We start from the raw sequence: 144,179 nt of genomic DNA on the forward strand, positions 1-144,179 counted from the left end.
TTTGCACCGTCTTATGAAGATCAGTATTGCAGCGATCAATATTAGTGGTTTCTTTTACAAGTACTACAAAATCAATATATACTTTGACTTTTGCCTTATGTTGATTTTAATTATTTTTGTAGTACACATTTTAAATGCAGATGACAATACAATTATGAATGTAACACTATCAGCTTATTTTCATTGTTCCTTGACCTTAATCAGTCATAAATTGCAATTTTATTGTAGTTGTTTGAGATTAATATCAGAATAAAGAACAAAAAATTGAATTAAAAACAGAATTTATTTAGAACAGAAATCATCAGGAAAAAAAGTCTGAACTTTGAGAATAAAATTTGACAACTTCAGACTTTAATCTCAGAATTGTTTCCTCTGATTTATTTCTCAGAAGACTTCTGAATTAATATTAGATTATTATTATTGTTATTTTTTTCTTCTTCCTTCATTTTGAGGGACTTTGAAAACAAAACATAACATTGAAAGAGAAGGATACATTTGTAAGTGAGATCTGTCCACATGTGAAGGTTGCAATCCAAGGAATCGTCGAGGAAGTGATGCACCTGCCCTCCATTTAAGACAGTGGTCAAAGATTACCACACGGAGAGAGTACAAATGTACACATCAAGTAATTGAGAAGTTACATTTTTGATGATTTTTTTTTTACTATTATTGGCACTGTGCTTGATTAACATGTGAAGGACAAAGGAAACAATGAAAACAAACCTGTAACAGAACAAACTGTAGCTGTATTATCTGTGAACAACATGCTCCCGAGTTGTCCAAAAATGAATAAAATAAATAAATAACAGAAAAATATTAAAAATAGTCTAATGAGAGCAAGCAATCGAAATTGGCCTGTTTTGTTTATGAAAGATGCATTTGTGCCGGTATGTTCAATGACAAACAGAAGACAATTGAAGATGTGGATTATGATAAAAACTGTATTTTTTAATGTATTTTTTTAAATCATTCAGCATATAATGATCACATGCAGTACTTTCTTCCCACTATAGTAGTAGTATACTATAGTATAGCCTGTCACTTACAACATGCAGTCCTTACTGAATTCAGCCAAATGCTGAGAAGTTCACTCCTTCTGCTATTCAAATGGCCACACTATTTTCTACCATTGCTGGATCCATGTATGTGTATGGGACCTCCAGACTGTTGTTTCTGACTTTGATGGTTGCACTCAACACTTGAAGCTCTCCTTGAAAAGCATCTAGAAGTTTGCAGGGAATCTCCTCACTGAAGTTGTCCTTTGGGTGCTCGCCGAGTGGCACCTGATGGAACAGAGTTAGGGTTATAGGGCTGTGGCAAGATAAGGTCATGTACAGATGATTTTGTTCATCGGTGGCTCAAAGAGGTTATTCTTGTTTCAGTGACATATTACTTTACACAACTGAATTTGATTATGGAATGAATGTTTTGGGCACTTACAAAGTCAGAGGACTGCTTGCTGAGCAGCCACATGGTGGACATTCCCTGAACTGTTGTGTTGATGTCGGGGAATGTCTCCAGCAGCGTGGCCTCGCTCGTGGTCCCCTTTGTGGTCGGTGGAGGAAGTTGCAGAGTGATTGGAGTGTTGGGCATCCAGCCACCGTAGTCATACTGTGACAAATACATGATTGACAGATGATTAATACTGTTTGAAAGCCACGCCATGTCAGTCGGTCCACACTGAAATACTTGGTTGAACTGCCATGAAATATGGATTGTAACAAAGACATTCATAGTGCCCAGAGGATGGATCCTAAAGGACTTTTCCACTGACTTTTCCTGTAGTACCACCATGAGGTCAACCTTCTTGGTTTCTTTAGAAATGTGTTTGGTGCACACATTCATGTTGACCTCAGGATTTTTACTCTAATACTTTGTTTTATGATCAAATACCTTCAAAATGTTTTGAGCTAATTAGCAAATGCTTGCTAATGCTCACATGTTCGCATGCGGAACCGCGAATATAGGTGATCACAGACCTGCTAGCATTGGGAAAGATGTTTATGTTAAAACAGGCCTGTTTTAGGGGGGCTGTTTATTTTTTGGTCTTGATTTTTAGTATAATCTCATACTGATGAAAGGGTATACATATAGTTTAAGGATTATAGCATCATAGTCTGTAGAAAGAAGCATTTCTGTAAACGCCTATTTGTCTTTTTGTTTTTTTGTTTTTTAAAGACACTGTCCTCATTTTGCTGGAATAAATACAGAAATATAAAATACAGTTATTTGGGTAGAGTTCATATTTATGTTGTCAGATTTCACTGTGACCTTAAAAATCAGTCATGGTTTATTCTACTGTATACTTTATGACAGAAACATGACTGAGCAAAATCACACTCTGATTGAACCAATCTACAGGACAGTAATTGGTGTGATTAAATTACATTCTTTAAACCTGCAGTTTATCTAATGGAGAGAGGAATTAGATGTGGTATCACGTTAAGACACATTTACATAATCAGGGCCTGTTCTAAGCATGCAGCTTTAATGTGTCTAAAAGTTAACATTACAGTCACTCTTTCAACAGAAAAGAATGGAAGAAGACGATGTCTGTTGCTTTTAACTTGTTAAGAGCTGGAATACAGTACTAAAAACATGCAAGCGCAAATACTTTGTATGCTTCTCCTGGGGGCTAAGCCCCCCTGTCTTTAAATCCTAGTGACTTCCCTGTGTTAAAAGACTTGATGACAGTAAAAACCTTATGAATCCATTCTGCAAAAATAGGAATATCATCACTGAATTAAAAGCCTTCACCTGTCCAGAGTTCACAGCCGAGTGCTGTCCTGAGCAAATGAAGATCACCGTGGTGACAAACTCGACCATCTCAGCCACGGTGGTAAAGCTCTGTGGGATTCCTGAGAATTAGAGGGAATAAACTGCATTAAAGATGTCTAGGTGATAAAAATGTAATTTGATGTTTTGTTCCTTCTGATAATAATGGTATGGGATCAATAAGGTTGAGTTTTTCTTGAAAGTCCACCTGTGCTTGTTTGGGACAGGAATCCATGCTCAAAAATGTCTGAAATCCACTTCTGCAGTTCAGAGTCTTTCTGGACCTCAGCATCATTCTTGTAGTAGAAGCTGAGCACTCCCTGCACAAACCTTCCAGAAATGGGGATAAGTTAGAAAACATTATAAGTTAAATTCTATATTTGTATACACGATGCAGTAAAACAATTCAAAGGCCATCTCTCTCTCTAAAAAAAAGACTAAGCGGTTGACTTTTGGTTTAAAAGCATACCTACCAGCACCCTTAAATTTGATTAACACATTGTAACTATTTTGTTTTAGGTCATACAAAATAGAAATGTAAAAACAATTAGTTGTGGTTTCATCTCAACCTCACAGTGTGGACATTTAAAAGGGCAAATAAACAATAAATCAACCACATCTGAAAACTCTACACAGAAGGCACCCTGATTTGAACCCGGGCCCCTCTTGCTGTGTGCCAACAGTGCTTAACACTGCACCAGTTCAAATATAGGTGTGTTTTGCCTTTTTCTAAAATGGGTTGGCAGTGTTATATAATAAAAACATTCAGTACTTTGTGCTACTAAAAACCTTCCATTTGAGAGTTTTTATTTTAGACCACTCTAGTTTTATCTATTGAACTGCAGACTTAATAAATTGGCAACTCATCTCATGGACAGAAACAAGAAATGTTCCTTTTGTTTGACCCTCACAGCTTCAAAATAGCAAATGTTTCAACATGAAGTGTTCAGAGCAAAATGCGTTAAGATGGAGTGACTGAAATAAATGATTCAAAGAAACTGTTACAAAAGCCAAAAGAAGGGGAAGCCTAAAAGACATGTTGTGGCTTGACTGATGAAAGAAGTCTGTTATGAGAAAACCAACTGAGTTACATTAGAGAATATAAGTCAGCTAGTAGAATGAGCAGAACTTTGGCTATTAATGTCACTATCAGGACATCTGTGCTACCTTTGGATGATATCCCAAAGCTTGAGTCCATCATCCCTGTAGTAGAAGTTGGGCACAGCCTCCAGCCCACGCTCAGCAATGTCGTCTGGTATGCGGAGGGAGCTGTAGGTCATTGAAGACAGCGATGTATTCAGGAGTGTGAGCATACCCTCTCCACCAGAAGATGCAAACTAGGAAACAGTATGTAAGGAATGTAGTTGAAACAAAACACTGTGCAAGATACTGGAAATAACTCATTCTTTTGGCAATATATGACTGAGCGTGTTGATTTTTTTTATACCTTTGTGAAAACCCCAGTCTCAGATATTAGAAGGTTTCGAGCTAAGTGGTTGATCTGCAGAGTGTAGCGAGTGTGAGGTATGAGGAGCTGAGGGGAAGAGGGAACTCTGTTAGCAACACTACATGTTAACAAAGTCAGACATTATGTATTCTTCTATAAACTATGTACACACTAAAACATTCATCAGCTTTGGAAGATACAAAAATGAGTAAAAGTGCACTATTCCCCCTTCCAGCTACCTTGTACAGTGGATGCACCATGGGCACGTTGCGCAGCAGCGACACTGCAAAAACTTCAGCCAGCAGATGAGTGCGCAGCAGGTGAACATTGAGCTGATGCTCGTTGAACTCTGCGCTCCTCACGAAACTCTTGGCGGTCAACCAGTCGTACTCAGAATCAGTAGGAAAGAAGATGGGGTTGTCATCTGCTGGAGTCTGCTTCAGCTGCAGGAGAAGGAAGGGCTGTGTGGTTCATTCGTCAGAGACTCTGATATTAATTTAGTTGGATCCCAGAAAGCAGGATCAACTTGAGAACAGCTGCCATCTTCACTTTTACAGACAGCAATGCTTTAAATTCTCACCTTTTTGACAGCGGGAAAAGTGAGTTGCTCTGGAAATTACAATGAAAATACTTTGAATATTATTCTGATACACATTCTTCACATACACTAATTGCCAAAAGTATTCGCTAACATGCCTTGACTTGCATATAAGTCATAAGTGACATCCCATTCTTAATCCATAGGGTTTAATATGACGTCAGTCCACCCTTTGCAGCTATAACAGCTTCAACTCTTCTGGAATGGCTTTCCACAAGGTTTAGGAGTGTGTTTATGGGACTTTTTGACCTTTCTTACAGAAGCGTATTTCTAAGGTCTGGCCTGGCTCTCAGTCGCCGCTCTAATTAATCCCAAAGGTATTCTATTGGGTTGACGTCAGGACTCTGGTGTGGATAAACTTGACTGGCCTGCACAAACTCTCTAATTCATGTCTTTATGGACCTTGCTTTGTGCACTGGTGCACAGTCATGTTGGAACAGGAAGGGGCCATCCCCAAACTCTTCCCACAAAGTTGGGAGCATGGAATTGTCCAACATCTCTTGGTATGCTGAAGCATTCAGAGTTCCTTTCACTGGAACTAAGGGGCAAAGCCCAGCTCCTGAAGAACAACCCCACACCATAATCCCCCCTCCACCAAACTTTACACTTGGCACAATGCAGTCACACAAGTACCGTTCTCCTGGCAACCGCCAAACCCAGACTCGTCCATGAAGCTCTCTATGCACTGTTCTTGAGCTAATCTGAAGGCCACATGAAGTTTGGAGGTCTGTAGTGATTGACTCTAAAGAAAGTTGGCAACCTCTGCGCACTGTGCCTCAGCATCTGCTGACCCCGCTCCGTCATTTTACGTGGCCTACCACTTCTTGGCTAAGTTGCTGTCGTTCCCAATCGCTTCCACTTTGTTATAATCCCACTGACAGTTGACTGGAATATTTAGGAGCGAGGAAATTTTACGACTGGACTTGTTGCACAGGTGGCATCCTATCACAGTACCACCCTGGAATTCATTGAGCTCCTAAGAGCAACCTATTCTTTCACAAATGTTTGTAGAAACAGTCTGCATGCCTAGGTGCTTGCTTTATACACCCGTGACCATGGAAGTGATTGGAACACCTGATTTCAATTATTTGGATGGGTGAGTGAATACTCCCTACTATTAGCAATATTTGAGTGCCAATCTCACCTGAATAGCAATTGGCATCAGCTGATCATCAGGTGTTTTGTGGAGCAGGACAAGGGGAGCCATCAAGTACTGTATCTTCCCATTGATGGTGTTTGTTTTCAGTCCATCCAAACGTTTGTAGTCACACAGGAATATGTTGCCTTTCTGTGTGAAATTTTAGTGAGGATGGGACATAATGTCACTCACATGAAGAAAGTGTGACTATGATATGAATAATTAAGAGGAGCATACTGTTCAAAATGCAACATGCAATAGGGCAAAATACGATTATGACACTGGGATTGATCAAAGTCAAGATACTCACCTTCATTTCATCTGCCAGACTCCCCTGACCACTGAGGAAGACCATGTCATCAGTCACAGGGAAGTTACTGGGCAGAGCTGAACAACGTCTGATCAATATGGGGTTGACACCATTTAGATACTGGTAGCCAAAAAAAGCATCCTCCTTCCAATGTTCCTGGACGTACTCTGGAAAAAGAACAGTTATACTGTAAGCTAGAACATCTTATCTCATCTCATCTCATCAGAATGCAGTGGCTGACATGATTGGACACCGTTGCTAGTTGGTTCTTGGAGTCTTGATTAGGTGCAATTAAATACTAGATGTGTAATGAAAACAATTAGAATGTTCTTCAGCTATGGTAGAAATACAGGTATATATCTGAAATAATACAGCTGGACATACTGCATACAGTATTAAGTGTTTCATTAAACTACCATGATAGTACCTGATATTTGAGTCCGTTTGCAGCAGAAGACCCGATCGATAGAATCAAAGTCAGGCCAGTTCTCCTTGCGATCATCAAGTCCTTTCAGTTTTAGCTCCACCAGCCTAGAAAAAAAAAGCATGGAGTCAATTTATTACAAAGCCTTGAATCTCTTTGACAGACAGACAGACAGACAGACAGACAGACAGACAGACAGACAGACAGACAGATAAATAGATAGATAGATGTGACAGAATTTGATGTCTTCACCCAGTGGAAGCAGTGTAGAGAAACTCTGTAGTCTTGGTGAAGGAGAAGCGGACCTCAGGAGGCAGAGAAAAGATGTCTTTTGTCTCTATGGAGTGGGGTATTCCCTCTGCATACACATCCCAGCTGGGAAAAGTAGAGAAGCGCAGAGTGGTGAGGAACTTTGAACAGATAAATACTAGTATATCTTGACTTCAATAATTTAATTTTGCAATTTATATAGTATAATCCATTTTAATAAACACTTCCAAGTGTACCAAAAAGGTTTAAATGTCTACAAGCTCACCGGTATTCTTTCTCTCGCTGAATCAGCTCCTGCTCCCGACTGTACCTTCCAAGATGATGGTTGTCTTCAAAGACTCTCAGAGCTTGAAGAAAGAACCATAACATTACCTTTCAGCCTCCTTATAGACCAGCTTGCAGAACTGGACTTTCTTTTAGGTCTTCTGTGTGAATAATGACAGGATTTCAGAGAAGCTAATTTCCACAAACCTGTTGCCTCTCTGAAACGGTGCACTTCACCGTCATCAATCCAGCTGTAGATGGGAAACTTGTAGTTATCTCCCTCAGGAGATATCACTTCCACCTTTTCAGCGAACCAAGAGTCTTCTGGAAACAGTGGGAGATGCTTTTTTTCAATCTCTATCAGGATCAGCTTTCCAATGGAGACAGGGCAGGAAACGGTAAAACTAGACACCTGGAGAAATGACAATGAAAACATTTATAAAAGAGAAAAAGTGTATTTTATAACAAAGAACTGAGCTGTAACATCCCAAAAATAAGCATACAACTACTGAATGTAGAAATGATGACAAAGTTAAACATTGAAACATAATCACACGGCATAAAATATAATAATAATATTGCCATAGTAACAGCACACATCCTGTTGCTGCACATATAATACTGAGTTGAGGATTTGCATCAGGTTCTGAACTTTAAATTTTATATAATTATCTCAAGTTAAATTAGTGGTATATGTTTAGAAAAGTGCATTGAAGACTTACTGCTCCTTTGATGAAGGATAAAGCCCCTTTAATGCTTTTGAGCCACTTCTGTTTACTCTCACCATCTGTGCCCACCAGCTTAATGAAGATATTCTCAAAGGTGGTGGCAGCGAGGAGATGGCCAGTGAATACAGTGATTTTATAATCCGCCATATTCACAAATCCTGACGGTGACGGGGAGAAAAAAAAATTCTCAACACTGATCGGGTTAACTTTGTGCAAAAAAACCCCCAAAAACAAACAATTTTAAAATGCTAGCATTACAATCAAAATGACATTGGCAAAAGATATTATATCAACTGACATTAATGCCTTAACCTTTAACTATCTAGTGTAATGGTTTCAAATGTAATTGATTTGATTAAATAAATAATCTTACCCACTTATGAAACCAAGAAGTTTGTTCGATGAGCAGCTCTTTTGATAAAGGCCAACCCTGATTCACCTTTTTATACAGTTTTTTATTTTGGGGAGTGTTGAAGATGATAAATAGTCATCCCCGGTGATGTAATGCTGGACATGTAAGAATAACGACGGCACTTGCAAAATGAGCCGAAGGTGACACAATGATGTCTTAACACAGCGCAAGTTCCTTCGATGAAGACAGACTCACTTTTATGCCCTTAAAGGTGAGTCAATTAAAAATATTAGTTGTGATTAAATGCTAAAACAAAACCAAAACATATCCAGCTACACACAAGAAGACTTAAGGTGTTACGATTTAAAACAGTATGATTCCACCAGAGTAAAATCAATCAGACAACACTAAAAATCACTGATCAGCATACAACAACTACACACACCACTTAATTTCCACTAGAATCAGTAAAGAAAGGGATCATGAAGCTGTCACGCTTTCTGATATTCAAATGGCCACATTGACTCTTGTTTCTGCCTGATTATTGTACCCAACACTTGGAAGTACTTCTTGAAAATCAGCTTGCAGGGAATAAAATGAATGAAATAAGGCACAGGGTACTGCCTCAGAGGGAAATTGTGTTTATCCCCCACAAACATTAAGATGTTGATTAAACACAGACTATAGATGATTATGTACAGCCGTAGTTGACCAGGATTTTTCCAGTGGCTCAAAGAGGGTTGCTCTCATGACATTTCCACTTACTTAACACAAAATTGAAAATAAATGTGATTTTTGTTATTAATGTTTCATGATGTCTTGGCTACTTACAAAGTCAGAGGACTGCTTGCTGAGTGGCCACATCATGGACATTCCCTTAACTGTTGTGTTGGTGGAGGAGGTTGCAGAGACATTGCAGTATTGGGAATCCAGCCACTGTAGTCATACTGTGACAAATAATTGACTGTATAATTAATAATATATGTTTGAAGACAGGTTCATATCTTGGTTTTCAGAGAAATGTTAAATTGTCATTTAATGTGGTTCACATATCAATGTTGACCTCAGGATGAACTGTCATAACTTGAGTGTTTTCTGTGAGAATTACATTTAGTTTGGTTTCTGATGTCTCGAGGACAGGATCATTTACAATAGGCCATTGTAAGTACAAAAAATGATTTTAAAAAGTTGCATTTTTTTACGAGAAAAATGTACAGCTTTAAGTTTACATACAGGTCAGACTTTATTTTGATGTAGGCCTACTAGAAAATTATTTTAATGTTGAACCTGTACATATAGCCGATAGAAAGAAGTCGTGTGCTTGTGCCTATATCAAATTCAAGGTTGCTTGTTGTTTAACACAGCTAGCATATTAGCCCAACCGTCCGATCAATTACCACCCGTAAGATGACAATTTGGCCTCTATAAATAAAATCAACAATAACCATCAACAGACGTCACCCTAAGGACCTTAACAAGGCGTTGTCACACGCTGGTTGTTAGCTTCGTCATGTACTGTACAAAATACTAACCTTACTAATTTGACAAAGCATAAAACAGAGCAATATAGAATATAATACACATTCATCATATACAACATGTGAGTTACTTATTTCTTGTAAATATATGACTCTAAAAACTCGTACATTTGAGACTTTTTTTCTCATACATTTGCAACTTCATAAACTCACGCCAACTTCTCGTAAATTTGCGACTTTTTTCTCTGAATATTCTTGGCCCAGTGGGCCCACCTGTTCCCAAGCTTTGAGCTGATGTTGAGAGTGGGGGTCCTGGGATGGGGTATGTAGGTGCTTTATGAGCCCAGCAAGGGTCCTTCAGCTAATTTAATATCCACTGACTGCTTCTGGGAGCATTCTAATCTCTCAGAAGATTGAATTGAATATTATTGCTCCATGAGAGAGAGCAAATCATGTTTTCAATCATGACGATAATTTCATAATTGTGCATTTTAATTGCAGATCATTATTTAATTTGGATGATGATTGATGCATTTTATTTTCAATTTTGCTTTAACTTCATATGTGAGAATGTTCTATGGCATTCTGAATGGCTAATAAACTTCATTAAGTAATATGTTCAATGTTATTTGGAAGACGACAGTTAGTTTGGAGTGCAATAAAATCTGCCCCTTGCCATTCTGTTGCATAACAATGACAATTGTTATTACTATTTAATTTAGACCACACTACACCTATGTTTGATAACTTTGGTACAAACTGGCAACGGATCTCTTGGAGCTGTTTTTAGTGGCCCCGTAAATTCCAGCAGTGAGCGTATGTTTCAACACGAGGTGGTCAGAGGAAATTGCATTAAGATGGCGTAACTGAAAAAAATCATTCAAGGAAACCGTTAAAAAGCCAAAGAAGGGGAAAAGGTTGAAAACACATTGACTGTTGAAAGAAGTCCTTTTGGAGAAAACCAACTGAGTCACATTAGAGAATATAAGCTAGAGAAGGCTCTTAATTTAAATATCAGGGCACCGAAGGATCAATGTGGGGTTGAAACCATTTAGATAGTGGCATCTGATATTATTATTTTCAAAGTCAGAGTAAAAATTGTGTGCAATTATATGTTACCAATAAACTATTCAGTATAATCTAATAGTTTATAGCAGGAACAAAAACAATAGTATTGTTCTTTTGCTACAGTGTCAAATTGAATAGTTTAAAATCAGAATGAATACAGTAAGACGTACTATAATGACATTAATTATGCTGTTATGATACGATCTGAAATGTCAACCCTTTTGCAACAGAACACCCGATTGATAGCATCAATATCAGACCAATCAGAAATTCCTTTCAGTTGGAGCTCTGCCAGCCTTGAAAACAAAAGTATTCCTCGTTCTCCAGCTCAATGGAGACGTTAAAAGTGGCGGCAGTGGCAAGAATACAAGGAAATACGGTCACTTCAAAAATGACCGAAAAATCACAACCATTCTCAACACTGATTAAGTTAACGGTCAGATGATCCTGAGTGCAAAAGAAAACCCTTTAAAAATACTGGCATAACATTGAAAATGACGTTCATGAAAGATATTATAACAACAAACATTAACATTTCTTCTCACCAATCTATTCAAGCCTAATTTCTTATTTCATGAATTATGTCTTTTACCTGTTTATGAGACCAAGACGTTCCTTTGATGAACTACTCTTCATAAAGGTCAACACTGATTCATCTTCAGTCGTCTGGTGGACGTTTATGATTAATTACTGCACTTCAAAATGAGAGGAAACTGATGGAAATAATGATGTCTTAAGGAAGCGCCAGTTAATTTGATGAAAGAAAAAGCTTGAATGTAAGATCATCACATTCAACTAAAAATAATAGTTATAATTAAATGCTGGAACAAGAGAGAAGAAACATCCGCCTACACAATTAATCCATATTGAGTTGAGTTTTATTAATAACAATTGAAACATTTAATCATTACAGACAGAAAAGAACAAATCAATATCCAATGAGGATCGAGAAGTGCATGACAGATACATGTGTTTCTAAGAAACTTCTCCAAGCAGCTTTATATTTTGCATTTTACACATTTTTTTTATAAGAAGCGCCATTTATTCGAGGGAAACAAAGCAGAAGACTTAAAATGTATAAATGATTTAAATCATTGCATTTTAACCACCACCTCAAAATGGTATATCAGCACATAATGATCATGGGCAATAGTTTCTTTCCACGCTGGCATCCCTGCTTCCCTTTGTTAATATAAAGCTGGATACATGCAACAGCTGAGGAGTTCACACCTTCTCTATTCAAATGGCCACGCTATTTTCTAGCTCTCCTGGATTCATGTATTTGTACGGGATCTCCAGAGTCTTGTTCCTGTTTGTGATTTCTGTACTCAACACCTGTAGCTCCTCTTGAAAAACCTTTATCAGCTTGCAGGAGACCTCCTCACTGAAATGGTCCTCCGGGTGCTGGCCGAGATGCACCTGATGATGATACATTATTAAAAAAAAATGTCCCCGCCAACATTCAAATATTTATCAAACATTAACTAATGATTTATGATGAACAGGATCTTCCAGTGGCTCAAAGAAGGTATTTTTACTCTAATGATTTCAACCTGCTTCATACAACTTAAATGCGATTTGTGTAATTAATGTTTCATGAAGCTACTTACAAAGTCAGAGGACTGCTTGCTGAGCAGCCATATGGTGGACATTCCCTGAACTGTTGCGTTGATGTCGGGGAATGTCTTCAGCATCGTGGCCTCGCTCGTGGTCCCCTTCGTGGTCGGTGGAGGAAGTTGCAGAGTGATTGGAGTGTTGGGCATCCAGCCACCGTAGTCATACTGTGAGAAATACATGATTGACAGATGATTAATACTGTTTGAAGCCATGTTAGTCGCTCCACTACTTTGGTCCACACTGAATTCAACAACTATTGGATGCATTGCCACGAAACAACGATATTGATGATCCCCAGAGGATGAACCCTTATGACTTTGGTGAAACACTGGCTTTAATATCTGCCATCATGAAGTTAACATTTGTGGTTTTCATGGCAAAGTATCTACAATTTTCAGCTGAATTGTTTGTATTTTTGCTAATTACCAAATGTTGGCATGCTGACTTGGTAAACGAAGAGTGTGATGTTCGGAAACACTATACTTGTGAGCATGTAAGCATTTGTTGCATTTAGCTGAAAGCATCACTGCGCCTACGTGGAGCCTCTCAGACCTGCCAGCATGGCTGTAGACTCTTCTTTAGGTTGTCGGTGTTTCTCCAGCTTCAGAAAAAAATGCCCCCATTAATGCCTTTCAGAAGAAATGGCAACGTTATAGCTGACTTAAAAGGCTTCACCTGTCCAGAGTTCACAGCCGAGTGCTGTCCTGAGCAAATGAAGATCACCATGGTGACAAACTTGACCATCTCAGCCACGGTGGTTAAGGCTTGTGGGATTCCTGAGAATTAGAGGGAATAAACTGTATTAAAGATGTCTAGATGACAAAATTAAGATTGCCTTGAGTTTGCATTATGATCAAAACATTTCACATAAATGTGCACATTTAACATCATTAAGGTTGAGTTTTTCTTGAAAGTCCACCTGTGCATGTTTGGGACAGGAATCCATGCTCAAAAATGTCTGAAATCCACTTTTGCAGTTCGGAGTCTTTCTGGACCTCAGCATCATTCTTGTAGTAGAAGCTGATCACTCCCTGCACAAACCTTCCAGAAATGGGGATATAATATAGAATAGATTACTATATGAATTCTAAATTTTAACATCACATCTTTTGTTTAAAGGTCCCGTATTGTGAAAAACACGTTTTCTCTGGTCTCTACACCTATAAACGGGTCCTCCCTGAGCCTGTCAACTCCCAGAATGAGGAAAACAAGCGATTCCTGCATGGTCTCTGAAGCCCACCCACTGGTACAACGGCGCTCCTAGGGGCTGTTCAGACTAAGATGTACTTTTAGACAGCTGAAATTCAGGACCACGGATGGGTTTGGGGCAATGCATATCGAATACAGTGTTGTTGGACCTCTGACAGCTGTGTGGAATTGAGAAAAACAGTATAATATGGCACCTTTGGGAGACTCTTGATAAAGTTAAATGACAAAACAACTTGACAAAAAAATTGATTGGGAAGGCTTAGCTTGGGCTCATATTGTCACTATCAGGACATCTGTACTACCTTTGGATGATATTCCAAAGCTTGAGTCCATCATCCCTGTAGTAGAAGTTGGGCACAGCCTCCAGCCCACGCTCAGCAATGTCGTCTGGTATGCAGAGGGAGCTGTAGGTCATTGAGGACAGCGACCTCTTCAGGATTGTGAACATACCCTCTCCACCAGAAGATGTAAACTAGGAAACAGTCAAACATGTAAAGAATATAATTGGAGATACCATACATAAAAAATAAAACATTCTTTAGATGATGATTTACTGAGTTTGTATCTTTTCGTACCAGTGTGAAAAATCCAGTCTCAGATATTAGAGCGGCTCGAGCTAAGTTGTTGATCTGCAGAGTGTAGCGAGTGTGAGGTATGAGGAGCTGAGGGGAAGAGGGAACTCTGTTAGCAACACTACATGTTAACAAAGTCAGACATCTTAATTATTCTATAAACTATGTACACACTAAAACATTCATCAGCTTTGGAAGATACAAAAATGAGTAAAAGTGCACTATTCCCCCTTCCAGCTACCTTGTACAGTGGATGCACCATGGGCACGTTGCGCAGCAGCGACACTGCAAAAACTTCGGCCAGCAGATGAGTGCGCAGCAGGTGAACATTGAGCTGATGCTCATTGAAATCTGCGTTCCTCGCAAAAATCTTGGCGGTCAACCAGTCGTACTCAGAATCAGTAGGAAAGAAGATGGGGTTGTCATTTCCTGGAGTCTGCTTCAGCTGCAGGAGAAGGAAGGGCTGTGTGGTTCATTCAATCCATTCCATTCATCACCGGTAGTGGTGACTAAGAATTTTCTGTAGTTCTTTTATGTACATACATCAAGGCTTGTGTGTCTAATTTCTCAAAAGGAAACACTTCCCTGTTTCTCCTGCCAGGCACATTTGTGATCTTGTGCTTGATAAAGAGTTGACTTGCAACCTTTTAGCCTGTCAAATTTGGACATGGGTACGTGAGGAACTAAACAGGAATAAATGACCTGCCTAGCTGAGATAATTCATAGCTGCTATCTAGATACTTGGCATGGTACTTCCTACTGGTAAAGAACCCATAATCTCGCTTCAATACGTTTTCAGTTAGGTGGGCGCTTCCTTTTGCGAGGGTATTTACATCTCACCATTTGAATGATAGTTCACTCACTTCAATCACTCACAATAACTTACACCTTTACAATTAGCTATGAGTGCCAATCTCACCTGAATAGCAATTGGCATCAGCTGATCATCAGGTGTTTTGTGGAGCAGGACAAGGGGAGCCATCAAGTACTGTATCTTCCCATTGATGGTGTTTGTTTTCACTTCATCCAAACGTTTGTAGTCACACAGGAATATGTTGCCTTTCTGTGTGAAATATTAGTGAGGATGATCACTCACATGAAGAAAGTGTGACTATGAAATGAATATGCTGTTCAAAATGCAACATGCAATAGGGCAAAACATGATTTTAACCCTGAGGTTGAACAAAGTCAAGACACTCACCTTCATTTCATCTGCCAGACTCCCCTGACCACTGAGGCAGACCATGTCATCCGTCACAGGGAAGTTACTGGGCAGAGCTGAACAACGTCTGATCGACAAGGGGTTGACACCATTTAGATACTGGTAGCCAAAAAAAGCATCCTCCTTCCAATGTTCCTGGGCGTACTCTGGAAAAAGAACAGTTATACTGTAAGCTAGAAAATCTTACTCTATCACTGTCAGTTTAACGGCACACTGCATGTGAATCTGGAGAACAGGAAACAATGTGTTCACAGAATGCAGTGGCCGACATGATTGGACACCGTTTCTAGTTGGGTCAGAGTCTTGATTGGGTGCAATTAAACACTAGTTTTCTCAAACACTTCCTGAATAAGCTTGGAAAAGACACTATATAGTATATCTGCAGTCTTTCTGGACCTCAGAATCATTCTTGTAGTAGAAGCTGCACTATATATATATGAGAGAGAAGATACATTTACGGGACAATCTCATAGTTTATCTCACATATGTACCTGATATTTGAGTCCGTTTGCAGCAAAAGACCCGATCGATAGAATCAAAGTCAGGCCAGTTTTCCTTGCGATCAGCAAGTCCTTTCAGCTGTAGCTCCAACAGCCTAGAAAACAAAAGCATGGAGTCACTTTATTAAGACGTTGCTTTGATAGACAGGTAGTTGCACAGATAGATAGATATGAATATGAGGATTCACCCAGTGGCAGCAGTGAAGACAAACTCTTTGCTCTTGACGAAGGAGAAGCGGACCTCACAAGGCAGAGAAAATGCATTTTCTGCCTTCATGCAGTGGGGTAATCCCTCTTTATACACATCCCAGCTGGGGAAACGAAAGATACCAGTATATTGGTTTTCATTTGGAACGTGCATGGATAAAATACTTTCCAACATATAGTAAAAAACAATACAATATCATATTATATACTGACATTAATTTGTCAGTATATGTCATGAATATATTCAACCAAAGAGGTTTAGATGGATTCATTTTTGGGTGCATACAGTCAGAATGTGCACTCACCGGTACTCTTTCTCTCGCTCAATCAGCTCCTCCTCCCGACTGTACCTTCCAAGATGATGGTTGTCTTCAAAGTCTCTCAGAGCTTGAAGAAAGAACCATAACAAGGTTCAAAATTGTTGACGTACACTGTGTTGGCATTCATTTACCTTTTAGTCTCCTCATAGACCAGCTTGCAGAACTGGACTTTCTCTAAAGGCAGGTAATTTGGAAAAAACATAAACTTTGAACGCATCGCCGAACAGAAAAAGTCCCGCCCCCTTCGTTCAGACCTCTGTTCAAAGCCACTCCCCCAGGACGCCAAACGAGTGCTTGAGATCAGCAGACTGCAATCAGGAAGTAAGCGCTGACAAACAGGCAGACCCTCCAATTATTTTCTCCGGCTCTACTTTTTTTGGTTGGACAGGATTTTTACAGTCCCACGACCACCACAGATGACATTTGAAAGAAAATGTTTAATGTCAGAGCATTTAATGTATTCATTGCTATCGATATATTACAAGGATTTCAAGTAATATAACAGAAAGTGTTTCTGAATAGAATTACCTACTCAACCTTTAAGGTCTTCTGTGTGAATAATGACAGAATGTCAGAGAAGCTAATTTCCACAAACCTGTTGCCTCTCTGAAGCGGTGCACTTCACCGTCATCAATCCAGCGGTAGATGGGAAACTTGTAGATATCTCCCTCAGGAGATTTCACTTCCACCTTGTCAGGGAACCAATTGTCTTGGGCGAACAGAAAAAAAGGCTGTTTATCAAGTTCTATCAGGACCAGCTTTCCAATGGAGGCAGGACAGCAAACGGAAAAACTGGACACCTGGAGGAATGACAGACAATGGCTTAGAAATTTGTATTAAATTTGGTTTATTTAGTTACTTAACTTCCTAAAATATGTTGATACTATAACATAAATATTCTGAGTCCATAACGGAAAAGTCTAGGCAGCATGCTATGCATTAAGATGGTTATTTTAGACTTACTGCTCCTGGGATGAAGGGCGCCTGTAAGAGGGCAAAGAGAATCTGGCGTTCACTCTCCCCATCTGTGCCCACCAGCTTAATGAAGATGTTGTTGAAGGTGCTGGCAATGGGGTCTTTCCCAGTGGACACTGTCACTTCATAACACACCATCTTCACACTGGAAAGCAGAAGAACCCTGGAAACTACCAGGCGGCATATATTTGTTCAACTGTCACAAGATCATCCCTCACATCAAGGGTGCAAAAAAACCCCCAACAACATTAAAAACTGGCATCACAATAAAAATGGCACTGGCAAAAGATAAAATGAAAACAAACATTAAATTTGCATCCATCTTACCTGTTAATGAGTTCAAGAAGTCCCTCCGATGAACTGATGAAATCACTACGGATTCATCTGTTTATACAAGCAGGTTTATGGGAGTGTCTAGAATAGCAAAGTCAGCACTGCAGACGAAATGTTGGACATGTATGAACAACTACTGCCCTTGGGGAAATAATGACGAGGGCAGGATTGCTATTGCTATTCTTCCATGAAAACGTTCCCACCGTTCCCACCGTACACGAGACTATCACAGTCAATTAAACACATTAGAAAACACTGAGACAGTTTATCCAGATTATTCTTCAGATAGTTTTATTATAACAACTGTAACATGGTTGCAACCAATTTTTATGACATGGCAAATACATACAATGCAATTTAAAGTACAGACAAATCAGTGATAGGTAAACAAGATAAAGGTTCATTTATGAAATCACCAAATGCACAAATCACTGATCTATTGTTCACTGGACTATAATGAGAGGTGTTTCAACGCCACCACTGACTGTCAATGTTAAAACATAACACTACCTCTCTCACAGTGTCAAAAAACAGAACATTATAGACATCATAAAAGTAGACTTTGGCAGAACAATTGGATCACACTGGTGGACTTAATAAAGTGGCCACTGAGTAAATAACACTGTTCCCTAGATCAACTGGCTCAGAACAGACAGGCTGACATACATCAAGATATTTATATTGGTCGCAGACAGCTCAATTTATCAGTGCAAAGTTATTAAAACACAGAGCAGTTGTCCCAGAAAAATAAAATGGATTCAGTCGCTCTTGTTTTGAAAAAGAAAATAATAAAATAAAATTAAGTTTAGTGATGAAGTCAAACTGGGTTAAGAAGGAGATTATTTCAATGCAGTTTTTCATTTTTGTACCGCAATTTAATTAGAATCTAAATGTGTTTCTTTGCTTCAATATCAGCTAAAAATGCAATGTACAGTCTTTGCACTCCTCCCTGTTGTTGGTGTGAAGCTGAGGTAGCGGTCAGATCTGAGGGGAGGGAACAGTCAGGAGTCCAGTGGGCTTCAGCTTGTTGATCCCTCCATCCAGGATACAAACCCGCTGGAAATTTACCTTGACCAGGTGTGCAGCAAACTGGGGGGAAAATATACATATATATATATATATATATATATAAATTAAAGGCAATTATTTTTATTCCATCAAGGAATTGCAAGCCAACATGACATCACATATTTTATAGCAAAGCCTGTTTGCTTATCAAAGTGCTAGAAATGTACATAAATGTAATAAACTTGAAGAAAAAAAAAAAAATGGATTCAGTGACCAGATTCATTCACTACATTTTTTTCACACGTCGGACACGTTAGCTTTTCTGCTTGGGTCGTTGCTCACACACTTTTGTAGGGTACAGTTAAAAAAATATATATTCTGATCCAACCGGCTGAAATGTCCACATGGAAACTTAGCATGCAGCGTACGGCTGACTTCTGAATGCCAACAGGGTTTAAATGTTAAAGGTGTACAGTGAAGCCTGAGCTCACGGAGGGGTGGACTCATTGCTTTGCCACAGAGTTAATGACAATGCCACTGGTGTGGAGCACAGAGATGTGGATGGCATTTAAGCACAATTGAGTCCTTTTATCGACCTTTAATGCTGTGACCCGCACGACTAAAAGGTCTGATGAATTACTGAGGTTGAACCTCCGATGTGGAATTTCAAGTGTGGAGCGGTCTTTCATCATCATATGATGTGATGATGAAAGAAACAAAATAGCACTAATGCTGTGGAACAACACAAATGTACTAATGTTTTAAAGAATGCGATGATCAAAGTAGTAGCACTATGACACGCTCTGATGACGTGAGCCATATACAGCTCACAAACAGCTGTATATACACTCCTGTCTCTCAACAGATGAATCCCTTTTTCACCAGGATAGAAACAGATATTTTTTCCTCTGCTCCCTTTAAAAAATGCAGGATTCGTGTCGCTTCAATTAAGGAGAACTACTTATTTCCCTCTTCTGACTTTCCAGCATATGGAAGGAGGGCATCTTTTCTAAATTGGGATGTTGCCTGAAGCAATATCCCTGCTGAGTTTTTTTTATTTAATTTAAGTTTGGCTAATTTATTCCAAAGAGAGCACAAAAGGAGAATTTATAATGATCAATATAATTCTCTGTTCTGTTACACTGGAGCAAGTAAAGTTATTTTTATGCACTGAAATGTCAAAGACAATGATTTATGTAGAATACAGTTTCATCCTCGTCTAAGGTCCTAGAGTCATTTGGAAAAGAGGCAAAGGCACTTTTAAAATATTGTTTTTATCAGACCTATACACTACTATAGTTTTTGTACCCAACCAAAACTCAACCAGAGTAGCTGTTAAACAAGGCAGTCATTTTCAACTACACAAAGATGTATGTCTACTTGAGGATTTCCAGGGTTTCAAACTGCTGTGGATTTGACAAGACAGACGTCTGGATATGGGGGATTAGTGAGCAAAATCTCTTATGTTAACAAGACTTGGGACTAGGCTGCACGATATTATGAAAATATGCAATAACGTTGAATATTGCATTGGTTTTTACGTGGGATAAATAAAGATACATTAAAGTGTGCTCAGTTTTTCCCTTTTCTGCTACAACAATAAACCGAGTGAATCTGGGGATTTAGAAGCACAGAGCCCTTTAACAAACACCAGGAGGAGAAGATTACCCTCGATTATCTGCACTACACCTGCATTAACTGCTGTTCTCTCAATATTTCTAATGCACTTTCAAACAGTAATGGTACGACATGTCTGCCTATATTAAAAAAAAAAAAAAGTGTATATGGGTGCAACTGCTTTCTCACCATAGCAGCGCTTTTCATGGCGTGGCTAATGATCACAATAACACGTCCTCTGTAGTTCTGCAGGATTCCTGCTGCAGGACACTGCACCAGCTCGCCCTCAGGCCCGAAAGCTGTGCTTAAGGGAACGTTGATGCTGCCAGAAATATGGCCTCTGCCAAAGCTGGAGGCAGAAGGGTTAAGGGTCACAACTTTGAACAGGTAAGGCACCTGCCTGGGTCGAAGGAGAACCTTGTTTTATCAACAGTATAAAACATTTCAAGCCAGTTCTGAAATAAGGCGGACATCAAGCACAAAATGTAGGCAACACAAGCTTCAAGATAGCAGGAAAAACATGGTGTTAAGTGAAGGGAGGAGCAGGAAGAACAGTATAAGAGATGGAATGAGAGAGTCAGCAGGAGGAGAGGAAAGGGAAAAAGGAAAGAAAAGAGAAATTGTGTGTCTTAGCGAGGGATTTGCTGGAAAACCGAGTGAGTATCAGCACAGAGACAGTGAACAACCCTCAAGTGATATGTAATGGAACAATAACTCTTCAGAAAAGGACTTCTCCTATTTCTGAGAGCATAGCTATTGACATAATTGCTTATCTTAAGACAAGTGGTGCTCCTTTCTCAGTCATATGGCTAACCACATTAAACCCACTGCTGAAAGAAAACACAGAGTCGGTATGTTACATAATGCAATGCAAAATCCACAAGCTGACAGATCCCATTGTGGTGCATTTAGCCTTTGAATTACAAGAGGCACATGGCAGCAGAGAATAACCGGCAGGTACCTAGACAGCCAAATGGAGTGTTCCGATTAACCCCACAGAATTTAATCCACTTTCTGTGACCGCAGGAACCCACGACAGAGCTTTGCCCGAGATCACAATAAAGGTGAACGAGGGTTGCCAAATCCTGTGAAAGTGGTCAAATCCCTTTTGTCCATGAGAGTTAGCCCGAGGAGCCTCCGTCTATCAGGATGCTCGTGTAGGAATTTGGCCAGAGGAAAACCCTTGCTTATCCACTTATCCCTGATATATTAACCCCCGTAGCTTTTTACCATCCCACTGATCTGAATGGTGAGGCTCAATCCTTCGATTCCTCCGCATTTTGTCCCGACAGGGATTTCTGGGCTACTAAACTCCTAGTAATACATTTAATCTTCCCATCTGGCAAAATTCATTTCTTTATGTAACATTGTAAGTTTGTGTAGCGGCACGAAAAAGTTGGCTTAAGATGCTACTGTATGTGGCAAGCAGTAACATTTTCATTGTTATTCTAAGGGATTTACATGGAATGTGTTTATTTGGAAGACCAACACTGATGTGAGTGAATGGAAACCAGCCTTTTGTTCTGCTTTTCTAACATTGAAGCTCATCTGGTGTGTTTTTTTTTATTGTTTATTAGAGTTTGTCTGAAAACAAAATCTAAATTACCACTTCTGGAGACACACACACACACACGAAAACCCTCAAAAATATATCAATGTGATAAAAGAAACTTGGCCATAGCAGAAAGGCCAGAAGAATGCATACTCCTCAGGTTCACAAGTTAATCTCCACTGCTTTGATGCTCCCATCGTTCAGACTGCAGGACGCGGTGGGGGCAGTCTGGGTTTGACTCAGTGTTGCAGAATCTGTCAGACTCAAGTAGATCATCCAACCTGAATGTGCTCCTGCTTGCATTAGATGGGAATGGCACTGGCACAAACTTTCTTGGCATTTCTGGTTCAATTCCCACTCTCTGTCTGCAGTGCCAGAGTGCTGTCACCGGGTCGAGAGATAAGCAAGGTGACAGTGATGAGAAAGGCTTCTTGCATGAACATGTATCCGTGTACATATTAGTTTCTGTGTGCCTTTGTGCCAAAATACCCTCAAGTTAAATCTATTAAAAGAGAACATTTCAGACGTTAGGTGGCACATGCATGCCACATGTGCCAAACAGGTGCCGTCATGACAAGAACAAGCTGCAAACAATCACTCAAGGACGTGCACTCTGACCTCAAACGAACCAGCTTGATTCAGCTGTGAAAACCAAAATGCTTCCAATGCCAAAATCTTGTCTACAGACGGACGCTGCATATGAATACAGAATCTGTTTACAGATATTAGACCTATGACTGGACGAGAGGAAATACTTTTTTTATGGCTCTTTCAAAAGGTGTGTAAAGAAGTAAAGATATGGTCCAATGATGCTTCAAGGAGCTCAAACAGCTTATAAACCCAACCTGTCCTGTCCTGTCTGCTAATACATTTTTGCAAATGTACTTCTTCAGAAGAGCTTGTCGGATTGGCCAAAAGGCTTGAAATGAACTTATATTTCTAGTTCTCTATTTTTTCATTCCTTACACAACTTTTTCTGTCACTTATTCTGTTACGAGTGCAACGCTATGAATGTCTTTCAGCAGTATGGGAGGTTATTGCATCTCCCATTCATTCCTGCCCCACCTGACAGACAGCCTTTCACTCAGCCTTTCGGTGTAGCCGTTTGGGGAAAATATATAAACGCTTTTGATTTCTGACATGGTCGGACAACACATCTTTACTTGTGTAACATGGCCCTTAAAGCAGTGGCATCAGACGTCACTATAAAAACAGCACTCAGCTGAGTCGCATATCCCCCCTAAAGTAACTTCTACACAATTCGACATAAAGGTTGGTGTTTCCAGCCTTTTATGACTGTGAATGTTTAAAACACCACCATTACAAGGAGAAGGGACTGGCAGGTACATTTCAGAAAGAGTAAGGATACTCCTCGACATTGCGGATGTCGACAGCAATGATTTTGGGCTTTCCGGCTTTGGTCCTTTTGGCGGGCCCGGCCAATGACAGCTCACAGAGGTCGATTAAGTCCTCAGCCGAGATCCTCGGGGATACTTCTGCTTTCAGGTCACACAGCGCCAGCGGCTCCCGAGACTACAAGAAAAGAAAAATCACAGGAGATCAGGTGAAGACGAGGGGAGAAAAATGTAGTGAGGGCTTTCGGAGAATTTCTGAATACAATTTGAATGGTGGAATTTGGATGAGTAATCATTGGAAAGTGACTCAAAGTGAGACAGGAAGAATAGTGTCAGTTTGGATACTGTTGCTTCTTTAAAACCAGGAAAACAGCGATTAGGCCTGAATGCCTTCTACGTAAACTGAATCCCCTCTGTATTAAATCAATATTTGACACCATCCTCTTGAAATAGTTTGTCACACTAACTGGGGTTTAGAATTGCCTCACGTATTCCCATGAAAACAGTATTACAGCTCAGAGAGCAGCACAGATGCCCAGCAGCAGTGACCGGAACATGGTCCCGTTTCCACATGTGCTGCCAAATGGGTTCATTAAAGCACCGAGCCAGAGGCATGGTTGTCGGGGACTGAACCTTGGTCTCTGCAATTGCTGAGCAAGTGTAATACTCTATGATTCCCAGACGCCCTGACCCCCTGCAATAAAACAAACTAACAAATGTCTAGTCATAAGAAAGTGGTCATTAAGCAATCTGACACATATTCATTGATATGCAAATCAAACAAGGGAGAAATACTTAAAGCGTTATCTACGAATTTCAGCACACCGCGTTGACGGGCCGACTGCATGTCAGGTAGCCAAAACCCTGCCATCCATGAAATAAAATGTTTGGGAGCAGCTTACTCCATTGGCTAGCTGAACAATACGTCCAAAAATGGTTCCAAATATGTATGTATTTATTTATTTCACCTGAGATAAAAACTTTACATCCCGGTACTATTGGGTTTTTGTTTTCTGCAACTCATAAATAATCATAGCCTGTTTATTTCCTATAGGTATCAGATTTCACTTGTGACTATATCTCGGTTTCAATTCTCCATAGTAATGATTCGTATGGATATGTTTAATGCATGCAACTGCACTTCGCTGCATCAACAGAGTTGGAATGGGAAAAGAAAGGACATTTTTTAGAAAGGTGCATTGTTTTCAACAAATGACTCTATTCTGCTCTTGTGAGTTACAACGGAGAGCTTGACGACAGCTATTCTGGGCAACACAATAGAGCACAAGCAAAGCTAGGATCTACTATTCATAATTTCTTACCTCCACGGCCAACCATTTGGTTTGTTACAAAGAAGAAGTAACTTTCAATCAAAACAACACCGTTTGCTCTAATACGAGGCCCAAACGAAATAAAAGTGGGATTCTAGTGAACTCCTCTTGAGAGCAAACCAGGGTGTGACCAAACACCTGACCTCTCCCATAAACTGCATAGAACGATTGATTATAGTGATTAAACGAAAACCAGTTTTGACATTTTATGCAACGTTCAAATCAACACAAGGGCTTCAGGAGAGAGGGGTGTGCCGTGGGTTTTTGGCAGGGTTTCCTTTACATTGTTAACTAAACAATGACGTGATGAAAGGTGTGATTTATGCCTGATTCATCCTTGATGGCATTCCTTGGAACACAGAACTGTCAGCAGAAACTAAAACCTCGTCAATCATTTATATGGAGCAACTACATAACATAGCCTCTATGCACTAACAAGTATACAGACAAATATACAAGCACACATCAACATATAAATACCAACACATTCATCCAGAACAACTATAAAAATCAAATCAACTACTTACTACAGTAAAAACATTTCAAATGATGTTGAAGACACAGAACAAGGAAGGATTTGTGTTGTTGTTGCTGTATGAATAATATGAACTCTTTGAGGTCAGATGCACATTTTTTGCAAATTTTAGCAAACTGAGAGCAATAATTTGTTGAAAAATCACGAGTGCACTGGGTTGTAGTGTAAGCTCTATTTGTAACGAAGGCTGAAAGAAAACAATGTAGGTTTAAATGTAATTTCAAGTAATGAATCTCTTTAAAAGCATCCATTAAGTAACTAAAAAGATGCGATACACGATAACGATATGTAAGCTGAATACATTTGATTTCGTCGACGTTGCGTAAGTGTAATTAACATCCCGTCACTGGGAACACATGCAAGCTTGAATTGGTAATTTCCTGCATGTCAATGCCCCCCCCAGCAGCAGAACAAACAGATCGATACTTCCCAACAGCCCAGCATCTACACTCTGCACCTGCTTTTGTGTTGTGTAATACCGTATTGCCCACATTGAGATATGTTACACATACGGTATCTACATTTTCTGCTGAGATGAGAAATCTTGGATCAACTACATGGGAACCAGGCTCAGCAGAGTTGCATTCAAAACCACCCAAGCCTGATGGCAAAAAGCCTGCACCTGGAGGTGCAGTGCATTCATTTCAAGTGTAACCTGTACAGCAGGGGTCTCAATCTCAAATGGACTTAGGGCCACTGATTTTATTGTCATCTCATAGGAGGGCCATGTCAACATTCTCCTCTCCCTTCTACTTCTCATACTGCTCTCCGTGTCTAGACGAGTAATGACGCTTCTATTGTATTCCTTTGTATTCCTACATATCAGGCACGTAGCATTTCCACTGAACTCCACAAAAAATACTGCAATGTCCATCTTTCTTGAGACAGTCTGTGTTCCCAGTCCACCTTTCTTTTCTGCTTGGAAAGTGACATATTTGCTGTTTGTGGCAAAACAAAGTAAGTGACAGCCCCGCGCGCTTCTTTGTAAAAGCAGTGATTGTGTCTAAGCCGGCAGGATTTTTTTTACAGCAAGCATGTGGCTGTTTTTCATGTGTGTGCATTAATCAATAGTGTACTGTAGATGTATACTGGTTAACATGAAATACAATTTGCTTCTTGTCTCATGCAGGGAGTTACTAAAGCAAATGGAGGGGGAATAAAAGAGGACACGAGTAGAATGGGAAACCTGCTGATAAATAAGTGCTTTCTCCAGTTTATCGTCCTTGGGAGTTGTTTCTACATTTGTCTCAATAAACAAGAAACAGAAACAGTGGGGATGGGCTTTAAGGAATGCTTTAGAGATTAATTACTGCCTTTCAAGCAGGTATACACCAATTACACAGTTGTTACAACAACACACTAATGCTAATCTTCTTTGTACACGTAAAAACGTAAAAATAACTGCTAGATGGGTGGGTGTACAGCCCACATTTTTGAATATTGCTGAGTTTCTTCAGAAAAATGTCATGACATGATATGATAATAAAAAACACCCAGGGGTTATTTGGATGGAAACATATTGCTACAACTGGCTGATTCATAATGAAGGAGCGGCAGTTCAAGGATTCAGGTTCGAGTCGAGTTGCGACACCTGTAGATCTACAAAAAAACAAACAAAACAAAAAAGTAAATCTCTCTCTTGCTCCACATGAATACCATAAGACTAAAACCAACAGAAACATGCAAACCTGTCATTGCCTGTGGCTGACGGAGCACTCTGTGGTGACTTATGTCATGACGAGCAGCGTGTGCCAGCTGAAAATGGCTTAATGACACTTTTTTACATTTCACTGGCCTGACAGTGACGGGGCTGATAAGCAGACACAAATCCTCTGCAGTGGTGTGTGTGTGTGTGTGTGTGTGTGTGTGTGTGTGTGTGTATGTGTGTGTGTGTGCTCATGCCCCACAGTTGCCAAAAGAAACCCAATTACTCTGCATATTGAACCGCAAACCACGGTGTTGTACAGCTCGGGTGATGCTTGATGAAAAGGTCAATGACTCATTTAAAGTGCCTTCATATTGCGTGATTGTAGCTTTTACAAACCCAACAACACAGTCTGTGGTGTTTCAGCATCACTTCTAAAGCAAAAAAACCTAATTCTATCTGCCAAGTCTGCAGTCAGACAAAGAGAAGAGTGTAATTGAGGCCATGATCTGACAAAAATTGCTGACAACAAATATCCCTCAAAGCGGCTTCACATGCACATAAAAACGCACACGAGTTCCTGTTTTAATTCTGGCCACACAGCAGTTACTCATATTGCTCAAACATGAATGATTTCTGTGGAGAAAAGGAAGCCTCCTCTAATGAAAATTCATCTCTCTTTCCGCTGACAAAAGACAAAATCTGAGTCCAGACGTGCACTTTGACAACCGAGTTACAGCAGCTGAGATATAATGCTGCTTTAATGTTGCGTAAGCAGCGTGCTTTGCACTTTTGTTTGGTGACTGATACACTGGGAGGTAAGACTAAAGTTTTTCAGAATTTGAGTTGGTTATTCACAACACACTTTAATAAAAGAAAATGTGCAGTACTGAATTAAGAAGGGCAGCATTAGCTTTAATTGGAAGATTCATCACTGGAATAACTTACAGTGTTTACTTATAATTAAAAAAGTTGACTAATTATCACCTCATCGAAATCGGGATGTTGTTTTCTCCTGAATCGGCCAAATTCACGGCAATGTCTCTTCAACGTCCGGATGCTTATGTTAATATGGTGATTCAGAGATACAATTGTTGAGTATTTCCTTATTGTTAAAATTGATTGATTGATTTTATTTGGTGATTGCACAGCAAAGAGCACATACGCACTTCACACACCGTCAACACTGAGGATAAAAACACAATAAAGCCCTAAGGCTAATTTCCATTGTGGTCCTCTGCAAAATTTTGCAAAATGAATTTGCATTGTGGAGGCGGGTGTGGTGCTGGATACAGAAGAGAGTTTTCTCATAAATATACGACTTTAATCTTGAAAATTCTGAGTTATTGAGAGTGATTTCTCGACACCTCTTCTCTTTGAATAATAAGCTCCAAAAGGCTAATTTATTGCAGAGATAGTGAGGCGGTGTTATTAAGAAAAGACTTAATAGGTCGTTTTCACCCCTCCATAAAAAACATCTTGTATAAATTACGCTTTAATTATGTAATTATGATAATTAAATTTCGGGAATGTTCCATTCACTCACAGTTTTCATGTGGCGAAGAAGTTCTGAAAAATTGAAACTGGGAAACATTCCTGTTTATAAACATCCATTTGCTCAATCGTTGAAATATGAGCTCTGCCAGCTGTTTGATTTTTTACTGCTATCATTGAGCAAATGCTGCTCTACTTTGGCCGCCACAGAGGAGCGTCACTCGCCTGCGAACGCCAATATCAATAAGCAATTTGAGAAAGAGGGAGTCTGCCTAATTTGACCGAATAACTGGGAACAAACTAAATTCATGTCAAATATTGATGAGTCGGAGCATTCATTTAATTAATGGTGGGAGTGTTGTTTTGCTATGTTTGGAATATCTTATTATTGGAGAAGGAGAGGCTGTTTTTTCCAATTCACTCAGTCAGACGGAGCTGAGTGAACAGCAGCTGTCCAGTGAGATGGATGTTTATTACGAGGGCTGAGAATCTGCTGACAGAGCCTCCTGTTCTCTTACCAGAGAGCACAAACATTCAGGATATATATCTGCACAGTACAAGCCACAACACTTTTTCAATATGTTGGACTCAAGACATCATTGAGAACCACAGAAAAGATCAGATAGGCTGCATAGGACTGTAGCTTCCATTACATTTGAGCCCAGCCTTGAACAAATATGAACCCATCTTAAAACAGTCAGGTGTCCATATGAACGGTGAGACAGGTTTAATCATTCCTCTTGCCTGTACTGGGTCTCATATATGGAGATGCCTTCTTCTAGCAATTTCAATGTCAGTGTTGAAGGACATAATCTTTGGTCTTGTTAAAAATACGTACTCTTTTGCTAAAGCATAGCTAAAGTTTAGTACGTCCTGCCCTCGGTGTGGTAATGTGTGTGTGTGTGTGTGTGTGTGTGTGTGTGTGTGTGTGTGTGTGTGTGTGTGTGTGTGTGTGTGTGGCACATTTTAATCCGCAGAAAAGATAGTGAAAGCCTTAAGCCAAGCCAGTTTATCCTGATTAAGATGTTTATGTGGGGCGTTATCTTCTGATTGATCTTACAGAGGCAATGAAACAGGAGAGAGACTGCCTGTTGTCGTCCCATAAACCTTCATTTCCTATTACCAGTCTTCACTTTTACTCATGCAGCATTTCACACTATACAAACCTCACCAGGCTGCCTGAAACAACTCTAAGAGGCAGGAGTCCTCATTGTAATGATAATGATAACAATTTTGAGATAAACATTCAAATTCCTATTTTCTGGGTACATTCTCTGCAGTCCTACTGTACAATTACAGCCACGAGTGCTGTGTGTGTGTGTGTGTGTGTGTGTGTGTGTGTGTGTGTGTGGTCCATGGTCAGTCCAGTGATGAGCATGACATTTCAACAAAGTGCACTCCCGCCCGAATGTTTTCTGAGGAGGAGGTGGGGGTGCAGATAGATGCGGCCATGGATCAATGCCACCACCCACCCATTCCTCATTCAGCCAACGCTGAATGAGAAAGATTACAGCAATCACTTGGGCACACAGCAGATAGCGGCTGACAAGAGTGTTTGTGAGCTTTCTGAACACGACGCATTCAGGTGTGAAAGGCAAACAGCGCTGCTCCACAAAAACTAAACAAAGACAAAAGACTTGTGTGAAAGACATCAGCACATCAGTCAACACTGCTCCAAACTAAGCAAAAACACCCTTTATGCTGGTTTGTTTAAATACTTTTTTCACTACTTCTTTATTTTATCGGCGCGTCCATCTGGACTGAAGGAGGGGTATAAAAATAGTTTGGGACATTTCGCGCTTGCTGCTACGGACGTTTAATGAACTTTGCTTTGGATAAAGCATCAGCCAAGTTAATCAAATTGTGCTTATTGCAAAGCAATTTGTAAAAAAAGGGTTTTACTTAATTTATGTTGAGATATTTTTTGACAGTTTGTGTTTGTAAAGAGAAAGCATTAGGCAACAAAAATCGATATTGTAACGTGGCCTCCTCCCGAGGTCGGTGATGTGTCATATGAAGTGAATCAGAGGGTTAAAGGAGCAATAATCTATGACCTCAGAGCAGAAAAATGGACGGCAATGGACTAAAGAATGCTGAAAACGCCTGACAAAAGAAATCTATCTCACTTACACCTACAACTTATAATTAGCCTGTGAAGAAATGTGATTAACCTTAAATAAATCCCCCATCACGCCTGTATGAGTGTCAAAAATGTCAAAAAGATCCTGCAGCCTTTTTCATACAGATCACTATGTAAACACACAATACATTTATTTTTTAATAGGAATTTAAAGACAACATAGACTAATTAGTTGCAGGATCATTGCATACAATTAGAATTGTATAATTTTGTGGTAATTATTGATAACTATGTATTTTTAGTGTTAAAATAACATTACCCCAATATTAACAAACATATATGACCCTGATATTTCCCCACACATTCCCTTCATCTTAATAAAACCCCACCTAAATATTGCATGTTACGCTGTGGTTGCATCAGCTCAGAGTGAGAGGCGGTAAGCTTTCATACTGACTGTGTTAATGAGAGAATATCACCCAAGACATTCTTGTATTATGAGCATTTTGAGCCTAAATTTATCCCCATTATCACCCTTAGATGTTTCCCCCCATTGTTATTATTGCATTACGTAAAATTAATCCACAATGACGTTGAGGATTTGAACCGCCTGAGTGTGTTGAACCAGATAGATACCAGACGTCAGAAGCAAAAGCCTTCCATTGTCCTGAATAAATGGTTACAGCATAAAAACCAAATCACAGACATGTTGTTTTGTTGAGGCGTGCGATGAGTGAACCTCACCAGGTCTGTCTTGGACATTTCCTGGTAGTCGGAGGAGTAGTAGGTCGCTGCTTTCCCGAAGCCGTTGTCCCCCGCAGCCTTCGGTGGCTGAGCGTGCTGCCGGTACGTCGCGCTCTTCGGAGTCCAGCAGAAGAGGTTGATGGATTCACGAACACAGCGCTCAATGTCAATTTCTGTCAGGAAAAAACAGGAGAGAAACATGAAAATGTGACCTGCCAGTGTTGATGTCAATCCTAACCTTTGGGGAAAGTTATGAAAACAACAGAGCAGCTATAATATATCACCTTTTGCATGAATTGATTTTATTGGCTTACACCCAGTTAATGAAATGACTGAAAAACAACACATGTTTTTCATGTTTACCCAGCGAAGCAGCCATCATGGATCTTTACACACCACACAGCCTAGTAATTAAAGGACGGGGGGATTAGCCCCCTCGGGTGAAACAACAAGCCTGAGACTCTACAGTCATGCTGGCGGCAAAGTGAGGCTGCACTAAGGCAGAGTAATGCTTTGAGCCGAATGCTAACATTAGCCTAACATGTTGCAACAACAACAATGCTATTGCGATGTTTAGCGGGTATAATGTTGGATTATTCACCACCTTAGTTCAGTGTTATAGCATGCTAACATCTGCTAATTGGGGTGCAGCTGCGGCTATTATGAGTCCTAATAAACCACATTATTGGACAGATAAACATTTTGACCCGATATGATGGCGCCAGATGAAAACGAGGACGATCACCAGAGCAATTACATGTCATCCCGAGTCGAACATCTGTACCGAATTGAATGACAAGCCCTTTGAATGGTTGCCAAGCCTTAAAACCTAAATAAAGAACAGAGAGTATTCTGCTTTTCTCTGAATTTGCAGTTACCACCGACAACATTAGACTATAACAAATTATTTTACTGCTTCAATAAAATGAATGAATACAAATGTATTTCCCTCCCTCCCTCGAATCAGACATGAAGCATAAAAGATTATGTAAATGGCGTGTGGGAGGTTTTTAGTTGCAGAAGGGAGCAGTTTGACCTTGGCATTTTGCTATCATTAATAATCTTAAGTAGTCATCCAGCAGTGCCAGTGGCTCTTTGAGATAATAACTGGTCATCATTTAGCTGTTGTCCCTCATTTGAGCTTGTTGTCACAAAATTAGTTTGTAGTGCAAAAGCAAATTTGTATTTCTCTTCCCTCCCTAAATTCCTCTCCAGCGGTATCCATCCTTCTCCAGCTTCTCGTGTTGAGAATGGAGAGGATTATGGGAACAGGGACTCACTGGATAAGCCGGGGATTTGGGTAAATTAGGAATTCTTTCCTTCACACTCTTACGCACCGACAGCCTCTCTTCCACTCCCCCTTTTTTCGTGGGTTAATACGCGAGTCTGCCTAATGAGTGCTCCTTGGTGCGACCTGCACCTGGCCCCCGGACTCAAGCGAAAATGATATAAAAGTTGTATCCCCCCCCCCCCCCCCGCTCTAGGTCCCACAGCGGCGGCGAGGTCAGGGTTCGTCTGCTCTCGGACCTCACAGAGATACAAGGTTCATTCCAGTGAAAAACACACACTGGTGGTCTGAGATTCCTCACCGACGAGCTCACAGGCAGTTCAAGGAAAAAAAAAAATTCACATCCCTAGGGCAACGAGTGGTGCATGCAATCACTCCCCCGGCTAGAAGAGGCAGGAATGAGGAAGGGGAGATTGATAGCGGTTTTAACAAGCCCTGGGCTCAGCTGGGCATCCCGATGCAGCCAGTTTCGCACCTCTGTTCGCAAGATTACATTTCAGTAATTATCAAGAAGGTGTTGATTTTGGGCTGTGACTTTATTTGATACAAATGGTAGAACAGCATGGTGGGGGTGGGGGCAAAGGAAGATAGACCTGACAATAATGGAGATGAAGGATGAAAGATTTTAGCTGGCATTATAATGTTCCAACCCTTGTTATTATAACAGACAAACTGGCCCTTTAATTGTAAACCATGATGACATTGATCATATAGGTTGGGAGTGGGGGAATTGATTATCTGTTGTCCAGGGGAGTGTCCATCCGTCCATCCATCCATCCATCCATCCATCCATCCATCCATCTCTCAGTTTAAGTTCAAGTAACGTTAACTGAGACTGAACTGAAAATTAAGAAAATGGGAAGTGGCGGTCTCTCAGGCATGTTCACAAATCAAAGGATCTTGTTTACTAAATGATAAATGGACATTTATATACTTCTTTTCTTGTCTTCCCACCACTCAAAGCACTTTACACTGTATGTCAGCAGTCACCCATTCTCACAACACACACACACTGTGAATATACTGATGTCTATCAGGATCTAATCAATCACATTCACACATAGTTTCATCCTCCGATGCCGCAGCCTTAAATTTGCACTTAAAAAAATCAACGCATCGGATAAAATGTGAGATGCAATATTAAGATTGAAATCACCTTGTTTTGGTAGTTAAAAAAATCAATCCGAGTTATTTTTCTCATCCTGTTTGAAATCGTAAATCGTGTTAGTTCATTCGGTCTTCCGATTGTGTCGACTGCATTAAAAAAAGCCACACGAGTAAGTGATTAAATGTCATAAACGCTTTGCACGTATCAGTCATTACCAAATGAGAGCGTCTCCTATTTGCTAGCAGGGAAGTGACTCTGATTTGTAGACACAGTTACACTATGTGCACAACTGCTGGAGTGAATCCGAGGCGATTGATACATCTCAGCTGTAGGTAAATATTGTCGGGACACTATGGAAACCCTGTCCCTCCTGAACAAGACTGCTTCAAATCCCCATATTGTGAATGTAAATATGTCGTGCCAAAAAAACCTAAACCTGAAATGGGTGTTCTACCTCTGCTCCTGCTGGTGTTTTCAAGGTGTCCCCGTGTGCAACGTTGCTTCGAGCACTTCCAGCAGCTCGTGGCTGCTTTTCTCCGAACTAAACGTCTATAACCGGTTCTGCGCCCGGTTCCACTGATTGAGACAGATGCTAATGTCCCGTGAAGGCAAATGCCGCTGCATCATCAGTAAACACACGGATCCTGTCAGCTGGAGCTGCCTTTCTGGTCCATTGTGAATCAATGAAGTCTCCAAACAAGAGAAAGTTATTGATTACTCGAGGCTACAAGTCTAAGCAAATGGGAATCACAAAATGAGATTAATTGCCAACAAGTGGCAGCTGAGATGCATTGCTGCCTCCGAGGCAGAATGTGGCAGCGCAGGTGGAATTCAGATTCTGATATCCGGAGAGAGTGATGTCATTGGCAAAACTTTCATTGAAAAATAATTAAGCAATATCTGAGTCTTTGGTTAGAGTCTGGAAGGCCTTAATTGATTTAAAAAAACAAATTTATGAAGAGAAAGGCTGTGTGAACAACGAGTAACCGCATATATATTGACAGTTTTGGAGAACCGGGGAAGGGAACACAACCTCACAGGCTTCCCGTAAATCCAGACCTCTTCTCTTCGGTGGAATATTGACAACTATAGACTTCACAATGTTATGTGTAATAGGCTTGTCACTGAGAATTATTGTCACTGAGCCCATTTACTGGCTAGAAGAAGGGAGAGAGCGAGGAGTATGTCTGAATCATTTAAGAGTCACTGTCCCGTAACGTTATCTTGACCGTTAACTTTTATTCCAGCAGTTGCCTACGGTAACGGAAAGGGAGCGGACTTGTTTTTATTTCACAACTAAATGTCAAGCCTACTTACGCATCTTGTAAAGTTCATCCACTTCTCTGAAACTTAGATTAAGTCATGATGCCTTTCATCATGGCGGATGTCAATGACGTGTATCAGTGTTTACATAGTCATGCTGCCTCAGAAAGTTTGATATCGCAACAGTTATTACATCAAATAGTGTGTAAATAAGTTTTTCTCTATTAAATCTTTAATTTTACATTCTAAATCAGCTAAATCCTTATTGATTTCTCTCTCTCCCTGTGAGCTGCATGAACTACACTAGATTCTCTATCTTTTATAAAGCCTGGCAAGCACCAGCCTTTTTGTGTTTCTGGATCAGACTCGCCGTTTTTTGTAGTTCCACCACATGTGGAGCATGTGGAGTCTGCTCTGAGAAACAGATGAATGTAAGCCTCACTTGTATGAGGACATCAATTCTGCACGCCTGATGACAGGAGGGAGCAGGTGCGGGCCGCAAATCAGGGGGATATCTACCATAACTCACAGTGTGTGAGTGTGTGTGTGTGTGTGTGTGTGTGTGTGTGTGTGTGTGTGTGTGTGTGTGTGTGTGTGTGTGTGTGTGTGTAAGGCAGAGCACGTGCACACAAGCACACCTCTCTAAAACCTCACTTCCAACAAAGGCTGACACGGTCTACTAGAAACCTGTATATGCATGGCCTCATTGAACACATGCACTACAAGTCTATGGATACCTATGGTGATAGTATTTAGCTTTTAACGATTCAAAGGGTTGGAAACAACACTAACATTGCCATCTCAAGTCATTTTGCTGAAAAACAAGCCTGCAGTAGTGAGACCTCGACGGTGGTTTAGAGGTGATAAGTATTGTGCTGAACTGTTTGGTAATTGAGTGGATTTAGTGGTCTGTAACGAGTTGTAGAAAACCATCTTGTGGACAAGAACGTGGCTGGAAACTTAAGCAAACAGTCTCTAACAGCCTAGGATTCATTCCTAATATAGTTTAAAGGGAGCGCCAGATATTACACTGTGACTATCCAGGTACACACGAGCTGCGATAATAAGGCTGGCAGTGATATACAGAAACAAGCTGGCAGTGGAAGCCACTCTCAGCAAATGTTGCCAAAGAAGCTGACTGCAGCTCTAGGCCAACATATTTTACCTTTATAAGGAGAACTGGCTCTCCGTTCCCCGTCCAACTCAATCACATGAATCTGTTGGACTGTAAAACACAGTGAAGTATGGCAGCGCTGAATTTGGGCAGAAGGGGAGGCTGCTGGCCTTAGTTTACACAGTGCTCCAGCATGCCTGGAGGACAAATTGTCCCCGTCTCTGTTGGTTTTAAAACTCCGGTGTCATTCTGCCTTTCAGCTAGTAAAAGAAAAAATAAATAAAAAATAGGGCTGAGCAGCATTTGGAGATAGATTTTTAAAAGAAATAGCTTGAGCTACCCCCCCAGGTGAGAGGTACATTCTGAAGATAGACATAATGAATGCCTCTCTCTGATTTTATGTCCGCAACACTTTGCTGAAGTCATCTCTTTGTGCTACGGGAAAGCAGCAGCAGAGAGGGGGCGTGTACCGAGACGCTGTCTTCACAGTGTGTGTTCGCTCGGCGTGGCATAGACGGGGGGACAGAAAAACACCACCGTCCTCAGGGCAGTGTGTCAGTGTCAGCCTTTACTACATTAAACACCCCTTGGCCTGGGGGACAGTCTGTTCAAAATACTTGTAACCAGCAGAGCAAAGCTAATAAGATGCATTTCAAACTATTTTGACCCCACCAAATTCCTCCTGAAGCAGTCAAAAACTGAATCATTATGAGTTGTATCTGATGTATCTATATCAGGGGTGTCCAATCAAGAAGGGTCGACCTCATCTGATCCAACTCATCAAGGTCTTGATTGCTAGGCTCTTGGATAAGAATGGTGACCTGATCTATATAATTGTGGGGGAAATAATAACCATAAAACATATGCAGGTGAACCGCATTTGGTGTTCCTCATGCTGGATTGCACCCATGTTCTACTCTTTTCCTGTTGCCATTCACCACCACACCATCTCCCTGTGTTAAGCGCAGTATCTAACACAAACCTCTGAACGTTTTGTATTGGCATAGCAGATAGTTGCTTCAGGCAGCCTGCTGGCCTCACGTCCCCATGCTAACCCTTAGCTTTATTTATTTGTCTTTCACGCTTTATTTGTGTGAGTAATCCTGCATTTGTGGTCCAGAGCAAAGAAAAAGAAAAGGTGCCACTTAGTCTTGTTCATGCCTGATAGAACCGAAAGACCTCTGAGCAGCTATTTACTTCAGTGGCATAGCGGTCGACTAAAGATGGATTTAAAGCTCAGGCTGAAGATTACAAGTGATGCTGGAGAACCATACTGTAGAGGTAGTGAATTCTGTGGCAGACAATTCCCAGTGGTGCAGCGGTTGACTGTTCAACAGATGCAGAGCACAGCGCGGCACGCCTGGAGCACATCAAGGAGGGGAGTGTGTTTGCAGGAGAGCAGCGGTGCCTGCTTTGTGGATATCATTAACTCGAGACACATCAGCACACATTAGTACTCTGAGGAGTGGGGGGGGGAACAAACAAGCCTCCTGCAAATGCCAGTTGCTCGCACAGATGGACAACCTCTGAGCGAGGTTTAGAGGAAGGCAGGAAAAAAAGTATTTGTGTGATTTTTCCACTGCAGAGGTGCGACGGCTTGACGCATGCAGAGAGTGAATAATAAAAGATGCTGTCAGGCTACTGTTTAGTATCAAGTGGCGTTTGGCCTGACAGGAATTTAAAGAAAAGGGAGACATAGTATACACACGGATGTAAATACCGGCTCATATTCTCACCTGGTAGGTCAGAGAAGAGGAGGATGCACTCATTGAAGCCGTTGGCCAAGAGGCGGTCCCTGAGCTGCTGCAATATGGCCACGCCGATACAGAAGGGAAAGGAGGAGTTGCCCAGCAGCAGCGTGTCCCACAGGTGGAAGATCTTGTGCAGTGGAAACACATCTGTATGACGCGTACAGAAACAAACACAACAAAGCGGACACTTTACAAAATGACTGATTACAAGCTGCTAAAGAAAGAGAAAAAGGAATCCCTTCGGGGGATGCACAATAGGATATAATAGCATGAATCACAGACGCGGTGAGAAACGGGGACTAAGTTTGTACATAATGTGTGTGATTTGCATGTGCATAGTGCATTTACTTAACGTGGCTCCATGGCTTGAAAACGAACGCTCACTCAGTAATGGTGTGCATTGGCTGGAGGGATATTTAATGAGGGGGAGGCAGCTGGGAAAAAATGCTTTTTAGGTGGGTGTTGTTGTGGAAAAATGACAGGGAGAACATCAGGGGGCTGAGGAGCTTTAAAGCAAGGAACACGCACGGGTTATTTCAAGCTAACTTAAAAAAACACATCCTGATAACGCGTCCCACAGCGGATATTAGTTCGGTAGTATTACTTTCGGTATTGGAAAATGTGATGTTTACTCGGCGTTGAGATTTATGCATGAGAACCGGTGCTGTCCACCTGTTTCTATAATCCAGTTTGTTAAGGTGGATGCTGGGCAGCAGTGTGTGTGTGTGTGTGTGTGTGTGTGTGTGTGTGTGTGTGTGTGTGTGTGTGTGTGTGTGTGTGTGTGTGTGTGTGGGTGGAGTGGGACCGCGGCGAGGCCGAGAGAGCAGGAGTGGTGAGAAAATACCGGAGGGTCTACGCCACATTAGTAGTCCTCTGAGCAGACTAGTGCATGTGAGTGACAAGCAGCGTATCTGTGTGTGTGTGTGTGTGTTTGTGTGTGTGTGTGTGTGTGTGTGTGAATTGAAGATGACCCTCCAACCTTGTCTCATATTGGATTGGGGGCATTAGCAGTCAGAGGTGCACACCTCCTGAATACTGGACTCACACATGCCTCAGGGGGAGAATAAGGGGTAAACGGGTCACACATCTCACTCTCCACCCTAGGAGTGGTCTGTGTATTTGTGTGTGTGTGTGCGTGCATGTGTGTGTGCGTGTGTGTGTGTGTGTGTTTAACTGAAGAATGAAACGCGTCTCAAACGTTCCTGCAAATCACTGAGCAAGATCAATTTGGCTACACTTAATGTAAATCATAATCAATTCGGTCTGTAAGAGTCTGCAGAGTGGCAAAGTTCTAATGCAACTATCCGAAATGATATCGAGAGGGCAAAAAGTTATTCAAGCTGTCGTATTGTACGATGGGTTAGTACCTGAAAAGACACAGAGGTTAATTGCACATTATTTCTTTGAGACCCCTTGCTAATGTGAGCTCATATTTCAGGCCTTCAACCGTGTTCTGTGGAAGATAAAAACACAATGCTGCCATCAAATGAAGAACTACATGCTGAGAACCTGACAAAGTGCTGCAGCACAGGAGGTGAAAGGACTCGTGATGTACACGATGCCAATTAAAATCAATAGACGTCCACGATGTAGCGAGGCACTCTTATTGCTGGAAGCGGTAATATTTCCTCATGTTCCAATTTTCAGCAAAACATCATCAACAGCACTGAAATCATTTGGCCACCATAGCCTGATAAAAAAAAAACAGTGTTTATTTTGACCCCTACATCCACAGCTGATCTTGAAGTTATATTCCAGAGGGAGACGATTCATGCGCTACACAAAATCCAATTGAGGGCACACAAGTCTTTGATAAATATGGGCATAACAAGTGATAAAAATACATCATGCCCTCCTCAAGGTTCCCGAGGAAGGAAGCTTGCCGATAAATGTTGATGTATTTCTATAATGTATTAAATCCATATTTATTAAAGGCTTTTTATTTTTTACCATCCCGGAGTCGAGCGACTGGATTGATTTTGTCTGCAAGTGGACCCAGACACGCTGGATTCTACTCTCCCAGCGCGGCCTCAAAAATCTTCTCACGAACTCAAGGTGAGAATACATTATCTGCATATATTCAGATGACGATGTAATCAACCGTTTGATAATCCCGACACCCATCGGTGGCTTATACATACTGTATTTCACACAATGACCCAAAACACATTGTGGGTGTTGTTTCTCTAACTTGCTGCATTAATGGTGTTGTGAGTCACTACTTAGACACATAAAATGGTGCAGACTGGCCCACAGGGAGCGTTATAATAAGCCTGTAAAGTCTACAGCTCAGCCCTGTCACTCTGCTTGGTTACAGAGTCACAGAGATGTGTACAGATTTAGTTCCTGCACACAGAAAACAGTACAGTGTCCACCGTCTATTTCTGGCTGGCATTTTGGATTTGGGGAAACATCAAGTAAAGGAATAAAGTAAGTAAGTCAAAGTACGACACTATAAAATACAAGTCCAGCATTTAAAATTGTACATTATATAAGTAAGAATGGCCCATGTCAGTGTTTTTATATCCTTTTATATTGGATAATTATTACTAATGCAACGTATAAGAAATGTTTAAATGGTGAGTTGGTTGTGGCGGAGCTAATTTGATCTGCTTTACATGCAGCACGTTTGGGTAGTTCAATCTAACACACAGTAACTAGTAATCTGTCTGGTTAGAAGATTGAAGTAGGAGGAAATGTAAATAAATGAGACAAGCAAAAGTACCTCACAATTGTACGCAAGTACAGCACTTGATTTGATGTCATCAGTTAATTTCACCCCTGGTTCTAAAGCTTTTTAGCTGCAAAGACAGTCGAGTCGATCAACTGAACCTGGAATATGAATATGTTATTTACCAGTTGTCATGTATCCTGTTATAGACCATCAACTGAGCAAACTGCATCCACTGAAGCAGACTGTCAGATGTAGTTGAAAGCTCCATAAAAGCCAGTAAACGGACCTTGAGCCGGAGAGTTTTTGTCAAAATGTGTGTGATGTTTGTGTCTTACTTGGCTTTTCTTGTTTTTTTCCCTCCTTCCCACGAGGAGTAGAAACATTGCCCCGAGCAGGTGTCTTATCAGCTTTATGTTGCATTTTATAATGTGTTCAGATAAATACAAAAATAAGGATAAATAAAAGATGTGATGGTGAAACTCTGAGTGCTAAAGTCTTTCTCCTTCAGGACTGGAATTAATTAGCAGCTGGGATAAAGGTCACTAACAGAAACAAACACAAAAACCTACAGAACTGGACCCACTGACCTTTTCAGCCTCTTGTATTGACGCTCTAATTGAAGCAGACTCTAAATAACCTCTGAAAGTTTTGGATCGTCATTAGTGCCACATCATATTCACATTGTGAGCACAAAGGAAAGCTACTTACGTGTAAACATGGTCAGGAACCACGGAATAGCATAAAGCTGTGTGATGAGGAAAAACAAAAACAAAGACATCTTATACAATATATACTGTAAGCACATTTATGAGATAATGCAGCATTCATTTCTATGCAATATTCAGTATGTGGCAACAGAGAGAGCTCACATGAAATAAGTGAACTGATTCCCACTCGAGAGATCTTCCTTTCAGAAATGCAGCGCACATCTCTGTGGCTTCTGAGCAAACGGAACGGCCGTAAAGAGCAAAGTGCTGAGTTTGGTTATTAGTCAACGGGGAGAAAGCTAACAATGAATCTCATTATACAAATCATCTCGTCCTCCATCCCCTTTTTCTCTCCTCCTTCGTTCTCTCTCCCCGGAGGGAAGGCATAACATCGGAATTAAAGACTGCACGCACATCCCCCCCCATCAACCACCTGTTATAACACCTGCCACTCGCCGGCCACCGCCGCCGAGGCGCCGCTATATATCTCAGCCAGCCAATCATCCCTGTCAGTTAATTGATAGGTAATTGTGTGGGAGCTGGTGACTCCTCAGCAGACCTCTCCCGTGCCCAGGAGAGATGACAAGGAGAGAGAGTGTTTCGGCCCCAATTTCAGCCACTCTATAACGGGAGTGCGAGTCCAGCCAGATTGGATTAGTGTAGGTGTGAATGGCAGACCCGCGAGAGCACATGTGGCCAAATTGAGAGTGGCCTGAATCAAGCCGCTGGCCACATGCAATCCCATTCCCTGCCTAGGGCTTCAGGCATTACCGGAGTCCTGGAACGCTGCAACATTTCCAAAGATTACTTGTGGTTTCTGTGCAGTCGCACAAGAAAAACTGTATTAAGCCAGCTGTGTTTTGTTATGCATTTATGGGAGATCAAATCAATTTCATACTGCAGCGACATTTGGTCTTTTAGGGCCGATGGATTTATTTCCTCAGTAAAACAACAGTTCAGAGTGTTCTCTGAAGTTGACAGAGGAAGGGGGGGGTTTATTGCCTGAAAAGTCTAATTACTGGGATTGACATCAAGCATGAAAGCTGCATCAACAAAGTGTGTGCCAAAAATCATACTGGCCCTAACAATGAAAACAGCCATACAAAGTCTCCTTTGAAAGGCAAGTCAATGCTGGTGGTACGGTACATGTCAAATCAGCATCATAAAGGCACGCTTTTCTTTGAAGTGCTAAGTCTGAAACACGGATGAGCAAGACACCGAGAGAATCACAATGGGAAATCTCTTCAAGGTAAGGCTTTGTTTTGCTTTTTGAAATTTACATCAGCAACTTTTTGCAACAAGTCAAAGAATATTTCCTAATTAAATTTTTCCCCTACAAACTTCAAATTATGACAGACAATAAACATTTCACTTGAAGCACTTGAGAAAGCTGCGGCTTCAGAAATGGCAAAGAAGGAGGCGGAGGCTTTAATCCCCGACTCCTCTATGATAAAAGCATCGGGTAATGTCCCAGAGGCCGGTCCACAGGTGACACACATTCATCAGAAGACTAACTGAAAGCCCCAGAGAGGCGGTAGACACTTTAACCTTGTCACTGTCTGAACAGAACTGTAAAGAAGGAAGGGAAGGGCAAGAAGAGGTGGCATAGAGTAAGAGAAATAAGGTAAGCCTGGCAGAGGACAATCATTAAGTGTGCCTGGCAGACATTAGTCTCCTTATAAATCATCACCAGTGGACTACAGGGAGAACTTGACCCTCACCACCAAGTCATGGAGAGGAGGACGTGGAACAAAAAGTGACAATGATAATGAATATATATATATATATATAAATAAAATATTCTCACTATCTTTGACTTGCAATAGAAGACAATGTTTGTCTCTTGGCAACTTACGTCTGGGATGAAGCCAATCTCATTTAGATGGTTGCTTAGCTCGGGGTCGTGGAAGGCAATCATTTGGGAGAAGACGGTCAAGTACTCTGAAACACAGGGAAAAGGGCGACAGGTCCAAATATATTCTACAGTGCAGCTTGAGTGCTGGAAAACTGAAAGGAAGCTCGACTGAAGACTTAACAGCAGGGGAAGGCAACCAATGGCGCACTAGCAATAAGTAAGAACACGAGAGGTGTCACACAACACATACACAAACCTACCTAATAAATGATCAGATTCAGTAAATCAGTCATGAAGCAATTAGATCTCATTCAGACACAGAGACTGGGGGGAAGAAAGCTATTTTTTTTTGTCCTTTCATTGTTGCAGGTAGACCGCTGATCCATTATGCAACCTTAGAAAACCAACGTTCTCCACATGTCAAATGTAAACATTGTAATGCTGCGCTAAATCAAAAAGGAACTTAAAAAGCCTGACATTAGCTGGCTCTCCAGGACAACTAGCAGTGGAAAGAAGGGATAATAGCCCCATTACCCGTAGAGTTCAAGACGTGTATGGTGCAGCTGTTGTCGTGGAAGAATCGCTTGGGACATTTCTCTGCAGGCTTTTGTAGTTTGATTTGTCTCCCGATCTCTAAATGATGTGGCTCAGCAGCAAACCCCATTAAGACAAAACCAAAATTTGTTTTTACAGCTTAGGAGAAGCGTGGTGCCAAAATGTAATCAACATTGAGCTGAGGGCCTGATGCTTTCTGCCAGCCGACGATAATTTGTTTTTGAATTTAGCTGACCCTGTTTAATACTTATCACTCAACTTGCAGTGGCTGTTGACTACATTAGCTGGATGGCAGGGGCGGAAACAAGTCAGATATCACAATGAAGCAGCGTGTGTGACTGATATCAGAAGAAAGAAAAAGATAAGCTATGGGATCACAAGAGTGTATTGCTGTGAAGGAGAAAAAGAAAAAAAAAGCGGTAGAATATTTGCCGTGACTCACCTTGAATGACATGAGAGTTGTCCTTCAGGAAAAAGTTGTACAAGTACTTGGGGATGAAGGCAGACATGCAGGCATAGGCCAGGGCTGTAAAGAGTAGAACATAAGTATGGAAGTATGCCAAACACAGTAGTGACCGCAGAAAGCTATTAGCAATTAGAATTGAAATTATTACCTTCGTTATTGAAATTCAAGTAGAGGAATGGGGCACAAAGTGAATCCAAACCTGAAAATGATGCAAAGACAAAAATCAAAACAGTTTATAATGCAAATTCACACAGTTGCAACTGAGGGGAAGGAAGGTAGTTTATAAGACGTGATGTGAGCACCATCTAGTGTCTGGTAATGTGTAGTACAGTAAGGAGGACCGCAAACGTAGAAGAGAGAAAAAAAAGAGAGAAAAGGATCGAGTGAGACAGGAAAAGAAACTGATGGAGGATTGTCTGACCCTGCCAGTAGACCAGGTCAGGGTGGGAGACCACCCAGGCCTTCAACACACGCCTGAACTTGATGTGACCCTGAGGAGACGACAGCAGCTCGTCGTACTGGTGGCAGCGTGGGATGTCCACCTCAATCTGTAGACATGCATAAAAAACACAGCCAACAAAAGAATGGCGCTAAATTCACTTTGCAAGTGTTACATGAAACACTTTCCTGTCATTTAGTTTTAAATAAGTTACCTGTCTGTCAGTTGGTATGGGAGTGTCCTTGTCAGTGCTCTCATATTTGGCTTGAATGTCTCCCTTTACGAAAGAAAGAAAGAAAAAATCAATACATGAACGTATTGAAACTGGACCTTTTTCCACAGGACTACAATTCCTCTTGTACCTCAATGCCCAGCAGCGCTGCCCACGCCAGACCTCGAACAAGAGGCGGTATATCCACTCTGGCCTCTTTCCACACTAAGTTCTTCTTGTAAGGATAGGCCTGAAGAGGAAACATGAAATCACCACGCTTTCTTTCAACAAATACTATAAATAATATTTCATTTGAAGCGATCACCAAGGACTTAGGTATTTAGGCACTCTGTCTAATTGGGAGACGCTCACTCACAGTGTGCATGTGTGTGTGTGTGTGTGTGTGTGTGTGTGTGTGTGTGTGTGTGTGTGTGTGTGTGTGTGGGGGGGGGGATGGCGCAGACCTTGAGCAGCCTGTCAAAGAGGATGATGCGGATGAGCTGGTATTCGGTGTCTCTCTCGCGGATGATGAGTGGGAGCGTGACGGTAGACGACAGCTCATTGCTGCTGTTGGACTGGGGCAGACTTGACTGCCTGAAGGAAGGAGACGTGAAAGGGGAATATGACATTACCCGAGCCAAAATATATGACGTGGCGACGTGAAAAAACAGTGACAGGGGAGGAGAGGGCAGAAGTGGCGAGCTCAGGATGGAGATTGCTTACTCGTCTTCCAGCAGAGGGTAATAGGCTTCTCCTGCTACATCCTTCAACCTCTGAAAAATAGAAGAAGAGAGGTTTAAAATGTGTGGTACCAGCATGGATCAACAGCTTTCAAAATCAATTGTTGAGCAGTTTATTGAGCAATTGTCAGCGAGTGCAATGAACAAGCACTTATCAGTACAAATGATGTGAAGGTTAACGAGTGCTTCCTTCAAATAAGAGGCAGGGAAATTTGTTTTAAAACTGGAAACACATTAGAAGAAGTACCCCCAGCCCCGTCCCGATGCACAATACATGCTTTTACACAGTAAGTTACACGTCTGCTTCCTTACGTTTCTCAGTTGGCAGAGCGACAGTGTCACTGTTGTGTCGTCAAGCAAGAAACTCCGGTCTCTTCCCTGACCGAACGACTCGCCGTCTTCCAAGACAAAACTAAAAAAAGAAAGAAAGGGAGACGTTCTATCAGGTCAGAATATCGCCTACAGTAAAGCTAACAAATACCATCATCAGTGTATATGCGCGTAACGTACTTGGGCAGGGTGCAGATTGGAGGCTTGGACTGTATGATCTCCTTGTTGGTCAGGTCCTTCTCTAGGTCTCCCCCCGCCAAACACCACAGATGGTACACCTCATCTATGGCCCGCTCCGACATGTAGTCGTCGTCATCATCTAATAACAAGCAAAACCAACAGGCCCAGGTGACGCCACAGCACACACAGGCACATGGTTACTTTATTTGTTTAATACCTTCTCCCGACATCATTTTTTACTCATAAGACAGTGGAATCTTGTTTTTACCAACAACAAAAAAACATGAGGTCATCAAATTGTATATGAGGTCATCAGGGCAACAGGATGCGATCTATCTTATGCTGTCAACATGATGATCAATATAGAGCTCTAGTCTTTGGGAAAGCACTGATCAATTATTGGAATTTATAGTAGGAATGTGAAACGTGCAATAATTTTGACAAAATGTATCCGTATCTTACATGTTGACCTTCAGCTCAACATATTTTTCATATAAGTGAAGATTAGAACGGAATAAATTAAAATCTGATTAATGGTCATTTATGACATCCAATACAAAACAGCTTAATTATTAAAGAACAATCTCACATGACAACAATAAGATCTCTAAATACGTATACATGATTAATTAAACCTACTTCAAGATATTTAATTCAAATATAAGAAATATTAGTTTTTATGTTTTTAGACAGCAGAAGAAGGTTGGACAGGTGATGTGTGCGTAGGTAGTTTGACTGGCTGCATGTGCAGTCATGTGGAGTTGGACAGACCTTTGCAAAGGTCACTGATGTCGTCTGGGAGCTCCAGATGTGCACAGCGCAGAGACGAGGAGAACAGACTAACAGGCTTCTTGAAGGGTGTATAGAGGCAGGACACGCCACTAAACACAGGGTCTCCCAGCAACTCTGCAGGGGTTGGCCTGGAGCACATATATGAAGAAATAATGAGCATGACAGCAAAATATCCACAAACATGGCGCATGCCTTTCTGGTGTAATTTTGTCAGAACTGATCAGTTATTTTGTTAAACAATTGAACAAGTCATAAAAGCTGTTTATTAACATGTCAGGCAATATGATTTGTATCTGTTTAGTTTGGTATCAATTCATGTGTTGGTTTTAGAGGGATGTAATATTTTCTTATGAACACCAGCAAGTATTTTATAATCAACATGACCAAATGTTTTGGCCTACAACAACATGATTAATCTATAAGAGTCTTTATTTACCTCTTGGATGGAAGAAATGTCAAGCATTTCCTTAATAACAAGAGAACATTCACAGGCAGTTCCTGTGAAAACAAGGCCCAAATTTAACTTCCAATAATCCCACAAAAATGTCAAGAAAGTACTTACAGGAAACTACTTGCAGGACTAGAGCTCTGAATATCTTTACACATAATAAAATCTCCATTTCCAGTCATTTCTGGTGAGTGACGCAGACAGTGCTAACATAGAAATGTCCCTTTAACTTGTACAGAACACTCAGAAATACATATCCATCCACACTTGACCACAGCATCAAGTATAGAAAACTCAAGTAATTTTAAGTAAAGCTTGCATGTGTAATGTTATTGTATATACTGTATATATGTGTATATATATTTTTATTTTTTTTCCACTAGTAAAATCTTTCTAAACACAAAACAATAGTGGCTAACAGTAATGGCTAATCTCTTTCCATAAAAAAATACAATAAAAAAAAATGTCTTTATAGGTTAATGTATTTAATATTGACATAGATTTCAGCAGCCAATCATTTTGACATTACCTTAATGGTATCCAGGCAACCATGTTCCTCAGCAAGGACAGTGACAATGTCGTCCATGCAACCTGAGAATAAAAAAACAATACCACAGTTTAAGCCTAATTGAATTTAAGAGTATACTGCTCAGTACTTAGAATGATTACGTCCTTGTCACTTACCCAAGGTAAGGATGAATTTCAATCTCTCACTAATATCAATATTCTGCAGCAGACGTCTGCCCTGTAATTGAATCACAGTATTAGAACTTTTGGGGGAAATTATCTTTACAGCTTGAGTTCAAGCAAAACACAAACAACATAAAAAAAAACTCTTGCATGAAGGCCTTATTATTATACAAAGAAGTTTGTGAAGGAATCTTACTGCACATAATTCAAAGAGCAGAACTCCGAGCGACCAGACATCGGTCTTGGGTCCTGAAGGCAGAGGAGCTTCATCATGAGAAGAGTCACTGGGGTGATAGGAGCCCTGAGCGATCACCTCTGGAGCAAGGTATGATGGGTACCTGACGTCATGTCCACAGAGCAGATAAGCGTGTTACTTTGTCAGCCTCTAAATAACACAGACACCCAGTAGTTCTATATAATTAATATCTGTAATTAATAACTGGTTCAACAGCTCAGTGCAGAAATGTAGAGACGGCCCGTCATAGTTTATTTCATTAATTTCTGAGCTTTGTTGAATTATCTTATTTATAAATATTATCTTTTTATTTATTTATTCCCGGCATGTGACATGTGTTACATTTTCCATTCAGATGTTTTATTGAAAGTCACGGATATGAAAGTCATGGATGTGAAAGTCATGGATATGTGCCATCATTCCTCTTCTCAATCTGCAAAAGGATATTAAACAGAGATATTTGGTGGATCACAAAGGCCTTTGGATTAGGATAAAAGTCCAAGGATCTGTTACAGTTCCTAAACCAGGAAGCTATGTTGATGCCCCGAAAGCTGGTTTGTATGAAAGAGCAACGGGCCATTATGCATCAATGTTACGGTCAATTGTCTTTCTTATGATTTGACTAACAGCAAACAGATACAAGTGAAACTTTGACCCTGAACAGACAGCTCACATAGCTCAGTACCGACAGCTGAAGACTTCCAGAGCACTAATGGACCTTTCTCTGTGATGAATGAGGAGAAGAAGACGTACCCAATGGGAAAATCTACATCGGCCCCATGATCGGTCATGTGATAAAGGCCAAACTTTGCCAGCTTGACATTCCCCTGTAAAGAAAAGAAATCCATCTTAGAACAACAGTATTACATTTAAGCAATCATTTCCTTGGACAGACTCACAGTCACTTAAATAAAGACATATAACAGCTTCATTTTTTTACCTTGCAGTCCATGAGCAAATTGTGTGCACTGAGGGCTCTGTGCACCATACCATGCTTGTTCATAAACTCCAGACCTTCAAGCACCTCATAGGCTATCTGCAGCACCTTTTCTGGGCTGTCACAAACAAAAACCCAACAGTGTGTCAAGGCAGGTGGTGACTGGGTCAGAGAAGAACAATTATAAAGAATGTATTTACATTTGAAACACTTAAGTTTAGTTCACATTAGAAATTCCAACACGCTGTTTTTTAATATGCAAACCTAACCTTTGCCAGTAGATGGCAAAGTAAACATACTATGTCATACACACACAATGGGTTGTTCATGTTCACTGCAATTCCTTCAGAATAGTTCATGAGGATGTTTAATGATCATCTCACCTGACTGTTTTCCCCTGTTTCTGGAAATCACTTAAACTGCTTTCAAAGTGTTCAGCAACAACAATCAGCCGTTCTGCAGACCAAGGTGAAAATGCATCATTAAAAGTAACATGTAATGTCTTTATGTTATTTGACACCTCTATGATATACAATACTGCAGTATAGACCCATCTGAGAAGACAACAAACTTTGAGGAACTAAACCTGTGTTTTTGACCTGAGGAACCAGCTCCAATAACAACAATGGCAAAGAGACTAAAATCACTCCGTGTGAAATTGCTCCAGATAGGGCTCGGCAATATGGAGCACATCAAATATCATATTAATATTTTAATAAATATTTACACAATAAGATTTATTTATGAATAGTCATCTGTTATATTGGATATAAGTGGGTAAGGCAAATAATAGAACATCCAGAACAGCCTGGTACATTCAGAAAATGACCTTAAAAGTAGCATGTATGCCATAGTAATATTATTATTATTATCATGATATTATGATCCAAGTCTCCCATCATGTTATCGACATAATATCTATATAGTGCAGGGCTGACCACACTTTGTAAAATGATAACTTTACAGGCTGTAGTTTGTGAGATTGTTGTGTTGGATGTACAATAAAATGTCACCAATTATAAATACAAAGCTTTGTATGATCTATTGACAACAGGCTCATATATAAATAACAGAAAACATGCGATTTTTCACAGAAAAACAGGGTGAAACAAGATTGTCAGAAGCTTAGAAAGTTATTAAATACCCAGGTTCTCTTTCGTTTGCCCAAATAAAATACCAGGTATTGGAAAAGCTCAGTCAGAGTAAACATCAGGGGAAGAATGTCACTAACTGAAAATTAAATATAATAAAATGGGAAGACAGGATATATCACATGAATAGACCCCTTACAAAGGGCAAGATAGAAGTCATACCGTGTTTCCCCCTGGAGATGTCCACATATTGGCAGAGTCTCGGGTGGGTGATGGTTTTGAGGATCTGGAAACGTCCCAGGATTTTGATAGAGTTGGGGGTGAGGGGGAGGCCATTGCTCCCACAGACATCATGAGGCAGAGCTGAGGCAAAGAAGGTGAAGGCTCCCAGCTGGGCGTCCTTTAGGGGCCTCATCTTTGCCACTGGCTTGAAGCACTGATGATGGGAAAGAACCCTCAATGTGATATATGAATACCATTTGATGATGTACAAGTATCAATCAGGACCATTCTGATGATCATGGTGAATGATATGCTCATATATGGCATATCATACCCACATGCTAAGTGCTATAGCCACAGTAAAAGCTAGTCCATGTTTATGCTGATGCTGGTTGAGGCAACGACCATCATTAGAGCAAGTGACAGGTCAACATTGTTATTTTAAGTACTAGACAGAAACAAATAATACCAGTGTTTGCACCGAATAGTTGTGCTTTCGCTTTGGTGATGCTGCAGATAAACCCACGATGTGTATGTAGTTATGAAAACAACAGCCTTATTGGACCGGGTAGGAAGCCAACAATGTAATGAGCATTACTTCCGGAAATAAACGAGTCTACTCACGCTTAATGGAAAAGCTGTATGAGCATATCGACGGACTGAATTTAAAATGATCTTTTACATATACTTTTTAAAAATGAATTCGTTTCCTGCCTCTGCGATGTGATGGGAACAGCTGACTGAACGTGACCAATGACGTTATTTTTGTGCGACAAAAAATAAGTAAGCAAAACAGTTTTGGAACTTATATCAAACAAAGTTGTTTCAAAACCTCCAAAATGTCTTCTTCAATCATTTTTTTTGTCGTATTCTTTGAATAGTTCGGTTAGTCGTCGTAGTCATTACACACAGGCATTATCCGTAGCCTCCTTATAGTTCGCGATCTGTAGAACATGTGGATAGCGAACGCTGATAGAAAATCAACGGGCACGCTTCATATCCGGATGCTGCAGAGGTCCTTTGTCAGCCTCTCCGTTGTTAGCCGCTAGCTGCCTGCCCGTTAGCTAGCTATAGCAGGAGTCAGGAATAGTAGCTGTCAAGCCCCCCACCTCTCCCTGAAACGTGTGAGGTTGCGGCTCATATTCCATGTAAGTTTCAAAACCCTGTTTATTTCATTTACTAACTGATAGTACGTCGTTTATAACGTCAGACCAGCCGCCAATTTAGTGATTTTACCACTGCTAGCTTTACGAGAGTTAGCCTAAAGGTAATTTGCCTTGTCTCAGTGTGGCGATATAGTTATAAATACCGGCTCTATGTGAGCTGAACCGGCTAACGCTAATAGCTTACTGCGATCCATTCTCCACAAATTCACAGTCACATTCTCACCTTGTGAGTAACACTAACTGCCCCGACACCTAATTATTATTCTTTAATTACTGCGATGAGTGCATGCTGTAGTCTCTCTTTTATGTTCTAGATATAACGCAGTAACTAATCGCTGGGCTGCTGCCAACAATCGTTTTCATTATAAAACTGCTGTATAACCTACACAAATACGTTGGCGATATAAGAGTTACTGCAACGACTGTAACTTTGTGTATGTAAGTAAGAAATTATGGAAATATCACAATGGTCACTTTAAATGATAGTGACATTTTATACTCTAAACATTTACATGCTTTTCTATGCAGACATACACAGTGATAATTATAAACCAAGTGTAATTTATTAATTATTTAATGAAACATACACCTGGTAAATATTTGCTTGACTGATTTGTCCTCATTCACACCAAGGAGTGTCTCAGTTATTACTGTGTTTGTGTTATTGTTTTTTATTTTCAAATCAAGTTATGTTTGATTTTGCCTTTGCATTCTTAAAAACAATTAGAGGGCAAATATGAGATAGAAGAGCACATAAAGCACTGACTATCTGTTTCTATAGACATCTCACAGTTACTTTTAAATGAAAACGTGTAGGTCCCTCTAATGCCTTCAGGTGGTGCTGGCATACTGCTCTCTCTTTTCATTTATAATGGCCTGGTTGGCAGACAGGTAGGGAAATATACTCCCTCATAGTATATTTGTACTGTAGGGAAACCACCATTGTAGTCTGTGTATAGCTGTGTGGTGTTATCTTTGATATTTTTATTAGAAATGGACATGGACATAAAATGTTACCATGGAGAACTATGGCTGGGCAAACCAGTTACACGTGTCTATTTTTAGGAGATTGATAAGGCGGATGCCTTCTCCAGTTGAGCACCAGCTGTCCCCCTTTATAGCACTGTTAGCCTGCTAAATGTGCTGCTAAATGATTCAAAGACATTGCTCCTAAATGAATCAAAGACATTGATTCCAATACTGTGACAGGTAAATTAGCTAGCTGAAACCCCACAACACATTAACCTTGTTAACACATTTGGATATTTGAAATCAAAAGCTGAAAGTTCTCCTTCATGTCTTTTTTATTTTCTTTCTTTGCAGCGTAGACCTCGGCTCCCCGGACCCATTTTCAGGGGTTATCCAAATTAAATCAGCCTTTTTGTGGCTCTTGTCATTACTCCACCACTGGTCCTGTTTAAATCAATTCAGATTCTCAAAAAGCAATGCTTTGATCCTTGATTTTATCAACTCCAGCTCTTTTGTGTTTCTAATTTCCTCATCCCCCAACATTTGTTTTCATCTTGGGCCAGCTGTTGTTTTCCAGCGCCTCCCTGTAATATGTGTAAGAAGTTTTCTTCCCCATGCCTCAGCCTTGTAGAAATCCTTTTTCTCCAAGTTTCTCATGAAGTAATTTGTCGAGCTCAACGTGATAAAGGAACGCGACCCCCAAAACCCTAACTGGTGTCCAGTTGAGTATTGGTTGAGTGGCCCAAGAGTGGCTGATGCCTTTTCTTGTTGTTATCTCCAAAACTGAGAGAGTATATAATGTTGATGTCTAGTGTGGTTCAAAGGATAAACAATCTGAACGTCACTTCTTACTTCTCAATTTTTATCGCTTCGTCACTTCAACTATGAAATGTTCCAGTCAAGATTTACTGGCGTATTGTCTCATTTTATTGAAAAGCAAGACATAAAGTTCTGATTATCTCTCAGCATGCATCGTGAACAGAGAGGTCAGATTTGTTACATTGGGCTACCAGCCAAAATACATTAGTCATGAAACCCTACTAGGACACGTGTTACACCTACTGGGACTGCACATGGAAAACATTTCAGATCGTGATTGTTGTCAGACATATTGCAATGTGGCATTCACAGTTGAGATTTTCAGGAATATACAGTGTTTACTAATGAAGCAGTTAAAACACTGTATTACATTATATGTTACCCAAAATAGGAAATACGTATATACAAAATGTATTGCAGTACTGTTCAACAGCCCTGCAACACAAACCACCTTTGTGGAAAGTAAATGGTTTTGTTGTGTCTGTCGGAGAGGAGTCGAGTTAACTCAGTGGTCATTTTAGAGGCTGTAGTTTGTGGTGACGTTGTACTGGAATGCAACCTTGTAACTCCAAACATGTAGCTTTTTTACAGCATAGTACTTTAGAATACCATCTCTTTTTCACAATGTGTCACTCGAGAATTTTTTTTAAATAACACGTCATAGGCTAACTTTATATTCACTGTACTTGTCAGCTTGAAAGACACTCCACCTATAAAACTAAGAACGATTTTGCAGAACCTGCCCCTTCAGATTCGGTTTCACAATGATGGAATTTAATCAGTTCAATATATCGTCCAGTTCAATAATGTTTTTTGTTTTGTCTGTCAGGTTTGTAGCTCGCTCCTTGTTCAAGATGTCGGGGCACAATCCTTTGTTGCGGCTGGAGCAGCGAGCGGCCGAGGCTGACCAGCTCATCGAGTACCTGAAACAACAAGTCCAACTGCTGAAGGAGAAAGCCAGTAGGAGACGCACACAGACTCACACAACCAGACAATAAAACGCTTACTCATAGAGCACTTTGTCAGCTGATTACAGGCCAATGCATTGTGACGCACTCCTACAAAAAAGTATATTTGTTTTTATACAGTTTGGTGAATTATGAGGTTTAGTTGCTAAATGTGTCAAGATTTCTATGGAGAAAGAACTGTGTTCAGTTTTAGTACATAATGAATTCCTGTATTGGCTGCAGTAGTGACATACTTTTGGGCCGAGGTGCTGCTTACGTGCAAGATTGACAGTGTCATGATTTAAAGAGTGAGATCTCTGTAGGACCACGAGCAGTTATGGGAAAGTGCAGTTAAATGTATTTACCTTCAGATTTATCATTCTGAAGATAATTTCCCATTGTTTCTTTAAGCTCGACTCATGTGAACCGAATATATCCCATATACTTTAGGTATGAAAATTCACATTGAGTTAACATTAATTAATTTACAAAGAAATAAATGTTGTGTACACTAGTTAGAGTTCTGTTAGCAGATGTTTCTATTTCTGTTGAAATTGTTTGAATGATAAAGCTCCACATTGAATAATTATAAATTATCTTGTATAATAATATACTTCAAATGTTTTCTCTTCTAAATCAAAAAAAAACCTCACTTTATGTTAGTCGATATTGTATTGATACCAGTTCAGCAGTTCTTAAAATGTGCTTTGGGATAGTGAAATATTATTCCAGTGCTGTGAACTAACAAGAATGTGCCCTGCTGTAGTCGTGCAGGCCAGTGTCAGAGAGGAGAAGAAGCTGATGGTGGAGAATGCCAAGCTAAAGAAGGACATCGAGGGACTAAAAAAACAACTGCTGGAAAAAGAGAAGAAGAGGGGAGGTATGTTGAGTTTGGTTCCCATCAGGACCTTCCATTCCAGATCCAACGTGCGTTGGTCTTTTAAAAAGAGCTTGATGTTGTGATACTTAATATCTAGTAACAGAAGAAGGTATGCCATTATTAGGAACATTTGAAGTCAGTTGTTTCTTATTATAGCTTTGTTTGGTGTACTGTCAATGATAAAGTCCTTTGCATTGTCGGCTAAACCCATTGTTATATTATTATTATAAGCAGCAATAGTGCTTCGAGAATCCCTGTTAGTGTGATGAGGATGTCTGCCGGTTTTGTGTGTCTGACCCAAGTTGACATTCGAGGGAAAACGGTTCAGGTCATTAACACAAATGTAATGTTTTCCAGAAAGACACTGCAGGAATAAGGGTGGGTGGGGGGGGCTGTAAGATATTTAGCAATTTAACCTTTTTCAAAAAAGACCACATTTGTTAGTGTTGGAACGAAGAAGGAATGCACCCAAGACTGTTTCTAATTGGGGTGTTTACTTTTTGGGGGGTTCTTTCTTTTGTGATGGCTTTAAGGTGGCATTAAATGGCTTAATCAAAACATGGATAAATATAAACTTCTTGGAAGGAATTTAAGTCGGCTTTGCTAATTTGTTTTTGAGATGAGGAAAAACACTGTTGAATACCAATATAATTGTGCCTTGAGAAAAGCACCATTTCTGCAGCCAAGGCACGGAAAAAAAAAGTTATAGCTACAAAATTTCTGGCCCACTTTGGTTGTCATATTATCACCTCATCACATTTTTATGGTATTGGTATTGTGTTTCTGGCCATGTGATTTTATGTCCAACATTCCCTCTCCTTTAAACTAATAATAACAATCCATTTTATTTAAGGGCACCTTTCTAAACACTCATGGTCACCTTACAGTTTTCTCTTGATTTAAGTATCTGGTCCTTTAGGTGCCAAATGCTTCAGTGTGTTTGTCAGCTATTCTCATGGTGACTAAAATAACTTACAAGACATCTTTGATATAATAGTGCGTCTATATGACCTCACTGTAAGTACAATACAGTATGCGGTATTGTCATATGGTGTGTAGAAAGTTGGTTCTCAATGTCCAAAAACCTTGAGAGCAAACTTGAGGGGAATGTCAAGAGTTTAAGAGGTTGTTGCCCGTAATTCCAAGGTAAAGCGGAAAGGTCCTGATCTCAGGTCCTAACATAGAATTAAGGTTAATTAAAAGCATTATGGCGACGGTGGTGTGCCTGCAGACCGATGTTTGTCAGACACAGGCTCTGGGTCTTTGTAGGAATTCAAACATCAGGCGCCTTAAATGAGGGGTTATGTTTTTCTGGAGAGTTATTGTAGGACATTGTTCCCTGCTTTATGGCTCCATTTCCTTGTTTCCATCAACTTGGACACCGTGTCATTTTCCCATCTAAACTGTTTGCATCAGGAGAGCAGTCCTCCCACGGAGTGTGTAAATAAGTCTCCCTCTGTATCATTTCATCGTACTGTGTTGATGCAACCGGCTCCGACGCGTGAATAGGAGCAACTATGAAGTTGTGTACGATGTGTATTTGTAATGAGAATTCGCTTTTTCACTTCAGTGCGACAAATGTTCACATTTTGGAAATGATGTGCAGAGAATATCATTCATCAGAGATACCTGAGACAAAGCCTTTCAGACACTGTGATCCTCTATTTAATCATGCATTTCTTCTGACCTTGTGTTCCCTCCTGTAGTGCAGGCAGTGGCCATGCCGTCGGATGACAACAGTGTCGAGTGTATTTCGAAGCCCACCCCTCCCAAACCATCTGGGCCGGCACCCTCTGCCCCCACTGCTGCAGTCCAGAGCCCCGCTCCCAAAGATGAGAGTAAAAAGAAGAAGCCAGAGAAAAAAGGTAACAGCTGGAGGGAAAAAAATGATCGCGCTTTACAGCGTTTTATTTGGAATCCTTTTGAAGTTTTCAAATTCATTAAAGTTGAATTAAGTCTCTCTAGATTTAAAGAACATTTGCGTCATGCATGTCACTTTGTTAGCAGGCGGCACCATATTAAAGCAGGCTATATAGCAATGTATAGACTGTGGCAGTGTCTTATTTTGCTACGTTCGGGACTTCAAACTCTACAAAAAGAAAACGTAGAAACTGACCAGGTGCGGTCAGGCGTCATGCGCTTCTGGTGTTGTTGAGCTTGGTAAGAGGGGCCAGCTTTAAACGATCTGACAAATCCTTCTCATTCTGCCTTCATCCCCTTTTTTATTTCCATCAACATTTGGACAGATGCAGCACCTCGTTCTTCAAAAGTCAACTGGCCTTCTCCAAACACGTTTTTCCACTTGCATTTCAGGTGACAATGGATGTAAGGCAGATAACCAGCCTGCTAATGCATCCATGATCTCTGGGCCTCGGGTGGAAGACGTTTAGTTGAGCTTCATTTGTTGTTGGAGTTTTATGATTCATAAGCGTTTGTGACGAGGCGTCCTTGTCTAATGTCATCAGTAATTTAATCCAATTTGGGAATGATTTAATGTTGTTGTTTTGTTGTTTTATTCTAGGATGCCGTCATAAAATCCACAGTGTCCCCTATTATATGTCAAATATAATGGCGTTAAACTGTTTTACACTTGATATGTTTAAAGTACAAAGCAAGACAATCTAAAGAATTTCAATTCATTTGCAGTAAATCAGTTTTCAGCAATAACTTATCTGGAGTAATGAGAAGGACTGTCAGACACAGACGGGGAATAATTAACGCTGGATGTGTTTATGGGGTTATAATTTAGAAAGGGAAATAAACACTCTCAGACAATGACACATTGATTGCAATGTCTGGCATTTCTTACATCCAGATGTTGGGGAGCTGTTAATGAGAGTTACCTATTTCTCTTCATAAGGTGTCGGACATGTGAAATTCTTTGTTGCTTCAGGCATGAACGTAACCGTGTTCTCACTATCTCCACACAGTGTTAGTCCGTAAACCCATTTGTAACCTTAGCGTCGGCGGTAATGTCTTACATCGATGTGCTGTCATCTCGGCAGCGCATTGATTACATGGGGGGAGAATATCAAAGGCAGCGGTTGGAATTTGTATACGTCAGAGCTGGTGTGGCCTAAGAGAGATGATTAAAGAGTGTGATCATTTGATCAGTCTAACCCGTTGGAATGACTGCGTAAGCAAGCCAGGCGAGTGCAAGGTTGTTTCTCAGGAGGAAGCATCTGCTATTCTGCTGTGTCATCGACTCGTCTAGCGCTCAGCCCAAAGTGCGTATTTGGTACTGTCATTTAGTCGAGGTATGTGCCCCACGTTTCTGGGAAGAGGTGGAAGAATTGCAACCCCAGAGGCCCGTCATCGGTGGGTTTGTTGTCATTTATGAGAGGAAATGAAATGGGATTCCAGACAGATGCCCAAATATTGCTTCAACTATGATTGTTTTCTTTTTTGTCTTTTTCATAATTTCCCTTGGAACGAAATTCAGTTGGCTGAATATTCTGAGAAAATTTCCAGTAATATTTTGCACATTTAGAAATAATAACTCTCACAGATGCCTCATACCTTTGCTGAACTCATAACTGACGGCTACTGTCTGACTTGCGAGGCTAAAAGTGCACCCAACCAAACTTTCAACACTCCAAAAAAAAAAAAAAAGATAAGTAATATAAGATTTGAATGTGAAGTCTGTAGCATAATAGTATTCTCCTTTCTTGTATGGCAGGAGGGGAGAAAGCAGAGAAGAAGCAGGCAGCTCCCAGCCAAGAAGACGCCAAGGTGGACGTCTCTCGTCTGGACATGCGTGTTGGACGAATAATTACAGCTGAGAAGCACCCAGATGCCGACAGTCTCTACGTAGAGCAGGTGGATGTGGGAGAGGCTTCTCCCAGGACGGTGGTCAGTGGGCTGGTCAAGCACATACCTCTGGAACAGGTACAACTCGAGACATTCCCTGATTTGTTTTCTAATTGTCTCCTCCAAGTTAGTCTGCAGATGTCAGAATCACCATCGGCCGTCTGCTTGTGTGTGAGGAAAACGTAGACTTGAATACAAATCCGATTTCCATATTAACTTCATGAATCCCTGCAGAGATTCTATTTGAGTTTTCACTCGACACACAAGCAGTGCTGTATACGTATGTGTACATTAATGGCTCACTAGGGTCATAATAAGGATTTATTAGTCCATTTAAAGCGACTCTGTATATATATATACACTCTGTGCTAACAGTTCTCCTTAGAAACTATGATTTAAGTGGGTGATTCAGGATTTCCATTTAACTCTGGTGTTTATTTTGCTTTCACATTTGTGATTTGCTCCTGGAGCAAACTCGTTTAGTTTCTTTTTACGGTCGTCAGTATTTCTGACTCTGCCTCTTCATATTTCTAGACCAGGGAGCCTTTGTGCATTACACTTTTGCATTATAAGTATGTAGACTGTGTATATCAATTACATGGAACCATATATGTGCTGAAATCATGTGTAACAAACCCTGTTCAACTTTGTAAAGGAAGCAAATTTACCTAAGGACAAGCATTTGGAAGTGGAACAGTTGTTTCCATGCACACAGACAAATATTAGACATGCTTCTTAAAACGTTCTTACTTTCTTGTTAACTGTCTTATTTGTATTATTTGAGCCATTTTGTATTTCTGTCAAGCAAGCAGCAGTGAAACATTTGATGAAATGCATTATGGGTTATATGGCAGTACTCTTGATACAGTACTCTTGAAAAATAGGTTGTACTACAAGTTCAATACATTCTGAGACGGGGTAATCGTGAAATAATTGAGGTGTCTATGGTGCACATCAAATATAGCTCAGCTCAAACGGTTTGTTTGGTAAATACTGTTATTTAGATTAATGGTGCAATTTCTTAGAGAATAAAAAAATATTTATAATGCAAATCTGGTATACATCATCTTATGGAATGCTGGATTTCTGTTTCTCTCAACTTTTGGCAGAAACTGCCTCTGGTCTTCTTTTAACGATTGGTAAGCCGCAGGGGTTTCCAGGCTTTAAGCTTTCCCTCTTTGCTTTCCCTTTGATTTACAAAATGAGGCAAACAAACCATGAGCTTCACACAAAGCAGTTTTTAATTACCAGATTTTAATCGACATTATTGTGTATATTGGATAATTACATTTTCAGTCAGACCCCATAAATTGAAGTTTTTTTTAAAATGATTTAATAAAAAATGTTTCTTCTCTGTTGTCAAGGACATATGGGCTGTAAAATTGTATTTAATCTTCCATGTCTCATACAGATGCAGGACCGTATGGCAGTCCTGATGTGTAACTTGAAGCCAGCCAAGATGAGAGGAGTGGTGTCCCAGGCTATGGTCATGTGTGCCAGCTCACCGGACAAGGTTGAAATTCTGGATCCTCCAAGTGGAGCAGTACCAGGGGACAGAGTTACTTTCCAGGGCTTCCCAGGTAATGGCACCAGATTGCTGTACTCCCAAAAACACATTATGCTTCCCTCACACTCGCTGAGTGATTGAGACCACTGAAAGAATTTCCCAGCCACGTTTCTGCTTTTGACTTTAATGAAATGGGGGGGGATGTCGTTTAACCTCCTCAGTGCCAGAAACAACAGCAATCAGGATGCGTTCTCAGACTCCACTGAAAGCTCTCACTGAAGAACTCCTCAGTTCTGTTTGGTGGCGGCTAAATGGCCTGTGACGGCTATTTAACAGACTAATCAACAATCATTGCTCGGAATGTATCACTCCTTTTTATATATATATATTTGGAAAAAACAACATAATAGGGAACAATACTCCCTATTAATTTACAAATCAACTAGACCATAATGATCGAGATCCCTCCTGTTCTAATGTACTCTTGAGAACAATTGGAGTTCCCTGTGCAAAAGAAAGTGAGGAGGAGGGTATGATGAAGTTGAACTTGTGGTGTTGTGTGATAAACTATATTAAAAACATTCCTTTTCAAACCATCCTTCCGAACATTTGGTCGCCAGAGACCAGAAGTAGTGGAGGATAGGGCAAAGAGGGGATTGGTTGATGTTGAATTGACGTGGTGTCGCATTCTTGTTTGTTTAAAAAGAAAGCGTTAAAAAATTAGGCCATTTAATCTTCTTTTTTTCCCTACGTCTCCTCTTTTCTCCGACCAAAGCGCCGTAGCACTGATTCAATTACAGCCAATCCACTGCTGGTGTGAGTACATGGTTGTAATTTCCCCACATTTCCCCAACTAATGGGGCCCAGTACTTCTGCTTGAACTCAAGAATGTACCCAAGTTGCTCATCAAAACCACTTTCACGCTTCTGATCAAAACTGATTGTTGCCACTCTTGGGTCGTAAACCAGCACAAATGGCAGCATTGGCAAATGAAACCCATTTGTGTTCTCATAGCCTGAGATGGTGCGGAGAGGGAAAAGAGTTGACACCAGACAGAAGCCAGCCAGTACCGGCTACGATGTTTTTATTATTATTTTTCACAAATGCGGGACGACATCAAAAAACAAAAGGCCTCATGAAGTGAAAATCTTGTGGAATTGTTTCCCCCTGAATGCATGTTTTGATTCTAAGTTGCGGTTTTAGATGTTTTGAATTATGTTTAAGAAACAAAAGGCAGTTTTTAAAGAAGGTGACACTGAAGTCGACCTTTCGCACATGGGATGAATGAAACGAAACGTGGTCATTCACTCACATGTGTGCTTGCTTTAGTTTATAACACAGATTGTATCGGTGTATGCTGACTATTCAAAACCCATGAAGCACAGTTGTGAGATCTATCAATGGCATCTAATGCTTCAAACTGACTTCTTGATCGCAGGTGAGCCGGACAAAGAGCTGAACCCCAAAAAGAAGGTGTGGGAGCAGATTCAGCCGGACCTACGCACGGACGGCCAATGTGTCGCAACCTACAAGGGAGCCGCCTTTGAAGTCGCCGGCAAGGGAGTGTGCAAAGCCCAAACCATGAGCAACAGTGGAATCAAATGAAATAACAGAGCTGCTTGAAATAGCTCGGTGTTTACTTGGCAATCATCTGCAGCGATGAGGATGATGTTGTTGAGAAAAAGAACGGCGATGAATAGAAGGAAATGCTTTGAAGATGTTCAATAAAAAGGGATTTGAAAAAGTTTTTGGACTTTTAAAGTGTGCCCTAAGAGTCCTACGTCAATCCGTTCTCCTTTCTTTTTTATTTAACTGCTCTAATATACAAAGTCACGGTCTATGAATTGAAATGATTCAGTATAATTGTGTTTCTGCTTTAATTCACCAACTTTGCCATCTCTCCGGAGGCACATTAGCTTTGATTGGGATTTGTTTTTTGAGGTTATAACTAAAGGACATTCAGTACTGGACTTGAGCGAGCGTCATTGGTTTCCACACGGCCTCGTCCTGGGTATTTTAATGAGCAGGAGATGAAACAAGCATGTTATACTACAAAGCCCAACAAAAAAAGGATCGGGTTCTCGATCTCTTCACGGGGTGATTTAGATGGTGTTCAGTCCCAAATCTCCGATCCTCTGGCCCACTGTCGGTGTCTCAATCTGGGCTCTGTGATGCCAGGACCATTTGCTTTATTCTGTTGTCCTTGAAAAGAGATATAAGACTACGTAGGAGAAACAGACAGAGAGCTGTGCACCAGAGCCACTAATGCTACATCTACAGTAATGAAGGCCATCCACTCTACAAAAACATCTGTCATGGGTCAAATCCGTGCATCGCGCACAACATGTGCTTACTGTGGAAGTGCTATTATTGAGTGTATTCTCTCTTGGATCTCTGAAGAGATGGTTACCTGTGCTAAGATAACTCCAATATATTGTTTTACCACAGCACACACTGGCAACCCTTTAAACTTCTCTCAGTATTTTGCATGAAAAAGCCACAGGTTTAGTTTTTTTAATTTTGAAAGGTAACGGAGACGGCAGCTATTAAAATCAAATTGCATTCGTGGTGCTCACTGTCTGCAGGTGGCACACGTGTCTTACGCTCCATGCACGAGTGTCTTACTCCCCGTGCACAAGTGTCTTACTCCCCGTGCACGAGTGTCTTACTCCCCGTGCACACGTGTCTTACTCTCCATGCACGAGTGTCTTACTCCCCGTGCACAAGTGTCTTACTCCCCGTGCACAATTGTCTAACACTCCGTGCACAAGTGTCTTACTCTCCGTGCACGAGTGTCTTACTCCCCGTGCACACGTGTCTTACTCTCCATGCACGAGTGTCTTACTCCCCGTGCACAAGTGTCTTACTCCCCGTGCACAATTGTCTAACACTCCGTGCACAAGTGTCTTACTCTCCGTGCACAAGTGTCTTACTCTTCGTGTACAAGTGTCTTACTCCCCGTGCACACGTGTCTTACTCTCCGTGCACGAGTGTCTTACTCCCCGTGCACAAGTGTCTTACTCCCCGTGCACAAGTGTCTTACTCTCTGTGCACAAGTGTCTTACTCTCTGTGCACAAGTGTCTTACTCTTCGTGTACAAGTGTCTTACTCTCCGTGTACAAGTGTCTTTCTCTCCGTGCACAAGTGTCTAACTCTCTGTGCACAAGTGTCTTACTCTCCGTGCCTGCAGATAATGCATCTCAACACACCAACATCTGCTGTTATCACCAATCAAGAGTTGTTATCTGGCCTGGTTTGGGGGTTAAACTGTTATTATTCTTCTGATGGGAATCGAGGACATAAACACTTCATAAGTCCCGAACATATTCCCTCACACCCACATGGTTGTCCATTCAACAGTGTCCTATGGTGGTTATAAGGTATATCTGTCCTTTTCTGGTTCCCCGTACACCTCACAAAGACAAATAACTAGAGATCCTCGATGAGGACAATCTCTCATGTTGGTTTGGAGATCATAAGTTTCCTAGTTTGATTTTCAGAAGCAACAGGATGTATGAGAAGCAGCTACATATTCATCTGCTCATGTATCATCCATATCTGACTATACATTCATATCACATCCTACAAAACATTGCTTTTGATGCAAAAAGAAGCATCATTAATTCGCCCTCATTGTTTTATTCTCCAGGTTATTATTTCCTGAATGTGACCTGAGCAAAGAAATGTCAATTTCTAGCAGTTCTTTATAAAGGTGGACACATACAAATGCAGCAAGTCAGACGTGACTGTATGTGACAAAAACCCAAATCAACTATGTTGATGTGATGCAACTTAACTCACATCTGAAAACAGATGGTATATCGGTAACAATTAATTTCTAGCTAATGTAATATTGTATTTCTCTAAATGTTGATGTCGAAGCTCCACAAAGAGTGAACCAACAACCAGAACATCAGGAAACAGCAGGGGCCATGAGGAATATATTTGTCATTTCCGAGGCCAAGACGTCAGTTTGTGGCGAGGCGTAAACAATGACAGGTCTTTATGAAAGAATGCAAACCTCTGGGGCAAAAGTCATGATTCATATTGGACAGCATGATTGGTGTTTCAATATTCCTCTGATTTGGTGTGAATCAAGACATTGTGTGTTTCTTGATTACTTCAAGACCCTTTGGATGCATGCAGGGTCTTGTCAAATTGATAAATGTGTTATTGTTTCTCCCCAACCTTGTTTTCAAAAATGATATGTTTGCTGTGTTTGTTTAGCGATGTAATAATCCCCCTAATTTGTCTTGAGTTGTTGCTTCAACAGTGGCGTCATGTCTCGACTATATGCAACATGGACACAGTTTGAGTTTAGATATATGTTGTGTATGTGTTGTACAGTAGCGGTTTATCATAGCCAGATCCTTCTTACGACTGGACAACTCTTATTTTGAAAATCATAGTATGAGATACATCTGGGAAATGTGTAGTCTGGGAAAAGAGATGTATCTTTTTTCTATATGTGGCCAATGTATTTTGCTTAAATGCACATGAAAGGGCTAGAGCTAACCATCATTTGTTCATCACCATCACTACTTAGTGACGTTTAGTGGCTGTAACAGAAAACCAAGCCAAGCTTTTCAGCTTTCATCGTGTTCATTGACAGGACTTTGTATTTTGTCTACATCTACAGTTAATAATGACGTATTGTTATTTCCAAATATCTTCCAAGCCAAGGTTATGGCTTTAATTTATATATTTTTTCTATCCTGGAATGACAATTCCCTGTCTCAACTCATACAATGCTGACAGACACACAGATATCCAGTTGCTCCAGTTAACATGTTAACAATTGTCCATTTAAAGATGTTTATGTGGAGCCGTTTTTCTGGTGTCCTGACTCTGGTTTGGACACCCACACCTGAAGGTATCTGGGTATTAAGCCTTAAAAAGGTGAAACTTAACTGTACAGTAAATTAAATAGATTAAATTAAATAGAAACATTTAATTAAATAGAACAAGCAAAACAGTGAGCGTTGAGAGGTTGAGCGTTCAACCTCTTTTGCATTACATAGTCATTTTATTTTTGCTTGTTGCTTTGACTCCAACCTTTCTTCCTGTAAGGCCTCGAGTATAACGGTTTAACCTCATGTTACGTCCCGATACGGAACCGGGAGTAACCATTGATGTTAATGGACAGAAGGGTGGATGGGAGGCGCTTGTTGAAGGAAATTGTCGGTGCAGTTTTCTTAATGAAAAAATGAAACAAACAAAAAGGAACCATGCCGGTCACCAAATGGAAAACGCGCTTGCCACACAAACAGGCAGAGGCCGATCTAAAATGACAACTAACTAAAGGATAGGGTGCTGACAAACCAAAATCCAAATCACCAAACCAAAGTGTGCTGCAATCACCCTCCTTTTGAGGTATAAAGGAGTAAACCCTACTGCCAGTTACATGAACCTCACATCGCACAGTCAGCTGCCTGCCGTCACACAACACAGAATGAGATGAGCAAGAGAGAGCCAGAGAGGCACCCAGGATCTCCTGCCTGCCTTTTATCCTGGAGCTGATTAAGCCAAGGTGGGGCTTAATCAGCTTCACGAGCAGCAGCCTGGAGAAAATTAGGAGGGAGAGGGAGGACACACACACCAAAAAAAAAAACACTTCCCTTCAATTTCCAGGTGGTGAAATTCATACTGTTACAAACTACAAAAAAAGAAAAACCCTTCGAAAGCAGTAGTAGTAGTCATTTATAATTTTAATTAACTTAATTTTTATCAATGTCATGGTTCGCGACACAAAATAGTTTATCAAGCCTAAAGTGTGGTGCTAAAAAATGTTTGCAAAGAAATGTTTTTCAGCTCAGCCAGAGTGACATAATATCCTCAAAATCCTTCCACGTGGTGTATTATTACATAATGGTGAATGTGTTAAATGTGACCAATCAGAGTTTTGGATCTGATCACCAATAAACAAACAACCTACCAATTAAAACAATCAACAGCTTTGTTTTATTAAAATGAGTAGGTGGACAGAAACATGTTTGGAGTGGAGAGGTCAGAGGGGAAGATAAACCTCCGTGGACATGTGTTGGCTGTAGTTGAAAGAGCAGCTTTTGCATGCTCCTTTGTGTGTGTTTCATGCTTCGCCAGTGTTCACAATGAACAAAATTAGAGGAAGAAAAAAAAAAACCCTTTCAACTGCAGGAAATCTATTATCATCGTGGGCCCTTATTTGTGTTAAATCACTGCTTACACACAAGCCAAAGTTTCTGTATCTCATCTGAGTGGAGCGAGTATTTTGATAGAAATTCGAAGAGCCGATGCAATTTCAGTTGGTAGCATTAGTGAGGAAACGCCTGCATGTTGTCTTCGCTTGTTACCTAATTGTGGTGACTTCTCTGTCACAGGGCCTTAATTCCTCAGGCAGCAATGAGACTAACAGTTTTACAGAATTACAGAACATATTCATTTGTGGGGAGCAGCTCAGACTAATATAGGACTTAATTCCAAAGGGAACAGCTGGAGATCTTTGCAGATCTATTTATTGTGTAAGCAAAGGGAACCAATGAAAAGCAAGAGGGGGTAAAACTGATTACTGCCAAAGATCACGATGCATCGAAATCACGTGAAAATGCAGCTGTCATCCAAAAAAAGAAGAAAAAGAAAAAAAAGATTGTCATGGCAATATAACAGACACAAGAAACAAAATTGAGTTAAGTGATTTCATGCTCCGGTATCACACTGTGGTTGATGGAGTTGTCATGAAAATTAAGATACAATTTATATGAAGAATGTAATTTATGACAAAATAATAGATAATTGAAAAAAAGCCTCACTGTTTCAGGTTCTACATGTATGTCACACCGCTGAATGAAGACCATTGAGGTGTGGTTGAAAGCCCAAAAAGACGATAAGTGAAAATTAGATAGTTTTCTCACATAGCCTAATGCTCCTTCAAATGACCAAGAATAGATGCTATGACCATGCTCTATTCATACAGTAGAAAATACAGTATTTGTAATTAGTTAATATAACTATACTATAATATTGAATTTACTAATGCTAACATTGCAAGCGACGAAAGCAACAAAGTGGCCAAGTGTAGCTAATTGGCGCCGAAGTGTCCCTGAAGTCATGCCTTGCAGAATGTTGCTGTGTCGCACACAAATGCAATGGAAAGCATGTTTGAAGATTGGGGCGATCATTACCGGTTATCGGGATAATTGCTGAAGAATTATCCAATTATGTCCGCGCTCTTTGCTGGTAGAGGGGCGTTTGACTTTGAACAGGTGCGTTCTATTTGCTCGATGCCAGAAACAAGGATATTGCTCCAGCGTCTGCTCTCGCCATTGAAGCCCTGCACGAAGGCCAACGTGACTGATGAAACTATGCTTTACCTGCTTTCTCGGCCCCCGAAATCCGAAAGCTGCAAACGGACAACATAGTCTGTTTTCAACTTTGTGTCTTGACTTTTTCCCAGCTCTTCCATTTCTCTCTCACTCATTTCAGCAACTCCTTTCTTGTTTTTCCTCCTCCTCAAAATTCAAAACAAAAATTTTTTGCAACAATTTTCTTGTGGCAGAAATATTGATGTAATGTGGAGACAGCTGGTGGCTTATATTATTATTATTATTATTATTATTATTAATAATATTATTATTATTATTATTATATGTTACAACCGCTTTCAAATGCAATCGGGGCCAAAACTAAGGAAAATCTCCAAGCTGCAAGTGATGGCAGTGTGACAGTGAGCAGGCCCGGCTCTAAACAAAAGGGGGCCCAAGGGAGTTGTTTTTGGGAGCCCTCCTTACTGTCTGTGTGTGTGTGTGTGTGTGTGTGTGTGTGTGTGTGTGTGTGTGTGTGTGTGTGTGTGTGTGTGTGGGTGTGTGTGTGTTTATTCGAGACAGAGACATTGAAATAAAAAAAAAATCATAATTTTTTCCTCCTGAAAAAAAAAGTTATTAACGACATGGATAAAGGACTATAGAAGCTATGTTTTGGTTGTTGCTAGTAGTCACGAAACAGAGCAACTGATCTGCGGCCCTACACGATTGTATATTCAGCATCTAGGGCGAACCAGCACTACAACACTAGAACCCTGACACTGATGCAGTTAAAGGGAATCCATTAATTGCATTACCTGTGCTTTCCCCATTGTGACATGTCAAAATGTGCTGACAAACCGAATAACTTGAAACAAAGGGAACATTTTGTGCAACCGAAGCGTCTTTCGTCTCCGGAGATAATAGTCACAGTGTACAAGCAGAGAAAATGTATTGTCCCTCGGAAGACACCTTGAGAGTTGACCACAGGAGGGCAGAGCCCCACCACTAAATTACCATCCCAGGACACAAAGAATAGGCTTTGTGCATTTCATTGAAGAGTTAAACATGCTTGATTGAGCTGACCTTTAGTATGGTGAATTGCCCCCCCCCCCCCCCCCCCCTCCGGGTTGATATTCAAGCCAAGTGGCAGAAGGAAAGTCCTGCTCATGCAAGAATCATTCATTGCTGCAGCAAAGTGTAAGAGGATGCAGAGGAGAAGGAAGTATTATATGACTGTATAATTATCCTCCTGAGGAAAATGCTTTGTTTGTGCTTATCTGATTCATTTGTGATACTGATCCATACCGGGCTGGTACAGCTGGCCATCCATTTCTTATCAATGCGCAAAGTGATGAAAGGCTATATTGGAAACAGAAATTTTAGTTAAAAAAAAAAAAATCTATCAGAACACAGTAAATAAGGATGTGGTTTGCCTTCCTAATTACTGGACCTGCTGCCAGAGAAGGAAAAAATAAAAGGCTGCTGAGACATGTGTTTTGAGTTGCACCCTTTGCTCTTATAACCTCGTTTGTCTCAGGAGATGGCTCTGAAACGGTATTACTCGAAACATTGTGGAAGGGCTATATCGTTCGCTGCAGATCATGGACCAGCTTCCTAAGCTAAAAATAAAAAAAAGAGCCCACACAAAAAGTGACCCTAGACTCTCAGGGTCTGGCGTCTTGATGAGCTCATTCATCTTTCAGCAGTCAGCATGCCTGCGGAGACACTTCCACATGCCAGAGAAGATAAGACAATCGAGCGTCTTCAGTGAGACTCCACTGTCCTCTCAGACAGCTCGGGCTTGTCTTAATTTTCCTCGACGCTTAATGAGTCAGTCTGAGTGTGTTCGGGCCCCTTGAGGGGGAGGAGGGAAGTTCCCTGGGGGGAACTTTTGAGGTGAAGACCATAATTAGAATCAAACAAGGACAGCACTGTCCCCTGCATCCACAGGTGAAACCCAAGATAACAAGGAAGGGAGATGTGAATGAGAGCTTTTTGGACAAATTAAGGCCTGAAGTCGAGACCCTTTAGCTGTTTTGGTTCTTGCCTATTAAAGGGGGCCTACTTATAAACATCATGACTGACTCGTGTGACACCAGTTGGGGCGATGCATTCTTATGTATGACAGTCAGAAGTGTAGGGGAAGGGTAATTTCATCCGAATTGGCAAACTAATTATTTGATTTACAACGTGAGAGTTGGGACGTGGGGAGCTCTCGTTTCACTGTGGTTGTTTTTCTTATAATGCATTATTATTCAGGGAGTGAGATCAGTTTACCTTTCTAAGCTCCGTCAGGGTTTCGGTTTGAGGACAAAGTCCAACTCACATGTAAGCAGACGGAGTGTAGGCCTACGCGCCGCCAATTACCACAGCGGACGAGTGATATTGTGATATTAGCGAAAAGCACCATGTAATCCAGCTTTGTCTCGAATAACATGCGGTGTGCTCAGCGGAGCAGCTGTTTTAGGTATAAACAACAAAGATTATTGGTGCCCACAGTCCTTACTGTAGCTGCAACATTGGATATAATGTTCCCTTTTTAATGCTTGCTGATTTAGTTTATTTACCATAATATTTGGGGGGGAAACCCCCTTCTCCGTGAACACGAGGGGAAGTGCTGACACAGCGTTTTGTCATCCTGGCACTGAATCACTAAATAACCACATATGTACACAATCAAACCATAAACTAGGCTGAAACCACGCAGGCTAACCATTACCCTAGAAATATGCTGACATGTTCGAAAAACGGGATTGAGAAGAGCATGGGTTTCGTGTTGCCATGTGAAATTCTAGATATAGATGGTATTTCATCATGAATATTATACCATTAATCTGTTCATATGTCGAGCAGGTAATTCCAATAAGAAGTATTGCTGCTTTTAAACGGTGTACAGCTCAGCAGCTGTGACTAATACGAACGAGCTCTGCCAGAGTATTTCTGGGACCACTCATACAAATTGTGCATCACTCCACTAACACAGCATCAGACAATGGAAATACTGAGTGGTATGACTTCAGTGTCTCCTAATAGTCAGACCAATGGGCCGAACTCCAGACCCCCACCAAAAAAACACACACCTGAACCGTGCCACTGACTCACCACCCATAAGAGGGGTATGGAGGGCCGTGACACCCCGAGTGGAAAAACACAAGACTATGACTGTACCCAGACCAGATCTCTCGCTCAGTGTTGAAGCGAGACGTTTAAGGAATAATCTCATCACTTGCTGCCCTGCAGTACTTTCATCTACAGTGGAGACAGCTACATTCGTTGGATGTTCAGTGGAGGATGACTTGTGTTGGTTTGTAATATCGACCATCTGACGATCTGTCCACTACTCTCTGACTCAGCGGCTGTTTAATGGATTGCCATGACATGTTCTAAATACATCCATGTTCCCCAGAGGATGAACCCTAATGACTATGATGATCCTTTGATCCTTCCTCGCCATGAGCTCATCTCCTCTCGACATCTGCAACACGGACTGACACAAGATTGTGTGCTGACATGATATGATGAACGCTAATGACTTTGAGGTTGACAGTCATGATTTTGAGTGAAATCTCTCTGCATCCAGTGAAGAAGAAGTGACGACGACTTGAGAATAGCGATTGAGACTTTAAACTTGTGTTTGCTGGGATAATAAATCAAGTGAGAAGTAGCATCGCTGTGCACGAGTAGAGCCTCGTAGCCTGGCTCTAGATTCTTAATTACAAGTGGCGTACCAAACTACCCACAGTGGGCACAGTCTAAAGCGCAACCATGTAATTTCGGGTTTACCATGATAAATCTCCCTGAATCCAGCATAGTGGCCCTCAGTTTAAAACCCTGTCAGTCAGGTCTGCCTTATCATGCAGCTAGTTGATTGAAAGATACGCTCAGTGTCACGTAGGAGTATAAAGCCGTCCCCTGCACTGATCTTATCTCACAGGAGGCCTCAGATTATGTTACAGGAGTAAACAGGAAGAAAAAAAAAAGTCACAGGGATAAATGGAGCTCCGTACAGGCTCATTCCTCCACATAATGACATGAGACATGCAAATCATTTCACCCCGATAAACAGACTAGAACCAGCTCCCTCCATCAGATGTAGATTAAAAATGCTTAAAAATCAATTCCGAGGCCATGACACATGGCTTGCTCGGATCGAGAAGAGTTTTCCCGGTTGTTGTATCCCTTTATAGACAAGCGGTCGTACCGCTTCAAGGGAAATCATTTGCACGTGATGTATGTGAACAAATGTTCAGGGTTATGTCACGGAGGCAAAGCCAGACACGTAAAAGCTGAGCTGTCCAATGTGCTGAATCCCAAGATAAAGATGATGAGGCCAAAATATACAGAATGCTATCACACAACTTTCAAAAAGATCAAGAAATATAATCACAGGTTGCTTAAGTACAGCTCTCTTAAACTGGCAGTTTCAAGTATTTGATTTATTAATCAGAAGTTCACCTCTTATACTTTATCACTCCTAAAAGGAAAGTTTATGGGAGGACAAATGTAGTATCCTTATGCATTTTGTGTGTGTGTGTGTGTGTGTGTGTGTGTGTGTGTGTGTGTGTGTGTGTGTGTGTGTGTGTGTGTGTGTGTGTGTGTGTGTGTGTGTACTATATGTGTACAGGCCAGTTGCTGGTTGTGTGAGAAGAATAGCATGGGAATCCTGTTTTTTTTCCCTCATAGTGGAACGCTGAAAGGATGTCCACTAAAGAATCGCATCAGCCTGTCCCGTGGAGACACTTAGATAAACACACGGCTAAAATAGAAGGGGAGTCAGGTTGCACCATGAGGTATTGATAAGAGAAAGGAGAAGCAAAAAGCATTGTGAAAGCATTGTGGTCGCTCTATTTTCTATCACAGGTAATTTTTTCCCCCCTCTTTGCAGACCGGACACCCATAATTTCTCAAACAAACACAAAAAAACATCCTTCAAAGCATCAAAACAAAAGGAGTGGAGACCTGATATAATAATTGGAGTTGGGTGAGTGTAGTGTGTTTGTCTCAGGAGTCAGTCATGGCCTGAGGAGACAGCTGGACCAAAGAGGCTTTTTTTTTTTGTTGGATGGAGCCTTTGGCCAAGTGTATCAGTTGATGGTCAATGGGGTTGTGACATGAGAAAGAGAAAAGTTCGGGGTCACCTACAACAACTGTCATCACTCAGCGTGACCCGTTTCACCCGAGGACTCGGTGGACGATGAGACTGACTGATGGTTGAATCACTGTTTGAATCACTGAGCAGCTCTGCTGTGAAGAATTTTACATCTGGACTGGGGTTTTTTTTCCCCAACCGGCTGCCAAGTATCTGCCAGATTAACCCTCTTTTTTGTGTTTTACCCAAGAATTATCTATTGTTTTGAGTTGTTAAACAAGACAAAAGTGGGAAACGAGAAGCAAAAATGGTTTTGATTGGGCCCCACCTTATGGGTTCATAAAAGCCTTTTGAAAACATCCAGGCCCAAACTAAAATTCCCCTTCTGAATCACGCTCTCCTATTTGAAAGTCAAACCACCAATAAGTTTTGTCAAAGCGTTTGGTGGGCCTTACGTGTACATGTTAGCCTTTTGAACCTCAAAACACTTCAAGCTGTTGTCATTTTTTTTTCTTCTTCACATCCTCTGCTAGAAATGTTTGGAAAGTGAGTGACATAATTTGTGACGCCCAAAAATAATTAAAGCAGTGACTGTAAATGCAAGGACATCTGATGTCAGTGGTTTTATGCTGATGTTTTGGCACTTAATTAAGTCATATGTGACATTAAAATCAATCAATATGCTGAAGGTCTCTTGATATTCATGCTGCGTTATGATCATCGTGTAAAAACAACAAATATGTTTTTAAATCAGGCTTTCTGGAACAGCACAATGTGTGTCTCTTTTTCCACTCACACGGTCTTTGATTTCTGAAGTCTATCACAGCAAGGATACACTGCATGCATGTGTTGCTCAACGGGGAATAATAATAATTTGCTTTATGAGTAAACATTGTTGCATTCCAGTCAATTAACCATATTATCTTCAACACTGTAGCCTACATGTGATCTAGTTTAAAAACATACCAAATGAAACAACTAAAGGGAAACACAACCCCAGCGATGATTGGTTACTGATGGGTCCCGACGATGACGACAATGAAGAGACCCCGAATACGCAGACAATCCGACGGTCACAGTGTGATTTGCAAGGGTTGATGTTCTCTTCAGGCAACAAAGGCTGCCGCAAAGAGCCAAGACATTTGTTGTAACTGAACCAAACACGGATTCATTTAACATGAAGGCTGACTTTTAATCCCCTTCGGGTCATTATCAGGATGCTGTGAAACAGATATCTGTGCACAAGCACAGTATAATCTTGCAACATCGGATTTAACAGTAATCACGTCTGTCAGGTAAACTGTGCCAAAGGAAAGCAATCACTCCGCATGGGTAGGTTTACGAGAGGAAAAACGCCAAAGTTCATTAATAATATGCATAATAAAAACACTTCATTGCACATTTTGACCCCCAAACAAAACACAAAACATCTCCATCATACGAAGGGCAGGTCTCATGACTCGAGTCCAGTGCAGTGTTAGGTCTGTGAATCTCGTTTAATGTCACATGAGGCGTATATGCATCCCTTTGTTCCGGGAAAAGTCACTATGGATACTCAACATGGTTTACTGTTAAGTTTCAAATGTCTTGACGGGGGGAAAAGTTGTTAAATAGTTATGACAGTGTCGGATATAGTGTCTGATAGCAGCAGGATAGAGACCTCTGGCTTGGCTGCGCCGGAGATCGTGTTATTTCTGGTTCTCTACCACCGGGTGTCAATAATACCTCTCAGTGGACTTTGATTTATTGTGAAACTCAAAAGGTGGATTTCCAAAAGAGAGCCAATGATCCGTAGGAGTTGAAATCAGCCCACTTAACGTCTCTTAGTATTTTCCAAAAACGAATAGAGAAGCAGGAGTGAGAAAAACATTGCTAAATAGGAGCAACTGAATTAAGAATAACATTGGCATCACGCACTATGACAACCCATAACTGAACGTCTAAATAGCTCAAAGAGACTTCCACTTAGGCACACCAGGCAACAGCACAGTGTGCTGGGTTCAAACACAGAGAGACCCCTACAGGGAGAAGCCTCTCAGATAAATATAAATCACTCCCTCTGACAAGTGCCGTGACCTCTGGTGATACATGACGGCACTTGCTGGGACTCCAGACAGATAAAGAACAAAAGAATAAAACAAACAGCACATGAAAAGCAGTACGCACTATGAGTCATGAAGTATACATAATGGACCAAATTCATGAATGCAGCATGGTGCCTTTGGTGCAGTTATAATCTGGAGTATAAATGTCCTGCCATTTGTTTCAGCTTCATATTACCTTTGATGGTTGAATTTTTCCTTTTTTTCTAGTCCTAGAGGTTATTGGCTGTTGAAGCCATTGTGGCAATGATAAATAAAAACCAAATGTTGTGTATTATGAAACTAGTAATGTGAACATTTAGGGCAAGTTTTCCACAAGTAAAAGGAGCCCACACAGACCACACCTCGCGCCCTATCAGTGCTGGTAAATGAATCTAGGTGGTAGCAGTTAATCAAGAAGCCACCTCCAGTGTGAGAAAACCTCCCAGTGAGCCGATAAATGATGGGTTGGCAGCCAGTTTCGCGGTTGTGTGTGTGTGTGTGTGTGTGTGTGTGTGTGTGTGTGTGTGTGTGTGTGTGTGTGTGTGTGTGCGTGTGTTTGTGTGAGAGAGGGGGGAATCATGGCGGTGCACTTCACGGGTGTGCATATGGGCATTGCTTTAAAAGGAAATTAGAGGCCGATGTAAAGCTATGGGTGCAGCCAAAGGTCCTATGTGTATGTGTGTGTGTGTGTGTGTGTGTGTGTGTGTGTGTGTGTGTGTGTGTGTGTGTGTGTGTGTGCGTGTGTTTTTATGTGTAGGTTTGAGTGTATATGCGTGTGTGTTGTCTATTCAAGTGGAGGGATGGGTGGGAGGGGGAGCTGTCTTTTTAAATGGCCAGAGAGAGGAAGGATGTCTCCAGCCCTGACTGTGGCGTCCTTTTGTTGTTCGTGAAAACAAAACAAAAAGAGAGGAGGACAAGGGGAAAGAGGGAGAAAAAAAGAAAAAAAAGGGCATGAGGGAGCGGATGAGAGGGAGGGAGGTAGGGGGAGCAGAAAGTTAGAGCCAGTCACTGACAACAATGCAGTCTGCTCTGTGGCAGAGATATGATGTCACGTTAGTGGAGTCCCTGGTGTGTGTGTGTGTGTGAGGGGGGGTAGAGCAGGTTGGGTGGGGCCAGACCTCTGTCCTCCCTCTCCCCATGTGTGTCTATCTTTTTTTTTTTAGTGAATGAATCTTGGGAAGCATAATGGGCCGAGCTCGCAGCTCCACTTCCGCACACCCGTCATTTGAAACAGTGAGATTTCCAGGTCGTTCATTCATGTCCTGGTCCCCACTGAGCACGCTGCTCAGAGAGTGAGGCAAGCCTGGTAAAGGATCGCCCTCAAGGGAGTGTGTGTGTGTGTGTGTGTGTGTGTGTGTGTGTGTGTAGGCATTGGGGGGAGGCGGGAAGATAGCAGGTGGAGAGAAAAAGGAAAGGAGGCTTGTCATTAATGAAAGAAAACTATCATATATATATAGCTTCAATGTGCCTCCCTCAAGTTCGGCTCACATATGTAGTCTTCTGTATATTTGGTTATCTTGCTTGGCCCATTTTAAAATGAAAATATTTTGTTAAAGTTTTTTTACATTTCATTTGGACATTTTATCCAGTTTCCTGGGTTTCAATTTAGACTCTACACAGCTTTCATTCACTCAGGGATTTGGATAAAATAAGTTTCCTTCACATGAGTGCAAGACAAGGATGTCCACTTTCTCCCTCACTTTTCAACATATTTATGGAGCATTATGCTGTCTGACTTAAAATTGTATTTTTTTTTCCACAAGGGAACAATTTATGGATCGTATTATATTATTTTTTGGTGCTCCCTGTTCATGCTCTGTAATTTCCTCTCTTGTACTCCCTTACACTGAAACACCAATAACAGCTTGCTGTTCTTTCATAAGGCTTAATGAAGTGATACTGTTAAAATTGAAATTGAATCCAAACACATTCACTGCATGTGCAGAAACACCTGAGTGGCCCCTCAAGTAAAAGGAAAAAGAAGAGTTAGCTGGAAGGAGTTCAGCTCTATTAATTCACCCACTTAGATGTAATACATGATCATGCACAAGTGTGGAATGGAATCTCCCCGTGGTACATGAATTCGTGCTTTTTCGTTGGTCCATCCCGGAAGAGAGCAAAGGAACTTATTGGGATCCAAACCACCCATGAAGCAACCTTCGGTAAATGCAGCACAGCCTTGGATCGGATGTCCAGGAGGAGGAAAACTATTTCAGTAAAACTCAGCAACATTCTCATCTGCCCTGTTCAGTTTGTGCTGCAGAAATGACCGTAGGGAACTTCCCATTACTGCTGCACAGCAGAGACTGAAAAACTAATGTCAGCAATCTGTTCAATTAAGGATACATGGCATGAAGCAGACGTTTAGCAAATGTCAGGGCATCTCATGGCGGAAATAACTAGGAGGAACGAGCCTGCATGACTTTGGGACTCTGCATGCGTTCCTCTCATTGTCTCGATTGCTTACAGAGTTTGTTGGTTCATGCTTGCTGCTGAGGCGTAGAGCGAAATCATAGCTGGTGGGGCTGCTTGGAATATTCCACTATCTGCACCATGATAGGGCAGTGGGAGGGAACCAAAGATTTACTGTTAGCCTATAGGTTTTGAATAATAGAAAGATGGATGGAGGACCAGGGCACATAGAGAAAGGGTCTGTGGATCCACCATGGGAAGGTTCCAGTAATTGTTGAAGTTTATTATCTAGCCAGAGGAAATTGTACCCTTTGCCACCCACAAGCACTCAATGGTAACTATCAAGTTAAACTGCCAAAGTGAGACGTTGTGACAAAGCCTCCTTTTAGAGATGAGGGATGACAGTGAGATAGGGACGGGGTGGGGGTTAAAGCTTGTCCCCCGGGAGTAGGAGGGGCAGTGTCACCGTTTGGAGTTGTTGAAAGGAGCACAATGACGCCCGGTATCAGGTTAGCCTGTTTGACAAATGGATCTCCTGCTGTGATCGTGGCGAGTGCAAGAACCCTATCTGTTAACAATAGGAGATTGAGATAAATATGGAGCATCTTATTAAATGTTTACAAGCAAGCATGAAAACAAGTATGCATTTGAGTTAATGTTGATATAAGTTGCTAAAAAATGAACCAATCCTGAAGTTATTATGCCTGAACACCTTCAAAACTAATTCTCTAAAGATATAGCTTCTCTCGATGGCATTGCCCTGGCCTCCAGCACCACTGTAAAGAATATCAGTGTTTTTTCTTTGGGATCTTTCCTTTAACTCCCACTTAAACCACATTTCAAGGATTGGCTTTTTTCAATAATATTGCAAAAATCAGGCACATCTTCTCTCAAAACGATGATGAAAAAATATCCCATACCTTTATTCGTCACAGACAAGATTATTGCAACTCCTTATCATCAGGCTGCTCAAATATGTCTCTTAAGACTCTTCAGTTGATCCAGAGTGCTGCAGCACATGTGCTGACAAAAACCAGGAGAAGAGATCGTATTACTCCTGTATGAGCTCTCTGGATTGACTCCCTGTGAAATCCAGAAGAGAATTCAAGATCCTCCTTCTCACCTACAAAGCCCTTAACGGTCAGGCATCTTACCTTATATAGCTTGTTGTACCCTTTTATCCAACTACAACATGGCACTCCTGGAAAGCAAAAAAGGTCTCAAAAAATTAGAATGGGAGCCAGAGTCTTCCACTGCCAAGCTATCAAGCTATCAAGCTGATAGCTGAAGGCTATTGGAATCAGCTCCCAGGTTCAGTCCGGGAGGCAGATACCCTGCCCACATTTAAGAGTAGGGTTAAGAATTACTTATAGTTAGGGCTGGCTCAGGTTTGCCTTGGACCAGCCCCTAGTTAAGTCATATGGGCATGTTATTTACGTTCTACACCTGAACCGTCGCTCTGCCTGCTGCCATGACCCTGCTTACCTGCTGCTTCTAATAATACTATTAGCCATATTTCTATTATTATTTTCACTGCTATTATTAGTAGTAATATTTTTCTGTTATTACTGCTATTACTTAATTATATGCATAATTTCTGTCATATGGATTCAAAATGTTGTAATTTTATTAATCTTATGTCTTCAGTAATCATGACATCAATGGCACTTCTGTCCATCCAGGGAGAGGGATCCCTCCTCAGTTGCTCAGTTTTTCCCTGTCTGATGCCAGAGTCCAGGGACAGAGAATGTCGTATGTTTTACAGATTATAAAGCTCATTGAGGCAAATCTGATCTTGTGATATTGGGCCAAATAAATTAAATTGAATCCCCCCCACCCCCCCCAAAAAAACACACAAAATCCTCATTACTCTTGACGTCCAAATGGTCTTGGCAAAATAAACACTGGCTGTGTTTGTTTGCAGTTAGTCAAACTCAATGTCCCCAAAAAGTGGAGATGTTGGACAAAGTGGAAACACAGGCTGTTGTCACCCCCTACAAAGGACCATAGCTGCCTGAAATGAATTGCGGCTTGAAGCAGATGTAGAATCCTAGAATAATGTTTTTTTGGTGAATTTCGTGAGAAGTACAAGAATCTAAAACTGGGCCAAGTTTAATTAAGAATTTCAGCATTTTAACCTACAATGTGGAAAAGGTCCAACAAAATGTTCCAATGTTCAACATATTCAGTCCATTTTCAACCTGGACACATAGACGTCTTTTCATCTGCAACCAACTAAATCCATGCTTACCGGGATGGGCTAATACACTCCAGCACATGAGACCTCACATTGTGTTTGCTTCGCTTTTCATTGTGGAGAAGTGATAAGAAACATACACAGGCACTAAAAAGTGATTTAAAGAGGTCAACATCAACAAACTATTTCTGAGTATGACCACAAGACCGCCCCTTCGCCACACACAGGCACACATTTTCATACCTAATATCTAACCTGCTTTGACATATCTGGCCCTGAAGTGAGCGCAGGCCTCACCTACGTACAAAAAAAAACAGCCTTTGAACTGGGAGACTGATCCTCGACTTACTCTCGCCAATAAAACCACACACAAATCTTCAATCCAGGCCATGTAAATCAGGGCGAGCGCTGATCAAAGCGAGGCTCTGAATCTTACATGGCATATCCTGCATTCCACGCTAAACACATTCACATGCTGCACTCAGAAGCGGAGCACTTGTTTGTTGACCCCGTATCCATTTCTAGCGCTGAACGTTCATTCCATTTGAAGCTGAATTCATATGACCAGAGTGGGATCTCCGAACAACACTACGCGCGTTCTTGGTGCCAACATGGAGATTGGTCACGCCCTGTCAAAATTTGGGACACTGCGTGTGTGTGTGGGTTTTAGTCGACTAAAATTACAGACATAATTTGGTCAATTTCGTGACCCGATTCCAATGCATCAAATGTTTCAGCTCGGTCAGTGGTCCGAAGCTTCCAACTATAAAGCTGAAAATACGCCTCAAGTGTCACCTTTGCACATTTCAGTGGTGTCAATATTTGCATAGTGTATTTTCAAACTAAACTTCTGTCATCACAGGAAGTAAGATTTAGGCTGCAAAACCTACAAAAATAGTGTGGATGACGTTAAGTTGACTGACTAACGACTCCGGTGACAAGCAACACTAATGATTTACATAACTAACGACTGGTGTGACAAATTTACTTTAAGTTTCACGTGGGACACAAAGTGTTTCTGTTGGTTTGACCAATCCACCACCCCTACCGCCCGCCTTGTGTGGACTATCCCGCTCTTCATACTACGTCACTTGCTCTGGCCTTAATGCAGCAGGTTGGCGCCAAGGAGCAAGGAGCAAGCTGCGCAAACTGCTTGCCAGTTTTGTTTAGTTTTGTTCAAAACCACAAAAGGTTCCAAGTGCTAATGTCCGCTGTGCTGCAGCCAATTTGTCTTAGAATATGGAAAGTAAACTCCAGGAACACACGTCCCTTTTTTTAAGAAAGACCGCTGAAAGAAATGCTGAATGAGAGATTGCAGAAGCAACCGAGCCCTGCAAAAACATCATGGCTTCGGCTCTCTATATGTGCTATGCAAGAATGGAACGCTTGACAAGCATGGCAACAGTAACTAAGGGGGTCAGGGCCGAATGAAAGGTCAGACATTGCACGGAGGCAGGTGACCACCTTGCTATTTTTAAGAGCATACCTTTCAGGCAGGATTTGATTCGACAGTAGTCTTATATTTTCCACAAAAGTGTACATTTTATACAGTAGGTTTGTGTGGTTTAAATAAAAGATGTCTTGAAGCTGACCTTAGAGTGTGAATAACAGCAGATTTCCTATTGTTAGCTCTTTAACAGCCCTCTTTATTGCAAAATGTAACAGAAACCTAACTGGCTGTACATAAACATACGTTTGGCTCGAACATTAGCCGTGATTACTTACTCTCAACGGACATCAAGCACAAGGAGAGAGTTTTAACTTGTAATTTTCATTGTATCACAATCAAGCTGACCCGACGTGTTCTTTTTCTGTTCCCTCACTTACCTTCCAGTGTTCAGATACTACACTTGCCAGGGTGGCCTTTCCTCTCGTAATTACTCACACTTTGAATTGGCTTTAATTCCCATGCTGTTTCCTGAAAAGGAAATCAGTGGGTATACCAACAAACAACTCCTTCCCTGTGGGGTTCTCATACATTTTTACACCCTGTAGTCTGGCAGAGGCGAAGCTGGAGGAAGCCAAAACAGATGTTCCAAGATTGAAAAAGTGAGAAAGGAGTCATGACCCTGAATGAGTGTTGGAAATCAGCATCATGCAGGTGCAAATGGTTTTGTTAAAATGGTGGAAGTGCTGCCATGAAAGTACAGTACTATCAAGGAAAAACCTCTGCTGTGCTCAGGTGCTGCTGGATATACACAGTCAAATTACAGCATCTGCTTTAAGACCATTAAGGGATAAGCAAAGTGCATACATCAGGTAATGCACATATTTGGATGTATGCATACACAGACCATCACCCACCAGATGTCATAGGCTGTTTTGCAGATGTGAGGCCTTGGAAATCATTTGAGCACATGTTGTCTGATTCATAACTTGCGCATGTAGTAATTTGATCTATTATATGAATGTCCTGCCTAATGTCCGGATGAAACCGTCCATCTGAAACTTCTCAGGAGAAGTATACGGACAAAAACTCTTTGGCGGTCCGTCATGTGTTTTCCTGCTCTTGTTTTGGACCGTCTTCTATTTTTTAATGCTTCCCTGCCTGCGAAGCATTAACAAAAATCTTAACTTCACAAGTATAAAAACAGAAATCAGTAAATATAAATACAGACAAAATGGACAACACGGAAATGCTTGAGGTTTGGCAGGTTAATCAGCATTCCTTTTGTTTCTTTAAAGGATCTCAACCTGCCAAAGATGGAAAATATACTTTTCTATTATCTCCCCTTGATTCATAGTCAACATGTTCTTCCAGAAACATCTACAGATAAAACAATGTAATAACATGGCTTTAACTAAAGCTGTTGCAACTGCAACAAAAAAGCACAAATTAGCACTTTATTTTGAACATTATCAAAACAACATGAGACGAATAACACAGCTTCAAAAGATGTGAAATCGTGTGTGACCAAATTCTAAAATGGTTTTGTAAGTTGTGGAGAAACAGACTGGAGAAATATGAGCACACTGTTTGTCAAACACACAGACAATAAAATAAGTGGCGGACAATAACCAAGAAGACGGACACACACGTGGAGATGGAAATATTCTACTAACTGGCATTTAAGCTAAAATGACTCGCCTTTGTGGAATTCTTGGAAATGCCAGTTTGTTTACTTAGAATTGAACTCAAAAATGTGCTTTTTGTTACTTCGCTTGGATGTTTGTCACAAACACCATTCTACACAGTTGAGGTCAGAGTTTGACTCTCAAAGGCTGTTTTTCAAATCCATGTGCTACCGGAGGAAAGTCCCTCCCGTCTCATCTTAAATCTGAGTTTAACACGCGTATACACGAGCAGGATTTGTGACGTCACATTTGGAAGCCAATCATGGTCCAATTTAGAACGTGCATGAGGGAGATGTGGAAACTTGCAACCTCCAGTTCACATATGAAGAGGGTTTTCAGTCAAGTATACGAGACATCTTGCATCGACAGTTCAGCAGCAACTCTTAAAGACGAAACACATTTTCTTCAAACGTCCTTTGTAATTAAATGTTTACGTAACTCTGTCTACACCAGATAATCTAATTATTCTAAATGTGAGACGAAAAGCAATAACATGAAAGCGGTGGCCCAAGCTCTTCTTTTTTTAAGCACCAGAACATGAGCATGTTTAGTTGCAGAGGAATACAACAAGGAAGCGATTGCAGATGACTTCTTTGTTGGCAGCTTTAGATGTATTTGAAAAGTTATACAAAGAATTCAATTGTTATTTTAATTATCCTCATGTTTGGTTGAAATGTACTTGTCAAAATTAGGAAGTTCTTCTCTGTCTGATCAGTGCCAAATTCAATTATAACTAGAAAAGTGGATATGAGTGCAGATGAGTCTTTTTTGTCTGATCATATGTTTTTTTATACACTTCCTGTCCAGTGACAATCTCCAAATTTGGTGATTTTTTTATTTGAGTTTTTCCAAATAAACTAAAAGATTAGGTGGGGTTGAGAAAATTCTTGTACATCTCAAGCAAAATAAACGATTTCAAAACCCTATTAGATGAACTGGAAATGCATCATCACGAAGATGAAAACAGCTGTTTTTTCTGAGCTCATGATACGCCGTTCTCACGGGACGGCAAAAAATATGGTGATCTTAAAGAATAAAATGCATTGACAAGAAATCTTGGATGGAAAGGAATGAGTCTAATTAGGTGATTATGTATAAATGCTTATGAAAGGTCACACCGACAGAAAGAGAGGCCAACATGAAGTTAGCCGAAGGTGACGGGTTAAACATATGCAAGATGACACCTGAGCCCAGATCTGTGAAGGGACTTCACCTGCAAAAACACTTATAACCTCTAAAAATAAAAAAACATCACAGAGGAATACCCCTGCGCAAGAATGTGCGGTTTTCTGTTCATTTTCATATTATTTTGGAAGTGTAATGACATTTCTGCCTATTGGATAAATGTGGTATCAGATAGCAGATCTATAATCAGCCCCGCAGCTCGCTCATGCGTTTCGTAAACCCATCCCACAGCTAAATACCAAGTCGGCTCCATATTCTGCTTTTGCTCGTGACTCATAGATCGAAGGAACCCGTGTTCGTGTTGCACCATATGATGGACGAGGATAAACCAACGGCCCACTGACTAAAGCGCTTGAAAAAAGATGTTGGAGAACGGAGAAGGAGAGAAAGCCGCGGTGGGAATTGGGGAGGATTTAAAAAGCACCGTGGAAGTGTTGGGTGAGCGTTGTCGATGGAGGGAATATCGTGGGTTTTTCGGAGGATTAGACATAATGTGTCATGACGTGACACGATTCCTCTTGATGACACTTATTGGACAGCATACTTACACACACTGTGGTATTCCCATTAAGGGCTAATGCAACTGTTTAATAACAGTGAAGCAGAGGTACCGAGAACTGACAAAAGGCAGTGGTTGACCAGGCGGAGGTCCAGGGATTGAGAATTGGCAGGGCGATTTCATTTATTTGCATAACCTGATGAAAAAAAACGGGCCTGTTCTTGGACCATTTGCTGCCGCAAGGAGAGGTCATGGAAAATAATAACCGTGAACCTTGCTGCGATGATAAAACCAAACCCTTGCCAGATAGTAATGATTGCTTTAATGCGAGCAGACTGCAGATTTATGGTACACGATAAGCAACAAGGAGTCCTCCAGGCTGAGACTAAATTTCATATCTGATATAGATTTGGCTGATTCTATTCATTTCTGATAGCCTTCAGTAAATGTTCTCTCTGGATGATGATGGAAGGTCGTGACCCAAATGGCCTCTGGGAACGTTTTTTTTAACATTTTAAGGGAGAATCCTTCAACTATATTTTATTTACATCTCATGCTGCTTCACATTAAGTTTCAGAGGGAATAAAAATAAAATAAAATAACTTTTCAGATTAAGATTTCACACAAAAAATATATGTCAAACTTATAAAACACAATACATTTTTTTAAATTTCAAAATTAAATCCTAACCATTTAGTGCCCACAAATATTCCATCATTTTCCATTTTCCACGTTTCATATTTTAGATATATGTTGGTAACATCTGTGTACTTCTCCCACTACTTGAAAATACAACAAATGTGATTTATTAAAATGTGAGCTTGCCAACCAGACCTCATCGTCTGGCTTAAACAAAATCAGAGCTGTATGCATTTTTAAATGGGTCATGACTTGTTATGATTTTAGATGTATTGTATATTTTAATCTGTTGTTATGTAATTTTGATGTCTTTCTTATTACCTTCTTTCTTCTATTAAAAGCCTAACTAGGGACGGGAGTTGGAAACTAGCATCAGCTATAATCTCTGTATGCAGAACATCAGTCACATTAACTTGTTTGTAATGAGTGGAAATGTTACTATGTTAACCTGCATTGTCCCTATCAAATAAACTAAATTAAATTAAATTAAATTAAATCATGGATTCAGATGCAGTATGACAGTTTCTAAATTATTTTTGCTGTTCCTGTGTCTCCCACCACTTCCTGTAGAACGGTATTAGTGCTGTAATCTGCTCATAATCACAGGGCAAAAGTAGATTCCTGAATTTTGAAGGTTTTTTCTATCCGTCTAACTTTGCTCAGGAGGAGAATTTGTTTTCTTGCTAAACACAGACATTGAGATAAAGCAAATAAGCCCCATCTTTGTGCCATAATGAAATCATAAAATTGCTGATGTCATCATTTTCACCAACTAGGTGTAAGTTTGACGGATACAGACGTCCGTGTGATAAAGTTGTGAAGTCTGCTTGCTTGAGAAATCTTTCCCCCTCTTCCACGGTGAATGATATGAGCCATACAAAACCCAAATTACATTTATGATGCGAGCCGTGCCAACGCGGGCACCAAATCAAAGCCTTCCACTCATATTTATTTAGCTGGCAGCTTCATGGGCAGTCAGACCTGTCTGTGTAAACTCCTTCATTTGTGTTTTCTGCTGACACACGCTGGAAAGTGCCGAGTCAGTGACAGGGACTCCCTCATTAGCAGGTTTCTTTGGTGGAGCCCAGAGGCTGTGGGTGGCCTGGAGCTGGAGAGTGATTTCTCTCTGCAGCTACCTCTTCTTTCCATGGACAGCCTGAATATATATTTACAGGTTTTCAGTGCGTGAGGAGATAAAAAGGCATCCAATGTTTCAGCAAATAGAAAACTAATCCAAACAAAAGGTAGGCAGAGTCATTACGTTCAATCAAAAGCACATGTGAAGAAAAATAACTGGACACTTGCTAGATTGAAAGTAGAACCGTGTAAAGCACAAAGCGCAGAGTCGGTGCTGAATGACTGTTGCAAGTTCCTGCTTTTCACTGTCAAGGAATGTGAGGAAATGATTGATTGTGTCTCTTAACGTTTTTTAAATAGAAAAAGGTAGGAAAACATCCATCAACACGGCATGCGTGTTGTGGAAACGGTTTGTTACTTGACATTCCTTCTGTCGCTACTGACATGGTGAAGACAAAGAGGGAAAACAGAAGAAAATGACGGTGTAAATGGGTAAAATGTTGAGGAGTCGCACCTTTTTTTTTAAATACAAATATTGAACATCTGGTGAACACATTTACACGAGAGGTCAGTCCTCAGACTTTTCCACATAGTCTGTAAAATAAGTTAATGACCGGGGGAAAATTTGAGTATGTATTATTAAATAATTTGCAGAGGACTTAGAGAGAGAAAGCAAATCAACCCCAGCGAGTCAGCAACAAGACAGAAAATATCCTCCTAATGTGCTCTGGTTGTTTCGTAGTAGCGCCAGATGTTTAAGCTCAAGAATTTGTACTTGCTGATCACAATGAGCGGAGCTTATCTTGGAATGCTGGCTGCACTGACTGTTATTTAAATTTATACTGACAGTAGGTCCTGGGAAATTTACTGCACAACGCTTGTAAATCACAAACAATATTGTCGAAGATATATTGCAGCAATGTAACAGTTTCTCGGGCCACGTAATAACATCTGGTTTAAACTGCCTTTACAACAAACCAAAAAAAGGCCTGGAAATAGCAGCATCGCACCACTAAGATAAAAATATATTTCTGTAACCTTGAGCGAGGGGTCGTGAAAGGTTAAGCTGACATGTCCCCAATAAATAAGAAGTTATTTTGAGCATAATGAGGCATACTGTGGAGAACAATAGCCCCACCACCATGCTGCTGCATTTGATGTTTTTGCAAATTATAGGTCTCCTGTTAGAGATGATGGGAAAAATATGTCCCACTCTTGGGAACCATTGGAAACGGGACCAAGTAAAGTTGTACAACAATGTTCTGAAAATTACTAATTTTGTCAACAAAGTGGCCTCTCGGAGAGCTTTCAGCACGTCGCTGCATCGTCTGAAGTGATGAGGACGGTGATCACATTCAAAGATGCCATAAAGATGTTTCTATTCTAAATCGTATTATATGTATAACACACATTTAAAAAAAAAAACTAAGTCTCTACCTAACCAAAAGTATCCTGCACATCTGTACTGTAAGAGGAGCATATCAAAGCGTATTGTCTATAGATCACATCTGCAATGCATTAGCCTATAATGGGTCTAAGGAAGTCTTATTTGTACTCATAAAAAAAAAACCCTCAAATGCAGCGCAGTTGGTTGGTTGGAGGTTTTAGTGAACTTTGACCTCTTTCAGGATTTACCGCATCAGTGCACATCCAAAATACATTTAAAATTATGATTATTTCAGCTTGGATTACATGGTCAGTTGATTTGGCGGCCAGTAAACCCACTAATATTAGAGCTCTGTTACATATTATCTTGTTTAAGCAGACGCTTTATGGATGTGGTTTTAATTTAAAAATAATGATTTTGTACTATAGAGGGCATAAATTCACTATCATTACACTGGAGGTGTAGTTACTGTAGTCACTCTAATAGAATTCAGCTGTATGCATGATGCTTATTAAAGACTACTCTGGCCAAAGGGGTCCAAGATGGAAACAACAGTTTTCAGACAAAGTTGCGACAGTTTTGGTTATTTCTCATGAGAAATTTCTCTGTGTTTGTTTTTTTATTTGGCTATTTAATGAAAACACGATGTTGCCATTGTCAAATCAAATATGATCAAACCAAACCTCACACAATCCTGAAGAAGCAGGCAGAGTTTTAAAGGAGAATTTCATTCTTAAAAATCTGCTTTGCAAATGTTTTCTGAAGATGGAAATACATTCAGCATGTTTTTGTTTGTTTTTTTTTTTACTCAACCCCACACACAAAGTATTTTGGTGAGCAACACTGAATGTAAATTGTTTGTTTACAAGAGGGAACCTCTTCCCAGGGAACCTTTAAGATGTGAAACCAGGTCTGAAAGGGGCTTTAATGTTCACGTCATGCAAAGAAACAGGTGAATCCGCTTTTTAAATTATGTTTTCTATGTCTGAAACTTGCTTGTCGAACTTTCCCCCAGTTTGCCTCCTGACATAAATTATAAAAACTCCAAACAAAACAAAAAAATCGACACAATAACCAGTCCTGTGTAACCAGTGATACAAAATACATTCTTTTATTCATTCATCATTGTAAATACACAAAAACAAGTCAATGCAAAAGACAATGGGATATAAATCTTGACACCATTTTCACAAACCGTTTGGAAATGCATGTGGTTGTCTCTCTCTCTTTTTTGGAAATATCCTTTCAATGCAACCCGTCTGTAATATCAGTCAAAGCCATCTATGTCTTTCCCTTCGGCCGTCTGCACAGCTGCGATCATTTCAACCACACCGTTTGGAATCTAGCCAACTGTGCTCGTCCCATTTCATCCCGCAATACTCTTCTCGCCTAGATCATTTTTAGCTGTAATGTTTAAGATTCATATTTTTATCATATGTACACGATATACATTGATTCTTAAATACATTTTCATTGTTTCCAACCTATTTACAATATAAGAGCTTATTGATGTTTTAAATGGTTACGAAATATGTGTAGTTGATGCCCTTTAAAACCTTAAAGCAAAAAAAAAAAGAGGCAAATTATTATAGTTATTATGTGGGGGGGGGGGGGGCATTGCTTTACCTCTAGTACAACAAAACTGCAAAGTATTTCTTGAGAAAAAAATATGCAGTCATATTTGGAGAAAAAAAATAAACAGGGATGTGTGCCATCAACAAAATATTGATACAAGCTACAAATCTCTTCACAAACATCAGGTCATGGAGCGTTTTTTAACTCTAATCAATCTTCACGTCTCCATCCCTACTGGCATTGTAAATGGAAAAATGCACTTCCATGGTATCCTTGAATCTCGTTCATGTGATTGGAAAAGCAGAACCATTCTCTGGTATCGGAACCACTGAGTCTGCAGCAGAGCACTACCTCGGTGCAAACGCCTTTAACCCACACAGTTGCATCACAATAGATTGCAGCTGCATCTGCCGGATCAAACGAGAGTTTTCCACGACAGACACAATACTTTATCTCTCTTCTTGTGGCTGAAAAGAAAAAAAGAAATCGGGCGAGGAGCTAATGTCCCAGATGAAACTCATCACTCTGATGTAAATATTCTTTCATTCTTTGGTTTAAGAGTATTATACGTCGCATTGAAGTCTCAGGATGCTGTTACATGAGTCCGGAGTGAACATTGAGTGCATGCTCCTCATATGAAACTGGTAACTTGTGGGTCTGGACATTGTTACTGGTTTGTAAACCACTTGCATAGCAATAGCGGAATTCCTCAAGGCTTAAAAACAAACAACAAGAAGAGCTAGATATTGAAAGCTGACAAAACAGATAACAAATCATGGTGGAAACCAGTAATGAAACACAGCATATCACATGTCAGATCTTTGACTTTGGAGTTTTGTGAGGAACTTAATGTGCAGGAAAAGTATGGCTTGTCTATAAATAGTCTTATTATTATTATACGTTATACGCTACGTCTTTTGCCTCCATCTAGAAAAAGGTCCGTACCTATCACAGCATCTATTTTGTGGCTCCCTGATTGTCACAAGTGTAAAAAATATTGGTGAGCAAGCGCACCACGAGCTCATTGATCTCACATACCCATGAGGTGTGTGTGTGTGTGTGTGTGTGTGTGTGTGTGTGCGCGTGTGTGTGTGTGTGTGTGTGTGTGTGTGTGTGTGTGTGTGTGTGTGCAGGGATGGACCACTCGCAGCAAACACATTAAAGCAATCTCACTCTGCTTGCCGAAAAGCGAGCTTGAACCCACACAGTCTGTTCTGTCTCTTGTTAGTTCTCTGTCTTTTACTCCTTTTCATTACAGCCACAAACCATCTTTTTAAAAAACTTTCCCTGGCAGATGGAGACAGAGGCTTCTCGGCCGACAGCAGCTCCCCCCTCCCCCTGCTTCAGATCTTCTGGCACATGTGGAGCCTGGACTTGGACGAGGAGGTGGCGTCTTTCCACACCTTGCAGGAAAGGCCCTTGGCACAGTCACAGCGCTGGAAGATCTCCAGGCCGTGAGAGCCTTTCTTCCTCTGCTTGGTGCACACCTCGCCCTGCCTCAGCACCGGCTTGCAGATTTTGGTCCAGAAGTGGCGGGCGCAGCAGTAGCCCTCGGAGCAGTCGGACGAACGCAGGCAAGGGTCGCCCTCGTGTCCTATCGGGGGAGGACAAGAAACAGTGTGGATCAATCACCCGGCATCGTTTTTTTAATGTAAATGTTAACAATTAGTGTTCATTAAACTGTTGCGTTTCCCCATACGGATACATTTATGCAAACCATTTCAATTCAGTTTGCATTATGTGTCGGAACATGAAGCTTTCAACATAAAATCAAGAAATACAATTTGCTTATTCTGTATATTAACCATATCGTCCCATCTGGTTGGAGTCGGATATTATTGGCAGGATGTTAGCGTTGCTCTTTCGAATGCATAATTAGTGTAATGTAGTCATGAAGTTTCTAAATATCTCCTGCCAAAAGCTTCATCCTTCAAACCAGTCGTCCCGTATCGCTGACAAAAAACCCCACTTTGCTGATTTATTTCAATAAGATGTTCCAAGCATCAGATTGCCGAGACTCCTTGTTCAATGCTTTGACACTCACAGATTCTTCCCGTGGGTTTTTCTCAAGCAGCGACTTGCATGAGGCCGTTATATAGTGTACTAAATGTAGGAGAGGGAGTGAGCAAATAAAAGTAAAGTGTCTTATATACGGCGACTCTGAGTGGTGCTGCTATTTTCACATTGATTTTAACATCGTACTCGACGGTGTATTTAGAGTGGAGTAATTTAAGTGTCTCATTAAATGTATTACTTTATGGATGGGCCCTTACATTAACTTGAATCGGGTGACATGAACACGAAGCAGGGGGTTCGGGAGAGTCATTAGCTATAATCACGCCAAACCTGCATTCTGTGGTTTTCGCTTGTGTATCACACAAGTGTGTGTGCTGTCAATGAAAGTGTTTGCATGTCTTTATGGAGGTGCAGAAACAGCGGGGGCATTGTGGTTTCACTTCTTGGCTCCCCGTGCTGCGCTTTAGGCTCACAGACACTGACACAGCAGAGGTGTAATTATCGACATACTTTGTGGATTGGCATCGCCCATGAACCCGTGGGACATGCAGACGGCGAACAACACACTCAGCCGTCAACAGCAGATCAGATGAGACAAAACAAGAGTGACAGAGTTACGATGGAGCACGGTTTCCACTGGATGTCTTTTTCTTTTCACTGTTAAGTGCATTTTATAACGCATCATCAAAGATGCGTATTTTAATTGTTTAAGAATGTGGTAGTGACACTTCTAGACCCCGAACAACAACGCATTCACACACTAGCAGGGGAGGACATGTTTTAAACATAACCTCACCTTTAAGAGAATGCTTAACTTGCACCTTCCCACCCTTCCTCCAGCTGTGGTCCTTGGTGGAGAGCTTGTTGTCCTCCTCTAAAGCCGAGATGTGAGGCGAGAGCACGCTCTCAGAAATGGGCACGCAAATATCTGCAGACAGAAACAGACGAGTTTAAACATGACACAAAATAAACTAGACAAGTTCAACAAATAAAGAGGTCAGATCAACATGGCAGTAGCTGGTTATTGATTGATAAATCGCGTTTTTGGTGTTGGTCAGGTACGCCAATTAAAAACAAACAATTTCTGCACAGCCTCTGCAGAAAAACATGTTTGTGCCGTTCACACTTTTCATGGAGGAAACCTCTGGGCATCTATTGAACACATTTCAGATATAGATCAGGATTCTGAAAGCATGTGTTGGACATTATTTAAATGTACTGGCTCCTTCACCAAGACTCTGGGCTACATATTTAACAAGTCATGTTTTCCAGAATATCTGCATAACGCAATAAAAATCTAATTTCTGAACTGTATCCTGCAGTCACAACATAAGTGAAGCTGGTCACGCACTGAGCACGTGTTTGCGTGGGATACCTACAGTTAGTGCAGCGGTTCCCAGTGCAGCACATGGCATCCCGATGGCAGCGCTTCTTCCTCCTGCGACACGTGAGGCAGCGGGAGGGGGTCTGCTGAGGGCTGTGGCAGTAGCTTCCCACGGGGCACTCCTTATCGTTGCTGCACGGATACACCTGCTGAGGGGGGAAAAGTTGCGTTTGCTCGATTAATTTGCATCAATGTACGAGCACACGTATCTTAACGAAGGCCGTGGTTGAAGTGCATCATTTCAATGATATCAGACTGAATCAGGTTGGATACTTGACTGCATGTACGATGTGGTAGGTGCACGTTTTCTGGTAAGAGTGCAATGTTGGTGCCAATATGGTACTAATATTACCTCAATGGTTGTTTCATGTTCGTGGCATACAGTGCCAAGCATGAGCAAGTCTTGTTCAGAAGTTCAAATGCGATGTTCGTGAATTACAGAGAATGTTTTGCCTTTGATATTTGACGACAGGCAATAAAACACACCCTTGTGTGTGGCAGTGACATAAGTGTAACAAATTCCCTTAACTGCATCATTCAGTCCGGCCCTGATGGCCGTGGCCCGCAGCCACATCGATCCTGTTCAACATCTGATGTCATGACACAGAAGTGGATCATCTTGGGTTGATGGCAAACTCCTCTAATGAATTTAATTCAATGGGGCACATAGTTGCTCGTGGTGTGGGAGGAAAGCAGGTAATGGAAAGTTGAACTTTTCCAGTCAAAGTGATTTTGTATTTAATAAAAGGCTTCCTGGCTGTTTACTCTTTGTTGGAGAGCTACACATGTCGTTGGTTCTGGAAAAGAGACGATGCGGTTAAGTTTTGCAAATGCAGTTTTGCACATCAAAACCAAATGCCATACACCTTCACTTTATTGCATGGCCAGCTATAAATGGGACGTTTGCTTTGACTTCAGGCTGTGGTCCAGTTTGAGAGGACAACATGTTGTAGGGATTAACATGTCTCTCACCGGCGTGGTCATTTGTTTCAGGACCCAATAGAACGATTTAAATCCACAAACCAAGAGAAACCGCCTCAGTTTCCCTCAAAGTGTTCAAAGGCTTAATGAGTCTACAGACATAAGTGAGGGACACTGCAGCTAATCAGACTCCCTCAGTCAATTTGTGATTGTTTGTGCTTTCTTGGAACCTACAAGTCCACCGAAATGAACAACTTTAAACAACACACACACACACACACCGTCCACTGTCAACAGTGAGAAGTACATTAAAGCCACGCTCACTTTTTCCATAACAAGTGTGTGGCACCAATGGGAAGATTTACTGGAACTCGATATAATTCCCTACACATGCGAGTCCTGTCCCCGTCACACTTGGAGCAGGAGCAAAGGAGTTTGGTTGTAAATGGTCTCTCAAATTAAATTAACTGCTCGGTGGAATGAAATAATGTTGCACATTTGCACCGATTTCCGTTTCCAAACGGCTGCAGGGAACCAGCAATACACTGACGGGGTGAGATGTGATAAAAGGTCAGGTCACCGTGTCTCTCAAATTGTTGCACATCTTTATATTGTTTCAATCCATTTGTTATTTATAGTAATTAGCAGGATATGTATTCTGACTGTATGAATTATGTGCAGTGGAGACCGACATTAGAACAACATGTTTGGCTGGCACACCACCACCGGCACCACAACCACATTGAGCTGGCATTGCACTGACAGATCTGATTTAGTGTGGCTTACAACTGACAAACACTGAACAATAAACATGCGAATGAACAAGGGAGAGGTTGGAAATCAGAGTGCTATAAAATCATTACAGCCACAATAAAAAGCTAACTCCATCCGGCGGGGGAGGGGCCGCCATGCCCCCAAACGTACAGGCAGACATGAAATGTACAGCACATGTATAATGAACTCAACAATCAATATTTCAGCACATTAGATCTTGTGACTTGATGACGTGCCTGCGCTTTAGAAAGTGGATAGAATTGGACTCGTTGGCCGGATGCCACGCCGACTTTCTCAGGCCGGAAACACATGGAGGCAATGAAACAGGCGTAGAAAAATGAGCAGGAATATTAAAGTGAATCCTCATCCATCATAACGACAGAGTCCCGCGATGCAGATGCTTAATGTGTTGATGAAAGTAACAAAACCCTGATGTTTGATGGATTCTAAATATTTCTTAATTACTACTGTGTTCAGAGCTGTTCTCAATATCCGAAGGCTTTAATATCAAAGGGACACGCCACCGATACACATGAAGACCAGTTTCCTCGCCATGGGGAGGACTATTCAGTTATACGCTACTGTCTGTGGTTCTGGAGGGAACTTTTGTCTTAAAATCTAAGAAAATAATTCCCCAAATTCCCAAAAGAATTCAAACAAAATGAAAAAGATTTGCAGGCAGGTAAAGTCTAAAATTTAAATGCAATTGAGTTGCATTGTGGGAAGAATACGATCCAGCATTTTGAGCTTCCCTTTTTTGAAGCGCTCTCCATTTTAACATTTCATGGTTCTCTAACTCACAGCATTCCTCAGATGATTTGCTCACTTAGAGAGAACATTAAGATTTGTTTGGCAAACTCCTCTTTCCAAAGTCAAGAATGAACTTTCAACCTCACCGGGGGGGGGGGGGGGGGGATAGAACTGTTCATTCAGAGAAACACGTACATTGCCATGGTCTATTAGTGCAATCACAGCTGAGGAGAGAAATATGCTGGAAATATGGTCTGAGGTTCAAGAAAGTGCAGGGGGGAGTTTTTTCTTTCCTCCCCTGACATGAAAAATGTGCTGTTATCTAAATATGAGGACAAATGGGCCCGGCCACGTGCAGCAGTACTTCATACTACCTGCTCTGATGCCTATCTGCCCTTTTCTGGCCAGAGGCTTGGATCGATTATAGCGCGTTGTGCATCTGGAGGGGAGAGCGGCGTAGAAGAAGGGGACGGAGAAGAAGAAGAAGATCCTCACCTCTTCCATCACGGCTCAAAACCGCAAGACAGCCCTTTGAAACCCAATGATACAAGGCCGACCCCCAAAATCACGGCCGATAATCTCAACTTATCTTGTCATGTTTTAGAACGCCTCATTCGCAACTTCTGAGGGATGTGGCTTTATTTGGATGCATCTCGTTTATCTCACATCTTTTTTTCCCGACGCTCCCTTATTTTTCCCTCGACAGCCTTTGCACATAAAAGCGCAGCCTCGTATCCTGCGCAGGAAGTGGGTTGAAAACGGTGTACTCTGCAGCCGCTCTTGGTATGCTGGTGAGATGATAAAGGAAGAGACAGACAGAGAAGCATAAGGGAAGCCCCCGGCCCTGTCTCGTGCTGCTCTCGTGCTGGTGAAGCGCCGCGGCTTTGAAGAGGAACTTTAAATGTGCAGGAGCAACAATCTATAAGGGATTTACTGCCGGATATACAGGGCTTTGAATCATCCCCCCGGGCTTTGGGTCCCTTATTTACCTCAGAGTCATTCCAAAGTGCTGATATAATTCAGTGGAAGTGCACTGTAACGCATAAAAAATGCAATAAAGCATTGTCTCTACTTCATTGTTTGAGTGTGAGGGTTTAAAATTGAGGGACGTTTGAAAAGTAATGGGGTGGTGGGAGGAGGGGGGTCAAACGTTCTTACTTCAAGGCTGTTTCCCAGCGTTATTTACTCAGAATTCTCCTGTTGACTTAGAGAAAAACTGCAACACAAGTAAAAAATTATAAAAAATAAAAAATAATTAAAAAAACGTTTAACAATGTACCTTGTGAAGCCATGATGAATGAAGGTCCCCTAGACTTACCAAAGTGGTCATTTTATCCCAAATATCAATTTTCCCTAAGCCTGATCAGGTTTTTGTGTCTGAACCTAACAAAATTTAAGCTATAGAGGTTTTATGCCAAAAAACAGGATTACTTTCAACAAAGCGTTTTGCATTATGGCAAAGTGCACCTTTGTGAAGCCTTCTTTTTATGTCAATTTTAACGAAATTTCACTAGAAGGTTGAAAATACAAAGGCTCCTGGAAAGTGTGCATACAGTTAAAAGGGAAAAAAGTATTATTATAACAATGTTTGTACAAAGGAGGGACACTGCCCGACTATAATAAAATTCATATTGTACTTCTATTGTTTCTCAGTCAAACACATAAAAACGACAAAACGACAGTAAAGGACTTCTTCACACGCTGAGCACACATCCACCCTTTCTGAGCGCCGTGTCGTGATTGCACTTGACCTTCCGAAATCACGCTCGTAACCCAAAACTGTGAATGGTGTTAATGAGTGGCAGGGGCCTTACAGAGCCAAATAAACGATGTCACTGAATAAACAAACTTCATATGCCCCTGAAAGCGCAGACAGCCGGTATCAGATAACATAGGGATGGCTGCACACAAGTCACTCGTACAAACCATGTCTTCAAACACAGCTTGGCGTCTTTCATCACTCAAAACACATGTGTTTATGGGCATGTCCCTTTGAGTGCTGGAATCCAAAGTCTCCCCCAAAAAAAAAAAACTAGACCTTCCTTAAGTTAAGTATACATTCTGGGTTGATCTTATTCATGGGACGCGAAGAGAGTCAGCGTACGTGATTGCTCTCTTCAAAGACTATCAAAGGGAAGCGGGGGAAAAGCTCTTGATGGTAATCTAGGAGGTGTGCTGCTCTAAAAGGTGTAATCCCGTGGAATGAGAGGTGCACAGGTCTCCTCTCTCATTAACAGGTCCAATTTCAGTTCAGGAGGTTTCCACAGGAGACCCCTAATGGCTCCGGCGCAGGGCCCTCACGGCGCCCAAGGGACCCACAGACTGGAAAAAAGGCCACGGGACGAGACTGAAGCACAAACTGAGCCAAGCGCTAACAAGCACTCACCCTCTTTTCTCAGCTCATTAGGATCACTACACTTTCATTTTAGTCCGGGGAGGGGGTTAGAAAGGGAAAGGACGTGGCTCCACTTTTATGGGCAGAGCCCTCAGAGGTCGCTCGTTAAAGTAATCTCTGTGTTGAATTAAATAAAGCAACTAGTTAAGGCTGAGTGACCGGCTGCTGATGTTTTACAGACACGTAGCGCATGAATGCCGCCACGCTGTCGGTTCCCTTGTGGGTTCAGAGGTTACAGTGGTGAGCGCTATCCATTTCTGTTGGTCGCCTTCCAAGGAGCCAACAGTGCCACCCACGAGCGCCTGGCTGTCAAGGTCTAAGAGGCTTACATTTTGGTTTTACTCGTTTTTTGTTTTTTTTCTCTGATGTTAAAAGGGTCAGACAACGAGAAAACACTCAGCAGTTTTTGCCCCGCGCTGGAACGCCGAGGGGAAAGCCAAAACCTGACCCTGGTTTGTGTGTGATTCATGTAATCCTTATCGCCAAACGTTGTCAGCAGCTTCAGGAAATAAAAGCACATTAAACTGTCAAATAACCGAAAGGCTTTTGAGCAGCGTTTCCCCGCTGCAGCTGCTCGTCTCCACGGCTAAACTTCCCCCCCCCAATAATTTGCTACCATCGAAAGTTAACCACTGAGGGCGACTTTTGGCGAGATTTCTTGTAATTCGAAGCTTTTACTGTGAGAAAGAGCTGCCTTGCACGATGGACTACGATTCCTTTTCTTTAAACGTCCAATGTGGTGAGTTATTGAGATAATCACTCACATAACTGGCAAGCACACAATCACTCACACCCTGAAACCAGTGCAAATTCTCCAGGCGTGTGATAATCTGCCAACTATTCCTCACCAATTGTTACAAACTCAACAGCTTGACGACTTCCCCATAAATCTACTCGTGGATCGGCTCTGAGGTTTCCTATAACGCGGATGCCAGAGGAGAGATTGGCGTTGATGTGTGCCCATTAAAAAAAAAAAAAACACTCACAGCCAAGCCTTAATCAGCAGTAATTCACTTCACGACTGCAGACAAAGATGAAAATATTTTGGGGGTGCCTGCTGTGAACCACTTCAGAAAGAAAAGGACTCGGTAATGTTTTGTGCCGTGCAACCTGCTCCAAGGTATTCATCATCCTTTAAGAAGAAACATCTAAAAACGGTGGAGTAATTGCAGTTTTATGCTCCCTGTGATCCTAGACTAAATATACGCCGCACTTTGCCATTACAGCCTCATGAAGAGAGCAGCCTTGTTATCTTTGATTTATTCATCTCATCAGTTCCCACTGTATGATGAGACGCAGAAGGTCAGTGCAGTTTGCAAGCCGCATATCTGGACACTTTACAACTCTGGAAAACCTTGCAGCCAGAACACACACACACATATGCATATATACACACATACAAATACATATATGTACTCCCTCTGGCCACAAATGCCATTGGCCATCATCATTTGGACACACTGCACCATGACATTTTACTTTTGGTGGTCTATATTGCTTCCCCTCACTCTTCCAAACTGCTGCGAGATCATTGCAATGGCAAAGTTGTAAGCAGGCGTTCAAATTGAGGTCTGGCGTGGTCGCTTGAGGTTGGAGAAAGTGTTTTTTTTCCATCATTTCTGCTGCCTGAGCTGGATGTCAAGAGCGCTGCTACGCATTTCACCGTCATCCGACACTATCGCTGCAGCAAGCGATATTACAGAGAGTTGAGCGGAGCCAAATGTAAGCACGGGTTTGAAAACCTAGAGGGTGAGGCCAAAAGTGAGGGCAGGAGTGATCAGCTGTTTCAGTGAGCAGAGGATGTGGCAGTGCCATCTGCTGCTCAAAAAGCTCCTCTGAGCTGGTAGTCGGTAGAATTCAAATTTAAGAGTCAGTCATGGGAAGTGGCTTGTGTCAGTTGTTTGACAGGTCAGTCATGTTTCTGTTCCACATCTGTATCTGTTCTCCTCTTGTTTTCAAAAATCAATGAAAATATTAATTCATGAGCAAATCAAGTTAATTCCAGCTTTCCCAAGCAATACACACCTGTAGCTCTAATCCCTCACTTGATAACACTCATAATGTTCACGGCTTTTTTTTTTTTTTAACGTTTGCCTGAATGAAAGCTGCCAAATCTGAAACCTGTTTGAGCCCACTGCTCGCTGTCAGACTACAGTAATATGGCACTTTGTTGAAACAGCAGGACTTGATAACTCTTTGAGTGGGTATTAAGTGGTCGGTAAGAGTATCCCTCGGAGGCCCCACAGTTAGAATCTCATAATCCCAGCGAGCGTCTGGACCGCTTTAATGACACTAAGAGCCAGACAGAAAATTACCATCAAGTGTTAACTTTTTCTCACATTTCGGCGAGCATTAATGATTTACCGTGGAAGTGCGCTGCACCCTACTGTGGCGTCAGGTCTGAAAGGCAATTAGGGTTTATGAGGGGTCCAATCCCTGCAATTTCCAATAACGATTCCCACGTGAGAGAGAGAGCGAGAGAGACTCTCTCTCTCTCTATCACACACACACACACACACACCTCAAGACAGCACCGTTTTGGGGACGCTACTCACAATTACGCACGCTATTCTGTATCAACGGCAAACTTCTAATGTATATTTCACACAAAAAACTGTTCTTTTTTTCCTTTTTATGCCTATAATCAAAACTGGACTCTACTTTTGGAATTATTCATTTATTATTAATACCGATAATAAATGATTCCACTGGCTGTAATCCTACCCAATTCCAAACTTTGCGTAAAGCGAGGTCGCCGTATCCATTGATAAGTCCTCAGGTGATTGGATGATTCAAATTACCTGCGCGAGGATGTTGTGTTTCTTGGTGATCGCGAGGAGGACGGTGGTGGAGCGGTTCGTAGCGGGTGTAGGTGTCTCCTCCAGCATGGCTGGCTTGATTAAGTTCGCCTTCGGGCGCGTCTCTGATCCCTGGGATGTCCCCGTCTTCAGCGTGGCGAGGAGAAACATCGCAGCCCAGCATCTATTCCAAGTTAAGACGAGCATCCTTTTTGGTTAAAAAAAAAAATCTGAAATTTAAAAAAAAAGTCACTTGAATAACCTTAAAATGACGTTTCTCATTGAGAAGTGCGCGCCCTGTCAGTGTCCATGCGGCACGCTCGCCCCCAAACAGAGAGAAGTGATGGAGCCAAGATTCTGGTCCTGAAAATCAGATATTCAGAAGATTCACTGCCATCAACACAACTATCTGAAAGAAACCCTAGAGAGCCCGGTGTAGAATAGACAGTGGAGACGTGGGTCTGTTTAAAATGCGGATTCTCTGAGGGTCAGGGAGAAACCTCAGAAGTTGACTGTCTGGCGGTGAGTGAGCTCTCAGTCGTGCCTGTCGGGTGTTTTATGATCTCGGATACGTTCTTTTTATAGGATTCTAATGAGTGCGCTTCCTCCGCCCCTATTCACTACTGACAAAGACTGAAACTGATCTGTGTGCGGCACTGCTGCTCGCACATTGTCGTCTCGACACCGGCACCAGGAGCCTCGTTGGGGGAGAAATAAAAAAGAGCTATAAAATTATACACTGTGTATTTTAACTGGGCGCTTGACCCTTTTTACTGCGAGGCGCGTAGGAAACGGGGGGTGGGGGGGAGGCTGCTATAAAGAGCGTTTGTAGGTAACGTGGAACATTTTCCGTGATCACAAGATTGATTTCTTAGGAAATTGTTACCTGCGTGCGTAAATACCACATCGAAAAAGACTTGGATTAGGCTTGTCATTGGACCGATGTTACATGTAAATAAGCATAAACGGGTTAAGGGTCCATTCAACCGGCATTCCGGAATAATTTTAAATAAATAAAAACTATCTGATAACCATTGTTTCGCCTTTGTGGGAAATGCCCCCCTCATGATGCAAGGAATGCCAACCATGATAAAGTTAGTAGTGTTATAGAGACTCCTTTGTTGTCTTTTATCATAAGTTATATTCATGTTGGTTAGATAATACACGTGGAGGTACAATGAACTCTTTCAGGCAGGTACAAGCCGATGATTTTGGAAGAATAATAATGCATTCAGGTTTTGCCTTGAGAAAAAGGCAGAAATTGGTAAATTCATTTTGGTGTTATCAGTTTTTAAAGTCACAATTATCGTAACTACTGCCTTATTCATATTGTTATTATAGGTGTTGTTTCAAATGTTGCTGCAGGTATTAAAAGAAAACAATTTAAACCCATAACTCCTATCCTTAACATGCTTAATATGATACAGAAATAGAAACCGCAGTAAATTGAGCACAGAGGCATTTTATCAATGTGGAAAAAATTAAGCAGCCAAAACAACATTTCCCACAAAGGCTCTAAGTCGTTTACACCTACTAATGCTTTAGTCTGGAACTATCTATTCAAGGCTGGAAGCTTGGCTGGGCTGGGATGAAACCAGTATACTGGAAAAGGCTTCTGACCTCAAAAGCGATCCATCACAGGCTCCAATTCAAAGTGTCGAGTCCTTTTGTTGGAGACAATGGACAACCAGCTGAACTGGGGAGTGGGAGGAAGTATTGGACTTGTTTGATGTAACTGTAGAGGCTTAGAGGTGATACCTTTTTAGCCACCATTGTCACCTGAGTGCACAGTGATTTACCTTGAAAGACTGTCATCAGACAGACGCTTTTTGCAGAAAATGCATTTCAAAAGAAATCTTCCGGTTGTTTTTTTTTCCCAGGAAAAAAGTTACCTGCTGGATATAAAAGCTTTGATACGTCAGAATAAGTGAGACAGCTCAACCGAGCTGCCATTTTGAATATTTAATGTGTTTGTTCTTTGGGATAAATGAAAAAGTGTGTTCAAATAACCAACCAAAACAAAAAAAAATATCTGCCCCACAGGAAAAAAGCGAAATATTGATTCCATAAACGGTGGGTGATGCCCAGCTGGATTGTGTCTGCCTTCATTTCCTCTAAATAATCAACGGGAAAAAAGTTGAAGGGTGAAAGTGGCTGAAAGTCAATGACCACAGCAAAAGGAAGGGACCGGGCTGGTTTGGAGTGTCTATGGCATTTCAAACACATTCTTCACTTAAACACATGCAAGCAGAAGAGGGAAGACACTTCAAATGACACTGCTGAAGCGCTGGAGGAGGAAAAGCTGCATGTTGATGCTCTGGTGCTGATAAGTGTGGAGCCGTCCGCAGGAACCATATGATGAGATGTGACAGGAATCTGACTAACAGATGATATAAGCATCCCGATGGAGGGGAAGGTGATGTGAATGTTTTGGACAGCGGAGCTTCTGCTGCCTGAGATTAAGGTTCTGCATGTGGTGACTGTATGCAGACGATTTATTATTAGTATTATTATTTTAAAGCATGGTGGTGTTGGTCCGCCCCTGGTGCTTTTGTCACTATTTTCAACGTCGGAATTTACAGAGAGCTTTGAGCAAAATGGGATCTTTGAAAACAAAGAGGAGAAGCAGGCTCAGTTTCTTCACGGCTTGGCTTCACAGACACAGATAAGAGCTCGCAGGCCAAGATCGGTGATTGTTTTCTTGGCTCGCTCGGTTGGAAAGGGTCTACCGTGGGATTACCGCGCGTCCTGACGCGCCATCATCGCCGCGGCCTCCGCACAGTAATCACATTTGACCATTATTTTTGCAGCATTAACGTTCTGACGACACAACAATTCCTGAGTCTCAGATGTTAGAAAACAATCCAAGCCATATGTACAAATAAAAATCTGCGTATCAATATCACCTGTCAAGGAGGAAAAAGCAAAGCACTCGCTGATTTGAAATCTGTTTTGAGGGAAGATTGAAGTGATGGCAGGTAGACTCCCTTGAAGCCAGACTTGAACTCTGGCTTCACTTGCAGGGGAATCAGACCTGGAAGAGGTCTTCTCCAGTGGAATTATAGTTATTATAGTATTATTATAGTAACGTTAAAGAGTCAGTGGTGTAACGCAGGTGGTCGTCTGCCAGGCGCCACGCTCTTAATCTTTGGCTGACTCGGCTTCGTGTCGAGGACTACAGATTCTCAAGAGAGGACAGTTTGTGGAATAAATATTCAAAATTATTTACTTTCACTCCCTTCTTCATGACAATATTTGTATGTTAGCAATGGTATCTTACTGCAGTTATTAAAGAAACTTCCATTCTTAAAAAGGAGTCTACATTCAAGTATATAAATGTGACGAGTGTGTGTGACGCTTCACACACACTGTGACAAATCTCTGGTTTGCTGTCAGAAACTTTATTAACTAAAAATGTTTTTAATAACACCTTTGAACCTTAAAGCTGTCCCTCTGATGATTCTAGTCTCCAGTTGAAAACGTTTGTTCATTGAAGCTGTTTTATACTGTAATCCTTAATCAAGGCCACTAAAATAGATTTATCTGGGTAGCACACGTCACAAAAGAAAAACATGTGTCTGGAATATTTGAAAACAAACTGACTGAAAGTTAATACGGGCTAAATTCTAACTTTAAATTAGATTCATGTCTAAGATGTGTGTCTTTGTGCACCTCGCTTTTGGTTTTCTTTCCTTGATATTGAGTTAACGTTGTCTGATATACAATAAAGCATGAGTTAAATGGTTATGACACCATGTATAAATCAAATCATGTGACAGTTATGAAAGCAGTAGTCTGTCTTAGGCTGCATGCTGTGTGGAGTCCCAACGTCAGATTCTAACTGACTGAGGTTTAAGTGATTTTTTGGGTCCTTTCATGTAACTGAAGACAGTCTAAAACCAGCTTCACTCCGGCACAGCGTGACTGGTTCTTATTAATGGATCACCCAGTCCAGCACTGGTTTCACCCTCCTGGCTGACCACCCGCAGCAATGCATCAGTACGACACATCAGTCAGCCCACCCTCAGTCTGCCTTTGATTCAGGCGTTTGCTCAGAAACCTGTGTTTATTCTCTGTGCAGAATACGGGGTTCCCCACGGTTGTGACCCAGCAATATGTCTGTAAATCACGCTTTGTTAGTGCGGCGGGGCTCAGTGAAAGGCTGTCCTGCTGACTTTGATGTGACTCACACAGAACATGCACATGGAATACACCCACACTATGATAAACACATGATCCAAGAGGCCGTCCCTCCCTTCCCCGGCTGATCACCACCGCCGTGGCTCACAGATGTGGTGACGCGGGCCTTACGGCAGGTGGCTAACCATCGGTGCTGCGGGGCCAAGAGGAAGGAGGGCCGCTTCCAGAAAATTAAGCGCTTGGACGTCAACAGAACATGTTTATTGGGAGCTGTTTTGATTTTAATGTGCAGATGACCGTTCTTATTTTTTATTACCGGAATTCTTTCTGGATCACACTGATGATGGATTATCTGGAATTCATCATTTCCCCAGAAACAGGATTTCAGTTTGCTGATTCCTCTGATCAACCACATTTTTCTCACCACCAAGATAGATAGATCGATAGATAAGAACTATCAATTGTAATGAATTGTTGTACGTATCAGAGGTGTTTATCTTTCAACACTTGCATAAGTCCATCAACTGTTTTCACATAAAGAAAGAATAACACCCGAAGATACACATGTTTATAATAAAGGGTGAGTTTTGAGCTGATAGAAGAACCAGCCAGAAATCAAGACATTTGAGATCAAAGGGGTTTGTTCAAACTTGTATGTAGTGAGAGAGAAAAAAACGTGTGTTTTGATGCATTATTATTATTATTATTATTACTACATTACAACATCTGCCGGGAGCTACGTTGACTTTAATACATTAATTGCAATGAAATCTCAAATCAGGAGTCATATAGCAGGAATTGGACAATGTCAATATTTATTTGACTTCAATTCCCTGTGATAAGAATTAAATATGGGTATGAGATGTTCTATCATTGTACATTAGATTCACTCACATTGTAGCAGGAAGTGCCTGAAAGAAATTCCACCAGCCGCCACTGACCCATCCATATGGTAGCCTACATCAAACATGTATGAATGTTTTCCTGTAATCTCAATGACACAAAAACAATTCAAAGTGCTCAATTACAGCAATGGTACTCAGGGAACAAGTTAATTATTTTGCCATTTATATCAATTCTGATTAGGTAATCTCTGCCATGTGTGTACGTTCATTAGTCAGTGATTGAAAGTCATTTGTAACACTTAACCCAGCACACAGGAGCGTAGAATAGCTCTCAGCTTTCACCCCTGTGACGATGGTTTTGAGACAGTGGAACCGTAACCGCCGAATAACTTCCTCCCAAATCAAATGATTCATTGTTCCAGCGAGTCTACAAAAGTTACACGTCTCTTTAACAACATCACTTTAATCAAAAGTCCCAACGCATGCTTTCATAAGGTTTTTTTTTCGGCCGCACATTCCAGGCAGATGAACCGGAGGTTGCAGTGAGCAGAGGCTCTGCTGCTCTGCAGATAATCGCTCCTATCCTCTCATTTCCCTGGAAGATGGATTAGGCCATTTCCGAAAGAGTCGGGCCTTCAGTTCGGGGACATGAATGCCCCCTGTTTCTGCCTTTAACTGACTCAGATTATTTAAATCGATAACAGTGACCCTTCTCTGGCAGAATGGTGACCACATGAAAGCACGCAGGGTTCTGGTAATCAAGGGCCCAGAAGGCCATTCCTGTCTCTGAATCAAACGATGCCCTCTTTGCCTTTGGGGCTGTGGGAAGTGGCGACGCACAGAGGCACACTGTCACTGCTGCCCCTGTTCTGCTTTAAAGATGTGGCTGCCTGTCCTCCTGAAGTTTCACTATAGACAGTTGATACGAGAGAAAGGCAGCATTCGCATTCCACCATCATGTCTCATGGGCACAAAATGCACCGTATTACAAAAGCCGTACACCAAAAAAGACATTAGAGCACAGGTACCACACAGAACAATAGCATGCACACATACCAGGCTTTTGTTCATTCTTTAACACCGAAGCCGCTGCGATATTACTTTGGGAGGGAGGGAGCATTAAATATAGTCGTCTTAGCTGAGGTTGACATATTTGAAAAGAAAATTTCAGCCTGTGGTTCGGACAAGCATGAACCATGAATAACAGGCACCAGGTACGTACTCAGCAGAGCAGCGTACGCTGGGGCCAGACTCTGGCAGCCTCTGGCCGACTCGCCAACTGAGATTTATGATGTGTCTGACCAATACGGGCTATAAATACCATGTTCTGATGATAAACTGTGATTTTCCAAATATTCCACTGAATCAATATGGTAAACCAGAAAATTAGATAATACCATCTGTGGGATTTTAATAGCATACTTAGGAACCCAGCAGTGCATGGACAGCACAGATAAATGTGAGCTTAATTATTCCTGCCGAGATCCCCACGAGGAGTGTTGATTAGCTTTGACAGTAATTGTGTTTTAATTGAAGCCAGTCCCGACCGTACGCATGTGAGCCCGGTGGTATACATGCTGTAGTATGTCTGGCTCACGCATGCACTCGGCAGTTTACCCTAAAGTGCTGCTTTAAAAATGTCTGCAGTTTATAGTGTACAATTTTTGGTCTGCTGCTCACAGACCTGTCTGCGTATAGCATTTTCAAGTTTTGTAGGTGCTGTACTGTAGCCAATAGCTGTATCAGCATGTAGACTAATTTCATTTTAAAAAGCTGTCCAATGTGCTGCGTAGAGAAAAATAATATGCAATTTTTTTTTCATCTGTCACTTGGATGAATTACATAAGTTGTCATTCAGCAACAATTTATAGTGAATTGTTTATATCCTTAAAAAAAATTCTAATTATTAACAAAATTGCAAGGTGAACCATTAATAAAGCAGATTTTTTTTATTTAAATAAATGATTAATTGACTATATTGAATGGGAACATGGCCCCTTATAGTGATGGACCCAGAACCCAATGAAAAACTCAATGGGACATTTAGAAGGAATCATATTTAAAGAGTATATTCAATGCTTTTGACTCCTGACCCAGGTTACAGTTCACATCTTCTGAGAAATTCACCCAACAGTGCCACGTAATCAATGTCTCTGTGTGTTATTTTGGGGCTCATCAAACTCAGAGTTCCCTTCTGGCTTTAATCTGACTTCAGATCTGCCCATCCTTAAAAAAAAAAAAAAAGGTACTTCTTTGTTGTTCCTGCAAGCAGCTGTGGTGACATCATTTTTCTGTGATCACTCGCTATCAGTGTCACTGTGTAGTACTGGATTAAATGACTGCCACACAATGCTCCATTGTCCCCAAACCTGTGATGTCGGTGCACAGGAAAGTCGCGGAGCAGGACCTCTTTGTACATTTCAAGCGTAGGCTTCTATCACAGTAATTCCCTCTCAGATCACGTTATCATGCATGTTCATCTGCACATTGGTGACCACTCAGTTGGCTCAGCACTGTAAACCTATGAGACCCCAGGACACTGCCTGGTGGACCAAATGATTCACTTAATGCATACCATTCTTATGGGAGGTACTATAGGGGTTCTTATTTAGTATGAAATCTGGCCAAATCGTTTTCAACCACAAACCATGTGTACTCATTTTGCTGACCATTTAAAATGCATGCATGCTTAAGATTTTTGGGATGTTATTTCCCCCCTCATTCCAGACCGCCATTGTTTACCCACTAACTAATCTTTATGCTATCGGAAGCGTTCTGGTTTCAGGCCTTGGTTGCATGCATCATTTTGATGGAAGTCCTGGAAAAGTTACGTGTAAATTTGTGACCCCTACATCTAGCATTAAAATCCGTCTCGTGTCCAGATCTCGATATGACTGGGGTTAATATGTACCTCTCGTGTCCACATTGAGATCTGATCCTTCTGTCTATAAAAAGTCTGAGGAAATCTCTAAAGCCGTTATGCATGGACTTGCAACTACAAGAGAGGTGGTGCGTAATGAAGACAAATCCACCTCTAAATGTCGCCGTTTAGGGGGCGAGGGCTTTTTGACCCCAGCTGATTGTTGATTGGCCCTTCATCATTCTGCTGCCAGAGTTGGTATCCTCTCTGTTTGTTTGGGCCAACTGCATTTTGGATCTGGTCTCAAAGGCATGGCTATGCTTCAAGTGAAGTACTGGTTGGATGTTCAAACAGCTCCAGAAAGCCCTCCCCCACCAGCCAGTCCTCATTCCCATCTCAAATACTGATGATTCGTCACGCCCTCTGGCGTCCGATACCAATGCACAAGGCACCCTTAGTGTCTATAGGAAGCACAGGGGCTTTCAAGTAAGTACAATTTAAACCTAATCAGCATTATTCGACATTCAGAGTAAATATTATAATAAATACCCAGACCGAGAAAACACACACAGGGCAGATAGGACAGTGAATGGGTCAAACAAAAAAATGCCTAATCGATGAAGCGTCCATATTTGGTGCAGCTGCATCCGACTGTCACTTCCCAGAACTTCACAGCGATTTGTCAGCTGTGTGAAGTGAAAAAAACAGGTTATGAACTTACTCAAAATGAGATCCGAGGTCATCGACAAGCTGACCGGTGCCAAACACTGTGCTATCTGTGGCCACCGAGCAGTTGATTCAGTTAGAGGTTGAGGACCTTGCTCAATGGCTCCACAGCAATGTGAATAAAGGGAGGGGCAATTGAAAAAAAAACAACCTATATTTCAAATTAATATTCCAAATACCGCAGTTCACCACATGACCGCAAACATCTGTGACTTCTCCTTTTAATTTCAGATGTTTTACAGTTCAGTCACACACACACACACACAGGTCACGTTGGAATATTTCTGGTTTGGATGAGTTGAAGGATTTTATGAAGTCAAGTTACAGTCCAAACTCTCTGACCCTCCAATTGTAAAAGAGATCACTGATCTATGAACATCCAGGCTTCTCGGTCAGAGATGGACAAATCATCTGCCAGCATTCAGTCGACACAAACAACCACTCATCCACAGAGGAAAATAGTTTAGCACATTTATCCTGGCCACAGCATCCACATCCCATTTCACTCACACTCACAGTTTTAGGTGCATGAGTAAGTAAATCACAGAAGTGCTGACATGCTATGGACCTTGAAAATCTTGTTATTCTCACTCAAAGCAGCCGGAAGACATAATTGCCTCACAGACTTGTTACCAAACATTGTTCGAGGATAATTCCAGTTTGTTACGACTTTGTACTAAACAATGTCATTTTGGCCTATCCTTTCCTTTTAGTTATCATAACATCAATTACTGAGATCAAGGAAAACAGCAACGCCACTTAATGAAATCGTCATAAGCCTTTCAGACAAGACAACAGTTTATCCGAAGAACCAGAATGTGAAGAAGAAGAAGAAGAAGAAGAAGAAGAAGAAGAAGAAGAAGAAGAAGAAGAAGAAGAAGAAGAAGAAGAAGTATCAGAATCCAAATTTAAATGTTGAGTCCAACATCTAATCTAGGATTGTAACCTCCAAATGTCAAAAATCTAATTTCACAATAACCAACTTGAAAAGTCTGCCAACTCTTACGTCTTTGTTTAACAAAAAAAGGTGTGACGGGAAGAGATGAATCTGTGGTGCAGCGTAGCTATGAATCATGAACCCAGAAGGACCATTATATCTTTGGACACCCACTTCTTTTAATAAAATAATCCTACTGGAATTTCTCTCCAGCACTGGGCCTCTTAAATTGTCACAACCTCTCACCCTTCTATAGCGTTCACAATGTCCCAGATGCACAGGCCTTAACCCCCTGGACAAACTCCGGACGTATTCCAAACCGCCTCAGCGTGTCGAGCATCCATATATCACAGAACAACGGGGGATTAAAAGAAATATCTGGGTGGTTTTTATGACTGTCATCCGTCCTGGTCCTTGGTGTTTTTATTGTTTTGATGTGATGGAACCAGATGTCTCTAGGTGTTAACTTTGACCTGGTAAAAAAAAAAAAAAAAAAGAATCCTTTAAAAGATAGAGCAAAGATGAAACATGTTCCTGTGGTATGTTTTCAATTTCTCCGCGGCAAAGTTAAACTGAAGCAATTTGTATGCGTTAACAGTGATAAGTCAAACCTGGCAACTTTTGAAAGAGCATCATTCAGGCAAAAGCTTCCTTTCATGTGTCCTCGGCCGATTACTGTGCACTAAGCACTCCAAGACCTTTTCGAGACAACGAGAACATGTGGGACGGCAATCTTGTGTCCGAGTCACCCATTCAATTAGCTGAGAACTTATCTCGGCGGTGCATGATCTCACCACTCGGAAATGATGCTTTTTGACCATGTGACGAGGTGCACCCTCTTTCCACTTACATGTTCCTCTGTGCTGCCCTGACCGGTATCGTTTATAATCTGAAGCATGTTTCATCCTCCTCCTTTGCTCATCCTCCAACAACCAGCACTCATCTATCACCTATCACCAGCCTGGAAACAGGAAGTAGACGCCGTGGACAGCTTAATATATTTTCTTCATTGTGAACACAAGATCGACCACAAGTTTCCGATCAGCCATCGCTGATCAAACGGCATTCACAGACTTTGACATTCTCAGCTGCTGGTATGAATAATAATAATCACAGGGTTTCATGAATGATGGAAGCTGCTGTTGAATTATTCTGACGTCGTGTGCTTGTTGTTGAGGTTGAAACACTCGTTTTGGCTCCTATTGGGCGATATGATTTGCAGGACCCAACGTCACTGTTTCTACAAAATCTTCAAGTCTTAACATTTGCAGCTAAGTTTTCCTCCTCTGTCAGCTGTGGAGAGCAGTGATCACCATCTGCCTCTGCCTCCATTCTCTGGCCCTTCTCTTCCATTTGATCCTCATCTGGGTACTCTGGGGTGGTTTTTTTCCCCTTGAAATGACATAAAATTTTGCTGATACTACTGCATATCCATTTTTGAGGAAACATCCGGATTACATTTTGACTACTTAATATTTATATTGAACTTTAATTTTGAACTGACAACATTTGTTTTCCACCAAAATATCCAGTCTTGCAATACAATATCTTGTCATAACAGCTACAGCATTATAAAGCTTTTTTTGATGGGTATGTTTAGGCACTCGCAGTATTTAGGGTCATGGTCTTAGTTAAGAAAACACTACAATTACTTACATTCATGATGTTTGGGCCAATTTGAAGATATATCCTCTCAGATGTTCCTGAGATATCACATTCACAACAATGGACCAGACGGACAGACAACCCCAAAACAAAGCGCCTCCGGCCATGATTGTTGCCGACGCAGAGACCTAAACATTCCACAAAGGCTTTAAGAACAAGACATGGCATGTCCTGTGAACATTATCTATTGTGTTTGTTATCACAATGTTATCAGGGAAAAACATTAATACCGTAGAAATGCAGTTCTTCTAACCAGATAACCTGCCATTGGACTAAGCCTTCTTGAATTTCTTTGTAAGAATAATAACGTAACAAACATTCTCTGGTGACTCTCTCTGCAGCTCTGACACATACATACATATACACACACACACACATACATACATATACACACACATACATATACTCACACACATACATACATAGCAGAGATGGTTAAAAACAAGATTGGTTCAAACTTTAAAAAATCTAAAAATATGATGAGTGATGTGTTGTGGGGCAATGTTGGGCAAGTATATTTACATAGCAGATGTTAGACTTCATGGAGGTCTGTTACTTGAAAAGACCATTGATTTACAATGACTGTCAAATGTTTAAGAAAAGAAATAAAAATGACAGAATCCAACCGAATTAAAGGAAAATGGTTGGTTGGTCTGTGTTTCTTTCAATGCCAACCCCCCAAAAAATTCATTTAAATTCTCATTTTAAGTGAAGATGTCATGAACGCACTTTTGTCTTCTTCAATATTTGGTCAAATTTCCGGTGGAAAAATTGTGGCGCAGAACCGCATTTGTCACGGTGGTTTAACAACAAGGGGTCTTTGGAGTTTTGGAGAGGCATCGTTGATCCATCACCTCCCCTGTGAGCTGTAGGGAGATGTGGTGCATGCTGGGCATGTTTTGTTCCCCAATCACCACGCAGATGCTGCGCCGACGTTGGTCGGAACTCTGCCTTGAGAAAGTGAACAAAGTGTCTGTGGTTCGTGTGGGAAGCCACGGCTCAAAGAGAAGATCCATTCCTCAGGCGACAGTGAGGAACAAAATGTCCCCTTTTCTTGCATGTAAAACATTTCCCAGAATGTATTCTTTTTATAAAAAATAATAGCTGAAGGCCATGCAAAGTTGTACCCCTTCACCTATATCAATGAACAGGACTGTAAATTAGAATTACAGATAAACTAGAAACAATAAGAAACTTCTTAGTGTCATTTCTCCCAGCTGAATTGAATCAAAGCATTCATTTAAATTACATGTTGTGCTTCACAAGTCCTGCATATTGAGACAGATATTAATGCAAAATAAACCTACAAAGTTTGTCAAAGTTGCAGATTAAAGAGCTGATATGAATAACCTTCAACGATGCGGGTGCTGTTGTGCTGAGGATGTGACAGAGAGGTCAACTCGTGAGCCAGGAGTTTCTGAATACCTTCTTCAAAGAAGGTTTTTGTTTAGCGCAACCAGAATCTCACACTGCCACCTTCTTGACTACTTTCCAGTTGGTCGGACCATCAAATGGGCCATCTAACGAGTGGAGACTGACTCAAATCTGGCAGCAACATCTGGGGCTGAAACCTGTGGAATTGTCTTAAAACTGCATTCTTTCTAATTGCCATAAGAGGGCAACTCCTTTTGTTACAAAAAGAAAAACTATGAAAAAATGATCCTCTTACCTCAGTTAATGTTCTAATCATGTGTTTATGATGGTTTTAAGTCTCCTTCACTACGCCTGATGTTCATTTAGTAAATTATGGGCTCATTGAGAGTCAGATAAAAGATAAAACAGGGTGTGTTCAGGGCGCGGCTACATTGTGATCGACAGGTTGCTACCTTGGCATTGTCCCGCCTGGGACTCGTCAGTGTTTTAGTCTTGCAACTTAAAACCTGAAGCGTTCACAATGTGTTTTCAATTCCCGAAAAGTCGGCTAAAACTCCTATTCAGCATAAATCACTTTCCTCGTGTAGGTGAATGTTAAAACATAAATCAGAAATCATGAGTAAATTTCCTCCACAGCGGAATAATGCAGTCAGGGTTCTGATCCTTGCAGGCGATGCAAAAGACACATATGAAGAAACAGCTTGCCATATTGGACCGACATGAAAGAGCCGGGTTTTGGTTTCTCCGTGCGTGATATTGCATGTTGCTGTTAACCTCATAACTCATCATGTTTTCACATCAGTTTAGGGCTTTATATGTTTGGTTGGTGGAAATGTTCTAGTGCTTTAAAACATACTTTTAAAACCCGCTGCTTAAAGTCTTTAATGTATTGTAATTGCGTTAGAACAAAAAGCTATTATTCTAAGTTTATGAAGAGCTGACATTTTGGAAACAAGTGTTTTAACTTGTCAGCAACAATGTTGGATTTATCATCATTTCATGAGTGTACTCTGAATGTTTTTACCTTGAGCTTATGATTTATTACAAATTTCATTCATTTAAATCACTGTGGTTTGTGTCATAATAGGCTTTAATATCAGAATACAATTAAAAACAACTTTGGGTGTGTTTTTTGTATGACCGCAAAACATTGGCTGCATTTGGACATGACAGTCAGAATTGATGGTAGTTGAAAGTCAATGAGTTGAGCCACTGTCTATAATACAAAATGTTATTTGAAAAAGGAAAAAAGCATAACTTAAAGTCCACTTAGCTTTTTTCCAGAGCTTTCCACCAAACCCTGTCTCCTATAAAATTATATTCCCATACAACTAAAAAGCATTCTCAAATATGTTCAAAAAAGCACACACACACACAAAACAACACCATGGTTTGACTTAATAAGTCCGTTTGTGATGTTATTCAAGTTATGGATGTACATTAAAATTAGCATTGACGTAGGACACAAACAGCGGTCTCTTGAGTGAATGTTCTGTGCTTGTTTGACAGCACCGTTTAGTCATTAAATCATATTTACCACAACCAACCCATTTAAGGGATTCTTCTGCATTCAGGGACACACACTTCTTGTTTGCTTGCTGAGCGTTAGAGGAAGACTGACTTCTTCTTGGGGTGACATTCAATTTTCAGATTTTGTATTAACCTAAATTTTTCCTAAAACTGTATGGACTGTATCGCTTAAATATAGCTTTGGTCAGAATTATGCCAGAAATCGTCCGAATAGAAGTGTATTGAAAACACTCTCAGCAAGAGAAGCAGATGTTTTAATCAGTGGTTACTAGAGTTAACACACTTGGTCTCTGTTTACACTCTGTATAATATTACTGCTTATGTGGACTTACAGTACATGAACACCAGCAGACAGGGTGTTCGTGTACTGGAGGTCCTTATCCGCAGGCTAATGCAGGATAATGTTATAATGTTGATGTTCAGGCTGTGACACAACTGATGACAAGCTCGAAGAGAAGACTGAGCCCCGGGCGAAACGCTCCAACCGCACAGAGGGGGATAAATGCTTGACTTTAGGGGGATAGTAAACAGAATTACATAACTGGGGATTAACTTCACCTTGATGCAAGGCTAAATTAATGCAAAGGCAGTTCATTACAACAGAGTTTGTTTGGTCTTCAGAAACCACAGAGAGTATGGAAAAACAACCGTTTAGAGTGAGGATCAGTTTCATCCAAAGTTGTAAGATTTGCATTTACTGAAACTTTTTTTTAGATGTTCATTGCATAAGACTACTGTTTAAACAACCTTTATGTGACTGTAATTCACATTTACAGCTGTTTTTTTAAAGCTGAACTACAATCAGTATAATCCTATTTTGTATTTCAACAAACGGGTCGAATGATAAAGTGCCAAATTAAAATCCACAGAGAACTATCACCGGCTCTGTAGCTCCCCTCATGTCAACCAACTGTTTCAGCTTCTTTCAGTTCATCGTTTTTTTGGCAGAGAACCGCTTTGATTCTTAAAGCTAAAAATAAGAGTGAATATTGAATTAACTTTTATCAGATGACTGTAAACTCAATTTACAATGCATGATAATCTTGCTCTGTACGATCTGCTGGATGTGTCCGACACCATGTTTGCAGATCACATGTTTGATAATCATCTGGTTTGATGATAGAAGTTTTCGCTCTTTCTCCCGATAGATGGCTCGTTGAATCGTGTAAAAAAAATTTTTATTTTTTTTGCCAGCCCTTTTCCAAACAGTTTTGGTTTGTTGCTAAAATCTCCCGAATCAGTAATTGGATCTCTATCTATTTATTGTATTTTAAATGCATTTGTCAGGCATATTGTACAACATCAAACCTAGCCGAGATGTTACTATTGATGTTTCCAGTTAGCTTGAAGCTAATTTCATCAGCAGTCCCTTGGTCGAGGATTTCAGTTCTATAATTATTTTTTGCGACCTCAATAGAAAAAGAAATCTAAATCTGGAAGTATAACAGATCTGATGCAGTGATCACAAAATTCCAAGTGTGTAAAGGAAAACACGGCTCCGAGCATTGCAACAGCGACATGGTTTCCCTCTCTGGTAGTCGTGGAAACGCTCACACAGAATTCATCTGTGTGAACGTTGAATGGAAACGCTCGTGTCGAAGACGGTGGATCATTTACACGTTGGCAGCTGAACACGCCACATCATAAAGTAATGGCCTCCCCCGGGATACACATATGATACTGTTGGTGGGTGCATGCATATTTCCCCTCACTGTTGTACCGAGGATGTTTTCCAATACGCAATGTTGTGGAAATCAGCAGAAGTGTTGCACAATTCACTGCAAAGCTGGTCCTGATTCACAAATGTAATTCAGTCGAGTTTCTGGTCAAAATAAGCTCTTTTCAAAGACACTGGCAGAGATTTACTAAGTTAACAGTCATTTTATTTTCAAGCACCGATTTTCATTGAGGTTTAGAGTTTCCATAAACTTGATTACGTGGTGAAAAAAGCATTTTCTTTCAAACTAATGCACACGGATTTTGATTCTGAATTCCTGGAGATGACATTCCTTCCATACTCATTCTTGACTTTGGGCTCAAATCCCAGGAAACCATGGTCGATTCCCAGATCATATTATTTGACATCAAGTCATTTTCAGATTGTGGCTTTGCAGTAACTGAATGTGGAAATGTGTCAGTGCAAAATGCTCTGAGCTGTCAGAGCATGTATTTTATTTATTTTTTTAGCAGTGCAGCGCTGCCGCACGATATGAAGGACAGATAATGTTGCTTGGCACCAGATAACTTTAAAAGGGATGTTGAAGAAGCAGGCCGATGGCTGCAAACAATGTGGCCTTCATGAATAAAACCATTAGTGCAACAGGTAATAATGTAATTCAAGAAACCGAACACAACTAAATTAAGTTGAAGCAAAAATAAAAACAACAAAAAACAAAGATCAGAGCAGCCGCAAGCAAGCTGCCACCTTCTATCCTTGTCCTCATGTCAGTGAACGGCATTTTATATTCTCAGCCTCAATTAACTGGAAGCTACCACCTGCCCAGCTTACTAGGGGGGAGCTAAACCCTAATCCTTACCTTAAATATTAAAAACAAACAATATAATTCACAAATATAGCAATTTTTAGTTAGTGCTGAATTAAACATTTGATCCATACACACCAAAGAGATCATCACATTTGATAGAATGTAATTTACTGCAGAACTATCTTACCTATCCTCTTACATTTTAACACTGCCCATCCCCCTCCCTGCTGAGAGGACATGACACAAACCTGTTTTCACTATCCCTGATTGAGCAGCTGATCTCCCCTCACAGGCTGAACAATCAACAATAAAATTAACTAAAACTTGTTATTTCTGAGCTGGATGATAAACGATCAACTAAAATTAAACATTGGACTGAAATGAATGGGAACCACTAGCAAAGTAATGCAGTGGAATGTGTGAATATGAATACATGATGAGAGAATATATTTATTTTGTGGCCTTGTGGTTATAAAAATTACATTTTTGGTTAGATTGCAGCGCCCTGTTAACAGCTAACAGCACGTTGCATGCAGGTGATCTACCAGGTTGTTGTTTTTTTGACTCAGTGAAAGCGTTTTGAAAGTCTACACCAATACATATGGATTGAAGCAGAATATTTCATTACATACAAATATATTACTTTATCTCTAAGGGGGAACCTTTTCACACTCAGGTTGTTCTCTCCACACATCCTTCTCTCTCAAGGTTTAGACGCAAACAAATTTGAGACACTTGCTGAAACTTAATTTACACTTAATAATACATTTGCATATACGCCTGATCATTTCAATGTTACATATTCAGCTTCAGTCTGTCCAATTTTCAAAGGGTAAACCTGGTGTACTTTATGATGATTGCAACCTCCTTGCTTTTAAGAAAACCGTGTCCTTGCACAACAGGAAGTTAGATCATTAAAAGGTTTTATGGTTGTTAAAAGAGAATTTCAGGAATTTCTGTCACCATATTTTTTGGAAAACCACACTGAGGTTCCACCGCGGCCTGGTGTTTAATTCTCAGAGAAAGAGGTTCATGATATTCCAGGAAGTCACAGTGCAGTATGACAGGAATTCTAATTACAAAATGCTATCATGGTACGCACGCAGCACTTGGAATTCAAATATGTTTGTTTCCTGATGAAGGGAGGCTACAAAAAGACACCATTTTCTGTGTGAAGGAGATGAAAGGGCATGTGGCAAGTGGGGGGTTAAGTGTGTGGCCCCTGTGTACTATTCAGGGACCAAAAATGAGTCACAGAGCCTGTTGTTAGTCCTCATCGCTGCTGTTTTCCAGAGTCCATAATGAACAATTCCCTGCAGTCACGTCTCAGGTTCCGCTCGTTTATTTATTTGCGCTTCGAGACGTTAAGGATAAAAGGAGAGGGGCGGCATAAAGAGATCTGGTTCAATTACAGAACACTCTGTTTCGTTAGCACATCCGGACTTAAGCGATCCGCTGCTAAGTGGCTGCACACTGGTAGCTGCAAAGTCTGAATGAGTCTGCGGATGAAAAAAGCATAAAGGCTGCATTCAATGGAGCTTTTCATCCTCGGCGGTGCTCCCGCGCAGAGATGGACAGAGTACTCGACCCCAGTACTTGAGTAAGAGTACAAATACTACTGGTCAAAATTTACTCCGTTACAAGTAAAAGTAGCTCAGTCGACATGGTACTCTAGTAAGAGTAAAAAAGTACTTGCTTTTAAAGGTACTTAAGTATCCAAAAGTACATGCTTTTAAATGTACTTTAAGTAAAAGTAAGAGTAAGAGTAAATTTCAAATAAAATGAATGGTTCTAGGCTTAACATAGTTAATAAATATTTGTGTAAAAAAGTATTTGGGGGTTCATGTCTTCCTGCACCACCAGTAAATACCAACCACTGCTATGCGCTATACAGTCACACAAGATAAGTAAAATATAATACAATACATATACCTTTAACTAGTATGACTAGATTAACATAATGTATCTTACGGTGTAAGAACTTTCAGAAAATGTTAGAGCTATGTTCGAGCTCTAACATTTTCTGAAAGTTCCTCCGGATCATTATCACACTCAGTCTGAGACTCAGCCATGGTTTTGTGTTGACAAACACAGTCGAGAGCGTGGCTACTTTGGCGGTATCCTTATGGGGAGGGATTACGTATTTCCGCTTTTACGTGGAGCCTGCACTGTGGTTCCATCTTTGACAAACACAGCTTGTGTCCAATATTATTTTTTTTTTTAAAAAGAAAGAGAAAAAAAAAAGAGCAGACCTGAAAGTAACGAGTACTTTTCAGCCTTTCTAGAAATTAACTATTATTAAAGTATTTGTCTTGGAAATGTATTCAAGTAAGAGTAATAAGTACCAAATAAATCTAATACTCAAGTAAAGTACAAATCCTCTGGATATGTACTTAAGTACAGTACTTAAGTAAATTTACTCCGTTACTGTCCACCACTGCTCCCGCGTACCGTCGGCCTCTGAGTCGGTTCTTGTGTACGCACTTCTCCTGTTCCACGCATTGTTTCCAGAGGGAAGGATAAGGCTCCGGAGTAATTACTGCAATTCATGATCAAAGCCGGAGCAATGTCCAAGACAAATACAATCGTGGCATCGGATAGCAGTACATCTGATGATATGGAGAAACTCGAGATTGCCTGAGTGAGCCGTGCCAGGGAGAGGCTGAAACCAAAAGTGGCTGGAAGTCAATCACAGGAACTCATTATTTCATCATGTATGAGTCGACCTCGTGAACTTGGAGTGAACTGCAGCGCATGATTTATGATTCACAGAAAACGAGGAGTCAAAAGCACGTTGGATTACACAAACCGGCTGCCATGTAGTGTACTGAAAATATTAGTACTGTGGCACTGATGTGTGTTAAGACTCTTTTTAAGTTTGTTTTCTTATTTTTCAAAACACAAATCACATATTTTATAGTCTAAGTATAAGCTACAGGGTGTAACAAAACAATTAAATATCACAGTAACATCTGAGATAACAACACATTCTAATAATTCATCTGAATGTATATACTGTATATTGTCAAGATATACAAATATTACATTTTCAAAACAGACTCGCTGCAAAAAACAGCCAGTAGAAATGTCCTTCATAGGGATCCTTCTACTTTTACGTTGAGAACATTTTTGTTCTTCAAAGTGATATTTTTCACTTTAACTAGCAATCAGACTAGTTATGCTTTCTGCCATAACAATAAAGGAGTTAAAGTCAAAAGACAAATTAAAATGTCTCTTGTGCAAAAGTCTCTTCTTCATCATCATCTTCATCAGTCTTACTGCTATGCCGAGCAATCAGCTGGCACAGCTGGTATCAGTTAGATGATTAACTGATATTCCCACCAGCTCTCCCTTCTCCTATTGACCTTTTTTAAAGTTCAATCCATATTTTAGCAACAAATTTCCATCATTGTTCAAAGTAACTTTACAATTACTGCTTTCAATGCATTTTCAATTTACAGACTGAGGTGTTATTAGTTATTATTCTAAATTCAAGGAAGTTTATATCCTCAGTCAAATCTAAAAATAAATGTGGTAAATCGAAGTTCATTTAACAAAATGTCTAAATGATATGACCTTTAGCACTATCATCTTGAAAGACCTCTTAAATGTTAATGTTTAGGACAGCAGATTTGCCTTTGAGCCACATCTACTCTGATCCTACGCTCAAACATTTAAACCAGAATAATACACAGTTGCCTTCAATCACGAGCTGATAAATCCATTAGCTATACGAAGGTAAATGAACACATGCAGTTCAAAAAGAGGAACAAAAATAAATGCAGTAAATGCAAATTTGTAGCCGTGACAGGTATATTTCCAAAGTGGAGATGGCAGCATGTTATGACTTGGTGAAATGCATCCTTTTGTTATAAAAACATGGAATACATAAGAGCGTCGTAAACAAGATGCGGGGAGCGTGTAAATCTAGACGTAAACACAGTCTAAGGTTGATGCATGAGGAAAACAAAAGCAGGTGGAGGCTGCGGTGAAGGAGGCTCCTGCCAACAGCAACAAGAAAACACCAGTATTCAGAGTGACAGTCAGGGGCCTTTAACTGGCTGCCAGATCAGCACCGTGGGATGTGATGGGTGTGGTGGCCCAGTTGTCAGCTGACTCAGCACTGTGTGAGGCTTGAATTAAGGTCCTGCCATATCTCATTTATTTAGTGCTCATTCATATAAATGAGGCTAATAAACTGGAGCCAGAATAGATGGGTTATTATTGTCACACAATTGAACACACAATCTTATATATTAAGTAGAGTGTTCGAGAATGTAACAGCACATTTCCTCAGGAACATATTACGTATAATTATAGGTTAAAGGGTCAGTGTGTAGGATTTAGTGGCATCGAACGGTTGATTGCAACCTTTTCACACTAATGTGAGTTCGTCGAGTGCAAATCTGTGGTAATGTCGTGGTATCTTCCAGGTCCTCCACTTCGCCTACTTCAATAGAATTCAGACAGCGGCTGCCATGACTACGGTTCTGTGTTCGGCGACTCGAACTACGGTGGCCTTCAGGTAACTTTTAACGCAAAACCCTTTCAAACCAGTTTTTGGTTTGTTTGGTTTGTCCGGTCTGAACGACTGGAGATACTTGGCAGTTCGAAGGTGTCTTTTCTTTCAAGGTTGAGTAGGTCATTTGGAAAAACCACAGATACTTTGACTTTGAACGCATCGCTGAATAGAAAAAGTCCCCTTCGTTCACACCTCTGTTCAAAGGGTGCGTTCCATTTACCTCGGAAGTCGGAAGCCGGAGCTGGGAATGACGTCACACCCGGGTTATCAGCGTTTCAGTTACAAAGTCGGAAAAAATGGCCAACGGCCAAAAACGGAAGAGGAAACAAGATGGCTACATCTACAAAAGTTATTCTCGCGCTGGCCTTGTCCGAATATAAACACCTTCTGGACAAATATGCGGTCCTTCTGCAACCTGCAAACACGGTGGATTAAGAGAAAACACAAAGTCTTTTTACGTATTTCATTGTTTACAAAAAGTATCGGTCATCAGTAACGTTACTGTTTACAACCGGGGCAGCCATCTTTAAATGTCAAGTCGGGCTTGTGTGGATCGTCCGACTTTCCGAGTCGGAAATCCGACCTCGGGGCTCGTTCCAGTTGAAATTTCCGACTCGGAGCTCGGATATCCCGATTTCCAAGTATAACTGGAACGCACCAAAAGCCGTTCCCCCAGAACGCCAAACGAGTGCAGAGTCAGAGCATTTAATGGTATCAATATGAGGATTTCAAGTAATATAACAGAAAGTGTTTCTGAGTAGAATCACCAACTCAACCTTTAAGTGAAATATCGTTGTGCTTCTTCCACAGCGGTCTGTCCTCGTCGTGCCCCGGTGCCTTGACCTATGTTCTGGCCACTTATTCTGCTTACGACAATATCTTTTTGCATCAAATTGTTTGTTAGTTTCTCCTTTTTGACAATGAAGACTCTCTTTTACTGGCTAATTTTATTCAACCGCAAGCCCAGTTGTTTAATTTGTTGAGAAACATTGTGGTACAAGCTGCCTGCAGCCGTTGGGGAAAACATGCACACATTTCCATGTCCAGATGCTGCAATGCACTCGTCCCTTCAAAAGGACCAACAACTCCCTCCAGTTCTATCTGTCCACCTCCCAAAATAGGGTAGTTATTTTAAGTTTGCTGTCGCCCACATGATTCAGATGAAATAATTATCTCAATGTTATAATTAAATGTTCTTTATTGTGTGGACACTATTTGACCTAGTGGTATGTGAGGAGACTGTAAACAGGAGACTGTTAACCAGAGAAGATTTTTTGAGAGACATCAAAAATTCCACCACATTTTTTTCAGCTGCCTGAAATTCTATTGAGAAGTGTCGAAACACCGGATCATCTTTACTGTGTTTGGTGGCCAGAACTTGTGTCTTCATTTTGGTGCCGTCATAGGCAGCAATTCCCCATAGAATGTTTCTGTTTCTTCACCCGTGACACCAATGGATTTCCACAAAAATCTCATAAAGCTGTGTTGAATGGTCTTGGGGCTGCTGAGTGGTTTGCATGTTGTCCCCGTGTCAACGTGGGTTACATACATATGGAATTTTGTTGTTTAGAGCAACGTACCTTTTTACTGCTCACTTTGTAATTCTAATGTGATCCACAGCAACTCTGTCTGTGGTGGATTCCCACTGCACGTTTTCCCAAAATTCATTTACTTTGAGACATTACAGGCTCCCCGCATTTCTCCCATGGCACATCTCCTTCCCCTTGCACTAGTTTCACACAGATCTGGTCCGCCTCCAGCTTGGCTCTGCTACCTCGTACCCCTGACGGTGGTCAGGGTTACACTCTGGCAACATTAGAGGACTTTGCAGTCTCAAATCAAGAAATGCTCTGCTGCAATCAAACAGCCCTCGAGCCGACCATGTGATCTGCTGAGTGGGGTGTTTCATGCCAGCTGTGCTCTCCTTCGTCCATCAAATTACATCTATGAACCCAATTTGTCGTTTGGAAAAAAAACAAAAAAACAATTGCTATATAGCAGAAAAGGGCTGACTGCTATAGACTGTCTAGGTTTAATAAACCATTTAATTAGGATTTGGCATGAATAACGAAACAAAAAGGACTGTTGAATATGATCAAAAATCCACCTAAAACGGAAAGTTACTTCAATATCCAAGCCAAGGTTTTTAAATGCTAAACACTCCATCGCAAAGATAGAAACCAGAGTCACTGAAATGACAGTCTGTGACTGAGTCAAGACACAAAATCTTGAACATAATAATGACACAAAAATGAATTGGGATACTAGAAATAGACATACACAGTGATGCAAACACAAATCACAAAGTCTTTAAAGTGAATGTGCTTTAGATCAGCCATGAAGCAGCGTGTCCCCATGTGATCACGCCTCTTCAAGCTGCTCTGTCACAGAAAATGGACACTCAGTAACATAAGAAGCATTCATCGATGTCGTCATTCTACGAGGTTCTTCAGGGTCAAAGCGGGCCACAAACAGCTATAGATTTTTACTGATGTTTACATTATGAAAAATATTGAATTATGTTACCATTCTAAGTCACTGTAAACCGAAATAAACATAAAAATGGAACTTAACTGTACTTAAAGGCAGAGTAGGTGTGAACGCATCATCAAGCAAAAATCTGTCCTGTCATATCCCCCTCTAACGTACAGTATATCTGTCCTCTGTGCTGGTGGAAGGTTCAGATATATGGTTTCTTATCTCTCTCTCAGCTGTTGCATCTCATCGGTGGGACCCTCACTGAGGGTCTTGAGCTCACAGCCCACCTTTTGTGCCTATCTGTCACATACAAGCCTGAAATCCTTCTTTTATTAGGTTATGAAGCCGATGCGTTCCTTTGATGTGCTAACAAATGTACATTTGATTCACATCTCTCTCTCTGTCTGTACAATCTCTTTATGCTGAGCCTCTGGCTCCTAAGCTAAATGTTCCAGTGGCTGTCTAGCTTCACTCTGACATGAGGCGATGATAAGAGAATCATAAAGCAGAAGGATTTATTAGACCCCGGGGAATCTAGTGGTAATGAGTGTCTCCTGAACGCTTTATCAAAGGCATGTGTGATTAAGAAGTAGCCTGCAACACGGTGGCATGAGTAAGGGTTTGTGGCTATTCTCTGGTCATGTAAACATCAAAGGCCTTATGAAGACTCATACAAACGCTGGTACTTCAGTGCACTCTGGGCTGCCTGGCCATTAAAACGTCAATCAGAGATATTATCAGATTACTGAAATAAAATTATAACCACTCGAGGGCTGATGTTGACCATGAGCAACATCCTGCAGTCTCACATTATCATAGATTCATAGATGGATGGATGGATGGATGGATGGATGGATGATCACACCAAACCATTACTGCTGATGAGCACCGACTCGGCCCTGCGACACACCTCGGGGTCCCTCATCTACAAGGAACAGTTTTCCTTGAATTTCCTGCATCACTGTATTGCGTTTTGCAAAGTAAAGCCTGTTTTTGTCATGACAGGCTTTGAGTGAAACTCAAACCAGATGAGGAAGGAAATTGGAGATGGATGCAGCTGGAGTCCATGTAATAGCAGATCCTTTTGGTGGTATATAGGATGAGATGGCGGTGATGTCATTGCATACACAACTTTGGGTTGGGAAGTTTCATAATTTCTTGGAATAATTTCCAAGAACATTTCTCACAGAGAACTATTTGGTTCTCATAAGACTGAGGCAGCATTCTGAGTCACTTTAGGAAAGAATCAGGAAGTGATATGGCAGCCATGTATAGCTGTCATAAGCAGTTACTGACTGTCCTTAAGGGAACAGTTAGTCCTAATACAGGGAAAATGTAAACCCAATATCAGAAACATTATGTGTTTAAAGACAAATGTGATATTTTTTGTATGTTTACCAGACACTGTGCAGGATACTCTCTAGGCTTGATATTGCTTATCTAAGTTTGTCGAACATTATGTCACAAATAGATGGATATAAATGTATTATTAAAATAATTGTCCGATATCCGACCCAGCTATTTAACACATATGATTTCTATTCAAACCTACTGAAAATATGATTAACTGTGTGTGTGTGTAGCAGATCTAACATACCAATAATATCTGCTGAACTAAGTTACATTCAACTTCTTTGATGATACATTTTGATGAACTGTTAAGTTTGGCATTAAGCTCAGGCTCTATAATACATCCTTCAGTTTCATTGCCTGTGATGAATGTTGTTTATGACTTTCTAACTTCTGTCTGCTGAACGGAGGTGGTGCAGGTGAGTGAAGGCATAAGTCATGTAAACAGTAGTCAGAACTACAAATTCTTCTGGCACCTTCAACCTTTTTCCTCTGGCAGGGTGCCAAACTGTAACAACACCCTCAGACGGATGAAAAGTTTCAAAGGAAGATCTGATTATGGGGCGAAAACTAAAAATACGCTGTGCATGCAACAAGCGAGATAACATCAAGAGGTTAAGGATACACACGGTAACAGACACCTGCATTACCCAGAGAGCATCTGATCTCCTCCAGACAGTTTAAAGAACAACAAAAATCACAAGGCAACCTCTCCACACTCATTTGATCATTTTCAACAGCTCTTCTTTTGAAGTCGGACCGAGGACCCGGCTTGATTACCATTTGAAATTGAACAAGATCTGGTGAAAGGTAGGGAGGGAAAAAATGCTTCTGGCAGGTCTCTTCATTACAACTTGGATTTGGATTAGATGAAGCATCCAGGGCATTTCTGACAGAGCCACTCTTCTCTGTCTGGATTTAACCCTGTACGCTCCACTTTTGCAGCACCGCTGCATCTGGGAGCCAGCTGCAGGTCTTTGTATACAGTGCACGAGTGTGTCTGAGTCTGATTGGGGTCACTAGAGGGTCTGTCCCATTCAATATGCAGCTGATTGACCAAACTGGGAGGTCACAAATGTTCCAACAGGCAGGGCATAAGAAATCGTAGAAATTAAAGTTTCGAGGAGCGCGCTTTTCATGTAGATGACAAAAACAAGTTTGTCCTGGAAATGAAGAGATTTAGAGCAGCTGAAAACGTGATGACGTCTCATCAATGTAACTTTCCAAAATACATTAATCCAGCGCTGCCATTTAAAATCAAGTGAAATCGTTTGAACTCTTTTGGTGCGCTGAAAAAGAAATAAAACCTGCTATGCATGTGTAACAAAAACCAAAGATTACAGAAAGGAAAAGTAAACAAACTTCTTTTTTTTTTAGCTAAAAATGGTTTATTGGACAAGGAAGATTACAAATCTGATCCCTTGAAGGTAACCATCGACCATCCGATTACACAGGCCAACTCTTAAAAATGAATTACCACATGGAAAATATTAGTAACTCGTGGGAGAAAAGACAGAAAATTATAAATGATGAAAACGTAACAAAATATCAAGACTGTTAAGAGGAGGTTTAAAACTACAGGAACAGCAGAGTTCAAACAAGAAAATAATGTCATGTTAGGACAGAATAAATAGACTAAATATGACTAATAAAAATGTTAACAGTTTAAGAAGGTGAGGGTTGTTATTCCAATAAAAACACCATTAATGCGGTTTTTCAGCCCATTTCTTCCACTACTGGACCGTTTCAGAGAGTTTCACATGAAGACAAGTGAGACGAGAAGCAGGTTCCAATTCAAACAAGACATCAAGTGAATTCACTTTCTGGAGGAACAAGGCACTCGACTTTTACATCAAATACTTGTGTACACCAAATTTTTAGCAATTACCACTGCCACCTGCAAAATTACAGTACAAAGTAACGTGTTTGAGTTTCAGTAGCGAGTTGAGGAAAACTCCTATTTAGTACCTTTTTTTAAAATTTGGGCATAAAAACAAACATTCATGCCTTTTCAAGTACTGGTCAACAGTCCTTTCCATACAGGTCATTATGAGTCTTTACCTTTAAATCTTTACAAACACGTTTGTAACCGGTCGTCAGAATGTCCAGTTATGAAATAAATGTTTCTTTTGAAATACCAATTCAACAGTATACTGACCTCTTGTACCTCACGATCAGAGCAAGTGACATACAGTTAGAATGACGAGACAAGAAGCAACAGAGACCAGTTTCATGACTATCTGTTGAATGTGAAAGAGACGGACAAAAGCCAGAGCGTGTTTCTGACAGTAGATGAGTGGTCCCCACATTAATTATGTTAAACATCACTGTGTTTCCATGTTTGTTTCATCTAAGCCTCGACCTTTAAGCCTTCTCCAGTGACTTATAGTATTCCTTCAGCACAGACCAGGCCTTCGGCGCCATGAAGCCGTCGGGAGGATTCTCTCCCTCGCGAGCCATCCTGCGCATGCGTGTGCCTGAGATGAACTCGTAATCTTGATTCCTGCCATTTAAAAAAAAGAAAGAAAAAGAGAGAGACTTTTGAGTAACAGACATATTTAAATCTCCAGCTCCAGTCCACCGTGTTGATCCTAAGATATATTAATGTGAAATGCCACATTGGGTCTCTCAGGATGGTCACAAGGCATCTCTTTATCTAACTCAGTGAAATGAGATATGATGACTAAACTCTAGATTTCATATGCTGACCATTTCTGGCAGTTTGCTTCATTAGTAACCGCTCCCAAATCACTCTGTGGCCGGACAGATACTGTGACAATCCAGTAAGCACCAGCATGTCACTGCAATGTCAAGTGGGGTCAATGTCGCTGACCCTCAAGATTTATGAGTTCTTCAAGTTGATGTGTAATTTATATGCCTGCATTTAAGATTTACTTTATGGGCCTTTCCTGCCTTTCTGCCTTTATGGGCCTTAAATCCTTTTTGTTACTACCATGAGGAACACATAGAGCCTCCAAATAAAAACACATCATTTATTCATGCCATAGAAAACGTACCAGTCAAGATAAAGTCAAGATTCCCGTTTGTTCTTTCAAAATACCTTTCCTTGAGTTTTGTCTTTGACGTATTTAAGCCAGAATTTTGGTGGAGAGTAAGTGATTTTAAGAAGATTTTTTCTGCCTTTTATTAGCAGTGGACAGATAGGAAGCACAGGAGAGAGAGTGGGGTGTGACATGCAGCAAAGGACCTCCAGCCGGGATTCGAACCGGGGTCGGCTGCTGCGTACGTTCGTACATGGCAGGCCACTCGGCCACCTGCGCGCCAAGCTACTTTTTTTTAAACGAGTGCCAGGAATTCATATATTTATGCCACGCCATACAAGGCTTCTATTCGATTGCTGTTCAATGAATAAATCAAACCGTGTTAAACACCCTGTGGGCGTCACACATTACTGTGAACTGTCCTCACCACCAAAATGTCCATCTGAGGAGGAAGGAATGTAGCCTGTAGTACCGATGGGGAAATGTATGACTGACGGCTTCTCGCTGCAAGAGCGATAAATTACTGTTGGGGATATTCAAGACAGGTTTAGACATCTTGTTACCAGACATTTACACTTCTCTCCACGGAGTTGACATTTGGAGAGGGTTCTGCTGTTTATGAAGCCACATTTCTAATTGCTATCACATGACGTGCACATCGTGTTGCTCTTAAACAATGAGAAGCTGTGAAGAAGACCTAGCCGTTCGCATGGCGTGAGGTAAAAGAGCTCCGGGGCGAATTCTTCCCAGAACATTTTTATACAGTGTCAAATTAGAAACAGCTTGCTGTGATCTGAGCCATTACACTTTGGAGGAAGACTGAACGGGTATTGCTGGTGATTAGGATAAGCATCCATATTCCTCCTGAAAATTGGCAAGGTGCTGTCGGTGTGCATGGGAGAATGGAATGCCATAAATCTAACTGAGTGATGAATACAGACTTTGGAAATCCAGTAAGCCATCCTGCATTTCTCTCGCTCTAGTTTTATCCTTCAGATGATGTCAAGCCATTGGATCAATGAGATCCCATTAAAAAATACAGTGTGTTTTACTGGAGGGAGCGATTAACTGATTTTACACAGCAATTGGTAATGTGTTTAAAAGGCCAATGAGGTGATTTTCCATGTTTTGGAACTACAAACACACGATATACTTGCTATACTTTTGATTATCCCTCAAGTCTGTACATTATTGTAAAGGTTGCCTAAACATGCATAAAAATGTAAATTTAAATTGATAGACTTTTACCTGGATTACTTCAATTTTATTTTTCCACACACGTCTTAATGAGGATACCGTGTTGCACTGAACTGCACATTTACATGATGGATAAAAGCTTGGAATCCTTTATTTAAAACTGATGACGAGCAGTTTTACTGTATTTCACAGTTTACTTTCTAATCCTGTCAATAATTTAGACTGACAGTTTAAATTTGGGATACACAATGTCCTTTAAGATACATGATTAATAATTATTTTATTGCATCCTGGAAAAATGTGACATTCCACTTAGACAAAGTGTTTAAAGTGTTTCAAACTCAGCCCGAACCGTTCTTTACTGACACGGTCGTGTCATAATTTCAAAGTGGAGAAAAGCTAAACAAAGAAATGTTCGGTCATATTTTAACTTTCTATTTTAAGCAGCTCTGAAAGTACTAGATGTTCCTGATCAACAGTTGGGTTTGGACCCGACATCATAAATATGCATCATGGAAAACAAAGCAAATCTTTTGATTAGTCTGGCCATATTTAGTTTTAACATTCCTGGCCAGACACAGCTAAAGTTGTGTAAGCTGACGGCGGAGGCTGCATCAAATCCGGAAAGGAGGCAGTGAGATTGCATGATTTATGTTAAGCATCATGTGCACTGTCTGTATACAGACCTAATTAATGGCAGGCCTCTGCAATTATTGCAAGATCAAAGCTCGCTCTAAATCGCAAAACATTTTAAGTGAATAAGAAAGAAAAACAATTCCTGTTATTCTTGGCTTGGTGTTTTACTGTAGATTGACGAGAGGGAGGAAAGAAAATGGATGAAAGAGTTAAAAAATAGAAAAAAGACAAGCCCAATGACTAATTTAGAGAATGTAATTTCTCTTCGGGCTGCTGGTTCTAATTGGCCGAGTCATTAATAAAATCTGGAGTGAATCTACAAATAAGCTATTTATTTAGTGTTAACATTGCTTTAGACTCAAACTATTTCTGTATTGCATCAGTCATAAACTTAAAGACATGGGAAACATAATGACAGGCTTTACAAATTAAAATCAGAACATAAACAAGTACTCACTTTTTGGGGTCATAAAAGTCCATTGCTCTTTTAACCTTGTTGTATGCAGCAACCTTAAAGGGTACAATCTCCAGGGTGATGAGGCCCGGAGCCATGGTGAGGACCTTGGCGCCGTGAGTGGGCTCGTACAGGTCCTTTCCTGTGTCGGGGTGGGGCATGCCTGCAGGGTCACGGCCCACTATGTAGAAGTTGGCTCCGGCCACCATTCGAGCTCTGCAATGCCACTGAACCTGTTGGCAAGGATGAAAGAAAGAACATTTAAATACGATTTACGTTTTTGACGAAGGGTATGTGTTGTTTTTGAAGGTTGAACCCAGTCAGAGTAATGATATAGCAATGATATCAGCAGGGCTTGCACATGAGGCACATAATGGCCTTTGTGCATGCTTATAGCTTGCATCACATCTGTGGAGGCTCGCGCCGCAGTGGCTCGCACGAGTATAAACAAAGTTTAAAGCTGGAGCTGAGTCTGCCTCGCTAAACCTCCCATTCAGAATTGCAAACTGAAAAAAAATCACTGCCTGACATCCACCAGCCTCCAATCTGCTCTCAATAATTTGCAATGTAACTTTCCAATTATCGAAAGTGAAAGATTAAAAGATTCCCAGCTACAGAGCTACTCTCAATCACACAAAAAGGGTTTTTGTTTGGCAAGAAGACAGTCAACAGAGCGTCTCAAGACAATTACAAATCCCCTTTGCTGCCATTATTCTCTCTCAGAAAAAAACTGTAAATGACAGTCCTCCTCCTCGTGTCTGTTGTCATTACTTAGTGCAGCAGTCACATTGTTTTTGTTCCCGGTCTGTTTTGAGGGGGAAAAAAAGAAACCTCAAGCATACAACTGTACAACATCCTTGATAAAACGTTACCTCAGTCGGCCCAGCATACATCATGGGTGAAGGAAAGATGGCCACGATGGTAGAGTCGGGATTTAGGATGCCCTCTTCCAGCACAGCGGCGTGCTGCTTCATTCGCCAGGGCAGCGGCACATCGTCGTCCTTGGTCCAACCGCCCAGTGGATGGAGCAGCAGGACAGGCCGGCGGTAGCCTCGCTCTATGAGACGCTTGTGGGTGTCCTGCATCAGAAGAGCATGGCCGTTGTGGACTGGGTTGCGGAGCTGGAAGGCAAATACAGCATCTAATTGGAAAGAAAGAAGGAAGGTGAGAGGGCGAAGACCGTATCGGAACACATCGGTACAAAACAAGCATAAGGCCACAGCGTGACCAGAGATAACATAAAGCAGCTACTGAAACCAAATACAATCAAGACTGAATCACACCGCAGCTTTCTCTCCTATGACTTTCCTTCTCCGTGTCCCTTACTTCTTTCCCAGAAAAACAATAACAGCATTAAAGTGAGCTGACTAGTGTGTCGTCTCCTTTTTAAGAAGGTATTGTCATCGATTGTGTCTCTAAACGTCAGAACTCTCTAAACGCCATCAGAACTATACCTGCATTCATTTCTTTAAACTTTTGCTTGAGCTCGGTGGGGGTCAGTCGGTACTGATCGAGTTCGTCGTTCCAGTAGATCTTGTCCAGAACTTGCAGGTCTCCCCCGACCAGCCAGTCCCCACTTTCCATCACCATCTGAAATAGGAGTCACAATGATCATGACGGGGGAACACAACTCAAAACATAAACCAGACTTAAGACGCTGCGGTCAATAAAAATGCCACTGCGCTGGAACCAGGCCAGAATTCTAATAAAACTCCAGAGTTATAACCCAGTTGCAACAAGGACACATCAGCATAAATCAAAGTGTCTCTGTGTCGTTAAACAGTCAACCCGAACTCTGGTGTGCCCACTCTTTTCCCAATTGGCCTCGTCTGCTACCTTGATTTCAAAAACAGAGCGGAGACAAAATCAGCTTGTGTTCCACTATAAAACCTGGTGATGAGCCTCATGACCACATTGGAGAGAAATTTTCCCCTCGGCAGATTAATCCACCTATGTCACAGAAGTGCTCAGCATCCAAGCAAAGGCTGCTATTGTTTCAGGCAATATCTTTCGCATGCCTCATGTGGCATTTATGAGACTATAGCTAGAGTTACTGAAAAGACTGGCCTGCGTGATGTTAATGTGATACAAAGTGACAATTCTCTACAGGCTGTGTAATGAAACGAGCACATTCCCAGCACCGAGATGGAGAGGACTCAAAACAAAGGCTGCAAATGAAACATGAAGTGTGAAGCAGGCGTGGGGGAAAAAAGGCATTTTGGAAGTTGATGAAAACTTTCACTGTCACTTATTTCATTTAACATGTAATTTATCATGTAAGTAAAATACAAAAATAACCCTCCTTGATATCCATACTTTAGAGAGCGATTTCAGTTTGCTCTGGCAAGCTATACGTAAAATATCTAAGTTGTCAGCAGTGGAGGTGTCCGTGTGATGTGATCAATAACCGCTTGGCTCAGTCATAAGACGTTTTTAGGATCGTGTTGTGATTTGTTTTTCACACTCCAATTAATCCAACCTGTCCACTGCTGGCCTGAGAGAGCCATGGCAGATGCTTAACAGTCTTATTCTTTGGAGGGGATCACCAGCATAGACAAATCGCAATTTATTTTCGGAGCGTAAGTGAATGGAAAATATAATGTCCGCTTGGATACATCAAAGGAGCAGGTCCACCCTCTGCACATGTGCTCTGTTTAACCATTGTAAGTGCCCCAGGTCTTCACATGTGAAAAGGGCCTTAGCCAAATAAACTCACTACACCATGGTTTCCGATGACGGGGGCTCCTGTCTGACTGATGGACAGGTAAACAGGAAAAAGTGGATTAACTACATGTAATGTGGAGCAGGTCATTTCTGGTCAAGATTAAAAAATGTTTATAAAAAAAAGTGGTATCTACCAGCGCAAAGGTGTGCTGAGCAAAACACATAAACAGACTCACGTAGACATACACACTCTTTAATAAGTGACGCTTTAATCATGGCAAGCTGAACACATGGTCTGCTGTGACAGCTTGGAGTAGATAAGGAATGACAGTTGTGGAATGCTAAGGCATGAGGTGTTGACACTGGAGAGATATGGTACCAATTTATGAAACCGGCAGCCTCCTGCATCCTAAAACCCATTACCAAGCCAGATTTAATCACGAACAAGGTGAGACCAAAAAGAAGAAGAAGAAGAAGATATCTGCTGAGGTGAGAAATGACTACCAAGCACGCTGAAATATTGCTGCAGTCTAGTAATCTCCATCACAGATTTTTAGCAGCATAGGGATTTAACATGAGCCTATGAGGTTTACAGTGAGTCTGACCCCAGGCAGTGAAATCACTAAATACCACATTGGTTACTTTCAGTTTAGTCTTGCAAGTTTGCCAATATACAGCCAGCGGCATTAAATCCGGAAAACAATGGGATTTAAAATGACCCAGTCCACACGGATGGATTTATCAAAAGGCAATCTGACAACTATCTCCGTCTGTAACACCAGACTGTTCCATTCTTGTCCAGCTATAAGCCAGTGCCTACTTCCCGCAGGGTGTAAAGGATCATTTCAGGACGTTATCTCGCCACTGAGTCTACCTGAGCCCCACAGCAGTCAACAGGAGACAGATGGAAACAATTCCCTGGTATATTTGGAGAAGGGTTGGTCGAGCGGAAAGGTGGAAGCTGGCAAGGACTCCGCAGCACGTTGAGCCGAGAAGTACAATCTCAGACGCATTTGGTGGAGGCTAAGCGAGAGACTCGGCATCCAAATATAACACCTGCAAAATAAGGGTGGACCAAAGAGATCAAGTGATTATACTGGGCGTCGTGACAGACTGTGAGAAAAGCTCCACTCCTCCACCTATTCAGTCTTTCCATAAGCAATGTGAAGAGGCCAGCTCGGATCTGTGTTCTATCAGTGCCGAAGCCAGGGAGGCAGTTTGCTTTCGCATGCATGAGTGTTTATCACATAGCACGCTGAGACAGACCGTCTGCAGCTCTGCACCGCTGCTCAGTCCTTTTACCACGGTTGAACTCTTGGGCTGAGACGTACTCTGAGATTTGAATTTACCTTGATGTACGGGTGATCCTTGCAGGTGGTGCCCCATTGTCGAGCACACCGCTCTTCTTTGCGGTGCTCGTAAAACTCGGGGTTGCGAAGGATGGCCACTCGTCTTCCCTCGTAGACCAAGGCCATGGCTGTCACGCCATCTAAACGCTCTTTATCTGGGGTGGCCACCGGCAGCACCACAGGCACCGACAGGTTGATGACGCCACCTACGACAATTGAAAGACAAGAACTTTTTTATTTTTCTGGTGGTGAAAAGCCATTTTATGCATTTATTATTGTTCTATGAAGTAATCAGCTGGTAATGTGCTTGAATAATCAATTAACACAATTTTTAAGCTATTCCTCGGATCAGCAGTTGGGGGCGATATCGCACCAAGAAGTGAAGAAGATGAGTGCAAGAAGCTAGCTAACATTACTAAAAACGAAGAATTAAAAATCAGCATTGCAAATATTTAAGGTGAAAGGAAATGTATTAAATCTAAAAAAACGGACACAATGTGTTAATGTAATAATAACCTTCTTAAAAAAATACAGGGCACTTTAAACTGATCACAACCTTAGAAAAACAATGTTAAGGATGCCAATGCTATGCTCCGAGACCCTGAGAACATCTTTCAAAAGGCAGGTTAAAACATTAAAATGTTAGTATCCTTAACAAAACAGCTCAACTATTCTGATCAAGTTTCCATTCTGTACCTCTTGAGGCTAAATGGGGGACACACAGCTAAACCGCAGGCTGAGTCTTCAAGGTTGCAATTTAAGAAGCTAGAGGAGAAAAATCCCCTCTTAAGCTAAGCTGGAGCTTGACCCTTTCTCTTTCTATGATTTGAGCTGTGCAGTGGGTTCATTTTTGCCGTCCAGGTTGATGAAAAAGTTTGGACCGGCACGCTTTTCACATCACATCAGATCAAACGCAGTGGAAACAGGAGGGGACGCCGACTGTTGCTGGCCCCACGTCCCCCTGGACCCTCGTTTCGTCCCCTGTCACAGTGTAGAGCTCACAGCTGGTTCCAATGAAGCGCACACACAAGACTGCCAAATGCCCGAGCGAGAAAGACATAAGCTTGGATTTGGGTTGGTGTTTATTTTTTGTAGACTATTTGATTAGTCAAACACGCAGTTTTCTGCTTCCAAACCAGTCTGAGTGCTATAGTGTGGACGACCAGTCCTTTCACTGTGATATCATCCTTGCACTGTCAAATCCCTGGAAGGAAGTGAAAATGGACAAATGGCAGTGTTCGGTGTCAATCAATACAGAAGCCTCTTCCTGTGTCCCTCTCCCGCCAGACAAACAGGAAAAGTGGAATCAAGACATATCACATCAATATATATATTTTTGCCTCTTTCTGTCTAGACAGCTCAGTTTCTCAGACTAGCTTTCTGAGGAAAGAACTTAACTCATCAAGCTGTAAGAGCCTAATGGTTTTATCCTTCAGTGAGGACAGCGTTGTAACATATACCTGTCAAAGTCTGAAAATGAAATACAAGCTCCTAAGTATGTTCACTTTCAGCTTGTTTTATGTATTCTCCTTTCCCTGTGCTTTTAGCTAAATATTTGGCATCACAACACAAAAGTGAGGTTTGAGCATTCATATGGACAATAAAAATAAATTGACTTTTTCTTGGAATTTCAAACAATACATGAGAAATTGCTGTAATTATGCTACACCCAATGTAATATTCATTTTCTGAAAAGTGCCCAAAAAAAAAGACCTTCAGAGCAACCGGAGTCATTACTTTACCAAAATGATATACAACATTGTCATTCTGCATCTAAGTTGTACATTACTGCTGTGTAATGGAAAATATGCAGGGAGTATTAGTTAACCTAATTTAAGGCTCCATTTAATCCGAGTGCTCACTTTATATTGGAGTAAAGAGGAACGCAAAGAGTCTGAAGGACATTTAAGGTTCAACTGATGGAAATAATGCAAAATATCAATAATATAAGTGGGGGTATAATATGGGTGTAGGAATGTGTACTGATCTATTTCTGAGCATTCCATTTTGTGAGCACTCATCGCCATCTAGTGGCTTTCTCAAGTACAGCAATTCCTATTTTATAATGAAATATCACGATGTTATTTTATTTAAATGCAGAAGTGACATCTTACCATCCAGCAGACAGTCAAAATGAAGACACTGCAAAAACTCTCTCTCTCTCATAAAGCCATTCAGAGGAGTGGCCCAGCCTTCAGCCAGCACCTGCACCCACTGCATGTCCACCTGAGGATCACACACAGTCACACACAACAGGTCACGTTGTTGAATACCATTCAAATTAAAAGCCAAAAGGTAAATGTTTTGGCAGATTAACTCTATTCACATAAGGCTATAGATATTTCACTTCATTTATTTATTACAATTTGTCCAAAAAAGAAGAAGAAATTCAGTAGCACCTTCCCAATCTGTACAGCGGGCAGAGTCTCTGCATCTGCCTTAGCCAGGTCCAGTTTATTCTCCTGGACATACAACTCTTTCACCTCATAAGATGCATCAACGGGAACTATATCCTGCAGAAAAGAATTTGAAATCAATAATTACAAATCAATCCTTACAAAACATCATGCATAAGCAAGACTTAGTAAAACTATACCATTCACAAAGACCTACATGATACAGTGCGGGTGCAGTAACAGTCATTCAAATATGAGGTGTTACTGCCCCCTCGTGGCCAATGCAGGAATAACAGCACAGCTTTCTGTATAAAGTCTGAACTTCGAGGCTATAGCTGTTTCTGTGATGGTTGCACAAATGTTCTTAAAAGGGCCAAAGCCAATAAAAGCCAACAGCAACGCTGATGTGCTTATTTTGAACATGTTAACGCAGGATATGTTTTCCCCTCACCCTTTCCTGAAGCAGGTCAATAAGTTGTTGTATGCACTCATTCACACTGCATGAGTCTGTCTTCAGCACCAGCTCTGGGGCCTCTGGCTTCTCGTACTCTGAGTCAATCCCAGTGAAACCTGACAAAATAAAGAGAGTTACATGCAGAGTCAGAGCTTCATCTTTTATGCAAAATATTAAGGCTGTGTCAAAAGCCAATTTCTTTTTACATTTGAAGCTTATATTGAGGTTTTAAGCTTCGAATGAATGTTGTCACATGTTATGATGTCATCACCCTAAAATAAAGCTACAAATAGTAAAATACTAGTCATATTAGTGTAGCCTAATATTTATCTTGACTGTGTAGAAATAGCAGGTTTAAACAGCAGCTGCCCAGCACACATCAACAATATGAATGAAGATTCAAACGAATCGACATGAAAAGCTTATTTTTGTTCAATTTCCATTATTGTGTGGATTTTAAATGAACACAGTAGAGAATGGGTATCCTCTCACAATGCTTTAATAACTGCCATTGAAAATCTAATCCTTTCTCTTGAGAGCACATCGGCGTCGAAATTATGATTTACATGTGACATACAACAGCAGAAACAACAGCAGAAACCCCACTGATGGAAATGTATTAATTTTAAATGTGTCTCCTGAGCAACACTGTACTCTTGTAGATTTGCCCTTGTATTATATGGAAGTACAATTTCACTGAAGCGCTTTATGGTTTTACTTGAACACGATCAATTTATTCAGTGTTTTTTATAGTGATCTGTAATAAAATCCTAGATCATACCATCTCTACTCAAAGTACTATGTTACATAGACTGTATCAGTCGCAGTATGAACCCTGAATGGATCACATGTCAAATGCTCCAGGCCTCGGATCAACTGATGCACATAAACAGTATTAAACCATAGTCACCTCTTATTTCCCCCGCTCTGGCTCTCTTGTAGAGCCCCTTCACGTCCCTCTGCTCACAGACATCCAGTGGAGCGTCCACAAACACCTCAAAGAAAGGCAGCCCCGCTGCCTCATGGATCTTCCTGGCATTGAGGCGATCCTGATAAACAATAATCAAATCCACAGCGAGGTATACACGTGATTTATATTGCATGTTACTATTATGGCACATGTTTGGTTTTCACACAACAAAAATGTTTTCTACTGCAAGAGAACACCGTTCATCATATTGTCAAGTACATTAGATCCCATTGCAGCAAGCACAGCTCAGAATTGGCTTCCAATAACAGACAGTAAAAGGAAAAAACAAATATACTACTATTGATGCAGCACAGTCCTTCACGGACAGTGACGTGATCTGTAATACGGTCATCATCAACCCAAGATCTACAAGTAATCCCACAAAACTGTTCACTTATGGTCAGAATTAATTCAAATATGGTTCAATTACGATTGAGTTAAACAATAAGACACACATTTAAAAAAATCAGTGAGGTCCAATGACATTTCTTCCTGTGGTCATCTGGTTCTCTCATTCAAGCATTGATGCTTTGGAGAGTCACTCACCCTGCCGTAGGGAGAGATGAAGCTGGCGATGCAGACCAGGCCGGCATCAGCAAAAAGCCGAGCCACCTCAGCAATGCGTCGAATGTTCTCTTCCCGGTCCTGTGGGCTGAAGCCTAGGTTTTTATTCAGGCCCTGGCGGATGTTGTCCCCGTCCAACGTGTAGCAGGGGATACCGTGACACACCAGGTACTCCTCCAGAGCCATGCTCACTGTGGTCTTCCCTGCACCAGACAAGCCTTGGCACAAAAGAAGACAGCGTTACGAAACAGCTGTGACATGACATACATGTGCAGACAGGACAGTAACGTCACCAACCACTCAGCCAAACGGTGCATCCTCTGAACCCTCCTCTTGTGCCCACAACCTGTCCACGCTTGTTTCGGCTGACATGATGAGCTTGATAGGTGACATTAGTTGCGCGTTGCATTCCCTGAAATGACACAGATTTAATTCAATTCACTTATATAGATCTATAAAACATTACAAGTTAGGAGGTTAATAGATACAGCCGTACAAACTTAATTTGATCAGATCAGGAAATATCTTGAAAATGGGTTTAAAACATGCTCTCTTAGATATTTGTAAACCGTTTGCTTGGATTGTGCGGGTAGTGAAAAACAGAGATTACTTTGATCATCACTTATATTCATTTATTTCCAGGATGGCCAGAAACTAAAACTGTATGATTCACCACAGCCAAATGTGTTCAAAGTGACGTCAAAAATCCCCAAAACATTGATCATCACATGTGACTGTGACTGTGTGACTGAGATTTTGGCTCGATATGTTTGTCTTAGTGTTATTTGTATGTTGTTACGTGTATAGTGGAGGACCACAATGTGTGAATGTTATGTTATCCTCAATGACTGTAGAGTTAGCATTACAGTGTACTTCCATCATCCTACAGGAATAAACACACGGGATTAGATTAGCTGGCGAAAGCAAGAAAACTATTTTTTTTTTTTTTTTGACACTGACGCAAGAATAAACCCAGAGGATGTTAACTAAACATTAAATTAAATTAAACATTAAATTAAAGCAGGTACCCTTCCCTTTAAATAAATATAGCTGGTAACTGATTAGCCACTTTTTTTAGTCTCTGCTAGCAACCAAGGAAGAAGAGCTAGCATTACCGTAACTAATGTAAAAGCAGTATAATGCTAAGCAGCTACTAGCTAGTTGCCTGACCAGTTAGCCCGTTAACTCGTTAGCAGCCGGCTCACAGAGGTGGACAGATGTGAGGAATCCGTCTTTAAACAAAACACAACTTGCCAAGAAAGAAAAACTCACCCAGTTCTCCGCGGTGTTGACTAGCTTCTGCTTCTTGTGCGAGTTGCCGTACGTCTCCATGTCTGGCAGCAGTCAGCGGCTTTCAACCGGCAACCACTTAGGAAGAAAATAAACATAAAACGAACAAAAACAGAGAAACTCGTCTCTTTTGTTTGCTAGCAAGATTCGTTTATTATTTCCAGTAACGGAGACGCTTCACACACACACACAACCAAGGACAACCGGGAAGAGCTTTCGAGCAGCCACGTCCCCCCGGCGACGGTGTGACGTATTTCCTCACTGCGTCGTCGGGTCGGGGAAGAAAAAAAAAGAAACGGATCTGATGTCAGTTTTGTTACGTTATCGCCCCTCAGCTTAGTAACTGACTGAATGACTCAACTGATCTGCAATCCGTAATCACCAAGCAACGGGTTCGTTGTTTACAAGGGGGGCAATACACGTCATATTACGATGTAATATGAACGAAATTAAATCTGTATTTATATTTATTTATTTTTTATTTTGAAAGTGAGAAATTAACTTACGTATAACCGATGTGTGATATGTGTTATGATCTAAACAAAACAAAAAAAAAATAAGCGTATCTATATAACATATTTATAATATATTTTATCTGACGATTGCGTTTTATAAATATATTTTAAACATTACAGAATGATATACATGTATATGAATCCGTACGATTCTATTAATAACACCTGACCCGTTTTACGTGCACCGAGTTAAAGGGCGATGCTTGTTGCTGATTACAGGACAGTTACTCTGAATTATAAGGGATGCGAGGCAGGAGGCTGGCTGGCTGCAGAGGCTGGATGGCTCTGGAAATAAGTGGGACTTCGGGGAGGAGCGCTCCCTCAAAACCGAGCGGCAGCGTCGGGTGATGTAGCAGTCCAGCCTGAGCAGAGCAGCGGGGACCAAAGCAGGGACTCGAAGCAGGGACCAGGACCTAGCAGGGACCAGGACCTAAGCAGGGGGACACGCAGGGCGCAGCATCAAGAGAGTCAAGCAGCTGCAACTACAGGAAGAGGCGCTAGGAGGCCCGACCGAGGCAGGTATGGATGCTATACTGTGCGCAACACGTTATCAGTTCATCTCCATCGTCGCTGTGGTCTTTAATTGCGCCATCAATGTGTGATCTTTAATATGACGATAGTGTAATACCTGGATTTTATATCCTACATTCCTCATATTCAACTTTTTATGTTAACATAAATCAATCTTGCTTACAGATAGAGATACATTCTAGGAGACATCATTAATCTCGTGGCTGTATATGGTCTCATGTGCACAAAGTTTTGTAAACTGCATGTTAATGGTATGATAATGTCAGTTAAATACACAACATTTTGTCTGAGTAGCATCACTGGACATAGATACCCAGCAGTACTGTGTCCGTATAAGCAGCTTTAATGCCAATTTAATAATTCAATCAGTCCTCAGTTCCCAATTGCACTGAAAGGGATAATTACAGGATGACCTGTTGCCCCACCCAGTAGCCTCATAATGAACATGGTGTTTAACACTGCCTGTGGGGCCACTGTGCTACACCCCAAAAGTAAACTTCAAAACTGTCTGTGCTGCCCACACCACATGTGACAGACTGCCGTCCTGTAATAACTGGGAGGCGTTGGGAGACGCCCAGTCCTGAACCTGACATTACTACCAGAATCCAGCCCCGTGTGGTTGTGGCTTCCAGAAAAGTGGGGTTGGCTCCGTGCTCGGCGTGACCATTTTGGCTTGTACGCTACAAACGGCGGATGTCTTTTCAGAAGTTAAACAAATGTAGTTGTTCTGTCAGTAAATAGTATGTCTTAGTGTGTTTTGAAGGCTTTGCATAATGAACTAGTGTCATACAGCGAGCTGCAGATCCATTACAGGAAGTGAACATCATTGTGGTAAAATGGTAAAAAAAAAAAGAAGCTCTCTGTCACTCCCTTTATATGAATATAAGAGATTATTATTAACAAGAAACTGTGCTCATAGTTCTGCTGTGATGATCTACTAAAGCACACTTCGTCTGCTAATACTAATTCTATAACCATCTATTACTGCTGCTACTTCTACTAATACTATTACTATTACTACTACTATCATCAGGTGGCAGCAGTAATAGATGGTTATAGAATCTATTACTGCTGCTACTTCTACTAATACTATTACTATTACTACTACTATCATCAGGTGGCAGAAATACTAAGTTAAACTTCAACATATTTGTGTTTTATGTATTTCTATTCTGTGCTTACACATTTGGGAGGGAAATATTGTTCTTCATACTGCAAGACATTTAGTTTTCAGCTCTACTTTGGAGGTAGATGAGTTTATATAACACAATGCATTTTTCTATTCTATTCACCTTAACCAGCTACAACATTGAAAGGATACTTAGATATTAATTATCAGTATCAACAATACAACAACAAAAATATTTATAATATGACACTTTATGATTTTTTTTTTGCATATAGAGTACTTTCACTTTTGTTACTTCAAGTTTTGCTAACATATACTCAAGTACATTATTTTTACCACTACTGATAACAATTTTAAAGAAAAATCTTTTCATAACAAAGCCATTGATGCTGTCTTTTGATTTTTAATTCTAGCCTCTCAAACAGCAGCGTACATAGTGCCAAAATGCTATTCAAATACAGAAATATTGATTTCTGAAATCAAATCAAATCAAATATGGGAAAACTAACCTAAAACTCCAACATGATGTACTGATGTACTGCTGAACATGCGGTGTCCCTGCTTGTTTTACATTTGAGAACATATGGAGAGGGCTGGGCCGCCTCTTATTTTTAACCTCCCTTTGATAAAGACAATCCACACGATGTAAAGAAGAAAATGAGTGGACGGCAATGGTAGCATGTTATTATGAAGGTCCCAAAATGGGAGTCAAAGCAGAGTAAAATACAGCTTTCAAGGCAACCGGGTGGCTTCTCTTGAAATAGCTTGAGTGAATGGAGGCAGCCAAGTTCTCCATTATAGCCTGTGACCATGTGGAATAGCTTTTTCTGCCAGTTTTCCATCACCACCCATCCTTTTAGAGTGTGGACTCTCCGTCTGGTGGGAAAACACTGCGTTCTGTACGCTGGGGAGGAGGCAACTGGTGGAAAACTGGTCTAATGTAGACACTCTGCTGACCTCCAATGTAATCTCAGTGAACACTGGAAAATAAATACCTCCCTTCTCTTTTGTATTTCCTGTCAAACAAATATGTCACAGAGTATGCACAGATCCAACAAAATGTAGGACATGCAGTAATGTACGCTTTTTAAAAGCCTCTTCGACAATATTTACAAAATAATATGCCCTCCATAAGCCAGAAATCTCAGTTTGAAGTCTTCACCAGGAAAAAAAATAGGAATGCTTTATTGAAATACTTAGACCGACCTAAAATATCAAATGTGATGTGAAATAGGATTTTGACACCAGAGACTTGTTTACATCTATGACCACAATCTTTAGAGTAACTAGACCAAACCACCTTTTTTCTAATAGAAAACAAATGTATGTGTGTTTATTAGCTTTTTCTGGAGGCTTTAGGGGTGGAAATCTTTGGGTGTCTCATGATTCGATTCCGATTCTTTTTCGAATTGATTTTTGATTCAAAATCGATTTTCGATTCAAAATGAATCTGGAGTCAAAATCAATTTTTGAATTATTACATGCATCAGGATCTACTCGAGTCCTCTGTGAGCTAAGAAAGGCGGTGTGGCAAATTATGGCATTAAAGTATAACCATTTAAAAAAAACTGATTACAATAATGTCAATTGTAATCAGTTTAACACAAAGGCAAAGACCAAAGAAGACATTAATTCATGCTTAACTTGCACAAATTTTAAGTGTTTTTTTTTTAGTTATGAATGGATTTACGATCTTAGAGAATAAGAATCGTTATTTTTACATGAATCCATCTTTTTGCCCACCCCTACTTTCAACCTTATCTTTTTGTCCGTCTCAGCCAGGATGCTGACCTTGAGTCGGGACTGTTTTTAATTAGTAAGTCGTTTTAGTTGCTTCAAATTAACCAAACCATAAAAGGCTTAGAAGCCGTATTCCCCTCTAGATGATATTGTCATCCCAGTCCGTCTCTCTGATGTTCGTCTTGAGAACGGACATCGTCAAATTCACAAGTTTAAACTGAGATGATTTATTAGAGTAGTTGGAAAAATCTTTTATTGTGAAAAATAAAACTACATAAATGTAGGATCACAATTTACAGTATAACTAACTGTTGAACTGCAACATAACCTCACTAATAGCATAAGGGACATGGCATTGTAATTGGCTTATATTGTTTGTCTGCTCTTGTTCATCTTATTTGCCGTCTTAGTCGGTTTATATTCTTTATGACCCCTTTAACTCCCTCAAAGTCTGTCAGACTGTGTGTTCGGTCGCC

General features: G+C 41.0%; 6 protein-coding genes across 8 annotated transcripts; 1 reads left to right on the forward strand and 5 right to left on the reverse strand.

The window, feature by feature from the left end:
* Positions 1-458: 458 nt before the first annotated feature.
* On the reverse strand, positions 459-8,112 carry LOC311011079 (hydroperoxide isomerase ALOXE3-like). Its single transcript, XM_084005801.1, has 14 exons — positions 7,949-8,112; positions 7,434-7,638; positions 7,228-7,309; positions 6,945-7,067; positions 6,696-6,799; positions 6,269-6,435; positions 5,965-6,108; positions 4,462-4,665; positions 4,223-4,309; positions 3,943-4,112; positions 2,984-3,105; positions 2,758-2,858; positions 1,441-1,611; positions 459-1,283 (listed from the first exon to the last, which is right to left on the reverse strand). Exons 1-14 carry the CDS (start codon positions 8,099-8,101, stop codon positions 1,104-1,106), a joined length of 2,013 nt encoding a protein of 670 aa, XP_083861927.1. The 5' UTR covers positions 8,102-8,112; the 3' UTR covers positions 459-1,103.
* Positions 8,113-11,712: 3,600 nt separating this feature from the next.
* On the reverse strand, positions 11,713-17,902 carry LOC311011080 (hydroperoxide isomerase ALOXE3-like). Its single transcript, XM_084005802.1, has 15 exons — positions 17,802-17,902; positions 17,463-17,644; positions 17,095-17,299; positions 16,485-16,566; positions 16,161-16,283; positions 15,964-16,067; positions 15,452-15,618; positions 15,170-15,313; positions 14,492-14,695; positions 14,254-14,340; positions 13,981-14,150; positions 13,389-13,510; positions 13,145-13,245; positions 12,463-12,633; positions 11,713-12,271 (listed from the first exon to the last, which is right to left on the reverse strand). The coding sequence occupies exons 2-15, from the start codon at positions 17,610-17,612 to the stop codon at positions 12,092-12,094; spliced, it is 2,010 nt and encodes a 669-aa protein (XP_083861928.1). The 5' UTR covers positions 17,613-17,644; positions 17,802-17,902; the 3' UTR covers positions 11,713-12,091.
* Positions 17,903-18,083: 181 nt separating this feature from the next.
* On the reverse strand, positions 18,084-51,011 carry tbck (TBC1 domain containing kinase). The gene is made up of 26 exons (XM_084006171.1): positions 50,889-51,011; positions 50,265-50,478; positions 49,335-49,407; positions 48,955-49,069; positions 48,768-48,841; positions 47,976-48,117; positions 47,774-47,834; positions 47,619-47,680; positions 47,078-47,139; positions 46,621-46,769; positions 45,850-45,988; positions 45,652-45,751; positions 45,323-45,372; positions 45,064-45,193; positions 44,751-44,849; positions 44,603-44,665; positions 44,371-44,497; positions 44,098-44,148; positions 43,926-44,009; positions 42,929-43,014; positions 41,075-41,111; positions 37,678-37,839; positions 31,169-31,341; positions 23,354-23,517; positions 20,622-20,781; positions 18,084-18,896 (listed from the first exon to the last, which is right to left on the reverse strand). Exons 2-26 carry the CDS (start codon positions 50,455-50,457, stop codon positions 18,786-18,788), a joined length of 2,667 nt encoding a protein of 888 aa, XP_083862297.1. The 5' UTR covers positions 50,458-50,478; positions 50,889-51,011; the 3' UTR covers positions 18,084-18,785.
* A 269-nt stretch (positions 51,012-51,280) lies between these two features.
* aimp1a (aminoacyl tRNA synthetase complex interacting multifunctional protein 1a) lies at positions 51,281-62,332 on the forward strand. The gene is made up of 7 exons (XM_084005543.1): positions 51,281-51,412; positions 54,048-54,178; positions 54,932-55,045; positions 56,752-56,910; positions 58,725-58,933; positions 60,267-60,435; positions 61,801-62,332. Coding segments are annotated over exons 1-7 (951 nt in total). The 5' UTR covers positions 51,281-51,410; the 3' UTR covers positions 61,968-62,332.
* Positions 62,333-88,371: 26,039 nt separating this feature from the next.
* On the reverse strand, positions 88,372-100,436 carry dkk2 (dickkopf WNT signaling pathway inhibitor 2). 3 transcript variants are annotated; one of them, XM_084006236.1, is made up of 4 exons: positions 99,903-100,436; positions 92,257-92,407; positions 91,674-91,805; positions 88,372-90,455 (listed from the first exon to the last, which is right to left on the reverse strand). In XM_084006236.1, exons 1-4 carry the CDS (start codon positions 100,104-100,106, stop codon positions 90,205-90,207), a joined length of 738 nt encoding a protein of 245 aa, XP_083862362.1. In that variant the 5' UTR covers positions 100,107-100,436; the 3' UTR covers positions 88,372-90,204. The 3 variants fall into 3 exon arrangements, with proteins under 3 accessions (XP_083862362.1, XP_083862360.1, XP_083862361.1); XM_084006234.1 differs by having other exon boundaries at positions 92,257-92,410; XM_084006235.1 differs by having other exon boundaries at positions 88,372-90,447; positions 91,669-91,805; positions 92,257-92,410; positions 99,903-100,435.
* A 25,758-nt stretch (positions 100,437-126,194) lies between these two features.
* On the reverse strand, positions 126,195-140,011 carry papss1 (3'-phosphoadenosine 5'-phosphosulfate synthase 1). Its single transcript, XM_084006188.1, has 12 exons — positions 139,771-140,011; positions 138,796-138,910; positions 138,481-138,716; positions 137,875-138,013; positions 136,962-137,080; positions 136,514-136,627; positions 136,229-136,340; positions 134,115-134,320; positions 131,556-131,691; positions 130,974-131,242; positions 130,105-130,334; positions 126,195-127,315 (listed from the first exon to the last, which is right to left on the reverse strand). Exons 1-12 carry the CDS (start codon positions 139,828-139,830, stop codon positions 127,177-127,179), a joined length of 1,875 nt encoding a protein of 624 aa, XP_083862314.1. The 5' UTR covers positions 139,831-140,011; the 3' UTR covers positions 126,195-127,176.
* Positions 140,012-144,179: the final 4,168 nt, after the last annotated feature.

This window comes from Eutrigla gurnardus (genome assembly GCF_963514095.1).
Source record: "Eutrigla gurnardus genome assembly, chromosome: 3".
Taxonomy (NCBI): domain Eukaryota; kingdom Metazoa; phylum Chordata; class Actinopteri; order Perciformes; family Triglidae; genus Eutrigla; species Eutrigla gurnardus.

Bases quoted from the DNA above. Each gene is read 5' to 3' on its own strand.
- LOC311011080 (XM_084005802.1), bottom strand. From the start codon at position 17,612: ATGGTGTGTTATGAAGTGACAGTGTCCACTGGGAAAGACCCCATTGCC. The intron at 16,567-17,094 runs GTTTGTGGAAAT...TCTTTCTTCAAG, and splicing joins CCGCTTCAGAGAGGCAACAG to CTCTGAGAGACTTTGAAGAC. The intron at 14,151-14,253 runs GTACGAAAAGAT...ACTGTTTCCTAG, and splicing joins AGACTGGATTTTTCACACTG to TTTACATCTTCTGGTGGAGA.
- LOC311011079 (XM_084005801.1), bottom strand. From the start codon at position 8,101: ATGGCGGATTATAAAATCACTGTATTCACTGGCCATCTCCTCGCTGCC. The intron at 7,310-7,433 runs GTTTGTGGAAAT...TCTTTCTTCAAG, and splicing joins CCGTTTCAGAGAGGCAACAG to CTCTGAGAGTCTTTGAAGAC. The intron at 6,800-6,944 runs GTGAAGACATCA...TTTTTTTTCTAG, and splicing joins CTCTACACTGCTTCCACTGG to GCTGGTGGAGCTAAAACTGA.
- dkk2 (XM_084006234.1), bottom strand. From the start codon at position 100,106: ATGCTCGTCTTAACTTGGAATAGATGCTGGGCTGCGATGTTTCTCCTC. The intron at 91,806-92,256 runs GTAGGTATCCCA...TTCTGTCTGCAG, and splicing joins TGGGAACCGCTGCACTAACT to ATATTTGCGTGCCCATTTCT. The intron at 90,456-91,673 runs GTGAGGTTATGT...CTCCCCCGATAG, and splicing joins AGTTAAGCATTCTCTTAAAG to GACACGAGGGCGACCCTTGC.
- papss1 (XM_084006188.1), bottom strand. From the start codon at position 139,830: ATGGAGACGTACGGCAACTCGCACAAGAAGCAGAAGCTAGTCAACACC. The intron at 138,717-138,795 runs GTTGGTGACGTT...TTTTGTGCCAAG, and splicing joins ATGCACCGTTTGGCTGAGTG to GCTTGTCTGGTGCAGGGAAG. The intron at 136,628-136,961 runs GTGAGGGGAAAA...TCTTTTCTGCAG, and splicing joins TTGACCTGCTTCAGGAAAGG to GATATAGTTCCCGTTGATGC.
- aimp1a (XM_084005543.1), top strand. The intron at 54,179-54,931 runs GTAGGAGACGCA...GCCCTGCTGTAG, and splicing joins ACTGCTGAAGGAGAAAGCCA to TCGTGCAGGCCAGTGTCAGA. The intron at 58,934-60,266 runs GTACAACTCGAG...TGTCTCATACAG, and splicing joins AGCACATACCTCTGGAACAG to ATGCAGGACCGTATGGCAGT.
- tbck (XM_084006171.1), bottom strand. From the start codon at position 50,457: ATGAGGCCCCTAAAGGACGCCCAGCTGGGAGCCTTCACCTTCTTTGCC. The intron at 49,408-50,264 runs GTATGACTTCTA...CTTGGTCTGCAG, and splicing joins CATCTCCAGGGGGAAACACG to AACGGCTGATTGTTGTTGCT. The intron at 45,373-45,651 runs GTAAGGAAGCAG...TCTATTTTTCAG, and splicing joins CGCTCTGCCAACTGAGAAAC to AGGTTGAAGGATGTAGCAGG.